The sequence below is a fragment of the Taudactylus pleione genome, unplaced genomic scaffold (genome assembly GCF_031769625.1).
Source record: "Taudactylus pleione unplaced genomic scaffold, aTauple2 ptg000006l, whole genome shotgun sequence".
NCBI classification, from domain to species: Eukaryota; Metazoa; Chordata; class Amphibia; order Anura; family Myobatrachidae; genus Taudactylus; species Taudactylus pleione.
In genome coordinates this window covers 3,076,008-3,197,171 of record NW_028284409.1, presented here as the reverse complement: position 1 = coordinate 3,197,171, position 121,164 = coordinate 3,076,008, and the positions used below count along the sequence as shown (strand labels likewise).

General features: G+C 43.7%; 1 protein-coding gene across 1 annotated transcript; it reads right to left on the bottom strand.

Annotated features, from left to right (window-relative positions):
• Positions 1–13,958: 13,958 nt before the first annotated feature.
• Positions 13,959–111,721, bottom strand: THEMIS (thymocyte selection associated). Its single transcript, XM_088451904.1, has 5 exons — positions 111,628–111,721; positions 93,906–94,061; positions 90,338–90,799; positions 87,773–88,785; positions 13,959–14,018 (listed from the first exon to the last, which is right to left on the bottom strand). Exons 1-5 carry the CDS (start codon positions 111,719–111,721, stop codon positions 13,959–13,961), a joined length of 1,785 nt encoding a protein of 594 aa, XP_088308030.1.
• Between the last annotated feature and the right edge of the window lie 9,443 nt (positions 111,722–121,164).

The window sequence follows — 121,164 nt, the reverse complement described above, 5'->3', positions numbered from 1 at the left end:
CGATACCACAGTCAGTATCAAGGGATTACACGCATTAAAAAGCAATAATTGTTTTCTTTTACTTCCATTGCTTATGGATCAGGTGCTACAGTTAAGAGCATTGACTAATGCTACAAGTACATTGCTTTCAGAATAATTAAAATCTTTACAGCATCACTTTTTTCGACAAAACAGGTCAATTTCAGGCTTCTCATGTACACTCTCTGAAATCAATTTTTCCAGTACATAACTACAATAAGACCTTATAAACATTTTCCTAAATAGAAAATAAATGGGAGGAGTATTTGGACTAAAGCTGAGCACATGCTGTACTATGCGATATTTTGCCCATATAGCTATTTCTGACCGACATAGCTAGTAATTGTGTAGTCAGAAAAACCAGTAGTTTTTGCTCCCAATACCCAATATAGTGAAAGCTGCAAACACTATATATGTTTTTCTTATTTAACAATTTTTGAAGAAAAGTAATGAGGTTTAAAGAAGGATATTTTTTCTTTCTTTTAATTACTTGGTTCATAGATCAGAGTTATTCAACTTTAACAGATACCATGAATTATAATTTTAATAACTGCAGCTGTCAGCTGTAGAATTATTAAGTGAATTGACCAAAGAAATGCTTTGCCACAAGTGCTATTTGTATCATTAACAACATATATACAGGCGTGTTACAAGGATAGAGCAATGTCTAGCTGTGATTAAGATATCCATGGAGGCTTGTAAAAGCATCCATTCAAAGACAGAGCGTTTATCATATTGCCATTGTTCCATAGTCAACAAGTTCACCCTTTTATTAATTCTAGATGTGTTGATGTAGAAGCAAGTATATTCAACATGTGGCTCTCTAGCTGCTGTGGAACTACACATCCCAATGTGCTCTGCAACAGTTTTAGCATGCCCTAATAGGAAAACTGTGGCAGGGCATGCTGGAATGTGTAGTTTGGCAGCAGCAGCTGGAGGGCCGCATGTTGAATACACTTGATCTAGAGGAAAGTACATAATGGAGGCAACTGACAATTTGTTTTCACAGATAGGAAGTCAAAGAACCACCCAATCTAAATAATAATTCTCTGCATAAATCACCATAACTGTTTCATTTGCCTGCTATGCCTGATACCATTCCTTGAAAGTAATGCTTCAAATCTATATTTGAAATAAATGTACAGTAATTCCTCCATTCAGTCTCACTACCCCCACATAAATTTGTAATGTCAAGATCTGGAGGCTTCATTAAATTAACAACAATTATATTTGATTTGTGCACCTCGAAAAGTATTTACATTAGCATAGATTTAGGTTCACTACAAAAGATCACACCGTCTGGGAGATTATACTTATACTTATTTAGTGAAATGATGAAAAAATAAAATGAACATACGGTATGTTACATTGTTTGTTATGTGCAATAAATAGATTCCCTGAGAAAACAGTTGGTCCAGTACTACATTCCTTTATTTTTGGTAACTACACAAGTTAAAGTTAATTGTTAAATATACAGGAGGCTATGTTCAAAGCCTTGGAGAGAGATAAAGTGGATGGAGATAAAGTACCAACTAATCAGCTCCTAACTGTCATTCTTCAAACATAGCCTGTAAAGTGACAAATAAGAGCTGATTGGTACTTTATTTCTCTCCACTTTATCTTTCTCTAAGGCTTAGTACATCTACCCCACATTATTATATATAATTAGTCTTTTCTAATGTACATGTAAAATCACATACTTACTATAGCTTAGGGCCTGATTCAGAGCCGCTCGTAAGCGGCCGCTCGTTCACTCCGAGCGATGTTTTGCCCAACTGCGCATGCGTACGGATCGTAATACGCATGCGCGAACCAGTCAGTGCGGCCGAAAATCGTTTGTTCGCTAAATAGCGAATGTCTGCTATTTTGAGTGACAGAATGAGGCGTATGTGGGTGGTAACAGGGGAAGGTGCTTGAAAATGGGTAGTGGAGATCCGAACGCAGGCGTGCTTAAAGGTCAAAACGGGCGTTTTAAGGGTGTGCATAATTAATACAGCAGCGTCATTAACCACGTCACTGGGTTATTTTATAGCCAGAACTGCTCGCAAGATTGTGGTAGCAAAAACCAACCACAAGAATAGCGAGCAGTTCATACGCTGGTCGATGTACTCGATTCATCTAATAAATAGCGGACCTGACGTAGGATGCGAACGGCCAGGGGGCGTATTTTTTAAAAAAACGACCGCAAGTTTTGTTCGCGTGAACAGACCTCAAAGAGCGAACGGTTCATTTGAATAGCCACCCCTATTTTCTGGACGAACGACCGCAAATAGCGTCCGGCTCTGAATCAGGCCCTTAGTCCCTTAGGCAACTTCTTCTTCCCAAACAAGTTCACATGTTTACGTCATACAGTATTTAAGCATATTAAATTAGGGGGGACGTGATATGGGAGGTCCACAATTGTATGTTATAACTTTAAACATGTCGGTAATCAGCATATTTAAAGTTACAACACCCTCATGGTTCAAATACTGTAAGGAGCAATAAACCCATGTTGGGAGGATCCCAGCACCTGCATTGGAAGGTTACTCACTGTTCTCACCTCATGACCACATACTCATTTCTGAAGGTCAGGCTATGAAGGCTACTTTTGCACTTTTCCTTGTTGTCATGTTGTCATGTTGTCATTCACAAATTTGTCTCTTTATGTTTGACTCTTTTTCCATTCAATATACATAGGGTCTGATTCAGCAGAGGACAGAAATGCCAAGCCGCACACAAGCAGCTTTGCTATTCCGTCCTTGCTAATATGCAAATGCAGCAGGAGGTCGCAGCCTGGGATCACCATCGTCACCATCGGTAGTTGAAGCTTATCGCAGCCTAGCCGGGTTCTGTCAGCCTGCGAGGCCAGGAAGTCTGTGTCCGTGGAAGCAGATCCTTGCCTTGCCAATCCCGGAAAACAGGGGCAGCACGCCCCAATTTCCGGGAACGCAAGCCGTCCCGAAAATGCCTCTGCCTGTCAATCAGGCAGAGACACAGCGGGGGTCTGCATGTGATTTCGCAGGACCCATTTTTCATATGCGCAGAACGGTTCCCGATAATCGGCAATCTGTGATCATCAGTGCACTTGCATACACTGCTGAATCAGGCCTATAGTTTTAACTTGCTTTCTTACCATAAAATTGAGGGCTACACACAGGGGCGTTTCTAGAGAGGAGGGGGCCCGTGTGTAGTCTCCAACACGGGCCTCTTCCTCTCCAACCGGCGGCCGGCTGCGCACTGAGAGTGTGCCCAGAGTCTATAGCGCATGCACAGGTCACCGGGAAAATGGCTGCAGTGGCCATTTTCCCTGTACTGCACATACGATGGGAAAATGGCTGCGGCGGCCATTTTCCAGCCGTTTTTACAGGCGATACACTGGAGCCGACCTGGGACTCCGGAGAGGTAAGTTTTATGGGTGCAGGGTGTGCGGTGCAGGCTCCTTCTGGACCCAGGTGCCCAGCACACCCTGCACCCATTATAAATACGTCCCTGGCTACACACTCTTCAGTCATTTTGCTACACACGAGTTAGACAGCATTTAACAAACATGACAAACATGACAAGCATAAACATGAGAAAGCAAGTAAAAATATCAAGAAAGCTTGTATATGTGTCTCCTTATAGCTATTAACCATGAGAACACACAGGAGGGATATTTACTAAAGTGTGGGTTTTTAGAAGTGAAGTTGTTGCCCATAGCATCCAATCAGATTCTACTTAAGGGCAGACTAGATGGACGAAGTGGTTCTTATCTTCCGTCATGTTTCTATGTTACTTAACATTAACTAGCACCTTCTAGAAGATGGAACCAGATTGGTTCCAGCAATGGGTCATGTTTTCAAAAAGTAATAATAAAGTACTGGGGGAGCTGTATGTATTAAGCCTTGGAGAGAGACAAAGTGGACGGAGATAAGGAACTAACCAATAAGCTCCTAACTGTCACTTTGTGTTTGAAAAATAACAGGAGCAGATTGGTTAGTGCTTTATCTCTCTCCACTTTTTCAATTGGTTCCCCTTTTTGCCACCCGAAAAAATATTTTTCGGGTGGCAAAAAAAAGTCACAGTTTAATAGAGGGAATGCCCAGAGATTATGTTCCATAATTCAGTACTGAATCTGCATTAACACATGGATCTATTTGTTTTTGCAGCAGAGATAACAGGACTGGTTATTGGGCATTTTTTTCACCTTCCTCAGGCAGGTGAAAAAAAATGCCCGATAAATGCCGGCTTCCTGTCAGCAGCCCCTGGCTAAGGGTCTCACAGCGCCGTTTTTCATTTTGTTTTTCCTAAGGGGGGTGTGGCCCCACCTCCCGCAATTTGGCCATGCCCCACATAAATTCCGACTTCGGTGCTAATTGAATTAGCCTAGGGGATAATTAGCTAATTGTATTCCCCCTTTATGTCTTTTCAAGGCTTAGTACTTGTATTGTATATGCCAGTATGAGTGTGTTTTAATCTGAAACAAATAATTTTTTTAAATAATCAGTTTACAGCATTTCAGATAGTTTTCCCAGAGAAATGGGGGTGCACCCATAGAATCTGGAAATATGAATTTGGAACACAAGGAAGGGAAAGAACACTCTCTTTCAAGGGCACTGTTAAAGAAATCAATATAGAAAACTTTACTTTTATTTAGTTTTATATATATAAGGCATGCAAGAAGATATCATACAAATGACAACATAGGGTTTCCCACTGTATAAAGTTCAGTAAGTGTATGAGCCCTATACAGTGGGGCACAGTGATCTTTTTCACTTATATCATCTGTAATCCAGGGCCTTAGTGCTTTTTTATCGATCCTTGATAAATACAAATAGCCTGTATTGTATCACATCAGAAACAGTATATATGAAATTGATAATTGCATGTTGCCATTTTTGTGGTATTTTCTTGTATTCCTTGGGGGCCTCTCTATTGAGCTTTTGTTCATAAAATTATATATAAAAACTGCAGTTTTTGCAGAATTTTATGTTTCCCTGCCAAGTGCAGGAAATTCTCAGAAATCTCCTGTAAAAGGCTAATTAGTGCTGCATTATTAACAATGAGGACTGCGGTCTGACCCTTATATACCAAACTCCAAAATGACACTATGCACATGTGCAGTGTCAGTTTCTCAGGAGGTCTTTTAAAAATGTGAAAGACATCATTGATATGATAGAAATGTAACTCACAGGAGCAGCTGTTATCGCTAATGCTGTCCCTGCGAGTTACATTTAGTACATAGGGCTCTATTTATTAACATTATTTTTACTAAAATAAAGTGAAAAAGGGTGTTTTCACACCCTTTTCACATTATTTTAGTTTCACCTGTAGTTACTATAGGGCAATTGGAGTAGAATTAGTAAAATTCTACTCCAACCCCCAGTATCACTTATTTTTAGTAAAGCAGATCGCATTTCCCATAATTGTAATGAGAAATGTGATCCGACCTAAGTTGCTAAAAATAAATTGTAAAAAAATACCGGGGGAAGCCCTGTGATAATAACGCCACCTGGAGGTGGCTTTATCCAGGGTCTCCCCCGGTTACCGGGCTCCCACTCTGCTTTAACGGGGAGAGCAGAGGCGGGAGCCGGTACCAGCCAGTAATCAGCTATGTGGTCTAAGCAGACCGCAAGCTGATTGCTGTACAAAAAAGAAAAAAAAAATTAAACATTTTTTTTTTCCTTACCTGAATCCAGGGACCGGTGATCGGGCCTCCGGTGATGGCTCCTCTCCGGTCAGCTGGTCTCCCATAGTACACTGGGGCCCGGTCATCAGGTGATTGGGCCCCAGTGCAGTATGGGAGATCACCTGATCGGGAAGCCCGGAGAAGATCACCGGAGGCCAGGAGGATGCAGTTAAGTGTAATGAAGGGGGGGGGGGTCGCGGGGCTTAGCGCCGGGGGGCGGGGCTTAGCGTCGTGGGGGGTAGTAGCGGTGGTCGGTCGGCGCATGCGTGGGCTCTTAGTCGCGGTATTTTTTCCGAAAATACCGCGACTAGAGTGCGGATGGGATCCGCAAGACAGAGCTTTATCGCAAGCTCTGTCCCTGCAAGGAATTTATAGTAAATCCCTGTGATATTGCCTGAATTCGCAATGCGAATTCACTCTGTAATATCACACTACAATCCGCATTCAATATGCGGATTGTAGTAAATAGAGCCCATAGTGTGGAAATGCAGACTGTTAATAATCATAGCACTGCCACTGTTATTAATACATATGCACCTTAATGCCATTCTATTTGACTGGGCAAGAGTTTTAATAGCAGACATTTATTTCTTTGTAATGTGATCAACAGGGCCGGACTGGGACTAAAAATAGGCCCTGGCATTTAAAGCACACAGGCCCACCTCACGTGGGCATCTGACTCCTAACACAGACTCCTCCCCTTACCATTCCAGACTCCTCCTTCTTCTTAGTCTGTGCTCTTGCACATATAATTAATATTAGAACAACATACAAGTACACATCATTCTCTGTATTAAAATACACACAAAAGAGCACATCCTCCAGGTTATTTAAACATGTGCCCTAGTCAGACATTTGGTATTTGTTTTGGTTCTGTTATGTAAAGCTGGCACTACATTGGTGTAGGTCACATCCAAAGAAAAGGTTAGGCATTTTCCCAATTGACCAAGCACTAGCTTAGCAGTTGTATAGGATTAGATAGTGTGCACTGTAGGATTATTTTAGGGCAGGGGTGCTGAACACAGAGAAGGACACATCTTTGTACACCAAAGCAGAGCTGTTACTAACACATTTTGTTGCCCTGTGTACATAAAGAGCATTGGTGCCCCCCTCCACAATAGAAGCAGGGAGGGTGCGTGCTGAAAAAAAACAGGTGTGGGCTCGCTGGGAAGGGGCGTGACCACACAATAGTACCCCCAATTCAAATTGTGCCACAATGTAGTGCCCCTTCGTCACATGACACCATATTATGCCCCACACAGTAATGCTCTTTACACTATATTATGCCCCAAACAGTAATGCCCCTTACACCATATTATGCCCCACAGCGTGCACATGACCACCATACATGCATGTGCAGCTCTGCTGTGTAGTTGGTAGGGAAGTGATTTAAAAGATTCACTTTCCCTGCCTGCAGCGGATCATCGGGCGGCTTGCTGCCTGTACCCACCTGCTGTTGCTAGGTGGCAATCATATTCCGTAGGACAAATAAAGTTTGCAGATCATAGATTCCTGCAAACTACAGTACAGTTACTTTAATAGTCTTGGCTGTTCCTGTACTCTCACAGGTATCCACTATATTCTGTTCATCTGATGTTACCCTGCTGTGAATTCTGTCTACCTGCAATGTGAAGACTGTTCCTTATTGTGCATTTAAGTTTGCTGTTTCGCTGACATGATTTTCAGAGACAATTACCACACTGTATAGCCACCTGCTGTGCACTTTTTATTGCACCTCAGAGACTTTATCTCCGTGTATATCAGCCTGTTGTTTACATTCTCCCATTCATTCGCTTTGTACAAGCCAGTTTGCTGTTTAGAAAGGTAAGACATGTAAGCACGTCTATCAGTTTTGTTAAGGGTTTTGGCATGTTCATAAGATATGCCTATTTCAAATGGATCTCTTGCACCCAGCATAGAGTAGGTGTAAGCGCTATCCTAGTGATACTAATTATGTCTGCAAATGGATAACAGTGTATGTGTAATCACATTACCATTCCATTATCTGCATTCCAAACGTGACCTTATATGGAGCTGAGCACAACTCAGAATCAGGCCCATTGTATAATTAAAGTTGCATATTTTATTATCTGGAGCTCATTTTTTGTTAGTGAAAGTCTCACTTAATAGTCAATAATGAATATTGTATACACAATAAATAAATCAAAAGCCCAAATAAATCTTTTATTTAGGATAATAAATGTTCTCATTACAAAAATAGTGTAACATAAAGCAATATAAGATTAGTTCTCAGACATGTCAGCATTAATATTTCATTAAAGAGCAAGTAATGTAATTAATATATATATATATATATATTATATATATATATATATATGTATATATATATATATATATATATATATGTATATATATATATATATATATATATATATATATACACTGTATATATATTACTGAGCTGGATAATATACATAAAAAGTAAAGCACACGCTTACAAAAAATAATTTTCCGGGATTACTTTGTTGAGGACTAGATGCATATATGTGTACACAGAACTGTCAAGGAGAGCATCCGTGTATACATAATATCCATCAAGATAGGTTTGCTGCACTTAGTTTAAGTACTCCTGTGTAATAATTAAGCACTCAGTATAAAACAATTGCTTTGAATACACAGAAAATTGTCCTCATGAACTGGTCTCATTTGGTTAGTGGGCCTATTTGTCATTGTTATTTTCATGAAAAACTACAGGTTACACATGTTTTTTGTGCCTTGCACTATTGGCGGTATTTATTAAACTGTTTACCAGGATATAACGCCTGCGTTAGTTAAGGATCACAATTTTAATGCAGTTCTTACCTTTCCAATGGCAACAAATAGCTTGTCAAATTTATCAAGCTCAGAAAATACAATAGTTTCTTAGCTTACATCCTTAGTTGGCACTGGCAGTAATTATTTAGCACAGACAATATTTTTCCTACTAAGTAGTCATCTTTGACCTCTGTGGCTTACACACAAAACATAATATATAATTATCAGTAGCAGTGATGTGTTCACTTCACTGACAACATGTGCTTGAACACAAATGCATTGGTCAGCACATAGATGAAAACTTTTGCAATTGCAAGAGATTGGCCTGCAGAGACCATCAAGTAAATCTTTGTCAATACTTTTTTCACAAGAAAGGCAGGAATATTAATAAATCTGGCAAATTTATATATATATTATTTTTCGTTATGCGTTTTCGAAGCTGCTGACATTTGTATATAGTGCCATCCAGATAAAAGAAAATGCAGGTGCACACTCTAAGCACTAAGAATACTGATAACCAAAACATTTATAATAATATATATATACAGGTTGATTCTCCCATATCCAAATATTCTGAAATACAGAATTTTTTTAGCATGACTGAGATAGTAAAATGCTTTGATTATCAGTATTCTTAGTGCTTAGAGTGTGCACCTGCATGGCACTACAAGTCTCAACATGGTAGCCTCTCTTAGTATGTTTAAAATTAGGGTGTGAGTCCAGCCACCCACCCCCCCTTTATTATTATAATTATTATTTTTTGTCTTATTCTTATTATTATCCTTTATTACTTTATTTATATGGCACCACAAGGGTTCTGCTGCACCTTGACATATACATAGAGAACAAACAATTACATTGTAGGGAGATAGTATAAGTAAGGGAAGAAAAAGCTCATGGAGGAAGAGGGCCCTGCTTGTGAGAGCTTACATTTTAAAGGAGAGGGACAGACATACAGGAGTGGCACAGATAGGGGAGACAGTGAGCATGGTGCATGGAGCAGTGGGGTTAGTATGAGAGCTGGATGGCTTTCTTGAAGTGGGTTTGAGAGCCTGTTTAAAGTTTTGTAGAAAGGTGGGTAGTCTAAGAGGAAGGGAAAGATTTCCTAAGGTAGAGAGCAGCATGGGAAAAATCTTGGAGGTGGGAGTGGGAGGAAGTAATCAGTTGGCAGGAGAGTGGGCATTAATTTGAGGAACGAAGAGGGCAAGCGGGAGTGCTAAGGGAGATAAGGTCAGAGATCTAAGTAGGAGAGGATGGGCTGAGGGCTTTGTAACTACAAGTGAATGTGAGAAGCTTGAATTGGGTTCAGAAGGGGAAGGGGAGCCAGCGTAGGGATTGCAGGAGAGAGGAGGCAGATGTAGTGTGTTTGGAGAGAAAGATGAGCTGGGCATCAGCATTGATGACAGATTGGATTAAAGAGAGTTGGAGTCAGGGTGACCAGTGAGGAGTAGGTTACAGTAGTCCAATAAGGAGTATGAGTGAGGAGAGAGGAGGAGAGGTCAGGGGAGGAGAGGTAGACCTGTGTGTCCTCAGCATAAAGCTGATATTGGAGGTAAAAAAATAGATGATTCTACCTAAAGAGGGTGTATAAAGGGAGAAAAGGACAGGTCTAAGAGCAGAACCTTGGGGAACACCTACCTTTAGTGGAACTGGGGGGGAAGTGGAGTCATGAGAGGAAACAGAGAAGACTAGCAAGAGAAGTAGGAGGACAGCCACGAGACCAAAGGAGTGAATGATTTGCAGGTGGAGAGCGTGGTCCACAGTGCCAAAGCAACAGAGAGGTCAAGGAGAATAACCAGAGTATTGATTTGGTAGCAAGAAGGTCATTTAGAATAAACAGAGAATATTGGATTTGGTAGCAAAGACGTCATTGCTCACTTCCATGAGGGTAGTTTAAGTAGAGTGGAGAGGATGAAAGTCAGACTAAAATTGGTCAAGCAGGAAGTGGGAGGAAAAAAATGTAGAAAAGCAGTTGTAGACAATATGCTCAAGGAGTTTGGAGGCAAATGGGAGGACAGAGATGGGGCGGTAATTAGAGAAAGTGCTAGGATCAAGGGTGGGTATTTTAAGAATAGGAGAGATAAGGGCATGCTTGAATGCAGAGGGGACAGTGCCTGATGAAGGGAGAGATTGAAGAGATGGGCAAGATGGGAAAAGGCAACAGAAAAGAGATTGCGGAGGAGGCGGGAGGGTATACTGTCAATGGGTGGGCAGAAAAGAGTAGGACAAGATGAGGGCTATGACATCATTTCTAGATACTGGGAAAAAGAAATCAGAGTTAGTAAAACAGTATGGGAGGAGAAGACTGGGAAAGGAGGGGGTGGGTCATTGAGAGTCTGGTGGGATGTGATTTCCTGAAGTATGGAGTCTACTTTAGATGTGAAGCAGGTGGCAAAGTCAAAGGCAGAGAGGGGGAGAGTTGAGGAGATGGGCAGAGAGGGGAGTTAAAAGTGGAAAGAGACGACGGGTGTTGGAGGACTGGGTGGAGATAAGCTTCTTGAAATATGACAGTTTAGAGAGGCAGAGAGTAGCACTGTAGGTTGAAAGTATAAAATTGAAATGGAGGAAGTCTACATTGAAGCACAATTTCCTCTACAATCACTTTGTAAGGTTCTGGTTTTGTTGTGGGCCCGGGGTGGTGATAGGAGCAGACACTGAAGCAGGTTTAAATGAAAAGGTGGAACTTTTAATGAGTGGTTTGATAGACATGAATATGTCCAGATATAGCACTAAGTGCATTTGGGAGCTGTGGTGAAGTAATTGGAAAAAGTCCAGTTAGTGACAGGCAATGAACAATGTCCAGGAAGTGACTGGTTAATAGAGAATGTTCAGGTAGTGGCAGACAATGGGAACTGTCCAGGTAGTGACTGGTTAATAAGGAAATGTCCAGTTGATGACAGGCTGGAGAAATCAGGTGTAGTGGCTGAAATGAAGAATGCAGGCTGAGGAAGGATTATCCAGCAGAGTGTCAGTGGAGGCAAGGTGCAGGGTGAACAGCAGGACTCAGGTACTCAGGCAAGGGGAAGGTAATGGAGGATGCAGGGTAGTCCAGCGGGGTTGGAGCAGACAAGCAGGCAGGTAACGTATCACAGGAAACAGGTGGTGAGCACAGGGAGCTCTCTCTCAGCTATGCTGAGAAACATGTGTCACTGGCAATGAAGTGAGACTCTGAACCTCCCTAAATACCAAGTGCTGTGCCGTGACTGGCCAGAGAGAGCATGTGACAAAACCGGATTGGGCGATTAGGTTACGTGACTGGAGGCAAGATGGTGGCGCCCATGCTGATGTGGAACGGAAGCACCACCAGGCCTCACCAGCCCACAGTGACAACATGCCCGCACAGAATCACGCACAGGCAATGCCCCTCGCCAAACAACAGCGCCACAGCCAGACGCCCCCCACCATAGTGACCTCACAGGTAATACCCGTCGACCACCATGCCGAGAAACTCTGGTCGTGACACACTTGGTGGTTCTTGAACACCTTTGCAGGCTCCTAGTGCATATGGAATGCCAGGGTTGAGGTGTGGGTCTGCGAGGATGAGTAGTGACCACTGGTGCAACAGAGATAGGAGCAGAAGTAAGGGAGACATTGCATAGTTAAACAGCTTTTTCAGGGCAGGAGAGAGAGACAATGGGGGAGAGTAGTGAGCCGAGCACTTAGTGATTATAGATAAAGAAGGAGTGAAGGACAAGTTGGAAGAGAGAAGGTGATGGCCAGAGAGAAAGAAGGGAGAATTGATGTAAATCAGGAATATCAGATCAAGAGAGTGTCCACTCACATCGGCAGGTGAGATCAGTGTAAGGCGTTTACAGGCATAGGAGTTGGAGGTGAAAATATCATGGGTGGGGACTAGTTTGTTACAGAAGGATCTGTCATTCCAGAAGGCACAGGGGAGAGGGACAGAGTGAGTTGGAGATATGTAAATGAGATCAGGGTTCCTGTAGCATGGAGGTGAGATTGATTGGAAGGACAGAGATGAAGAGAGTGTAGTGATGGTGCAGGCTCCTAAATTGAGAAGGGATGCTGCAGGTGGTGGGTGGGGAGGGATTGTAGTCTGATGTGGATGAGGGTGAGGAGAGGTAAAATGGGAGGAGCGAAGCAGCAGAGCTTAGTGGTGGGATAGTAGGACCATAGTGGGGAAGAACTGACTGAAAATGGAGGATCAGGAGAGGTGAGGGAGAAAAGTAGAGAGCTGAAGGGGAGACAGAAGAGTGGATAGAAGGAAGTGGTGGAGGAGACAAGGGGGTGGATAGAGGTGGGGAAAGGCTGTAGAAGAAAGCATTGTGTAGACTATGGGGTATATTTACTAAAGTGAGAGATTTTAAAAGTGGAGATGTTGCCCAAAGCAACCAATCAGATGCTAGCTATTATCTTCTAGAAGGTGCTAGTAAAATGTTAAGTAGAATGTGATTGGTTCCTGTGGGCAACATCTCCATTTCTAAAAACTCACACTTTAATAAATATACCCCTATGAGTGAAAGGGAGAGGAAAATAAATTGGTCATGGTGTTGATGTGAGGAAAAGGGGGAGGAAGACTGGAAGTAGGAAGGTAGGCTGTATGAGACAGAGATGAGACAGAGACGGTGCAGTTGATTTGTAAAAATGCAGATAAAAGCACAGCGTGGGTAATATGTATGGACAATGGCAATAGTTTATTATTAAGAGTAATAAATGTGGAAATTTTATGGATGCAGAAATTAAATATTAAAATAGATGATAGAAGTGAAAGTATTTGAGGCTAAACTAAAATGCAATGGTAAATCAGACAAGAATTTCAAGGGCATAATGACAAAATGACATACGTAGAGACACTGGGCCTCATTCATCATGGATAGTAACTGCAACAGCGTATGCAGAACAGTTGATGTTGTGTACTGCACATGCACCGGTGTGTGTGCGCAGGTTAGCATTGCGATCGGTCTACGATCACTCACGCAGAGAGAAAGCTATTTCAGAGTAAGTGACAGGGATGGTGACGGGGGAGTGGTTTGAATGCCATTGCATGGGCATGCATAAATTAGCCACTGCGACGGCATACGCAGCTTGTGTACTCACTGTGTGCAACAAGGTTAGAAATTTCTGAGTAAGGTCAGACCTGCTGTAGATGTGGGTGAGGGGCCAATTTTAATCGATGTTACCGATGTATACGCAGGACTGCAAGGTATTACAGATGTGAGATAGTGGGCGTCTCTATGCTGGCTGTGCGACGGATTTGCAATTGCATTAATTAGCATATTTTCGCAGCAAACCTGCATGCGTAATCGCAGCTGTGATCGCAGTAGTGATGGTAGTGAATCAGGTACAGTGTAATTTTTCTACATGCATATTTGTTTCATAGTCTGTGCTGCAAAAATAAGATTCTGGCATCAGACTCCCTAAATGGTCATGTAAAAATATTTAGCAGTGAAAATAATATATTGCAGTGCAATATATATTATGAATAAGTGCAGCTGGCATAAACTAAATATCTAACAAAGTAATGTAACTTCTGCAAAGCTGCCCTACTGGCAAGCTACTTTTCAAAACGTCCTCTTTGACTTGAAGTTGCTTCACTGTTCTCCTGTAATTTCACCTGAAAGAAAAGTAATGAGCATTAAATGTACATTATTTCCATATACACTGATTGATGAAGACAAGCAGGCAAGATTTATTCATGGCAATTATAGACTAATCACTTCGAATTTATTAAGACTTCTATCCAGAAAAGACCTAATTACATGAATCCCATTGAAATGTGCTTGAGCTGTCATGGTGGATAGTCATGCAGTATAATACGACATGCACCTAACAAAGTATAAAACAAAAAACTTATAAATTGATTCAAAACCAAATCATAAATATAAGATTTGTACTCATACTTCCAAAAAAGTATGTACAGAAAGTGGGGTGTTCAGGAGAAAATGTTTCTATAGGAAACTAAAAATGTGTCTCCAACATAGTTATGCCCTCCACCTCCCCTCCTGACATAGAGTCTGATTAAGTAAGGATCGCTATTACGTTTGCAGCTGCAAATTCGCGCGGGACGTAGCGGCAAAAACATGCTAAGGCTTGCCAAAGCTCAGCCGGCATTAAGACACCCAGTACTGCTTTTTCACATCCGTCCAATGTCGCTCTTCTGCGTAAACATAGGTACCATCGATACACATCACACAGGTATGCAGCATTTACTCCAGGTCTGACCAGCTGCAGAAACTGCATATCTCCTCGCACGCAGTAGGCTCTCAAGCTGCATATGCATTCGCAGTGGCTAATTTATGCACACCCAGCAATGGCGTTCAAACGGACAGGCACGTCTGCGTTATTTCAACCACTCCCCCATCACCACCTCCAATTGCTGACAGCCTGTCACTCATTCTGTGATGGATTCTTCTGTGCGTCGCAGCGCATGCGCAGTGCAGCTTATACGCATGTGCAATGGCTAACAATCGCTAAATCTGCGCACGTAGCTGCATTAGCGATCCTTACTGAATCGGGTCCTCTTCTGGGGGCAGCCGATGACGTGGAGGTGCGACATTGAAGAGTCCACTGACGTCACTCATGTCCCAGCCCCCAGATACACAGCTGGGATCAATGTCTGCCAATCCCAGTGATTCCAGTAACTGCACACCCCTTGAACCCGCCATTACCTATAATTATTGTTACCTATAATTATTATTCCTGTATTATATTGTATTGTATTGTGTTGTTCTGTAAGTCGCTTGTCTACAACTTGTTTATGTACTTTGTAAGGCGCTGCGGAACATTTGTGGCGCCATATAAATAAATGATAATAATAATAATAATTATTGATAGCCACAAAATTGTATTGAAGAAATGCTCCTGCTCATGTAATATCAAAAAAACAGCCAGGAATTTGATTCGAATACATTTAAAATAAGAAATAACAGGAAAGAGCAAAGCAATGTATCAAACAGAGTGTTAGTCAATTAAATAAAAAAAAACTTGCATTCTTTGCATAATATTTTAAATAGAGGTTTGCGCGGAACCTCATGTTTTGGTTTTGGTTCTAATTAGGGATGAGCGGGTTCGGATTTCTGAAATCCGAATCCCCCCCGATCCAAGCCGGGAACCGAGTCCGCCACATTCCGTTCCCGGAACGAGGCAAAACGCCATCATCCCGCTGTATGATTCTCGTGGGTTTTGGATTCTATAAAGGTCCCGTGATCACCGCCATTTTTCATTCCGGCTATGGAGCGTGCAGACTCGGGAGCTGTTGGCTACTGTGAAAACTTTTATATAATAATAAAGTACTTAAATTATATACATTACATACTGGGCTGGCTGGCTACTGTGAAGAGGGAGGGCTGTAGTGCTGTGTTGTCCAGGGGTGCTCTGTCCTTCAGGGGTGCTCTCTTCACCCACTTCCACTGTGAAAAAAAAAAATTTTGTGTGCATGCCGTGTTAGTCACACCTGTCATCGGTGTACGTAGGTGCCCATTGGTGCTGTGCTCCTGTCTGTCAAGGGGCTGCTGCCCAAAAATAAAAATATTTTTTACAGGGGCTGCCCTGTGTGGTGTAGGGGTACGTTGCCCTTCATCAAACTAATTTTTACAGGGGCTGTCCTGTGTGGTATACTCTGCCCTTTATCAAAATATTTTTTACAGGGGCTGTCCTGTGTGGTGTACGCTGCCTTTCATTCCAAATAATTTTTACAGTGGCTGTCCTCTGGTGTAGGCTGCCCTTCATCAAACTAATTTTTACAGGGGCTGTCCTGTGTGGTGTACGATGCCCTTCATCAAAATAATTTTCACAGAGGCTGTCCTGTGTATTGTAAGTAGCCCCTCATCAAACTAATTTTTACAGGGGCTGTCCTGTGTATTGTAAGTAGCCCCTCATCAAACTAATTTTTACAGGGGCTGTCCTGTGTGGTGTACACTGCACTTCATAAAACTAATTTTTACAGGAGCTGTCCTGTATGGTGTAAGCTGCCCTTCATCAAACTAATTTTTGCAGGGGCTGTCCTGTGTGGTGTACGCTGCCCTTCATTAAATTTTTTTTACAGGGGTTGTCCTGTGATGTACGCTGCCTTTCATCAAACTAATTTTTACAGGGGCTGTCCTGTGAGGTGTATGCTGCCCTTCATGAAAATAATTTTTATAGGGGCTGTCCTGTGTGGTATACACTGCCCTTCATCAAAATAATTTTTACAGGGGCTGTCCTGTGTGGTGTAAGCTGCACTTTATCAAAATAATATTTACAGTGGCTGTCCTGTGTGGCATACACTGCCCTTCATCAAAATAATTTTTACAGGGGCTGTCCTGTGATGTACACTGCCCTTCAACAAACTAATTTTTACAGGGGCTGTCCTGCGTGGTATACGCTGCCCTTCATCAAAATCATTTTTACAGGGGCTGTCCTGTGTGGTGTATGCTGCCCTTCATCAAAATCATTTTTACAGGGGCTATCCTGTGGTGTATGCTGCCCTTCATCAAAATAATTTTTACAGGGGCTATCCTGTGTGGTGTATGCTGCCCTTCATCAAAATAATTTTTACAGGGGCTGTCCTGTGATGTACGCTGCCTTTCATCAAACTAATTTTTATAGGAGCTGTCCTGTGTGTTATACGCTGCCCTTCATCAAAATCAATTTTACAGGGGCTGTCCTGTGTGGTGTATGCTGCCCTTCATCAAAATCATTTTTACAGGGGCTGTCCTGTGTGGTGTAAGCTGCACTTTATCAAAATAATATTTACAGTGGCTGTCCTGTGTGGCATACACTGCCCTTCATCAAAATAATTTTTACAGGGGCTGTCCTGTGATGTACACTGCCCTTCATCAAACTAATTTTTACAGGGGCTGTCCTGTGTGGTATACGCTGCCCTTCATCAAAATCATTTTTACAGGGGCTATCCTGTGGTGTAAGCTGCCCTTCATCAAAATAATTTTTACAGGGGCTGTCCTGTGTGGTGTATGCTGCCCTTCATCAAAATAATTTTTACAGGGGCTGTCCTGTGTGGTGTACGCTGCCCTTCATCAAAATAATTTTTACAGGGGCTATCCTGTAGTGTATGCTGCCCTTCATCAAAATAATTTTTACAGGGGCTGTCCTGTGTGGTGTATGCTGCCCTTCATCAAAATAATTTTTACAGGGGCTGTCCTGTGTGGTGTATGCTGCCCTTCATCAAAATAATTTTTACAGGGGCTGTCCTGTGTGGTGTACGCTGCCCTTCATGAAAATAATTTTTATATGGGCTGTCCTGTGTGGTATACACTGCCCTTCATCAAAATCATTTTTACAGGGGCTATCCTGTGGTGTATGCTGCCCTTCATCAAAATAATTTTTACAGGGGCTGTCCTGTGTGGTGTATGCTGCCCTTCATCAAAATAATTTTTACAGGGGCTGTCCTGTGATGTACGCTGCCTTTCATCAAACTAATTTTTTGAGGGGCTGTCCTGTTTGGTATACGCTGCCCTTCATCAAAATAATTTTTACAGGGGCTGTCCTGTGTGGTGTACGCTGCCCTTCATCAAAATCATTTTTACAGTGGCTGTCCTGTGATGTACACTGCCCTTCATCAAAATAATTTTTACAGGGGCTGTCCTGTGTGGTGTATGCTGCCCTTCATCAAAATCATTTTTACAGGGGCTGTCCTGTGTGGTGTACGCTGCCCTTCATCAAAATAATTTTTACAGGGGCTATCCTGTGGTGTAAGCTGCCCTTCATCAAAATAATTTTTACAAGGGCTGTCCTGTGTGGTGTACGCTGCCCTTCATCAAAATAATTTTTACAGGGGCTATCCTGTGGTGTATGCTGCCCTTCATCAAAATAATTTTTACAGGGGCTGTCCTGTGTGGTGTATGCTGCCCTTCATCAAAATAATTTTTACAGGGGCTGTCCTGTGTGGTGTATGCTGCCCTTCATCAAAATAATTTTTACAGGGGCTGTCCTGTGATGTACGCTGCCTTTCATCAAACTAATTTTTATAGGAGCTGTCCTGTGTGGTATACGCTGCCCTTCATCAAAATCATTTTTACAGGGGCTGTCCTGTGTGGTATACGCTGCCCTTCATCAAAATCATTTTTACAGGGGCTGTCCTGTGTGGTATACGCTGCCCTTCATCAAAATAATTTCTACAGGGGCTGCCTGTATGGTGTATGCTGCCCTTCATCAAAATAATTTTTATAGGGGCTGTCCTGTGGTGTAAGCTGCCCTTCATCAAAATAATTTTCACAGGGGCTGTCCTGTGTGGTGTATGCTGCCCTTCATCCAACTGATTTTTGCAGGGGCTGTCCTTTGGTGTACGCTGCCCTTCATCAAAATAATTTCTACAGGGGTTGCCTGTATGGTGTACGCTGCCCTTCATCAAAATAATTTTTACAGGGGCTGTCCTGTGTGGTGTAAGCTGCCCTTCATCAAAATAATTTCTACAGGGGCTGTCCTGTGTGGTGTATGCTGCCCTTCATCCAAATAATTTTTACAGGGGCTGTCCTGTGTGGTGTACACTGTCCTTCATCAAAATAATTTCTACAGGGGCTGCCTGTATGGTGTACGCTGCCCTTCATCAAAATAATTTTTACAGGGGCTGTCCTGTGTGGTGTACACTGCCCTTCATCAAAATAATTTCTACAGGGGCTGCCTGTATGGTGCACGCTGCCCTTCATCAAAATAATTTTTACAGGGGCTGTCCTGTGTGGTGTACACTGCCCTTCATCAAAATAATTTCTACAGGGGCTGCCTGTATGGTGTACGCTGCCCTTCATCAAAATAATTTTTACAGGGGCTGTCCTGTGTGGTGTATGCTATCCTTCATCAAAATAATTTCTACAGGGGCTGCCCTGTATAGTGTATGATGTCCTTCATCAAAATAATTTTTCCTGGGGTTATTCACTCCATAAAAATAAAGCACTCCATAAAGAAAATGGAGGACAAAAATTTGGAGGATAAAATAAGTAAAAGATCAAAAACCACTTCCTCCTAGTGCTGAAGCAGCTGCCACTAGTCATGACATAGACGATGAAATGCCATCAACATCATCTGCCAATGCCGATGACCAATGTCATAGTAGAGGGCATGTAAAGTCCAAAAAGCCAAAGTTCAGTAAAATGACCCAAAAAATAAATTTAAATTGTCTGAGGAGAAACGTAAACTTTCCAGTATGCCATTTATGACACGGAGTGGCAAGGAACGGCTAAGGCTCTGACCTATATTCATGACTAGTGGTTCAGCTTCACATGACGATGGAAGCCCTCCTCCTCCCGCTAGAAAAATGAAAAGATTTAAGCTGGCTAAAGCACAGCAAATAACTGTGCATTCTAAGAAGATATCACAAATCCCCAAGGAGAGTCCAAGAGTGGCAGCGGTTGTGATGCCTGACCTTCCCAACACTGGATGGGAAGAGGTGGCTCCTTCCACCATTTACATGCCTCTGCAAGTGCTGGAAGGAGCACCCACAGTCCAGTTGCTGATATTCAACTTGAAGATGTCACTGTTGAAGTACAACAGGATGAGGATATTGGAGTAGCTGGCGCTGAGGAGGAAGTTGACGAGGAGGATTCTGATGGTAATGTGGTTTGTTTATATCAGGCACTGGGGAAGACAGTTGTTGTCTGTGGGATGAAAAAGCCCCTTGTCATGCTTGGGCAGAATACTAAAAATTCCACCTCTTTGGTCTGGAAATATTTCTATCCAAATCTGGACAACAACTGTCTTGCCATATATAGCATGTGTAAAGGTGTAATAAGTAAGGGTAAGGACATTAACCACCTAGGAACATCCCCCCTTATACGTCACCTGCAGCGCATTCATATAAATTACTGTCAAGTTCAGAAACTGTGGCTAAGACCATAAGCAGTCCATGGACACCTAAATTCCATTGTCCTGTTGTATCCAAGTGCCTGCAAACCACACCGTCAACTCCCTCCTTGTCAATTTCCTCCTCAATCAGGATCAGAAGTAGTCCTGCAGGCCATGTCACTAGCATGACTGACTCCTCTCCTATCCGGGATTCCTCCGGAGGATCCTGCATTGCTATGCCTACCGCTGCTGCTGTTGCTGCTGGGAGTCGTTTATCATCCCAGAGAGGAAGTAGGAACACCACTACTGCTTTTACTATGCAAATGACCCTCCAACAGCTCTTAGCGAGGAGGATAAAGTACGACAGCAGTCATCCTGTTGTAAAGTGGATAACTGAGGCATTGACAGCTATATTGGTGTTAGACGTGCATCTGGTATCCACCATTAGTGCAGTGGGATTTAGACAATTGATGGAGGTAGTGTGTCCCCAGTACCAAATCCCATCTAGATTCCACTTCACTAGGCAGGCGATACCGAGAATGTACAGAGATGTCAGAAAAAGTGTCCTAAAAAATGCGGCTGTACCCGATGTACACTTAACCACGGACATGTGGACAAGTGGAACAGGGCAGGCTACGTTGTGTATCCACGATTTTAGTAAGAGGCACACCGCCCAATAGCTTACTCCACTTAGACTCTCCTGGGGATTTGTGATACCTGACAATGCCACCAATATTGTGCGAGTATTACATTTGGGAAAATTCCAGCACGTCCCATGTTTTGCTCACACAATAAATTTGGTGGTGCAGAATTTTTTTTTAAATGACAGGGCCGTGCAGGAGATGCTTTGGGTGGCCGTAAAATTTTGGGACACTTTCACCATTCAGCGACTGCGTACCAAAGACTGGAGTGCCAGCAAACACTCTTGAACCTGCCACGCCATCACCTGAAGCAAGAGGTTGTAACACGGTGGAACTCAACCCTCTATATGCTTCAGAGCATGGAGGAGCAACAAAAGACCATTTAAGCCTATACATCCACCTATGACATAGGCAAAGGAAGGGGTATGCACCTGACTCAAGCACATTGGAGAATGATTTCCGTGTTGTGCAAGGTTCTCCAGCCCTTCTAACTTGCCACACGTGAAGTCAGTTCAGACACTGCCAGCTTGAGTCAGGTCATTCCCCTCATCAGGCTTTTGCAGAAGCAGCTGGAGAAAGTGAAGGAGGAGCTAAGATGGAGCGATTCTGCTTGGTATGTGGGACTTGTGGATGAAGCCCTTCATTCGATTTGCCAGGATTCCAGTGTGGTCAATCTGTTGAAATCAGACCACTACATTTTGGCCACCATGCTCGATCCTAGGTTTAAAGCCTATGTGGTGTCTCTCTTTCCAGCCGACACAAGCCTGCAGAGGTCCAAAGACCTGCTGGTGAAAACAGTGTCAGCTGAGCGGAACGTGACACGTCAACAGCTCCTTCTTCATTTTCTCCCGCCACTGGGGCTGCCAGGAAAAAACTTAGGTATCCTAAGCAACCCACTGGCGGTGATGCAGGGCAGGCAGGACCAAGTTTGGACATCTGGTCCGGTCTGAAGGACCTGGCAACAATTTCTGACATGTCTACTGTCACTGCATATGATGCTGTCACCATTGAAAGAATAGTGGAGGATTACATCGGTGACAGCATCCAAGTAGGCATGTCAGACAGTCTGTACCTGTACAGACAATTTGGAGGCCTCTGTACAAACTAGCTCCATTTTACCTAAGTTACCCCCCCCTCCAGTGTGTACTCCGAAAGAGTGTTTAGTGCAGCCGGGAACCTTGTCAGTGAAAGGCGTAAGAGGTTGCTTCCACAAAATTTGGAGAAGATGATGTTCATCAAAATGAATTAACAATTCTTCCAGAAAGCACTGAGGGACCTGTGGTGGTGGATTCCAGCGGGGGTGAATTAATACGCTGTGAGGATGAGGATGTACACAACACTGAAGAGGGTGAGGAAGCGGTGTTGAGGACAACATCTTGCCTTTGTAGAGCCAGTTTGTGCAGGGACAGATTAATTGCCAGCTTGTTTTGTGGGGGCCCAAATGAACTGATTATTTCAGCCACAGCCGTGTGGCAGACCCTGGCGCTGAAATGATTGGTTTGTTAAAGTGTGCATGTCCTGTTTATATGACATAAGGGTGGGTAGGACAATTCCATCTTGCACCTCTTTTTTTTCTTTGCATTATGTTCTCTTTGGGGCCTAGTTTTTCAACTGCCATCCTGTCTGCCACTGCAGTGCTACTCCTAGATGGGCCACGTGTTTGTGCCGCCCACTTGTGTCGCTTAGCAGTCATCCAGCTACCTCGGTGCATCTGTTTGGCCTAAAAACAATATTGTGAGGTGTGAGGTTTTCAGAATAGACTGGAAATTAATGTTATTGAGGTTAATAATAGCATAGGAACAAAAAAATTCTGTGATTTTAGCTTTTTTTATGCTTATTTCCAAAATAAATATAGATCCAAAACCAAAGCACGAAACCCGGAAGGGTGGTTTTGGCATAACCAATCCAGATCCAAAACACAAAGAAAGATCCAGATCCAAAACACAAGACACAAAAAGTGGATGATGCACACCCCTAGTTCTAATTTATCATCATGTTTTGGTTTTATTTTTGCCAAAACCACCCTCACATGCTTTGGTTTTGGATATGGATTTTTTTTTTAATTGATAAAACATATATACAATTATGTAATTTGGGGTTCCTATAGTATTATAACCTCAATAACATTCATTTGAATTCATTTCCACTCAATTTTGACCACCTCACAGCTCACAATATTGTTTAACAAAATTTCAGTTTAAAAGAATATAGTGTAACACATTTATAAAACATTGGAACACCTCAGTGGCAAACAGGATGACAAGAACTACATCAGATCAGAGGCCTGAGGTCAGATTTTGACAACCTTTTGGTCCTGGCGAAGTGAATAAAGGACTTGATCTACAAGTCCAACATACTTAATAGAATAATTTTGTTTCATCTCCTTCTTCAGTTTCTCTAGCTGCTTTTCCAGTAGTTTTATTACTTGTAATTAATATCATTACTTAAAACTTTAAATGGTTTTAGTAAATTGCTTAAAACAGAGAGTATTATCCAGTGTGCTGGGTACATTGCCCCTCTTCTCCCTATGTCATGGCTTGTTATGTAGGTTTGGATGGCTTGTTGCTGTTCCTCCATTTGCTGGCAAATTGAACTGTTCTTGCAGCTGCTGCAGTCTTCTACATGTGATTACTGAATGCCAAAAATGTCAAGAAACTTTCCAGACCATAGAAAGCATCTCCAGCATGCCCCTTTAAATTTTTTTTAAAAACTTCAGAACCACCAAGTTTTATTTTATGGGCAAAACATGGGATGTGTTCAAATTCACCTAGTTGTAATGTTCTCACAATGTTACTTGCATTATCATAAATGACAAATCCTGAGGAGAGTTTTAGTGAGGAAAGCCATTTTGCTATGATATCCCTGAATTTTTGAACAGGTTGACATTGGCAAGCCTCTTAGTGAAGCCGGTAATACAGAGAGTAGCCTGCCTGTGAATGAGTTAGGTTCTGCTGCTGCTTATGGAGATACACCCACCCACTGGGCTGTCACAGTTATGTAATCTTTGTTGACTAGTACTGCTTGTCCACATATCTGTTGTTATGTGGATAGTGGGAACAATGGCATTTTCTAGGACAAGAACTAGTTTTTTAATGTCCCAGGATAGATGAAGAATTGCTGTTCTGGTTAAATTAAATCAAAATAGAATTTGGTAGCGGGAACACAGGACCTCAATTAACTGTCTAAAGCCACATGCATTGATGGCGGATATTGCACGCAGCTCTAATGCTAACCCAGTCAGCATTGCTTCAGTGATCTGCTGTGCAATTGGATAGCAGCTTTCACACTTGCTTCCTCTTGCAAATGGTTGTTTCATAGTCAATTGTTGTTTGAAACAAGTCTTCATGGTTTCCTTCTGGGATGAAAGACTCACCCCTAGCAGCAGCCCTAGTGTGTAAGGATTATTTGGGGGAATCCTGTATAGGAGAGGAGTCAGTTAACTGCTCAATGCAGGAGGACTATCTCTAATCATTAATGAGGAGATTGATGAGGAAGGCGTTGGCTATGGAGATTGCATGTGCTGTGATCTATCCATGCTGCTGGCAGGTGATGCTGGACTGCTACTTATTATTTTTTTACAGGAGTTTTGAGATTTTCCAAAAATGGTACAAATGGCTTGATAAATGTTGTCAGGATTTGGGTAAAAATAATTCCACATGAAAGAGGTGGCATTTTTGGTTTTATGCCCAGGCATGAAATTGGCCTTCTTCTTATCACTGGTGGCTGACTTAATTTGACACAAACAATGATTAACATCCTCATTAGTGTCAGATGCACAAATATTCTCTTCATCATTTTGCACTTCTACAGTAGCATCTTTAATTTCTAAGTTACCATCTTTACTTTTACTGCTGCTCATCCTCACATTTGCAGAGGGTGTGGCAATGGTGAAAGGAGGCTTCTCTGGGAATACAGTGTCAGAAATGTCAGAATCACACATAGCTGTCGTTACCTCACTTACTCTTCTCAGGGATTTGTGGAGTTTGTGAAACCACAGTTTGTTATTCAGCCTTAGTTTTGGAGAACTGATTTACCTGTTTTAAAGGTGATGCATGTAGACTTACAGTGAGAAGGTGTTGCATGTGAGGTTTGGCCCCAGCACCACTCGCAATGGAAGGCCATGGCCTGAGCCTTTCCTTGAAACTCTATGGGCCAAATGTAATAGGGTGAGAGTTTAGAAAAGTGAGAGTTTCTGACACTTTTTAAACTTTGCCAATGTAATAAAGTCCAAAAACAAAGTAACAGAGCAAACTTGCATGTTTTTTTAGACTTAAAAAACTTTCACGATTTAAAATCTCATTCAGATGTTTTCCCATTTTGAAGATAAAACTCAACCAATGTGAGAGTTTACTGCTAAACTCTCACATTTTCTAAACTCTCACCCTATTACATTTGGCCCCAAGTGTCTAATGAAATGTTGGTGATTTTACGTTTTTCGGCAATACATTTTCCCTTTATTATTAGAGGTGTTTTCTTTAACATTGTGAAATATTGTTTAATTTCAGATGCCCTTTCTTAAACTTACTTTTTTCTGGTCCACCTTTAGTAGATGTTAAAGTACTATCATATCTACTGGTACTGGTTGCTGCTCCTGCTCTTCTATTGACAGATCATTATCAACTCACAGCACTTCTACTATAAGGGTGGCATCCTAATGACTTTATTTTTTTAATGCACAAGTTTTAAAATTGTATTTTTTAGTAAAAGTACCTGAACACACAACACAGTGCCTCACAGCACCCCTAGTATAAAGGTTGCACCCTAATGGCATTATATTTTTTAAGATACAAGTTTTAAAAATGTATTATTATTTTTAGAACAGTACCTGAACACACAACACAGTGCCTCACAGCACCCCTAGTATAAAGGTTGCACCCTAATGGCATTATATTTTTTAAGACACAAGTTTTAAAAATGTATTATTATTTTTAGAACAGTACCTGAACACACAACACAGTGCCTCACAGCACCCCTAGTATAAAGGTTGCACCCTAATGGCATTATATTTTTTAAGACACAAGTTTTAAAAATGTATTATTATTTTTAGAACAGTGCCTGAACACACAACACAGTGCCTCACAGTGCTCCTAGTATAAGGGTGGCACCCTAATGATGTTATATTATTTTAACATAGAAGTTTTATTTTAATTATGTTTAACAGTGCCTGAACACACACCACACTGCCTCACAGCGCTCCAATGGCATTTTTTTTATTACACAGTGACCCTTTAAGTTAAACACTGTGCTCCTGTTCTAAAGACATTGTTTTTAAATGACAAAGTGCCTCTGTAGGCTTTAACACAGTGCTCGAGTCCACTCCTAATGGTGTTTTTTAATTCTGCAGCCCACCGTCCCTCTACACATACAGCGCCCTTTAACACAGTGCTCCTGATCTTTTTTTTATGACAAAGTGACCCTGTAGGGTTTTTGAACACAGTGCTCTAGTTCACTCCTTCTAATGGCATTTTTAGTGCCTAACAGTGCTGAAGCCCACAGTACACAGTACCTATATATATATATACAGTCACAGTGCCCTTTTTACACAGTGCTACTAATCATCTTTTTTCTTATGACAAAATGCCCCTGTAAGGTTTTTAACAGTGCTCAAGTCCACTCCTCCTATTGGCGTTATTTAGTGCCTCACAGTGCTGCAGCCCAGTCCCACACCTTTTCCCTCTGGTCACCTGTGTGAAATGGCGTCTGATCACAAGGGAGGGTCTTTAATATGCAATCTAAAACATGCAAGATCTGATGTGGGGAAGATAACGTTTTGCCTTGTTTTGAGATCCAAACATGGCGGGTAGACCCGAGCCCCAGTTCAGTTAGACTTTGAATCCTAAGTTTGGGAGTGTTTGGTTTCCATGGATACCAAACCACACATCTTTAATTCTAAATGAAAGTAATTGTCTTTTTCAATTTTCCTTAGGATGGTCACTCTTTGCATGTAGTGACTCTACTTCATCAGGGGTGTTATAGTTGTGTGACAAAGCATGTAGGATTGCCTTCTTGCTGTGTTTGGATTCAAACTGCAATGCTGTTTGGGTGAAAGTTCACTACTTCCAGTCTCCGGATATGGACCCTAAAGTATGGATGATCATTGCATAGTTGTGGAGGTGCCTCCATTGCAACATGCTTTGTGATGGTATGCAAGCATCATTTGTAAACCATTTGATGGCTTAGTCATCAACGGTTTACTCATGCATGTGAGCAAATGAGTAAGATTGTTTATGCAGATGCATAGTACCACTTCCAAAGAGACAATCACAGTGTGGTGGATTTTGGAAAAACCATTGGAAAAGAAAAAAATGCAATAGTGCAACCATGACTTACCTAGTATCAAATAAAACATTACCATCAAAAAAAAATTATTGATGGTTATAAACCATTGGATTCTGGTGTCCATTCCTACTCAGAAGTGTTGCACACTTATGATTTGCATTTGGGAGATGTACCATCACAACTGCCAAGAAAATATCTTTTTACTGAAACTTACTATATGTAGTTTTTTAAGTGTGTATTATCCTCACTTGTAAAAGCAGATGTTAAGGTTTGCTGTGTGTTTATTTAATGTGTGGTAAGCAGTGGTGGTGGAGTTTGAGGGTGGTTACTTTCCTGATTTGGGTTTCCAGTTTCCTCCAGACGTCTTTGAGTTGTGATTTACAGGGAAGTACTGTGCCTGTTTTACTCTGCATGTTTTAATTACCTCATTTCTATTTGCCTATTTCTATTTTCTAATTCTTCTCTTTTCTATTCTTTCTCCTTCCTCTCTGAATTTTCTTTGGTAAATTCTTGATTATTTATTCTCTTTGCCCCACTGCCCCTTCCATTCATTTTCCAACTTTTCCTCCTTTTCTTTACCGTTTTTTTTTATTCTGTAATACATGGCTCACCCCCGCTTCTCTGTGCATCTGCCCACTTCTGTGACGATGCCCAGGTTGGTGCACTGGGCATCCGTTCGAGTCACCTCCGGCTCCCCACTATGACCATCTGCCTCTTAGTAAGTGGCAGATCTCCCTGCAGTGTCTGTGCTCAATCACGGATAGTGCAGCAGGGTGCCCAGGCATTAGGGTTGTGGCTGTTGTCCATCTGATGGCCTCCAGGCACCAGAGATTGTGGGGCCAACAAGCAGCAACCATTTTAGGGGAGCCAGCACCATCATGTAGTGCGCCAGCTCCTGCCCATTTTTTGCTCCTTAAAAAGGGCATAGTGCTAAGATTGCTTAGCTTGGGGCTGGCCAGGCTCCTGAACTGGCAGCTGGCCAGTTGCTTGCCAGTCGCTTAAGGAGCCTCCAGCGAGGATGGCTTTTCCATCCTTGCCATTTTTCCATGTTTTAGTCAGTGATCATTTAGTTTTATGTCGGATTCCACGTTCCAAGCTGGACCAATTAGCTAAGTCCTGATATGTTCATTGCCTACAGTAAGTGCACTGATTATTCAATTGTGCTGGCTTCAACTTAGTTGTCTCATAGGCCCTCTATATGGCTGGTGCACACAGATGGTTACCTACTTTATCGATTACAGTTTGGGTCCGTTTTGAACTGTTGCATCCTGCTCCTTGGTTTATCCCATTGTGATTTTGGCACCCATTCCTTCAGAATAGGTTCTGGCATGTTGGCTTCTGTGGCGGGTCTTTCTGTTCCTCAAATAAAGGTAATTGATAGGTGGAAATCTAATGTGTATAAATGTTACATTAGATTTCCATAGATTTCCAAGTGTCCTAACTTGAGGAGTAGCCACTTGTCACTTTTGGTGGGGGTGAGGGGACCAGTTAGGGACAGCCAGGATGTGGAGCTGCCCAAAACATCCTTAGGATGCTCTGGGCAGTGCGATACATCCCGGAGCTGATGTCATAACTAGAGATGAGCGGGTTCGGATTCCAGAGATACGAACCCACCCGAACTTAGGGAATGTGAGTCAGATCCGAGCCAGCTCGGGTTTTCCCGTCTGACCCGGATCTCAAAACGAGGCAAAACTTCATCATCCCGCTATTTGGATTGTATAAAAGGTCCCACGATCACCACCATTTTTCATTCTCGCTGTGGAGAGTGATGAGAGAGGGGGCTGTGAATGTGCTGATGCTGTGCATAGGGGCTGGCTACTGTTGTCATTGTCACTCAGGGGCTGGCTGCTTATGTCCATAGGGGACATGGATGGCTGTTGTCCATATATAGGGGCTGGCTGGCTGTTGTCCTGTCCACTCCATAGAGGCTGGCTGTTGTCCATATAGGGGCTGGCTGGCTGTTGTCCTGTCCATAGGGGCTGGCTGTTGTCCATAAAGGCTGGCTGGCTGTGCTGCTGTGTTGTCCAGGGGGTGCTCTGTCCATCAGGGGTACTCTTCACCCCCAGTGTGAACATTTATTTTTTCTGTGTGTGTGCACGTTAGCCAGACTTTTCAGCAATGTAGGTGCACAAGGGTGCTGTGCTGCCTGTGTCATTTATCAAGGGGCTGCTGCCTCTTACAGGGATGCTCTTCACCCCCAGTGTGAAAAAGATAAAAACAATTTTTTGTGTGTGCGTGTTAGCCACACTTATCAGCAATGTAGGTGCACAGGGGTGCTGTGCTGCCTGTGTCTCATTTATCAAGTGGCTGCTGCCTCATTTAGGGGTGCTTCCCCCCAGTGTGAATAAAATGAAAACTTTTTTTGTGTGTGTGTGTTAGCCACACCCCCAGTGTGAACAAAATAAAAACATGATTTGTGTGTGCGTGTTATCCACACTTATCAGCAATGTAGGTGTGCAGGGGTGCTGTGCTGCCTGTGCCATGGCCCCTCTACCTGAATTTCAGTGAGTCAGAGGGGGCAACTCATGCAACCATATTCCAGAGTGCAGCTGCTCCTCCTATAGCCCAGGGCAGAAGATGTGTAGGGAGTGTGGTGATGATATGGATTAAAATAGAGCTCACATCCACTAAAGTCGACAATGAATCCCAATCTAACAGGGAGCGCAGCTGTAATTTATACACAACACAGGATGGGATGATTATATAGGCTTGGGTGATGGTATAATCTGGGGTGATGTATACATCATCTACTTCACACAATACTAATTTGCCCCCGTTGGAATCCACCATTACAGGTGCCTCTGTAATTTTTGCAGGTAATTGATGGTAAAGGTCTTTCTCGTAGAATTTGTAGTTCATTTTAATGGACAGCTCAAGTAAAGCAAAGGCAGTTTTGTGCAAGGGCCTGAAAATTGCTTCTTTTTTATATCAGTAGTTATTTACATCTCTTTAGATCTGTGTCCATTGGGAAGAAAAAAACAATGTCTTCATCCCTTCTGGGATGAAAATCCACCCCCAGCAGCAGGCATGGCATTCAAGAATTCTCAAGAAAGACACAACATAAGACTTAAACCTTAAATCTTAAATGTTGCATTTGCTACTCTGTTCTGCTTGTCCACAATATCTGCTCCGGTTAAGTGGACAGTGGGTACAACGGCAGTTTGAACTGAAGCCCACTAACTAACTATGGAGCATATTCAGACCCAGACGCTAAGCTATGTTCACACGCAGCCAAAAGGGGCCGGGTATGCAAATGCCGTGATTGCACTGTCTGGTGGAAGGGCGCCCTCTATGCCTTAGAGAGCAAGAGCGAACGCACGCCAGTATAAAGACGCCCACCTTTCTTTCTTAGCACATGTCATCTCCAGGAAGTGTGTGATTAATCAGTGACATTGAGAGCCATCGGAGCTGCACGCAGTGCTTGAGGTAGACCCTACCCCACCACAAGCACTTCAATCAGTGCTGTATAAAATACAACCAAGTGATGTGTACAATGACGCTCCTTTGCTAATTATGCACACCCCTAAAACTCCATTTAGATGCCCAGACATGCCTGTGTTCGCACATCCACTCCCCCGTTCACAAGCACCTTCCCCTGTTACCACCCACAAACGCTACTATGTCACTCAAATTAGCGTCGTCTGTGTACTACGAGCGCACAATTCCTGAGCGCAGTGAGTGACTCGCGCATGCGTATATATTGATGCATATGCATGCGCAAATGTGTAATTATCGACCATAGCGTGCATTCGCGGCTTAGCGTCCGGGTCTGAATCAGGCCCTATGTTTTTTTAATGTCCCTGTACAGGTTTGGAAATGCTTTTTCGGAAGGTTTGCAAAGGTTTATTTAACAGTCAATTGTTTTTGGAAAGCACTCTTCCTGGTCCCCTTCTGGGATGAAAATCCACTTCTAGCCACAGAAGCAGGCGCAGGATTATCAAGAAAGACACAATGTAAGGCCTTAAATCAGGGGTAGCCAATTTCGGTCCTTGAGAGCTATTAACAGTTCACGGTTTCCAGACCACCTAGCTGGTGCACAGGTGTATTCATTACTCAGTAAAACATTTGAAAAGATCCACAGGTGGAGTTAATTATTACACTTGTGATTCTGTGAGGAGACCTGGAAAACATGTACACTTGGTAGCTCTCGAGGACCAGGGTTGGCTACCCCTGCCTTAAATCATAGATCTTACGCTAGTCCACATATCTGTGCTGGTTAAGTGGCACTTTGAGATCACTAACTAACTATGTTTTTTGAATGTCCCTGTACAGGTTGGGAAATGCTTTTTCATGTGGAATGCACTATTAGAAGTCTTCCTGGTCCCCTTCTGGGATGAGAAAATCCACTCCCAGCAGCAGGCATGGCGCTCAAGGTTTCTTCTGGGGCAGGGACTGATGTGAATGAGTAAAATATTTTTTTGTAAATGCCTCCTCCCCTCCTCTCCTCCCTCATAAATTTACTTTAGAATAAAAAAATTAAATTAAATTTACTACCAAACCCTTATTGTCCCTGCATTCAACTACATACATACTCCAACTCCCTCAGGCCTCTTTTGAATAAGAAAAAAATGTTTCCTGATGTCCCATGTTGGAAGTTGAACTGCCATGTATTTGTGACACCCACTGCTGCCGCATAGCTTAGTCAGTCAGCTAGCTTGGTGCAAATTTTGGGCCTAAACTGGATGAAAACAATATAGTGAGCTCTGAGGTAGTCAAAATTGACTGGAAACAGGTGGAAATAAATGTTGTTGGGGTTTATAACACTGTAGGAACAAAAACAAGCCCATTTTATGTGATTGTAGCTCTTTTTATGATTTTTTAAGAAAAAATCTAGATCCAAAACCAAAACCGAAAAACAAAACATGGAGGTGAGGTTTTGGAAAACCAAAGCAGATCCAAAACCATAACCAAAACACTGGGGTCAGAGCACATCTCTAGTCATAACTAGAGATGAGCAGGTTCAGTTCTCAGAGAACCGAGGCCACCCGAATTTAGCATAACCGAGTCAAATCCAAGCAGGCTCGGAGGTTCCCACCTTACTCGGTTCTCGAAACCGAGGCAAAACCATAGAGACTGAAATCTCGCGGTTTGCAAGCTTTCGTCTCTATGATCAATGTAGTATATAAGGGACCACGCGACAGACGCCATTTCCACTCCGGCTATGTAAAGTGAACAGGGAGGGTGGGCAGTATAGGGCTGGAAGAGTACTGGTGCTATCTACTGTGTCCTGGGCTGGTGACTGCTGATCCATTCTGGTCTCTGGTCACGGTGCGGTCACTGTCATTGTGCTGTCTGCTGATCCATTCTGGTCTCTGGTCACAATGCTGTCACTATCACTATCACTGTGCTGTCTGTGCTGATCCATTCTGGTCTCTGGTCACGGTGTTGTCTGGTGATCTATCTGGGCTGTCTGCTGTGTCCTGGGCTTCTCCTGTGTCTATCTCTGGGCCCAAGTTCTGGACTCCCAAAAAAAAAGTAAACAAAAAAAAGTGTATTTTTAAGTTTTTATATTTTTCTGTGTGTGCATGAGTGTTAGGCAGGCTTAACCACAGTAGCGCACAAGAGCCAGCCAGCAATGCACGTTGCACTTGCAACCTTGTGCTGCCCGACTCCAGTCGATCTTAAAAAAAAAACAATACAAGTGTCACTGTCTTATATATTTTTTTCTTCTGTGTGTGCGTGGGTGTTAGGCTTAACCACATTAGCGCACAAGATCCAGCGACTACAGTACAGTCATGTTCAATCAAAAAAAAAATAATACAAGTGTCACTGTCTTATATATTTTTTTCTTCCGTGTGTGCGTGGGTGTTAGGCTTAACCACATTAGTGCACAAGATACAGCGACTACAGTCATGTTCAATAAAAAAAAACAATTAAAGTGTCATATTTTTTTCTTGTTTGTGTGGTTGGGTTTTTGGCTTAACCGTAGTAGTGGACAAGATCCAGAAAGTAATGCAAGTTGCAACCTTGTGCTGACAGACTCCAATCGTTCTTAAAAAAAAAAATACAATTAAAGTGTCATATTTTTTTCTTGTTTGTGTGGGTGGGTTTTCGGCTTAACCCCATTAGTGGACAAGATCCAGCCAGCAACGCAAGTTGCAACCTTGTGCTGATAGACTCCAGTCGTGATCAATCGTTACTCTGGGGCCAAGTTCTTCTGGAGCTGACAAAAAATATAAATCATCATTTGTCGTTTTTTCTAATATTTTTGTGTGTGCGCACGACTGCACGTGTGTTAATTTTGTAACCGCACCTTGGCTACACTATTGGTGATTGTGACACTGCTTCTAGACTGCAGAAAAAATATGGAGGGCTGTCACATTACAGGAGAGCAAGGCCAAGAACCACATGTTGTAGCTGCCGGTAGCAGTGCAAGGCCGTCAACTTCCTCAACCTCTAGTAAGGCCCATGCCCCAGGGCTTAAGTCACGCCATCGATATGGTAAAGCAGGTTTTACTGAAATTAAGAAAAAAAACTTGAAAGGATATTTGACTTTAGATAAACAAAAAATTGGCAATATGCCATTCACTACACGAAGTGGCAAGGACAGGATAAGGCCTTGGCCTTCTTACTTTATGAAGAAGACTGCTGATTCTGATAGCCCTTCTGCTTGTAGTAGTAGTGGTGGTGGTCCAATTAAAAATGTGAAAGTTGTTAAGACAGCTCCGGAAAAACCAACTGTCTGCCCTGAGAAATTGAAATCACAAATCCCCGAGGAGAGTGCAAGTGTGTCCGCGGTTGACATGTGTGAGCCCGACCTAAATACTAGTGCACTGGAGGATCCTCCAAGTTCCAACATTTGTGTGCCCTCTGTAAATGTGGGGAAGGGCAGTCAACATATTGCACATGTAGTCATTGAGGATGAGGATGTGGAATTACACATGGAGGAGGAGGATATTTTGGTGGATGAAGGTGCTAAGGATGATAAGGATGTTGATGATGAAGATGTTGGTGTTGGTGATGAGGATGTTGATGCTGAGGATGTCCTTTGTGTAAGTAAGGCAACAGCTGTTGCCCATGGTTTGAAAAAGCCAAAGCCCATTGCTGTCATGCCGGAACAAAAGACAAACAAATCTACTTCTCACGTGTGGAATTATTTCCATCCCGATCCGGACAACAGTTGTCAAGCCATATGAGCCCGTTGCCATGCAAGAGTGAGTAGAGGGAGGGACCTAAACCACCTAGGAACCTCCTCCTTTTTACGTCACTTGGAGCGCATTCATCAAATATCAAAGTGTATGTTGCCAAGTTCCAAAACTCAAAACGTAACAACAAGTCCAGCGTCACCTACCTTCTCCCTCTCTGTGAGATCCAAGCGCCTTCGATCTCCAACACCAACACCTGCATCATCATCTACATCCTCATTCGTGATCGTAAGTAATTTAAAAAAACATTTGACTATTAAACAGTTCTTTGATAGAGGAAGTAAGTATAACAGCTGTCACCCAGTTTCACAGCGGATCACTGACGCCATGACGGCTGTGCTAGTATTAGATGGTGAAACAATAAAAAATGAGGCTGATAGTGCAAAAGGAGGATGAGGGGGAAATTTGAGTCCTAGCTGACGCTAATGTGGATGTTGATGATAAGGATGTGGTTTGCGTAAATCAGCCACCAGTGGCTGATAAAAAGAAAGCCAGAAAACCAACGTCTTGGGTGTGGAATTATTTTAATCTAAATTCTGACAACAGATGTGAAGGCATCTGTTCCATTTGTAAAGCCAAAGTTAGCAGAGGAAGGGACGTTAACCATCTAGGCACCCCCTCCCTGTTACGTCATTTGCAGCGAGTTCATGCAATTTGTTTAACAAGATTATAATTTGTCAATTAATAACAAGCAGTCCAGTATCAGCTACCAGCAGTTTGGACCAGTACATGCAATCTCCACCTCCAACACCCTCATCATCAACCTCCTCATTAATAATTGAAGGTAGTCCTTCCAAAAAATGTTCTGTGGGGCCCAAACAAACCAAGGAGTTTAGCCACGAAAGTGTCATTCCTAGTGGCTAAAGTGCTTGGTTTGTTAAACTGTGCATGTCCTTTTTAATATACCACATAAGAGTGGGTGGGAGGGACAATTCCATCTTGCACCTCTTTCCTTTACATTTGGCACAATTTGGGGCATTGCCGACTGACATTATTATAGTTTATTAAACTGCCATCCCGTCTGCCACTGCTGCGTGGCAATGTTTCATAGATGTCTGATATTTTTTTAAACTGCCGTGTGTTTGTGCCGCTACTCTGTTGCTTACTTTAGCCAGCCAGCTCAGTGCAGCCTTTGGCCTATATTGGTGAAAAATAGTGAAATCAATATTGTGAGCTGTGAGGTGGTTAAACATGCCTAGAAATGCCTGAAAATCATTGTTATTAAGGATAATAATACTATAGGAACAAAAACAGGCCCAAATTATGTGGTTTTAGCTGTTTTTATGATTTTTTGCAAAAAATCCAGATCCAAAACAAAAACCAAAACACGAAAACAAAACACGGAGGAAAAAAATCCAAAACCAGATTCAGATTCAAAACCAGGGGAGATCTAGATCCAAAACCAAAACCAAAACATGGGGGTCGGCGCACATCTCTAGTCATAATGCTACAGGCTTTGGGGGTAAGGACGGCACAGGGTGGTATAGAGCCCTGTTATGGCACTGATATTTTGTAAATAATAAAACACATTAACTAAATATATTTATTAACCTATAAGTTTCTATCAGTTGTATTATGAAATCAGACATACTCATATGGGCTTATTTAATTACAATGGCAGCTAGAATATGATTAGCTGGATAACAGTATTTGTATACATGTAGTGTAAACTTGATGCACACCCACTGGAAAACATTTGATTCTGTAATTGAAAAATCCAGTCAGTCAGTATACATTTTCTCTAGTATCTTAATTTATATAGAGGTTAGCCTTTCTGGAAATGTACATTTAGACAGCTTACTACAATACAGTTTAAAACCTAAATCAGAATGTGTGTTGTTCAAAACCTTGGATCACATGCCATAAAGTGATAAAGTGAAAGGTATTTAATTATTTCAAGTAGGTGTTATTAGCGGAATGGGTATGAAATCCCGGCAGTCGGGATGCCTGCTGTCAATATATAGCGACTGCGGCATCCTGATGCTCAGGATCCCGACCAGGATACCCTCCCCCATCTACCCCCTAACCTTAACCCTCTGTTTCAACATCCTAACACTAACTCTCCCCCACCATATCCTAACCCTAACCCTTCCCGTTACTGCCTAAACCTAACACTCCCCCCTTGGTGTCTAAACCTAACCCTCCCCCCTTACTGCCTAAACCTAACTCCCCCCCAGTGGTTCCTAACTCTAACCCACCCCCAGGGGTATCTGATCCTAACCTGCCCCTTCCGTAGCCTAACCCTAACCCCTCCGTGACGCCTAAACCTAACCCTCCCCCCCGCGGGTAAGGCCTAACCAGCCCCACTATTCTCACGTTCGGCATCCTGGCGTTCAGGATTCCAGCGTCGGGATGTCACTTCCTGTTATATCTGCAGCCGGGATGCCCAGGGCCGGTTCTAGACATTGTGAAGCTCAGGGCGAAAGTTCACAGTTTTTGTAGATGACGTTCCTCTGCGCCCGCTGAAAGCACACACGCTTCCGGAAAGGGGGCGTGTCCTTGCGGAACACCCCCAATTCATCACACTGTGGGGCTTCCCCCAAGATCTCCCCTCGTGGCGAATATTTGCCATGTGCAGTAATGCGCCTTACACAGTAATGCCCTTTATAAACATATTATGCCACATGCAGTAATGCCCTGTATAACACATTATGCCACATGCAGTAATGCCCTGTATAACACATTATGCCACACGCAGTAATGCCTTGTATAACACATTATGCCACATGCAGTAATGGCCTTTATAACACATTATGCCACATGCAGTAATGCCCTGTATAACACATTATTTATTTATTTATTTATTTATGCCACATGCAGTAATTCCCTTTATAATACAGTATCCCCAATTCAAATTACGCCACACATTAGTCCCTTATTCATGTTATGAGACACAGTGGTGCCCCTTTTACACAATGCCCAAATTAGTGCCCCTTATACGCAAAACCCACAGTAGTAGTGCCCCTAATGCAATGCCTACAGTAGTAGTGCCCCCTATAGTAGTGCCCACATTAGTAGTGCCCCAGTAATAATGCCCCCTATATTAGTGCCCACAGTAGGAATGCCCCCTATAGTAGTGCCCAAAGTTGTAATGCCCCCATTAGTGCCCCCTATAGTAGTGCCCCCAGTAGTAATGCCCCCTTATAGACATGTCCCCGGTAGTAATGCCCCCTTATAGACATGCCCCCAGTAGTAATGCCCCCAGTAGTAATGCCCCCTTATAGACATGCCCCCAGTAGAAATTACCCCTTATAGACATGCTCCCAGTAGTAATGCCCCCATGCCTCCCTTCTGAAAAATTAAAAATACAAACACAATACTTACCTTATGCCCCGCTCCTGCGTCCGCTGCCGTCCGGTCCAACCACGGCTCCAGCACGGATCTATGGGAGAGATGTCATGACATCCCACCCATAGTGCTCTATGCGGGAGCCGGAGCTCTGGAGTGAGCTTTGGCTGCCGCTGCAGGAAGGGAGCCGGGTGCCCGGCAACGTGGTGGGGTCCAGCGCTGGGGTTTTTTTTTATTATGGGATTTTATTTTTTTTTACCTTCTGGGAACTCAGTGGCGCCCTCTAGGGGCCGGCGCCCCGGGCGATGGCCCTGTTAACCCACCCCTAGAACTGCCACTGGGGATGCCGCACGCCTTCATTATAACTGTGGGCCTGATTCAGACCCGTTCGCTAAGCTGTGGACGCACGCTATGGGCGATAGTCACCCGTTTGCACATGCGTATGCATCATTATGCACATGCGTGTGTCACTCAGTGTGATCGGGAATCGTGCGCTCGTAGTACACAGACTGGACGCTATTTTGAGTGACGCGCCATTTGTAGGTGGTAACAGGGGAAGGTGCTTGTGAACGGGGGAGTGGTGCTGAGAATGCAGGCGTGTCTGGCCCTCAAAACAGAGTTTTATGGGTGTGCATAATTAGCAAAGAGTCGTCATTGTACACGTCACTTGGTTGTTTTTCAGCCTGCAGTGATCGCAGTGCTTGCGGCGGTGTAAGGTCTACCTCAAGCGCTGCGTGCAGCTTCGATGGCTCTCGCTGGTTCCGATTGTTCAGACACTTCCTGGAGATGACGTGTGTTAAGAGACAAAAGTGGGCGGCTTTATACCGGCGTGCGTTCGCTCTGCCATCGTTCTCTAAGACATAGAGGGCGTCCAAACACCAGACAGTGCGATCGCGGCATTTTCATACTTTGCCCCTTTTAGCTGCATGAGAGTGCAGCTTAGCGACCGGGTCTGAATAAGCTCCTATATCTCCTTATTAGCTACACGTAATGCTATCAGATAAAGGTGCAAAGATAATGGTGAAAAGAATAGAATCCTCAATTGTTTCCTTTAGTAAGACCTAAACTAGATTATCTGTTTTGAACATAATAAAAAACACAAAGAATAAACCCACGTAGAACAAACTTACCGTTCTCTTCGTTGTACATGACTGTGCTATTTGTGTCTCCCGCATTGCACACATGCACAGTGTCTCCATCGATACTACCTTGTAACTGGGAGCTCTTTGCAGTATTTTTAGATTCTGGGAGTATCTAGAAAGCAAATCACAAAACAAATAAATGCCTACAGTAATTCACCATCATATCTGGAGAACATTGCTCTCAAGGGCCTTAATGCACAGCTAACAAACTGATTTTAAATTAGGCTTCATTAATCTGTATGAAAAGTGGGCTGTCGGCTAACAAGGGTGCTACAGAAAACATATTGCAGAGCATGGACAGAGAATGGCCCATATTTCTCCATGCATTTTCTTTAATGTTAATGTGTGCAACTCAGGCACCTGCTGAAACATACATCATGTGTGCAAGCCCATACTCTAAGGTTTTCTTAATATACAAATGATGTATAACTCCAATCTGTACAAATTGTATTAGTATAACTAATGTAAACAATTTGCATTTATTACAATGGGTTGTAGTGTACCTTGATTTATGTTTTGAATCACAAATGCCTGTAGAGGTTAGTACTGTAGCATAGTAAACAATGTATTTTTTTATTCCAACAATATCTGATTTCTTTTTTAAAAAGACAGCATATTACTGTGGCTGAATAAATTGTCATTTATACCATACCATACCCAGTGTTATTGTGCAGCAGAAACAAGCAGGAGCTCAGGGCCTTAATCAGCAAGGATCGCAGTTGCTAATAAGCACGCAATCGGCCGATTGTTGCATTCTGTGCATGCGTATGCATCGCAGGGCATGTGCGCGAACTAGCGATTGCTATCGGGACTGCGATCGCAGTGGCTACGCAGACCCCTTGCAGAGTGATTACAGGAAGCACCATTTGTGGGTGGTGACAGGGGGGTGGTCGTGGAAACGCAGGCGTGCCAGTGCGTTCATATGCCGTTGCAATGGCGTGCATAAATTAGCCACTGCGATGCCATAACGCAGTGTGAGGCCTCATAGCGTGCGTGGTAGTTAGCAATTTCTGAGTAAGGTCTAGGCTTGTGCAATTGTGTGTATGGGTCTGATGTTACTCGATGTTGCCGATTATTTCGCTATGTTGCTAAAGTATATGGATGTGAGTAAGGGTAAGTGGGCGTCCTTATGTTAGGCTACGATAGCAATGCGAATGTAATCATTTGTATATCACCGCTGATATTAGTAACTGCGTTGCGTGTGTATTAGCAGAATAGCAATCCTTGCTGAATCAGGCCCTCAGTTCCTGAAAGTCCTGGACCAAAATGTATTTTCCACACATTTTGGCCCAGGACATTAAGTTTTATTTTATAGACCCTTTTGAGTGCCTTCTTTTCTAAATCCTATATATGTACAGTATGTATAAAATAAATAAGTGTATATATGTATATATAATATTTATAAGTATATATAATGTAGAGGTATAGAGAACAGCGGCACTCACAGGACTTAGAAAATAGAGTAGACTTCACAGCAGTGGGTAGTTCAACGTTTCAGTCAACCAAGACTTTTACCATTCTTGATAAAAGTCCTGTGAATGCCGCTGTTCTCTTCACATGTACCATAGGTATTGCATTATCTCGGATGACTCCTGGACAAGAATAGAGTTAAAACTGTGGAGTGTCGGCAGATTTATTTTTAGTATATATAATGTATATATAATAGTATTTCTATAGCTCTCCCCCCCGTAGCTCCACCCACAGTTCATAAGCCTATCTTTCCAGAAAAATAGCCCTGACCATACCTAAAGCACAGAGAACAGCGAGGCACTCATATCAGCACTCAGAGCTATTCCTAAGGCAGCTGAGGGGCTAATTCAGCAGTGCACACAGTAACATAAATGTAACTGATACCGCACTGCTGCAGAATCGTGCATAAATTAGCCATTGCTGTCTCCTACGCAGCATGAGAGCCCTCTGGGTGTCAGGAGAGCTGCAGTGTTTGCGGCTGGTCAGACCTACCGCAAGGGGAAGATGGCTGCTCGATGTGGGTCAATGGTACCAATGTTTACACTGTTGCACGTTGAATGGATATGAGAAGGCAGCAGGGGGCATCTCTTTGCTCGGCTGTGCTTTGGAAGGCATTAGCATATTTTAGTAACTGGGATCCGTGAGAGTATGCAATTGCATATGCATTACTGTCTGTCCGTGAATCAGGCCCAGAGGCATTCATCATGCATCCAGTAACCAAGTATCTCTTCCAAAAAACTATTATTTCTCCGGAGACAGTTTTTCAGAGTAGAGATGCTTTCCTCATCCTGCCCTTACTTAACGCTGCCTGTATTACATTCTGTGCATGCGCCGTCTCCGTGGATTATGAAATAAATAAAGTACACTAGAGAAAAAACAATATACTGTATTTCTAAAATAAAGTTTATATTATATATTAAGAGAGTGTGGTCAGGTCCGCAGCACTGCAGTGGTAGTACCAAGGGCACCGTTCTCCTTGCATCCCCCATAACATGCAGAGGCAAAGCCAGAAGTCACCATGCAGAGCCTCTCAATCCAAGAGGTGGAAGAGCGATGAACCCCTGGCTCCCCACACAGCTGACTGATGCCCCCCCACCTCCCCACACAGCTGACTGCTGCCTCCACCTGACTCCTCACACAGCTGACTTTTGCAAGCCCCCCCAAGCTGCCCACACAGTGCTTCTACCCAGACCCAGTGTTCTACCTGCATACCGACTGCTGGCTGTTCTGACTGTGCCGGGAACTGTTTCTCAGTGGTGGGTCCTGCTCCCTCCCTGCATCCTGTGTCCCCGCACCCTACTCGCATCATCTGTCATCCTCGGTCCCTACCCTCCACTCCATCCACTCTGCACTGCCAGGGCTGTGCAGGCTGTCACCCAAATGTTCGCCAGGTGAGCAGGGTGTGCTCTATACACTTTAGCATTGGCAGGTGCTAAAGTGCATAATGTAAGAATGGCAACAGGCATGTGAAGCGGAGGATGGATGGATGGATGGATGGATGGATGGAAGGAAGGAAGGAAGGAAGGAAGGAAGGAAGGATGGATGGATGGATGGATGGATGGATGGATGGATGGAGGTGGACCCAGAGATACGCAGGCAGTAAGGATATACCAGGAAGGGATCTGAGAAGATTCCTTTCCTGCACAAGCTGCCATGTAATTGTCAGCTTGTGAACACTATTGGGGGCTGTACACCATCTCAGGGTGGCGAACAGTTACACATTCAAGTTCTGAAAAATATGGTTTTTTGGAACTTGATGAATGACATAATATCTACGTTCCCATACTAAAGTATGGGGACTGTGGAAAATATCATGGCAAAACTGTAACCAGGAGATATCAGTGATACATCCTGCATTACAAGTATATGAATGGAGCTGACACTTAAAATGTATGTAAAGGTGTAAAATGGGGGTTACAAATGTATTTATAGGATGATGAATGGACTCCAAAAAGTGGCCAGTAATGGTGCTACATATAAAAAAAAAATGCATTTTGAGTTATGTTATTGTTATTGTAACTAATAAATGATGGATTATAGATCATTATGTCGACAAGCAGGTAATCGTCAGTAGTATGACAACGGTACTATGGCAGCAAAGTTCAAATGAGGCTTAAAGCATTTTAGCACTGTCGGCAGTATAAGTATAAACATGTTGGTAGAGCAGCATGTTTACACTTATATTCCTGACACCATTAAAATGCATTGTTTTCATTTTAATTTTGTGCATATAGTGCCACTTACATACTTCTGCCGATCTCCTGCTTGTCTGAATAATGATTGTCGGTATCCTGAATGCATCCCTGAATGACATGATGGCACAGGTGTAAGAGGGTACCAGGGGTGTGCTTACTATGGGGCCCGGCAGCTTAAGGGGCCCACCCCATTGCACAGTGCCTCCTTATGATGCATACACACGGTCAGATTTTCTGTCGGATCTGAACGATAATGATTTTAAAAATCGTTCAATCGTTCACATCTGATGTCAGATAACGATATCTGACATCTGATGTGTTTGCAGTCAGATTTGGACGATTTCATTCATTTTAATACTGTCTGAAATCGTTCAATCGTTGAAATCGTTTGTAAAATCATTCAAATCATTGGTAAAAATCGTTCAATCGTTCATCTGACAGATCTGACCATGTGTATGCACCATTACCCAGACCACTGGTCAGCGTCTACAGAAGGCTCCGCCATGGACCTGCCGTCCTTCCTCAGCTGTCAGCCCACTCAACACCAGACACAGCTGGCCACTCCTAGCTGATCTCCTCTCCAATGGCCAACCTCTTGGCAGTCACGATATAGACAGGGTGAGTACGTTTGCCTTAGTCCACATGGGCCTCACTCCTACCGGAAGCTACTGTTTCACTGCTCTAATACTTACAGCACAGCACGGGAGGGGAGAAGTGATGTCTGAAGAGGGAACTGTGTAGACTGAAGTCTGCTGGCTAGAGAGGCGCTATGTATATGGTCCAGCAAGTGTCTGGAGTGGAGACATGAGTGGGGGGGGGGCCTTAAAAATTTTGTTATGAGGCCCACAAAGTTCTAGTTACGCCCCTGCATGATGGGATAAAATCATAAACTGCTCGTATATCATATTAGCACTTGCTAGTTTTTCTTTATTTATGTTATTCTGTGATCTGTGCTGCTAATGCTTGCCTGTTTCTACAGCCAAAAGTGTTATTGTCGTCCCCACCAAACCATGAACTTTCCATTCAGCGACATTCCTGCAACCGGTCTGAAACAAGCCAGCCCTTATAGGAGAGGAGTGCTAAACTGCCAGAGGAGTTAATGGACCATCCGCACCAGCAAGTCAGATACAGGGAATGAATCATAGGTGATTAAAACATTAATATTGCAATCATCAACCAATACCAAACCTTTGTGTGTTTACATTTAGTTGACATGGATATATGAAGAAGGATTCTTATTTTTTTTATAATAATGTATTATATAACAAACAATAGATTTTATCAAGTATACAAGTAAAGCATCTCTTTGCAGGAGTCTTGCAAGGGAAAATCACATGCACATTATGGAGCTACTGTAAAGAAAGATTTAGGTTATCCATGACCATTAGTATAGAACACACCTCATCTACTGCTCACCACTTCCTGGAACAAGTTATACTTATGGAGCGTACACACGGTCAGATTTGTCAGACTTGTCAGATTTGTCAGATGAACGACTGAACGATTAAACGATTTGAACGATTTGGACGATTTGACCAAAGTTTTGAACGATTTGAACGATTTGAACGATTGAACGATTTTTGACTGCATTAAAATGAATGGAATCGTCCAAGTCTGACTGCAAACCCATCAGATGTCAGATATCGTTATCTGACAAACGGGAACGCGCATCGTTGATCGTCCATCGTTCAGGCATGTCAGATATGAACGATTTTCCTTCAGATATGAACGACTGAACGATTTTTAAATCGTTATCGTCCATATCTGAAGAAAAAATCTGATCGTGTGTATGTGTTTATATTATGGTTACAGACTCCTTGTAAGTGTTTTTATTATGGTTACAGACTCCTTGACAGTAACACAATGCTATACTAATGGTGCTCTAATGCAATCACAGTTTTAAATCCAAAATATGTTCACTTAAATCTATCATTCTGTCATTTCTCATTAAAAATATTATATATAGGTGGATTTCTTTATGTAGAAATGCCTGGAATTTTATAACAATAATCATCTTTATTTATATATAGTACACTACAGACTCAGGTTATAGGTAGTGTTACCACCTGTCTGACAGTGTCTAGAATTCAGCAGCCCCAGATGGTCTCTTCCCTCCTGCTCTATTCCGCCTTGCACTGACTCCATTCCGCCACCCTACTGCTCCATCCCACCTCCTCCTGGCTCTGTCCTGTCTCCCTCCTGCACACTGAGACCCGGTCACCAGCACCTAATTAAAGAGGAGATTTATCAAAGCTTGGAGAGAGTTAAATTGGGGAGAGATGAAGTATCAACCAATCAACTTCTAACCGTCATGTTTCAAACACAGCCTGTAAAATGAAAGTTAAAAGCTGACTGGCTGTTACTTTATCCCTATCCACTCAATCTCTATCCAAGGTTTGATAAATCTCCCCCTAAGTCCTCCTCCGCTTGCTGTGAGAAAAAAAAAGTATGGAGAGTGAGAGACTGTGGGGCAGACAAAACGCTGCTGAGTTGAGCATGATGGCTGAAACACAGGAGGTCCTCCTGTTGTCCTGAGGCGGGCTCCAGACAACAGTCAACAGTGTTGAGTAGACAGTATTGCACCAGGGGAGTAGAATAATTCCATCGTTAAACAAAGGGGTCTATTTACTAAACTGTGTTAGGAGATAAAGTGAACAGTGATAAGGTACCAGTCAATCAGCTCCTAACTGCCATGTCACAGGCTGTGTTTGAAAAATGGCAGTTAGGAGCTGATTGGCTGGTACCTTATCACTGTTCACTTTATCTCCTAACAGAGCTTAGTAAATAGACCGCTATATCTCTAATAAGGCATTAAGGAATATAATAGGGGCATGAGTGGGCTCTGAGGAATATAAAAGCGAAATATTGGGCTCTGGCGTGACACATAAAGGGACATGAGTAGGCCGGTGATGGCACATAAAGGGGCATGAGTGTGTCCTGGGCTGGAACATAAAGGGGCAGGAGGGGGACCTGTGTTGGCACATAAAGGGGTCTATGTACTAAGCAGTGATAAGAGACAGAGTGAAAAGTGATAAGTAAGTGATAAGGTGCCATCCAATCAGCTCCCAACTGTCTTTTTTCAAACACAGCCTGTGAGATGGCAGTTGGGAGCTGATTGGCTGGCACCTTATCACTTACTTATCACTTTTCACTCTGTCACTTATCACTGCTTAGTAACTAGACCCCTAAAATGTCATGAGGGGTACAATGTGGTCTGTGTGCAAATCACCACATAATGTGCAAATCACCACATAATGTGTGTCTTTATTAGCTGCAGTCATTCTGAATAAAGGCTCTTGAAGCACTTCTTGTATAACAAACACTTCCTGTATAACAAGTGGATTCCACCATTCACATGCAGCATCCACATACAGTATACAGTACATCTACAAGATGGATCTGGGTTGGCACATAATAAAGGGGATCTTTGTGGAACGAGTGCGCTCCTGCATTGTTTCTTATCCAGTACCCTGCAAGGTAAGATGACTTGGCAGTCATTAGAACCTTCTAGAACTCACCCAGAAAGGCCCGACCCCTGACGTGCTGTGGCACAAGCACAGAATCGCTGTGCATCTTTCCTCACTGACATTCCATAAAAATGGACAGACCAGAAGACTAATCAGCCACAGAGTCATACAGAGCCCATACTGGACACTGGAAGTACACTGTATCACCACCGCTATAGTGATGGGAAATAGTGCTACCATCCACTAGTGAATTTACCACTATCACACTCACTGCACTACAATGTCCAGCAACACCCTAAACTACAGGCTGTTCCTGCATATATATATATATATATATATATATATATTGTGATAGGATCACTGGTAAAGTGGTCTGTGACAGGGACATTTATCCCAGATTCCTGTCCTATGTGTTTAAAATCCCCAGGAGAAAGTCTGCAGTGTAGCAGGCTTGAGTTTCGGCTTTTTGAAAAGCCGGTTTGGGACCTGGGGGTTGTGGGTGAGAGGAGAGGGAGGGCTCCACCCACGGCCACTCCAGGTTTTGGTTCTCGCAGCCTGGTAACAGGCTTGTTAGTTTTCCACCTGAGAGTATCCAATATAAGCCTAGTGTGTAGAGGGCTGATTGTCTCACCTGGGAGAGCAGACAGGGAGTTTGCTCAGAGACACTTGAAAACCTAACTGTAAGTGTTGTGCTGTGCTTTTGTTGCTGGTGAGGGCATTAGGCCCTGCCAAGTTCTGGTAGTGAGGGAACTACCTGTGAAGTTAGTGCCCCGACAGGGCTAGGATTTATGTTTATGTTTTCTTTGTGTTATTTCTGACATTGTACAATAAAGACTGGCGCCGACCAGCTTGTATTCGCATCCAGACTGGTGTGCTGCTTCCCTGCTGCTGTGTGTGTGTGTAAGGAAGGAGTCCCCTACCCAGGAGAGGGACCTCCTAATCTGACTGTGTCACAATATATATATATATATATATATATATATATCTGAATACCACTGTTACACCTGTGACATCTCTGTGTCTTATGCTACTTGTTGTTTTACCTAATTCAATTTATCTAAGAACAGGTTAAGCTGTACCATGAGTGGACTGACCGCCACCAGCACCAATAATTGTGTTACATGTTCAACACTGCATGTACCTTAGCCAAGTATATGGTATCCTGGCATAGCAATCTGTCTGGAAGATACTGTACACAGCTTGTCCACTCGCAAACACACTTTGTTGACAGGTCATAGGCTCAGTGCCCAGATCTCCAGCATTGTGTTAATTCTATACTCTGCCAAAAGGTTATGGGGCCAGAGTGTTGTCACAGATTACTCTACTAATAGGCCCAGCACCTATGTGCTAACAGATAATATCACTATCACCTCCAGCACTGTCATGCTAACAGATACCATCATTCCCAGACATCGATTAAACATTTCTCTAACCACCAGGCGAATGCAAGTGGAATCAGTGCCAGGGTCCACATAGGCATGAAGCTGAAATTTATGTAAAGATGTTGTATGCTGACACAGGGGGTGTCACCAGGACAGTGGGGGTGTCGCTAATGATGTAATAGTGTGAACACTATTTTGGGGGTATGGTCTCTCTGCACAGGGGTTGTGGCCCTGTAGTGTAATGCATGAATCTACAAATGAACAAATGGAAACACCCCTGGTTACTGTGAGCCTAATACGTAGGAAAAATTAAAACGCCACTTAATAAAGGTGTAAATGTAAAACCCCTCTACTAAAGAGCATCACTTAGTGAAGTCATAAACGAGAAAACTCTCTATAAAAGAAGAGATCTTACGTCACTAATAGCTATAATGAGAATATACTGTACACATATAAATATAAACTCCTGAAAGGTCTGTTCTGTCCCAAACATACATGCGCAATGGGAGCCACCCCTCCAATGGCTACTACTGCTAGGAAGATTGGATTGGCACCAAATCAATACTGCTGACACCCGGTGGCCCTGACTGGACAGGCCCACCTTGTGTGCATGTCTGGGTGCAGGGGGAGTGGCGGGCCACTGAAGCAGCTCGGGCACCAAAGCAGTCGCACCCCTTGCACCCACGGTTGTTACGCCACTGTTTGCATGCATGCTAACAAGCAGTAGGATCCTTTTCCGGATTAGTGGAATGGGGTTATAGGTGAGGAGAATGTAAACAAACAAAGGCTGCAGGTGTACTTCAGGGCCCAGTGTTCAACCCGGGCAACACCGGGTATCCCAGCTGGTACATAATATACATATATATATATATATATATATATAGATATAATATATATACTGTATACACACACACATATATACACAACATATAATCACATATATATATATATATATATATATATATATATATATAGAGTACTATGTAAAAGTTATAGGCAGGTGTGGAGAAAATACTGCAAAGTAAGAAGGATTTCAAAAATAGAAGTGTTATTAGTTTATGTTTATCAATTAAATAAATCCAAAGTGAATGAACAGAAGAGAAAATTAAATCAAATCAATATTTGGTGTGACCACCCTTTGCCTATAAAATAGCATCAATTCTTCTAGGTCCACTTGCACGCAGTTTTTGGAGGAATTCTGCAGGAAGGTTGTTCCAAACTTCTTGGAGAACTAACCACAGATCTTCTGTAGATGTAGGCTTGCTCAAATCCTTCTATCTCTTCATGTAATCCCAGACAGACTAGATGATGTTGAGATCAGGGCTCTGTGATGTCCATGTCATCACTTCCAGGACTCCTTATTCTTCTTTACGCTGAAACTAGGGCCTGATCCATTATGGATTGCAACAGCGTAAGCAGATCGTCTGATGACGCGTACTGCGCATGCGTAAGCATCGCAGTGCGTGGGTTAGCATCAGGGGCGTTTCTAGAGGGGAGGGGGCCCGTGTGCAGTCATCCTCTCCGCCCGGCGGCTGGCAGCGCACTGACCTGTGCGCAGCCAGCGCCGGAGTGATAGACTCTGGGCACTAGAGCTCACCGGGAAAATGGCTGCGGCGGACATTTTCCCTGTACTGCGCATGCGCAAACAACAGGAAAAAGGCAGCCGCATCCATTTTCCCGTTGTTTTACAGCGCCGGACCCCCGCGCCGTCGTGGGACTCCGGAGAAGTAAGTAATATTATGGGTGCAGGGCGTGCAGTGCGGGGTCCCACTGGACCCAGAGGCCTGTGTCACACCCTGCACCCATTATAGATACGCCCCTAGTTAGCATTGCGATCACACTGCGATCATGTACGCAGATACATAGCCATCGCAGAGTGAGTGACAGGATATTAGCATTTTTGGGTAGTGACAGGGAAGTGGTTGGAGAAACGCAGTTCCTGGGCGTGCATATATTAGCCACTGCAATGGCATTCGCAGATTAATTACTCACCGCATGCGACAACAGTTGCAATTTCTGAGTCAGGTTAGACCTGCTGTAATTCTGCATGAGTCTCATATGTTATTCGATGTTACCAATATATATGCAGATTTGCGAGGTCTTCCGGATGTGCGAAAGCGATAGTGGCATCTCTATGCCGGGTGAGCAGTTGCAGACAATAGCATATTTTCGCAGCAGAACTGCGTGCGTAATCGCAGCGGTGAATGCAATAGTGATCCATTATGAATCAGGCCCACAGTTCTTAATTACATTGGCTGTATGTTTGGGGTCAGTGCAGAATAAATATTGAGCCAATCAGATGCCTCCCTGATGGTACTGCATTATGGATAAGTACTTGCCTGTATTTCTCAGCATTGAGGACACCATTAATCCTGATGAAATCCCCAACTCCATTTGCTGAAATGCAGTTCCACCATGTTTCGCTGTTGCCTGCAGACACTCATTATTGTACCGCTCTCCAGCCCTTCGGCGAACAAACTGCCTTCTGTTACAGCCAAATATTTAAAATCTTGACTCATCAGTCCAGAGCACCTGCTGGTATTTTTCTACACCACAGTTCCAAAGTTTTCATGCATAGTTGAGTCACCTGGCCTTGTTTCCAAGTCGAAGGTATGGCTTTTTGGCCGCAATATTTCCATGAAGACCACTTCTGGCCAGACTTCTCCGAACAGCAGATGGGTGTACCTGGGTCCCACTGGTTTCTGCCAGTTCCGAGCTGATGGCACTGCTGGACATCTTCCGAATTCGAAGAAGTAAGCATGGTGTGTCATTTATCTGATGTAGTAAGTTTCTTTGGCCGACCACTGCATCTATGATCCTGAACGTTGCCCATTTCTTTGTGCTCCTTCAAAAGAGCTTGAACGGCACATCCTGAAACCCCAGTCTGCTTTGGATTGTTTGCCTGGGAGAGACCTTGTTGACACAGTATAACTACCTTGTGTCTTGTTACTGTACTCAGTCTTGCCATGGTGTATGACCTGTGACATGAAACTGTCTTCCACAACCTCACCTATGTAGCAAAGTTTGGCTGTTCCTCACCCAGTTTTAAGCCTCCTACATAGTTGTTTCTGTTTTAGTTAATGACTGTGTTTCAACCTACATATGAAAATGATAATCATTATAACATGTTTGGTATTATTGATTAGTCATACACCTTACTATAGTCCTACAAAATCCCTGTAGATGCTGTTTTGAAGGCAAAGGGTGGTCACACCAAATATTAATTTTAATTTAGATTTCTCTTGTGTTAATTCACTTAGTTTATTTTTAACAATTAACGAAATACAATTAACACTTCTATTTTTGAAAGCATTCTTACTTTGCTGCATTTTTTGCACAGTATTGTATATCTGTCAAAATTTTGACTGCAGTCTGCACATAGAATACCTTCTGCAGAGGCAGCGCAGTACCACAGTACACTTTAGTAGGAGTTCCTGTCTCAGTGTCAGATGAATGAATCCCGACCATCTAAGGAGGAACCTCGGGCTGCCTTCAGAGAACTCATCTGAGTCTGAACCGCCTGAGCTGCTCAAGGACTGCCGTGGCATGCCTGTCCCTTTGGGCACAGTGGAACATCACTTAGGTGACATCACATGGTGCTGAGACCCTATGTGCTGCAGGGATGGCTTGTGAAGCCTTCCACTGTGCCCCCATTTGTATTATGCCAGAGATTCCCGGACTCCTTGCACAGTGGCAGTGGTGGGGAACTATTGTGGGATTTAAATGGGAGAGCTATGGAGCATTGCTGTTTTAAAATTACAGAGGTGCACCACATACAATGTCTACCACATGCAGGCTTTCAGTAACTGCTTGTAATGTTATTTGACTAATAAACTACCATGGAAAAACTGGGGGGGAGGGTTAGGGTTAGGCTGTGGGAGGGGAGGGTTAGGCTGTGAGAAAGTTAGGGTTGGGGGAGGGATAAGGGTTAGGGGTAGGACCAGGGCCGGATTAAGGGGGGGGCAACAGGGGCGATCATCCCTGGGCCCCCACACACGGAGGGGCCTCCACACAGGGTCAGTGTGACCCTGCTGAGAAAAGGTGTCTAGTGACACCCGTTCCCGGATTGAGGCTCACTGCCGCGATTCACTATTAAAGTATGCAGCGGCGCAGTCAGTGCCGCTGCATACAGTGCAGAGCGGCTCCCGAGTCTTCTCACCGGCGCCACGTGACACATTACGTCTGCGATGCAGATGAGAGGACCAGGGAGCAGCTCTGCCGGGAGGAGGTCATGCCGGGACTCAGGTAAGTCAGCGGCGAAGGCTTTGGGGGTGGGAGGGCAGAAGGCTTAGGGGGAAGGGGGAAGCTCATTTACTTGCCCTGAGGCCCTCACAAGCCTTTATCCGGCCCTGGTTAGGACACTTAGCTACTTGTGTCAGGATTCTGACTGTCGGGATACCGCTGTTGCTGTCATCTCTATAACACTCTCTAAGACCTCAACCTCTACAGTTACTGCAGATACACTACTAACAGCAGAACATTAATTTTAGGGGTCTATTCATCATCCCTTAATTTCTACAAAAGTAGATGAAAATTAACATTTTCATCTACTTTTGTAGAAAGGGCCATTTATCCACTGTGTAACGCAATAGATATCACTGATATCTCCTGGTTACACGTCTGTCCCGATAATTTCCACAGTCCGCGGTAGAAATTATGTAATTCATCAAGTTCCGAAAAAACATTTTTTTCTGAACTTCATGGTGTTACTGTACACCACCCTGAGATGGCATACAGTTCCCGAATGTGTTCACAAGCTGCCATTTACATGGCAGCTTGTGCAGCAGAGGGATCTATTCAGATCCTTCCCAGCTGTGTCTTACCATGCGGTGGCAGCTAGCTCCTTCAAAAGTCCGTCCTCTGCCTTCTGTTCCCACAGCCTGAGTGGCGCTGGGGACCCGGAGCCTTCCCAGCATCAGTTCTGTCCACTGGCAGGAGTAACGATGGACAGTAAGCGGGGTGACAGAAGTAAGGAATGGCGAAGAGGGAGCACATACAAGGGGTGTAGTTGTAGGGAGCGAGACACCCGGGAGAATATGGAGGAGAGGGTTGCACTATGAAAAGGGAGCATACACTGGAGAAGAGAATGTGGGGAGAGAGACAACTGGGCAAAGGATGCACTGCACAGAGGAAGCAGGCACCATGGGAGAGGCTATGAGGAGGGAGCAGGTACCAGGGAAAGCGGGTGCTGTGGGTGAGGAAGCAGGCACCGGGGGAGAGACTATGGGAAGGGAGCAGGTATCGGGGGAGCACGCAGCAGGTACTGCGGGAGAGGATTGCGCTGCAGGGAGGGAGCCGATACCGGGGGAAAGGATGCACTACAGGAATGGAGCAGGTACAGGGCGAGAGGATGTGCTGCGGGGAGGGAGCAGACACCAGGGAGGAGGATGTGGGGATGGAGAGGAGACACTGGGGGAGAAGAGATGCGGGAGGGAGCGTGGACTTTGAAGAGAATACACAGGAAGCAGGGGATATATCTTTGACTTCCAAAAAGCTGTCTCCGCTATAAGAGCGGAAGTGCTAATTTTGTGAAGGGGGCATGATGAATGCCTCCGATATGTACTCTGAACTTGATGTGAGTTCAAAACTTAATTATCATCTTATAATTTTTTTGATGAATAGGCCCCTTATTGTTTACAACTGCATCTGCAACATTATTCTGAAAGAAACATTTTCATACTTGCAAGGATCACTTAAACCCATATCCCAATCACAATGTGATATTGAAAGCTTACATTCTAATTTCTAACATATCACTTCCAAATGATGCTTACAGGTTCCGAATGATGTAGGTAAATGATGTAGGTAAATTGCTGAATATAAATTGTTGCACAGTTATCTGATTGAGATTAAGGATTACACTTCCAAACATCTACCATGGATTTCACAATATCCTTTAAGGTAAGATGCACAGCTGGGAATGTAACCAGTTATGGTTGACGTTACATCAGCAAATTATCCAAACTTCTTGCCCTGTGAACACAGGTAAGGATTTAAGTGCAGCTACTATTGTATACAATTTGTCTCAATAGTGACAAAACTAGACACTATTTTGTCTGAAATCCCATCATAGGACAGTCTTTTTCAGTAATTCATATTCCATTTTTTTAGCATCCCAATATATCTAGCAAGTCACACTTTTTTGGCTTTATGGCCCGTATTCAATTTGAGCCGAGCCTAGCGTACTCGCTAGGCTGTTTTAGCGGGGCGCGGCGCCCTGCCCTCCTCCTGGAGGGCAAAAAGTACCCTGCCCTTCAGGAGGAGGGCAAAAAGCGCCCTGCCCTCACAGCCTGCGGGAGGCAGTGTCCCGCGGGTAGAGAAACGTGCGGTGACCCGGTCACCGCACGGAGAATAGACGCCGGGCGCATGCGCCCGGCATCTAGTCTCCCTTTCTGCAGCGCTTGGGGGTTGCCCGGCGCGTCCGTAAGTGCCGGGCACGCCCCCAAGTATGACGAAAAGGCCCCCTTTTCATAACCACGCCCCCTTTTCGGATGCGTGCACAAGGATGCCCTCTCTAGCTCCGGCGCCCTGCCTGCCACCGGAGCTAGAGTGAACACTATGAGCCGCGATACTTTTTCACCTCCCGGACTTTTCACCTACGTCGCGTGTTTTGCGGGTGGAAAACTATCGCGCGCGTGCCCGTGTATCGCCATATTCAATTTGAATGTAGGCGAAAATGGGACCCGGCGAAATGTAAACAAGCGGAAAGTACTGTCAGATTTGGGGAAATCAGCCTGACACCCCCCAAAAGATGCTCTGACATGGGGGTTAGCTATGGTACCCCCCGATTTGGCTTGCTCAAGGTATTTGGTGTTTTTAAACGGGCTCAATACCTGCTAAATAGTGTTTTTGTATAAGTGGTGAAGAATAGTATTCAAGAATATTTTCTGCAGAAAATAACTTATCCCAGCAAATTTGGGGTACTTGAAAATGGGGGTCAGCATATTTTAAAGTTGCTAAAGTTAAGTTGAAAAAATCATGAAAAATCCACCTTCTGCAAGCCCCTGCAATGAAAAAGCACTTGGGGCATACTTGGGGACCCCCCCCCAGGGTCAAGTTCACTATTTTCTATCTTTGCCCCCCGACATTTTTTTTTCGCCCCAAATTCAAAGTTATTTTTTGGGGTGTCCTTAGGGGTTTTTAAAAAAAAAAAATTTACACAGTTTACCTTTGGGGTACTTTCTGAAGGTTGCACGGGGGTTCCCCCAAAACCCCAATTCTGCACTTTTTTCCGCCTGCTATTCATAGGCAAAGCTTTTTCGTTTAATACATTGCATTAGGCGGAAAGTCTTTCAAATTGAATATGGAGTAAAATCAAAATAGGCAAAAATGACGTCATCGGCGAAAAGTTTTCGCCAAAAACACGCAAAAATGGCTTTTCGCTCCAAATTGAATACGGGCCTATGTGTAAAGTTCAACAATGCACGTGGACATGCACCTCTGCAAGTGTCCATTGCTGATCAAGTCCAAAGTAGCCAACTCCAAAAATGTACCCCTAAATGACAATTTACTGTCACTGTATATTCCCCAGGTGCTAAAAAGTCAAATGACTTACATTTTTCTATTTGACAATAGTAATAGAGGGCATAGTGCAGAGCTGAACACAGCTATGTCATAGATAATACAGCTTTGTTTACATGGAAAATAAAGTTTATAATCACCCCTATACCAAGTTGTACACATCCATGCTTATCATCATCATCACCTTAGCTATACGAGCTGCAAAAGAAGCATCAGAAGACATATTAAATGCTTCCTTCCAACTCTGCATAGCCTGCAAATCCTTTGGAACACCCTTTCAAAACTTGCTCCATTACAACATAGTTAACTGGAGATGCAGCTGAAATGTGTTTGTCCATCACCTGTACTGTGCATAGCAAAAAGATGCAAGATACAATCCACAATTGAGCATACATTCAAGTCTATATCAGTCACAAAAGTATCTAAAGGTACTGTAAGTGTTAGGCCTTTAGTGTAAGCTCTATCTAGTTGCCATCCTAGTGTCAGCTTAACTAAACTCTCAGGCTTAAGTAGCTAGTTGCCAATGTACCCTGGGTAGAGAATTGGAGGTCTCCATGTTAGAATACCTCATGGTCTTGCAAACAGGTGCTATAAATCTATCTTTGAGCACAGCACCAATGATAAGGATTCTGACCTAAATCTGCTATCATTAGATTATCAACAATTCAGTATGTTATGTTTTTTGTTAGTACTTCATTAAGCTCATACTGTACTCATTGCATGTTTCTTTATTTGTTACAGTTTTACCCTTTAATTTATCCTCTTAATCAGGGCCATCGCTACTACTAGGCAAGCTTTGGCAACTACCTAGGGGTGCTAGCCACTAGAGGGCGCTCCTGAGTCCGCCTAACTACAGAGGGTGCAGGGGGTACGGTTGCTATGGGGCCCGGCGGCTTAAGGGTCCTGCCAGCCCAGTGATCGCACCCTCTACACCCTCCATTTGCAAGGCACCCGCTGAGATTGTGTTACCAGTGGGAACCTGGCTTCTTCTCTCCCCCTGGCTCCAGCGGCAGCCAGAGGACGGACCTAACTCCTGAGCTCTGGCTTCTGGGTCCTGCAGTGCACTATGGGAGTGATTAATGTCATGACGTCGCTCCCATAGTTCCGGGGAGCGGGCGCCGGGGACGGATGGCAGCAGGCACTAGAGCAGGGTTTAAGGTAAGTATTTTATTTGTGTGTGTGTGTGTGTGTGTGTGTGTGTGTGTGTGTGTGTGTGTGCACAGGGGGGGCTTACTACTGGGGCCTTACTACTGGGGGCATCATATGGGGGCACTATTGGGAGCACTACAACTGGGGGCACTACAGGAGCCCTTACTACTTGGGGCACTTCAAGTGGCACTACTACTGGGGCACTGCAGGGAGCATTACTATTGGGGGCACTGCAAGGGCATTACTACTGGGGCACTGCAAGGAGCATTACTACTGGGGACACTGCAGGGAGCATTACTATTGGGGGCACTACAAGGGCATTACTACTGGGGGCACTGCAGGGCGCATTACTACTGGGGGCTCTGCAGGGAGCATTACTATTGGTGGCACTACAAGGGCATTACAAATGGGGGCACTACAGGGGCCCTTACTACTGGGGGCACTGCAGGGGGAATCATCCCTTTAATTCGGGTCATGTGAATATTATAAGGGTGCTGTGTATGTGTCTGTGAGCTGGGCGGAGGGTTTGGGGAAAAATAGGGGTGGCATTGTGAACCTTTGCTTAGGGCGCCCTGAAATCTTGCACTGGCCCTGCTCTTAATACAATACACACCTTTATTCAGATCTTAACATCTAGACTGCATTACTGAGAAGTAGGAGTGGTTATGTTGTCTGTCTAATTAATTTATATATAGACCAAAAGGACACATATAGTGAGGACAGAATAATAAGTTAGAGCTGTGTCAGTCACATGTTGAGCACATTGGTTATTGCACATCCCAAGGGTCCAAACATCTGTCGTTCTTCAGAGTTTCCACTATACAGTACTACATGTCCTACAAAAAAACAAATTAAACTACTTTTTTTTAGTCCTGGCAAGCTGCTGCAGACAATGGTTAATTATTCAGTGCCACACAAACTCACATTGATCCGTTGCAATGGGATTAGTTATATTTCCAATAGATAATCAAATATTGTCTTTTTCATTATTCTGTTATGAACAACAGGCACATGTACCAGGAGTACTAACAGTACTAACTTCCCAGGTGTCTTAGAGCGGCTGCTGCAGCGACAACAGTGTTAATGGCAAACAAAATCATCAGACATTGGAGCTCATTCAGACCTGCTCGCAAGATGCGGCCGCACACTGGCAAAAAGGGGCTGGTTATTCAAATTCCACGCTCGCACTGAGTGCCGTAAGGACACCCTCTATGTCTTAGCGAGCTACAGCACTGAGTGCTCGCTAGTGTATAAAGACACCCCGTTTCCCGTCACAACACATGTCATCTCCAGGAATTGTTGGATTAATCAGTAACATCGAGAGCTGCTCGCAGCCCTTGAGGTAACCCTAGCCCGCCGCAGGCTGAAATACATTCAAGTGACGTGTACAATGACGCTTCTTTGCCAATTATGCACGCCCTTTAAATGGCATTTTGTGGGCCTGACACTCCTGCGTCCGCAACACCACTCCCCCGTTTACAAGCACCTTCCCCTGTTACCACCCACAAACGGCACTATCTGTCACTCAAAGTAGCGACCTGATAGTGGCTTACGAGCAACCAAAATCCGATCGCAAAGACTGGCTTGCGTACGCGCACTGTGAATTATACGCATGCGCAGACGGATGAAAATTGCTCAGAGCGAGCGCGACTTAGCGATCAGGTCTGAATGAGCTCCATTATTTTAGGACATAGTTTAATGATACTAGTTCCACAAGGTATTTATATTATGCTTTGCCCAAGCATGCCCAATACTTGACTCAACCACACATTACAAAATGGCTACTTCTGGAATCTTGTCACACTTTTCAATAGTAATGTATTAAACCTTACAACTTTGCTTCCAGCTCCTGATACATTACTGATATCCCATTATTGTTTGTATACCACAGCTGAAGTGCTCACAGCACCTACAGATCTCAATGACACTCATTTACAATATAGAAAGAAAGAAAACAAATTGTCCACCAGCACACTGCAACATGCAGATATGACCTTACTTTTATATAGTTCATGCTTTTGTGTTATGGGAGGGAACTGCAATAGACAAAATGCAGTCTGTACTACTAGCAAATGTGTATAATATTATTTCCCTACTACACTGTAGATCAGCTAACAAGTAGTGCACAAAGCTTTAAGAAAACCTGCCATCTAGTGGCACCTGGAAAATAGGCCAATATCTACACAGACTCTAGGGGGTAAATTTACTAAGATTCGAGTTTGGTCGAGTTTTGCTTTTTTTATCTCAATTTGCAAATTTATTAAGAAGTGAGTTTAGCTGAAAGTGAGTTTTCTGATGGTGATGCAGATCGAGATATCTCCCCCGAGTTGCAAGTTAAGATAAGATTACTCACCCGAGATTGCAGTGTTTTCTCACTGCAAAACTCTCCCGAGCTAGTAATCTGCACATATCAGTGAGATATGTGAAGGCTGCTTGTCTGTTATACCTATAAAAGAAGGGTAATTGTTTTTAAAAAAATGACGTAGGGTCCCTTCCCCTAAAAGCATAACCAGCCCCGGATTGGTCAGCCAGTCCTGGTTCCCGACAATTAAGGGGAACAAAATGAGTAGGGTTCCACCGTAATTTAGGAACCAGTACCAGGCTGCAGGGACAGTGCTTGTTTTAAGTATAGGGGTAAAAAATGCATAGGGACCCCCTATATTTAAAACCAGCACTGGACCCAAACTGACGGGGTGTAATGCCACAGCCAGGAGACCCTATTACCGGGTCTCCATGGCCAAAGTGTTCTCACCCCAAGCCAGGGATCTCAGGGGAGGTGGGGACCCCCCAAAAAAGGGGTCCCCCTTCTCCCGAAACCCCAGGCTTGGACTGAAGCCCGGGGCTCTTCCACGCATCCCTGGAGCGGTGTGTACAGGGGTAATAAAGTGTTCAATAGTAGTAAACTATTGTATTTTACAGTGGAACTACAGGTGCCAGCATTCCTGCCCTTTGGCAATTGTGGAAATACAAGTGCCAGCAGGCAGCCAGCACCCGTTACCCACACTGTAAAATAAATAGTTAAATAAAGACAGTACACACACACCGTATCTCGTAAAACTTTATTCCATAGACCTAACTCACTCACGCATACCTGTACCAGCCAGTCGGTCCTATTGTCCCATGTAGATTCCACGGATTTACCTGGAAAAAGATCCCATACTCACCTCCATTATGGCACTGCACTCCGTAGCATCCACGATCTTGTCAAAACAAAAAAATTACTTTCTGGAAAACTCGCAGCTCCAGAGGTGAGTATTTAAAACTTCAATTTGGCAAAGAGTTTGCTGTCATCTCACCCGAGATTGTCATTTCGATTTTTGGTAAATTTGCGAACTGTATATTTTAGGTGAAAAGTACTTCCGGGTTTGCCCGATGGTGATAAGATTCGAGTTTGCGATCTCACCCGAGTTTTACAAGTGAGAAGAGAGAACTCTCTCCCAAACTCACCAGTTTCCTTTTAGTAAATTTGCAAGATGAAAAACATGTCTAAACTTACCCGAGATTGCAATCTCGACCAAACTCGAATCTTAGTAAATTTACCCCTAGGTATCCTTTTAGGAGGTTCAAAACTTAGGAGCACTCTGAAAGCATGGAGATTTCTGTAAAAGTTAACGGTAAATGAATATCTCATCAGACATTGGTTGAATACATTTTAGATGTTATTTTGCTCCCTCTACAAGTAAGGTAGCACATCATTCACAGATCTTTTGTATTTCACAAGGAACTGCACTGGCAGATAAATGTGCTAAACTAGCTGACCTCAAAGGACATCTCCTTCTCCATTTATTTCCTTTCTTCTTCCCAAAGTGGCCTCCTTATCTCCCACAACCTTTATCCTCCACCACATTACACCTCATATAACACAGAATTAATGAATGACAAAAGAAACATTGAGTTTCTAAAAGTTGCAACGCAAATGACCCTAGACTCTGGGTTGACCCTAACGGCAGAGCAGTTTGTCTCAAATTCCTCCCCAAGCCATGAGTAGCTGCTCTCATCACGTCTCACACAGTAGTAAGGAAGAAAGGATTGATACATTCAGTAAATAAATATCAGTTTACACCTGTTTTTTCCACTGATCTATCCTCTTGTAGATTTTGTTACAGTTCTCTACAATACAACCCAGGTAAACTTGCTGGTAAATCAGCTCCTTCACGCCACCATCTTCATACTCAGAGTCAGATCTCTCTCAGCCAATCAGATTCTATGGCAGCAGCTGCGGATTGGCTGAGAGAGGTCTGACTCTTATGCTGGGCACACACTGGCCAATATATTGGCCAATCAATTGATCGGCCAATATATTGTGCCCCCGTCGGCCAGTGTGTACAGATGATATGTCTGTGAATGACGTCGTTCACAGACATATCGCATTGGCTGTGCTGCACAGCTGATGAACAGATATGTCTACAGACATATTTGTCCATTGGCAAGTGTGTATGGGCGATCAGCTGGTCGCCCGTACACAGGGGTGGAGAGAAGGGGGGCGCGAATTACCCGTGTCCGGCGCCGCTTCCCATCCCTCTTAGGTTCACAGCAGTCCAGCACACGCTGCTGTGTGCTGGGCTGCACTGGGAGACTGTCCGAGGCTGCTAAAGCAGCAGCCAGAGAGTCTCCTATGCCAAAGGGAGGGAGGGAGCGAGCGATCACTCTGATCATGCCCCCCTTTGGCTGTGACAGGTTGAGGGGCACACAGCGCCCCACTCCCCAGCGCGCAGCAAATGTTTTTTTCTTTTTCTTTTTTTCGAAGGGGGTATGGCCACGAGTACCACAGTTAGGTGACGCCCCCTAGCCCGCCTCCAAGCGGTGTATGATATATCTGCAGATCAGTCAATCTGCAGATATGTCGCTATAGTGTGTACTAGGGATGTGCACCGGCCACTTTTCGTGTTTTGTGTTTTGGTTTTGGATCTGGATCTTTCTTCGTGTTTTGGATCTGGATTGGTTTTGCCAAAACCACCCTTCCGTGTTTTGGGTTCTGGGTTTTGTGTTTTGGATCTGTATTTTTTTTTAAAAAAGCATAAAAACAGCTAAAATCACAGAATGTGTTGACTTTTCTGCTCCTATGCTATTATTAACCTCAAAAACCTTAATTTCCACTCATTTCCAGTTTATTCTGAACACCTCACACCTCACAATAGTGTTTTTATGTCCAAAAGGTTGCACCGAGTTAGATGGATGACTATGCTAAGCGACACGAGTGGGCGGCACAAACACGTGGCCCATCTAGGAGTGACACTGCAGTGGCAGACAGGATGGCAGCTTGAAAAACTAGGCCCCAAACAGTACATAATGCAAAGAAAAAAAAGAGGTGCAAGATGGAATTGTCCTTGGGCCCTCCCACCCACCCTTATGTTGTATAAACAGGACATGCACACTTTAACAAACCAATCATTTCAGCGCCAGGGTCTGCCACACGACTGTGGCTGAAATGATTGGTTCGTTTGGGCCCCCACAAAACAAGCTGGCAATAAATCTGGCCCTGCACAAACTGGCTCTACGGAGGCAAGATGTCGTCCTCATCCTCCTCATTCACCGATTCCTCACCCTCTTCAGTGTTGTGTACATCCTCATCCTCACAGAGTATTAATTCGTCCCCGCTGGAATCCACCACCACAGGTCCCTCTGTACGTTCTGGAGGCTGGTCTCCCTGGAAAAGTTGATAATTCATTTTTATGAACATCATCTTCTCCACATTTTGTGGAAGCAACCTCCTACGCCTTTTGCTGACAAGGTTCCCGGCTGCACTAAACACTCTTTCGGAGTGCACACTGGAGGGGGGGCAACTCAGGTAAAATAGAGCCAGTTTGTACAGGGGCCTCCAAATTGCCTCTTTATCCTGCCAGTACATGTACGGACTGTCTGATATGCCTACTTGGATGCTGTCACCGATGTAATCCTTTAACAGACAGACGCACGCTTGTCGCTGCTGCTTTGAGGATGCAGGTGCAGCTACAGCCCACACAATTCACAAAGACAGGAAAAAAAGAAGATTTTTTTTATTGTATGTGGAGTGCACTTTGAGGGTTACACCACCCTTTAACAGACAGACGCACGCTTGTCGCTGCTGCTTTAAGGATGCAGGTGCGACTACAGCCCACACATTTCACAAAGACAGAAAAAAAAGAAGAATTTTTTTATTGTTTGTGTAGCACACTTTGAGGGTGTCACCACCTTTAACAGATAGACGCACGCTTGTCGCTGCTTCTTTAAGGATCCAGGTGCGGCTACAGCCCACACATTTCACAAAGACAGAAAAAAAAGAAGAATTTTTTTATTGTTTGTGGAGCGCACTTTGAGGGTTACACCACCCTTTAACAGACAGACACACGCTTGTCGCTGCTGCTTTGAGGACAGTATCATATGCAGTGACAGTAGACTTGTCAGAAATTGTTGGCACGTCCTTCAGTCCGGACCAGATGTCCAAACCGGCCCTTGACTTATGACACAGGCGCATGCTTGGCGCTGCTACTGTGTTGATGCACGTGCGGCTACATCGCACACAAGTCACAAACACATAAAAAAAATAGTTTTTTATTTTTTGGAGCACTTTGAGGGTTACACCACCCTTTAACAGACAGACGCACGCTTGTTGCTGCTGCTTTGAGGATGCAAGTGCGGCTACAGCCCACACATTTCACAAAGACAGAAAAAAAAAGAAGAATTTTTTTATTGTTTGTGGAGCACACTTTGAGGGTGTCACCACCCTTTAACAGACAGACGCATGCTTGTCGCTGCTGTTTTAAGGATGCAGGTGTGGCTACAGCCCACACATTTCACAAAGCGAAAAAAAAGAATAATTTTTTTATTGTTTGTGGAGCGCACTTTGAGGGTTACATCACCCTTTAACAGACAGATGCACGCTTGTCGCTGCTGCTTTGAGGATGCAGGTGGAATCTAGACGGGATTTGGAACCGGGGACACACTACCTCCATCAATTGTCTAAATCCCACTGCACTAATGGCGGATACCGGACGCACGTCTAACACCAACATAGCAGTCAAGGCCTCAGTTATATGTTTTGCTTCAGGATGACTGCTGTCGTACTTCATCCTCCTCGCTAGGGACTATTGGAGGGTCAATTGTTTAGTAAAAGTAGTGGTGTTCCTACTTCCTCTCTGGGATGATGAACAACTCCCAGCAGCAGCAACAGCACTAGGAGGAAGTGGTTCTTGATCTTTCCCTATTTTATTTTTATCGGAGAAAGTTTGGTCCTCCATTTATGTCATATTGATATATACGTGCGGCTAAAAAGCGCACACAAACACAGAAAATATTTGTTACACCACCCTTTAAGAAATGAGCCAGCCGGCTCTTTACTTATGGGACACAGGCGCACGCTTGGGGCTGCTCCTTTGTTGATGCACGTGCGGCTACAGTGCACACAATTCACAAACACAGAAAATATTTTTTTATTTTGTTTGGAGTGTACTTTGGGGGTTAGAGCAACCTTTAACGGACAAGCCAGCCGGCCCTTTACTTATGGGACACAGGCGCACGCTTGGCGCTGCTCCTTTGTTGATGCACGTGCGGCTACAGTGCACACAATTCACAAACACAGAAAATATTTTTTTATTTTGTTTGGAGTGCCCTTTGGGGGTTACAGCACCCTTTAGCGGTCAATCCAGCCAGCCCTTTATTTATGGGACACAGGCGCACGCTTGGCACTACTTTGTTGATGCACGTGCGGCTACTGCGCACACAATTCACAAACACAAAAAAATATATTGTTTTATTTTGTTTGGCGTGCCCTTTGGGGGTTACAGCATCCTTTAGCGGTCAATCCAGCCGGCCCTTTATTTATGGGACACAGGCGCATGCTTAGCACTACTTTGTTGATGCACGTGCGGCTACTGCGCACACAATTCACAAACACAAAAAAATATTTTTTTTTATTTTGTTTGGAGTGCCCTTTGGGGGTTACAGCACCCTTTAGTGGTCAATCCAGCCGGCCCTTTATTTATGGGACACAGGCGCACGCTTGCCACTACTTTGTTGATGCACGTGCGGCTACTGCGCACACAATTCACAAACACAAAAAAATATACTGTTTTATTTTGTTTGGAGTGCCCTTTGGGGGTTACAGCACCCTTTAGCATTCAATACAGCCGGCCCTTTATTTATGGGACACAGGCGCACGCTTGGCGCTGCTCCTTTGTTGATGCACGTGCTGCTACAGTGCACACAATTCACAGACACAGAAAATATTTTTTTTTTGTTTGGAGTGTACTTTGGGGGTTACAGCACCCTTTAACGGACAAGCCAGCTGGCCCTTTACTAATGGGACACATGCGCACGCTTGGCGCTGCTCCTTTGTTGATGCACGTGCAGCCACAGTGCACACAATACACAAACACACAAAAAATATATATTTTTTTGCACTTGGGGGGAGCACCTCTGATGGACAGAGCACCCCCTGGACAACACTACAGCACCTCTTTAGGACTGGGACACTGCACAGGACTTTGGAGTGGACACAGTCCCTATGGACAACTGACTGCACAACACAGTCCAGCCAGCCCCTATGGACTTTGAAGTAGTGGACACAGCCCCTATGGACAACAGCAGCACAGCGCAGCACAGCACAACACTACACTGCACTACACTACACTACACTACAACACTACACTACACAGCCCAGCCAGCCCTAACTCCCACCCTCCCTCTTCACTGTCCACAGCCGAGTGAGAAAATGGCGCCGACGCGGGTACCTTATATAGGATCCAAAACCCACGAGACCCGGAAGGCGGGATGATGACGTTTTGCCTCGATTTCAGATCCGAGTCAGGCTGCACAAAATGAATATACTGTACCAATAAAATTTCTTTGTAACTTCAAATTTTTTTTGAAAATAACTATTTCATTTTAAAACAGTTTGCACTCTGAAATTGTCATTTTCTTCAAGTAGCTTAAATGTCAATTGTATTTATTTTTTATTTTTAAAAACAATCAATCAAAAACCATTCAGCAAATGTGCACAGTGCTGGAAATGTTCAGCCATTGTAAAGCAATAAAGAATTGCTCAATATTGTCATCATATGTGATGTAGCAACCGAAGCTTAGGAAGACAGCTGATGAAATGAAAAAATAGCTTTGCCATGATGAATATAGAAAAACATGTAAGCAGCTATAGATACAGTGGATTGACAAAGGAGTCAATTACACAAATATATGAATTGATAAAGTTAATTTCCAAGTAATAGAGAGGATATTGCAGATAAAAATAAATTTGTGTAAAAGTAGAATATAAAAGAAAAGCAAGAAAAATATAATATGTGAAGATAAAAGTGATGTTTTTAATGAATTAATTTGTTATAAAGGTCCTCTTTGATAAAGCCTCCGTTGATGGAGCGAAACATGTTAGAGAATTACCTGTAACTTACAAAAGGACTTTTGCTGTGTGACATCTGTAGCCCTCTTTATTGATTGGAAACCATAGGACTGTGCACTTTGGTGGAGTGGTGACCCAGGGAGACGGAGGCGGTGCCTGGCCAGAAAGTGCCTGGAGCTGGATTACCATGCCGCATATTAAGATCTCAAAGTGACGGGAGACGTGACCACAAAGCAGGCTAAGTTCCCGGTCCTTCCCTGGGCTGTGGTCTGTGGGACTGTGAGTAAAACGCCCAACCGGAGTTAACACTGATCACCTTGGAAAAGTATATATGGGCTAAAGATGTTCTAATATTGCAACTTATATATATTCAAATTGGAGCAGAAGCTCATAAAACGTGTATTCTAGGAGGATCCTTTCCATCCAACACATCAGTTTATCTTACAGAAACTTTGCTTCTAAAACTCTCACAGTGGTGAGACTAAAAATATATAGTAGCAAAAAAAATAATAATTTTTTTTTTCTTGTTCAACAACTGCTTTTTATTTTTAGTCACTTGGCATTTGTAACCTTATAGACTTTATTTATTTATTTATTTATTTCATATAGAATTGTGTAATATAGCTTAAGCTTTTAAGAATATAATGTTCTTATGTTATATGTATGTATGATGTTTTATGTGTAGTACAATATGTAAAATATTAAGAAATCTGAATGATGGTGTTCTGATTGATTGTTCTGCCACATTGGGACCTCATTTTAATTAGCGCATCACCTATATATGTATTTTTTGTTTTTCGTAAATGTAAGGTCATTGAGGGCAGGATATCCGAATACCCTATTGTCAGGCTTTGTTATCCTGTGACATTTAGTACCCACATAATGTGGGAGGGGTCAAGGAATATAAAAGATTATGGAATCTATAGCACATGTAAGGATTGTGTAGTTTCATTAGCATATACATCCCTGAGGGTACCCTGTGAGCAGGAAAGGCAATTACCTGGAGAAGGAAATGGTAAACATAAGACTTTTGTCTGTGTCTGCATAAAGAGAGACTTTGCAATTGTGATAGAGTGTTAGGAGATCTGTGGCCCCTTTGTATTTCCATGGATGGTGGCATTAAAGTGAGGTATATGGAATAATAAGCAGAGTGATAGAATATTCAGTGGGAGTTTAATATTAAGCTCTGTCCTCACTACATGAGAACTTGAGTATCTACACAATTGCCATCCTGATGTTAGTGTAGTATCAGCTGGGTGATCCATTCATTGTCTCTGATCTGGTCTGAGTCAAATGAGGAATACCTATTGGGGTCCTAACAGAGGCTGAAAGCACTGATGAGATCTCCTACGGAGGAAGTGTAAAAGGAAAAGGGGCTAAAAATAGACACTTGAGGAACACCTACAAGTAGAGGGAGAATGTGGAATCAGAGGAGTAGATCAAGAAGGAGCAATTATTATGGAAGGAGGACAACTGGGAAAGGCCAGAGTCATGGAGACTGGAGTGTCTGAATGAGCAAAGGGTTGTCCACAGAAAGGGTAGTCTACACATTGGTCCAGAAGAGTAGAGAGAACTAACCCCTGGATTTTGCAGAAAGAACATCTTTAGTGTCCATTAGGGCCATTTCTGTGATGTGAGTGGAAATCATAATTCAGTAGGTCATGGAGGGAGTGGGTTATAGACAAGCCACAGCAATATAATGATACAAGAGTTGTACCCTATCTCTCTAGAGCTCACATTTCTCTCTTCTCTCTCATATAAGTTACTCCTCTCTTGCATCTATCCCAACATGTACGCAAACTCTTTTTCTTTGTATATCTACCTATGCCTGTCTGTCTCTCTATCTGTATCCATCTCTATCTCTCCCACCTTAATGGCCGGTGTTGGCAGTGTGTGTCAGGTACATATGCCTTCGGTCCTTGCTTCTGTCAATTCTTGACTTTCTTGAAGGAGGTGACACATTAAGGTGCAGGATCAGGGTAGTGCCAACTGTCCCTAGGGTCATGCATCCTCTATCTATAAAAACATAAGTTGCAGGTAGGAAAACTGGTGGGATGGTGCTATCATGGGGCTCTCAATGTGGGCCTATATATACAGTATGTCCCAAGGTAATAGTTTTCGTTTGTGCAGTGAATGTCCATCAATCGAAGACAGAAGTGTTCTTCTGGACACAATACACATTTTTTCAGTGTGTTTTTTCAGGATTTTTTTTGTTGTTGTTTACTAAAGCTCTGCAGCAGGCAGGCACAAGCCATGCACATTAAATACAAAATGCACCAGCATGCTTACTGTGGGGTCTATTTATTAAGCAGTGTTAGGAGACAGAGTGAAAAGTGATAAGAAAGTGATAAGGTACCAGCCAATCAGCTCCCAACTGTCATCTCACAGGCTGTGTTTGAAAAATGACAGTTGGCAGCTGATTGGCTGGTACCATATCACTTTCTTATCACTTTTCACTCTGTCTCCTAACACTGCATAGTAAATAGACCCCATAATGCATATCATTTCTTAGCTTTATATCAGGGGGTGCCATAGCATAACACATCAATATTTCGGTCCTAAACAGGGACTTTTGTCAAGATATAAAATAAGTGTGGTCCCATCCCATAGGTGTATCTATAATGAGTACAGAGTGTGCAATGCACATGGGCTCCTAGGTCCAGGGGAGCCCACACCACACCCCCTGCACCCATATAATTATACTTACCTCCCCAGAGTCTCACGTCGCCCAGTGCTGCAGACTGATCACAGGGAATATTGAGCAGTGCCCATTTTCCCTGTGATTTGCACATATGCAGTAGATGTCTCAGGAATATAGTGCAGGTGCCATGTTCCTGGAGACTTGCACATGCGCAGTAGTTTCTGGCACAAAGCCAGAGTCAATAGTTCTGCCAGAAAGGAGGGGTCAGCATAGAGGTTGCACATGGGCCCCCTCCTTTCCTAAAACTTCCCTGTCCCATCCCCTCTATATACCAAAGTTAAAAACACACCCCGAGTTGACTAAAATTGCACTTCATAGCTACCAACAGGAAGTTAAAAACCAACTCATAATAATGAATAAAGGAAAGAAAAACATCCTAAACAAACCACTTTACATAAAAGTGAATTATACAGGTACCAGTGCCTAAATGTGGAAGGCTGTGCTGGGATCACGTGTTTGATCCCAGCATCAGCCGACGTGCAGGGGCAGGCAGAAGGGATGTGTCCTCTGCGGGACACATCCGTTGCCGGCGCTGGGACAGTAATGTCCCTAGCGTCGGTGCAGATACCGCGGGCACCTGGTGAAGGGACCACCTGGTCCCTTTCACCAGTGCCGGCGGTACTGTGGCGCCAGGAGAAGCTTGGCTCCGGGCGCAAGCTCAGCGGAGCTTGGCGCCCGGCAGCCAAGAAGTGGCGGGTAGCCGGCGCTGGGAGAGAGTACCTGCTCCCAGCGCCGGTCAGGCGTTGGGCGCGGCGGGCATTTGGCTCTGGGCGCGAGCCAAACCTGGCTCGCGGGCCAGCAGCCAATCAGAGGCGGATGCGACGAGCCAATCGCGGCTCGCCGCGTCATAGCTCCGCCCACTCGCGCTGTCTTGTATTAGACGGCGCCGAGCGGGAAAGGGCAGTTCGGCGGCGGAGAGGGAGGAGAGAAGACCTCCCGAAGAGCGGAAGATCGGCGCGGCAACAGGGGCGGCGGCCGCGGAAGAGGCCAGAAGACGCCGCTGTCAAGAAAGAAGAAGACAGGCGGCGCCGGCTGGAAGAAAGGAAGAAGAGGCGGCGCCGCTGGCCAGGACGGGCCAGCGGCTGAAGAATGCGGCTGAGGACCGGAGAGGACTGCTGGGGAGGAAAGTAAAAGAGCGTCACGAAGTTCCCCCCCGCAGCCTCTTCCAACGTAGCAGGTAGGCCCTCCGTGAGGCCCACCATATACCCCCCTCCCTAGACCGCCGGGGTTGTCGGGCGCTAGGCCCGTGGAGCATTGTCGGGCACTAGGCCCATGGGCAATTAGTCGGGCACAAGGCCCGGGGCACTATAGCGGGCATTAGGCCCCAAAAAGGATCCCTTCTTAATTAGGTATAAGTGGCCTGGGTACTAGGCCCAGGTCACTACCCAATAAAGTAGGCGAGCACCAGGCCCGTGGCCATAAATCAGGCATAGGCCTGTACCCATACAGGAGGGCACTAGGCCCTATATATGAGCCCCACAGATAGGCAGGCAAATAGGCCTGAGCCCCATAATAAGTGATCTGGCCATTAGGCCTAGACCACTACCTACCACCGTTTGGCAGGCACCTAGGCCTGAGCCGCATGTAAGACCCTGGGCGTTAGGTCCAGGGCCCTGAGCCCATTAGGTGTGCCCCTCATATAGAAAGGTAGCCCCCGCATAGATGATTAGAGGTGTGAGCAGTGGTGGAGAGCTGTATGGCTTCCACCCATGAGGTAGTGGTTTCCCCAGTCACAGAGAAGAGGAGCTGGCCAGCTCTGGATAGGTAGCAGACATTTAAAGGGACAGCACTGTGTTTTGCTCTTGTGTATTTAGTCTGTGTTTGGTGTTCCGTGCAGGGCAAAAGTTTAGTTGTTGTTATATCTGTCACACTACACACACCGTAGGTTGAGGGTGATGCCGTTTAGTATGTGCAGTTGCTTGACATAGGTTTAGGCCCTGCACGGCTGTGTTGTGTATCTCCTTACAGGGACCTGTAGGCGAGTGAGCGGACGAAGAGCAAGAGTGGACACGGTGAGAAATATCTGTGTGTACTGTCTCTCCCTGTTTGTTTGTCACTACCTATCTCCTTCCTTCTGGGCGGACGGTGAACCTTGCAACCCGGTGCAAGGACGGATCTTCACCTGGTGCGTGAGTACCGATAGGTGAAAATTCGGGATCTGAGGCCAAAAGTGCCAATGATGATCTTCACTTAAAACCTGAATTTATCCCCCGGTTCGGTAGGGCGCGTCGGTCGACGTGAGGAAGGACGGTACTCACCTCGTCTCCTTCCCCCTAGGTCATCGTGTCCGTGTTCTATTCGGAGGTTCCAGGACCGTCTGCTCAACACACGGCCTGAAGGTGAGAGGGTGCGACGCAAGGTAAGTAACAGACGTACACCTGCACGGCAGCAGGCATTGCACCGCACCCGCCTCCCACATATATATCAAAAAATGCACATGATGTAGCACAGCAGCACCTGATCAGCAGCACACATAAACTAAAGGGCATAGCATGAATAAGATCAGGCTAATCTGAAACTTCCACCAGGTAGAATGCATGTGGCACATGCGAACTAGCCCCGGCTGCTCCACAGTGGCATGTGTTCCACTGCAGGGAAAAAAACAGGCTTTTGGTACTTACCGATAAATCCCTTTCTCCGATTCGACAGGGGGCACTGGAGTCTCAGTACAGTGTGGCATAGATGTGGGATAATCGGGAGCTGGCACTTATTAATAGAGAAGAGAAGCTAGAACATACATAAACAAACAAGCAAATATGTCCCCTGTGGAGTCGGAGAAAGGGAGTTATCGGTAAGTACCAAAATCCTGTTTTCTCCTTCATCCACTAGGGGACACCAAGTCTCAGTACAGTGGGGACGTCCCAGAGCTCACTTCCCGGGCGAGAGAGCACTGAGAACCCTGCAAAACAGCACGGCCATACTGTGAAGCAGATGCCGCAAATGTGTCAAAAAGGTAAAACTTTGCAAAATTATGCCAGCCTGACCAAGTAGCCGCCAGACAAAGCTGGGTCAGGGAAACACCACGGGCAGCTGCCCACGAAGGACTGTGATTGAAGTAGGAGGTTGTTTTGATGCAGCCAGATAGGCTTGTCTGATCATCAGATGAATCCATCTAGAAATAGATGCCTTAGAAGCTGGCCAGCCCAGACGCCCCATATCATATTGAACAAACAGCATATCCGACTTCCGGAGGGATGCAGTCCTATCAACATAAATCCGAAGAGCCCGTACATCGTCTAGGGATCCGGAAGCCGAAGAATCATCTTTAAACTCCGGAACCACAATTTTTTGGTTGATGTGAAACGCAGACACTACCTTAGGCAAAAAAGATAACTGCATACGTAGCTCTGCCCTCTCCTCATGAAAAATGAGGTTAGGCGGACAACAAGAAAGCACCACTAGCTCCGACACATGCTTAGCAGAGGCGAGCGCCAAAAGAAGAACCACTTTCCATGATAAAAATTTTAATTCCACAGTCTGTTCAAATAGGAAAGACTGGAGAAAAGAGAGGACCAAATCCCATGGGGCCATTGGAGGTACAAATGGAGGTTGTAACCTGACAACCCCTTGTAGAAATGTTTGGACAGCCGGCAATAATGCTAGTTTCTTCTGAAAGAAAATCGACAGAGCCGATATTTGAACTTTCAAAGATCCCAGACGTAGACCTGCTGATAAACCAGCCTGTAGAGACATACGCCTTCCATATACGTTGATAGTGCTTTGAGGTAACTTCCTTTCTAGTCCTTAACATAGTAGGAATCACCCTGGAAGGGATACCCTTTCTTCTTAAGATAGCCCTTTCAACAGCCACGCCGTAAAACGAAGCCGCTTTAAGTCCAGATAGGTAAACGGACCCTGTTGCAGTAGATCTTCTTGCAGAGGAAGAGGTCATGGGTCGTCTATCAGTAGAAGACGTAGGTTGGAATTCCACGCCCGTCTGGGCCAATCTGGAGCCACCAACAGAACCTTTACCCTTTCTCATTTGATTCTTTGACGAAGGACGAAGTGGGAGTGGTGGAAACAGGTAAACAAACTGAAACCACCAAGGAGTTGTTACAGCATCCACTGCCATTGCATGTGGATCTCTTGTGCGTAAGCAGTAAAGTGGCAGTTGATGGTTCAACGTCGACACCATGAGATCTACCTAAATTAGACCCCAACTCTGAATCAGTTGTTGAAAGACCTGTGGATTGAGCATCCATTCTCCCGGATGAATGTCTTGTCGACTGAGGTAGTCGGCCTCCCAATTTTCTACCCCTGGGATAAAAATTGATGATATCGCTACAGCAAATTCCTCTGCCCAGAGAAGAATGCGGCTTACCTCCCTCATGGCGGACCGACTCTCAGACTCTTGGTGCTGCCTTGTCTGTTGATGTACGCCACAGCCATGGCATTGTCGGACTGCACTCTGATGGCACGGCCCTTCAACAGAGGATATGCTACCTGAAGAGCATAGAACATGGCCTTTAGCTCCAGAATGTTTATGAGCAGTACCGCCTCCAGTCGAGTCCAGTGGCCCTGAAAGTGTCTTCCCGAGTCACTGCCCCATTCCCACATTGCAAACCGATTGCCTGCCAATAGGTGAGATAAATTCAGCCACCAAAGGAGGGATGTTCGAGTCCTGGGTGACAGTTGAACTCGCTGGTGAAGAAAAAGGTGGGACCCTGACCACTGAGAGAGGAGGCCCAGTTGGAATGGATGGGCATCGAACCTCCCATACTGGATGGACTCGAAGGTTGCAACCATCTTCCCCAGAAGGCGAATACACAGGTGTACTGACACCTTGTGATGACGCAGTATCAATCGCACCATGTGTTGGATGGAGATGACCTTTTTCTGTGGAAGAAATACCTTCTGCTCCACCGTGTCCAAAATCATCCTTAGGAAAGGCAGACACTGAGTAGGCTGTAGATGAGATTTTTGGTAATTCAGGATCCATCCATGTTGCAACAGAAGACTCGGATGTCCTGCAGTAATTGAGTGACTGACGGAGCCTTGAGAAGCAGGTCATCCAAGTACAGGATGATAGTAACCCCTTGATTCTGAAGAAGGGCCATCATTACTGCCATTACCTTTGTGAACACTCTTGGTGCTGAAGAACCGAAAGTTAAGGCCTGAAATTGAAAATGAGAGGCCTGCATTGGACACCGAAGGAATGCCTGATGAGGAGGCCAAATGGGAATGTGGAGATAGGATCCTTTATGTCCAAGGATATGAGAAACTCATCCCTCTCAAGCCCTGCAATGACAGACTGCAGGGACTCCATTTTGAACTTGAAGGTCTGCAAATAAGGATTGAGATGTTTCAAGTTCAGAATGGGTCTCACTGAGCCGTCCGGCTTGGGAACTACAAACAAGCTGGAATAAAAGCCTTGACCCTGCTGATGGACAGGGACATGCACTATTACTCGAGTAGACAGTAGCTTTTCTATTGCTTCCTGTATTACAACCCATTTGTCCGCTGATGCCCGCAAACTGGTTGTGAAAAAACGAGGTGGAGGTTGGATCTGAAAATCCAACTTCAACCCCTGAATAATGATGTCCCAGACCCACGCGTCCTGGCAAGACTTGATCCAAACTTCTTTGAAATTGCGAAGGCGAGCTCCCACCCTGGGTTCCCCCAGGAGAGAAGGGAGCGCCTCATGCCGGAGGCTTAACTGAAGACTTATCCTGCTGGGAGGAGGATGCAGTGGCTCTACCCCTTCCTCTGGAACCACGGGAGATAGCGGGAGCTCCTGTGCCATGACCCCTGAATCTCCCTGGGATACAAAAGGACCAAAAGAATGGTCCAGCAAAGGGTTTCCCAGGAGGAGCAGCAGCAGATGGGAGATAAGTGGACTTACCACCTGTGGCTTGAGATATGTACTTATCCAGTTCCATTCCAAACAGAGCTTCCCCTGTGAATGGAAGCACTTCCATGGCTCTCTTAGATCCCGCATCCGCCTACCATTGTCTCAGCCTCAGGGCTCTGTGGGATGAGTCAGCCAAAGCCGAGGATCTAGAGGAAAGACTACAAATATCTTTTGAAGCCTCTCCAAGAAAAGAAGCAGACTCTGCAATCTGTTCCGCTACAGGAACCAGATCCTCCACTGGAACACCAGTCTTAAGGCCCTCAGTAAGCTGCACAGCCCATGCTTCCACCGCCTTGTTGACCCAACAGCTGACTAATGCAGGTCGAAGGGACACCCCCGTTACAGTGTGCATAGACTTTAAGGTAGTTTCTAACTTCCTGTCAGAAGACTCATAAAGAAACTGCTCCTGGAACAAGGAGCACCGATCTTTTTAGACAGACGTGACACTGAAGGGTCCACTGAAGGAGGTGTTTCGCATAATTTCCTGCTCTCTGCAGGAAAGGGATAGTACGATAAAAGTTTACGTGAGATCTGAAACTTTTTATCTGGGTGTTTCCACGCTGAGGTAAGGATCTTGTCCAATTCCTCAGACACTGGAAAGGAGTCTGCTAGTATTTGTTTCTTATTAAAGATAGATGGCCTATCTTCCACAGGGTCCATGTTCTCAACATGTAACACCTGGCGTATAGCTGCAATCAGCGCCTCTACACCCTGAGATACAGGCTCCGCTTCCTCTGGTGCCTGTTCCTCTATAGGGTCCTGTACCTCCCCTTCCCCTGTATCAGCTATATTGTCCAATTCCGGATCATCCAACATAAGGGGATTCTGTATTAGTCTCCTAGCAGGGACACTAGAGGACGATGTCATGGGAGGAACACGGGCTGACATAACCCTTGTGAGCCCTTCTACAGACCTGGCTAAAGACTGTGCCCAGTCTGGTTCAGACAAGGCAGACCTCTGAAATCTTTCAACCTCTCTCTCCCTGCAAGAAGCTTCCAGCTCTGCAGACATTTGAGACATGACTGATGTAATTTGATCAGCCCAAATAGAGTGTTGTGCAGATGCTGCAGTCTGTGTTTCTGAAAAACACTTCTCACACAACAGGTAACTGGATGATAGTCCCTGTGTAAACTTCTCTGCACAATTCTTACAGGAGAAAGCTTTTTGTGCAGCCTTAGACCCCTTTGAAGTCATGTTACCAATTCACTGTTCACACACACACAGAGAACAGGGAGTGATACACACAAACACACACAGAGAGACTGTTGAGAAAGAAGAGATTAAGGGCATAGAGGGAGATTATGCTATTAACCCAGCCCAACCAGCGCTGATGCAGAGACCAGCACTGTGTAACACAATATAATGTGCTGTAATCGCTGTGTAAGCACAGTCTAACCTGCTCATCACAAGTCTAATCCCACTGTGCAGTCACAATCTGGGCAGACAGGTGTCTATTCTGCGTTTGTCAGCAGCCTGTGTCTTCTAAAATGGCCACCAGCCTCCTTCTGGGAGTGCTGGGGCAGCTGAGAGGCAGGAGCAGAACTGTGTGTTAGGATCCACCCCCTCCATTCTGGAGCCTTTCAGCGCTGTATCAGTTGCTGCTTTTTAATGCCCACCTGTCATTTTTTCCTGGCCACTCTGCTACTCAGGGTGCCAGGAGTCACTAACATTCTTGCTGCCAAATACTGCCGGTGGCGGGCTGAGCTAATGGGGGACCATGATGAGTGCTGCACGCAGCATGTCTGGGTACCCCCCAGAGACAGTGGTCTCTGTAGCTGAAGACCCCAGCACATGTCGCATGCAGCGGCGGTGAGGTCTCCCTGGCAGCTCCAACGAAGCAGACAGTCAGGTGCAGTGAGCTGCCTTTCTGATCCTCTTGCTGATTGAGGATCCTTGATTTTTAGCAGAGAGCTCTTTGTATGTGACCAGCTCCCTTGGCACAAAATTAAGACTGACCTGTAGTGGGGTATAGAGGGGGAGGAGCTAGCTACTATTCAGATTTATTAAAGTGGCAGATAACGGTTATCCCACATCTATACCCCACTGTACTGAGACTCCAGTGTCCCCTAGTGGATGAAGGAGAAACAGGAAGTAATTACACGAGGTAATGATACACAAGGTGCATGTGGTGCATGGGCACCAATCACTGTAGTTCCATTGTGATACCATTGTGATATTGTGAGAAGCATGCTGACATAAGTTTTATCACTCTTTAGGTATATATATATAGTAATGGGAACAGCCCTGTCCCATGCTCTGTTTGTCCCTGCCCCCTCTCTATCCATTGCTCCGCTCTCTCCTGCTCTGTTCTGATCCACATTCTTTCATTAATTTTGTTCCTGATTATTAGATCATAAATATTTTTTACAGCAAAATATGTATCAGAAAGCTTATTTTGTACACAACAAATAGTAAATGCTTATAATGGTATTTATTGCAGTTAAAAGCTGAGGTCTCGATTTTATGAAATTGTAAAACAGGGGGCGGAGCTATGATGACGTGATTTATCACGAATCGTGTCATCGCCCCCCTGGACTGACTACTCTCACTCGGTAAGTGGGCAGGTGCGAATGGGTTTTTGGGGTTGGAGTGTGGGAGGTGGCCGGTCCAAGAGACTTGCACACAATTTTCAGAAGCCTGCCGGCCATTACGTAAGAGTAGGTTAAGTATGCCCTTATTGAAGAGGTGCCAGTTAGCATGACAAATCTCTCAACTATCCTGGTAACAAGACAAAAGTTCTGACCCATGAACCTGGACTATGCCTCAAAACCTAGGATACAGTAGATGGGAGATATGTTTAGCATCAGGGCCGGATTAAGGTCTATCGGGACCCCTGGGCAACAAACTTGTGGGGGCTCCTATATACCACCGTTTCTCATCACCCTAGGATTTTTTTTTCTTTCTATTCACCTTAATGCCCCTCTTGCAATGCCCACTGTAGAAGTGCCCCTTATGCAATGTCCCCAGTAATGGTCCCCCCTATGCAGTGCTTCTTATGCAGTGTCCCCTGTAGTAGTCCTCCCTATGCAGTGCCCCCTGTAGTAGTCCTCCCTATGCAGTGCCCCCTGTAGTAGTGCCCCTTATGCAGTGCCCCCAGTATTGGTCTTCCCTACGCAGTGCCCCTTATATAATGCCCACAGTAGTGGTCCCCCCTAAACAGTCCCCCCAGTAGTTGTCCCCACTATGCATTGCCCTCTGTAGTAGTTCCCCCTATGAATTGCCCTCAGTAGTAGTTCCCCCCTGTGCATTGCCCCCAGTAGTAATCTCCCCTATGCAGCGTCCTTTATATAGTGCCCCCAGTAGTATTCCCCCAAAAGCATTGCTCCCAGTAGTAGTCCCCCCATGCTCTGCCCCAGTAGCAGTCCCCCGGGATACAGTGCCCCCAGTAGTAGCCCCCCCTATGCATTGCCCCTAGTAGCACACACCCCCTATACAGTGCCCTTATGAAGTGGCCTCCCTATACAGGGACGCCTGTAGCGGTCCCCCCACACGCACACAGAAAGAAAAAAAAAAAACTTACCTGAATCCCCGCTCCTGATGCGAGTCCCGGCTCTTCTGTTGCACAGATGGGAGAGACGTCAGCATCATGACATCTCTCCTATCATCACCAGCTGCGGGGGGAGCCGGAAGGCGGAGCTCATAAGTGAGCTCCAACCGGCTCCCTCAGCTGACAAAGCAGCCAATGAGAGTCTGTGTGACTCTCATTGGCTGCTGTAACATACACACAGCTGCCGTCCGGCGGCTGTGTGAATGTCACTGTGTAGTGTGGCCGCGGTCTACATTGCACTAGCGGAGGGGACACTAGCAGCAGGTGCAGACAGCGCACCACTGCTAGTGAGGGCCCCTCAGTGTGCGGGGGCCCAGGGACGACCACCCCTGTTGCCCCCCCCCCTTAATCCGGCCCTGTTTAGCATTAAGAGCATATTAAACTGTAAGGTATACATTTTTATTATACATGTAGGGAAAATATTGCTTTCTTTAGCATGTAGCACACAAATACTGGGGAGCTTTATTTTTGCACTGTGATTTAGAGTTGAGTTACATTATGCCCTACTCCTAAATCCAAATATGATTGCCCACCCTCCCTCACAGCACTCCATAGTTTTGTTAGTGTGCATTATTGAGCTATTTAGCTGGATTTACTCCAAACTCTGTATTAGTCCCTAACATAGGACTCCTGATGCGAGTCCCGGCTCTTCTGTTGCACAGATGGGAGAGACGTCAGCATCATGACATCTCTCCTATCATCACCAGCTGCGGGGGGAGCCGGAAGGCGGAGCTCATAAGTGAGCTCCAACCGGCTCCCTCAGCTGACAAAGCAGCCAATGAGAGTCTGTGTGACTCTCATTGGCTGCTGTAACATACACACAGCTGCCGTCCGGCGGCTGTGTGAATGTCACTGTGTAGTGTGGCCGCGGTCTACATTGCACTAGCGGAGGGGACACTAGCAGCAGGTGCAGACAGCGCACCACTGCTAGTGAGGGCCCCTCAGTGTGCGGGGGCCCAGGGACGACCACCCCTGTTGCCCCCCCCCTTAATCCGGCCCTGTTTAGCATTAAGAGCATATTAAACTGTAAGGTATACATTTTTATTATACATGTAGGGAAAATATTGCTTTCTTTAGCATGTAGCACACAAATACTGGGGAGCTTTATTTTTGCACTGTGATTTAGAGTTGAGTTACATTATGCCCTACTCCCAAATCCAAATATGATTGCCCACCCTCCCTCACAGCACTCCATAGTTTTGTTAGTGTGCATTATTGAGCTATTTAGCTGGATTTACTCCAAACTCTGTATTAGTCCCTAACATAGGGCCTTATACAGAGATGCACACAATGCCGATGTTTATGCAGATGAGCGTTTAATGGTAATCTGCGCATGCAACAAGTTTCATTTTCATAGTTGATTGCAGTGAGGATTTATTCGCAAATTGATTGACAGACAAGGACCATTTGTGAGTGGCAATGGAGGGGGTGGGGTGGCGACTCAGACACAGGGAGTGTCTCAAGACCTGATTCAGAGCCGGACGCTATTTGCGCTCGCTCGTTCAGAAAAAGGGGCCGGCTATTTAAATTGAGCGCTCGCTCTTTGCGGTCTGTTGACGCCTCTGTCTGAGCGAGCGAACAAAACATGCGCTCGCTATTTTGTAAAGACACCCCCTGGCCGCTCGCATCATACGTCATCTCCGCTATTTATTAGATTAATCGAGTACATCGAAAGGCGTCTGTACTGCTCGCAGTGCTTGTGGTTGGATTTTCCTACCGCAATCATGCGAACAGTTCAGGCTAAGAAACAACCAAGTGACGTGGTCGATGACGCTGCTTTGTTAATTATGCACACCCTTAAAACGCCCGTTTTGACCGTTTGGCATGCCTGCGTTCAGATCTCCACTCCCCGTTTTCAAGCACCTTCCCCTGTTACCACCCACAAACGCCTCATCCTGTCACTCAAATTAGCAGGCACTCGCTATTTTGTGACCGCACTGACTGGTTGGCGCATGCGCATTACGACCCATACGCATACGCAGATGTGCGAACATCGCTCGGAGCGAACGAGCAGCCGCTTACGAGCGGCTCTGAATCAGGCCCTCAGTCTGCAACTGCGATACCCTATGCAGTGAAAATGGGTCTGACATCTCAGTTCCCACGGCCATTCTGCATGACCAAAGGATTACTCAGTAGTCTGATAATTTACTAATCTGCGACTGCCACACAAATTCACAGTTACACTGGCATTAGCGTACATCTCTGAATTAGACACATTGGGCCGTATTCAATTAGAGGCGAAAAGCCTTTTTCGCCTGTTTTTTGGCAAAAATATTGCCTAAAAACTTTTCACCTAATTCAATTCCATGACGATTTTGCCTAAGCGGAAACATGATGCATTGATTTCGGCAAAAAAGATTCTCCAATGAATATCAGGTGAAAAAAAGTGCAAAATCAGCAGGTGGATTTTTCACATTTTTAAAAAGTTCACTTTAGAGACATAAAAATATTCTAGCACCCATTTTCAAGTACCCCAAAGTTGACTGGACTACTTATTTTCACCAAAAAAATACTGCTTTATACCATTCTTCACCACTTTTACCAAGACGCTAATAGCAAGCAATTTACACAGCTTAAGTACCCAAAATAGCTATTAGTACACATCTATATTGATTTTTTATGTTAGTGTATCTTTTTCTGGGGTTCAGACTGATTTCCCAATTCTTTCAGCACTTTTCGACTGTTCCGCGTTCACCTATTTCCATTATCGCCTGTTTTGCAATTGCCTCAGGCGAAAAGCGTGGACACGCATGGAATGAATTCGCCTCTGAAACAGGTGAATGAGGTGGAAAGTTGAATACGGGTCATTGTCAGCTAATTAGTTATAATTAGGGGTGTGCACCGGCCACTTTTCGTGTTTTGTGTTTTGGTTTTGGATCTGGATCTTTCTTCGTGTTTTGGATCTGGATTGGTTTTGCCAAAACCACCCTTCCGTGTTTTGGGTTCTGGGTTCTGGGTTTTGGATCTGTATTTTTTTGAAAAAAAGCATAAAAACAGCTAAAATCACAGAATTTGTAGGTTTTTCTGCTCCTATGCTATTATTAACCTCAATAACCTTAATTTCCACTCATTTCCAGTCTATTCTGAACACCTCACACCTCACAATAGTGTTTTTATGTCCAAAAGGTTGCACCGAGGTAGCTGGATGACTATGCTAAGCGACACGAGTGGGCGGCACAAACACGTGACCCATCTAGGCGTGATACTGCAGTGTCAGACAGGATGGCAGTTTGAAAATCTAGGCCCCGAACTGTACATAATGCAAAGAAAAAAAAGAGGTGCAAGATGGAATTGTTCTTGGGCCCTCCCACCCACCCTTATGTTGTATAAACAGGACATGCACACTTTAACAAACCAATCATTTCAGCGCCAGGGTCTGCCACACGACTGTGGCTGAAATGATTGGTTCGTTTGGGCCCCCACAAAACAAGCTGGCAATTAATCTGTCCCTGCACAAACTGGCTCTACGGAGGCAAGATGTCATCCTCATCCTCCTCATCCACCGATTCCTCACCCTCTTCAGTGTGTACATCCTCATCCTCACAAAGTATTAACTCGTCCCCACTTGAATCCACCACCACAGGTCCCTCTGTACGTTCTGGAGGCTGTCTCCCTGGAAGAGCTGATAATTCATTTTGATGAACATCATCTTCTCCACATTCTGTGGAAACAACCTCCTACGCCTTTCGCTGACAAGGTTCCCGGCTGCACTAAACACTCTTTCGGAGTACACACTGGAGGGGGGGCAACTCAGGTAAAATAGAGCCAGTTTGTACAGGGGCCTCCAAATTGCCTCTTTTTCCTGCCAGTACAGGTATGGACTGTCTGACATGCCTACTTGGATGCTGTCACCGATGTAATCCTCCACCATTCTGTCAATGGTGACAGTATCATATGCAGTGACAGTAGACATGTCAGAAATTGCTGCCAGGTCCTTCAGTCCGGACCAGATGTCCAAACTTGGTCCTGCCTGCCCTGCATCACCGCCAGCGGGTTGCTTAGGATACCTAAGTTTTTTCCTGGCAGCCCCAGTTGCGGGAGAAAATGAAGAAGGAGCTGTTGACGTGTCACGTTCCGCTTCAGCTGATAGTGTGTTCACCAGCAGGTCTTTGCACCTCTGCAGGCTTGTGTCGGCCGGAAAGAGAGACACCACATAGGCTTTAAACCTAGGATCAAGCATGGTGGCCAAAATGTAGTTGTCTGATTTCAACAGATTGACCACCCTGGAATCCTGGCAAAGCAAATGAAGGGCTTCATCCACAAGTCCCACATGCCGAGCGGAATCACTCCGTCTTAGCTCCTCCTTCACTTTCTCCAGCTGCTTCTGCAAAAGCCTGATGAGGGGAATGACCTGACTCAAGCTGGCAGTGTCTGAACTGACTTCACGTGTGGCAAGTTCGAAGGGCTGAAGAACCTTGCACAACACGGAAATCATTCTCCACTGCGCTTGAGTCAGGTGCATACCCCCTCCTTTGCCTATGTCATAGGTGGATGTATAGGCTTGTATGGCCTTTTGCTGCTCCTCCATCCTCTGAAGCATATAGAGGGTTGAGTTCCACCGCGTCACAACCTCTTGCTTCAGGTGATGGCGGGGCAGGTTCAAGAGTGTTTGCTGGCGCTCCAGTCTTCGGCACGCAGTCGCTGAATGGCGAAAGTGGCCAGAAATTTTTCGGGCCACCCAAAGCGTCTCCTGCACGCCCCTGTCGCTTTTCAGAAAATTCTGCACCACCAAGTTTATTGTGTGAGCAAAACATGGGACGTGCTGGAATTTGCCCAGATGTAATGCCCGCACAATATTGGTGGCGTTGTCAGATATCACAAATCCCCAGGAGAGTCTAAGTGGGGTAAGCCACTGGGCGATGATTTCCCTCAGTTTCTCTAAGAGGTTGTCGGCGGTGTGCCTCTTACTGAAACCGGTGATACACAGCGTAGCCTGCCTTGTAACGAGCTGGCGTTTCTGAGATGCTGCTACTGGTGACGCTGCTGCTGTTGCTGCGTAAGGTGATACATCTACCCAGTGGGCTGTCACAGTCATATAGTCCTTAGTCTGCCCTGTTCCACTTGTCCACATGTCCGTGGTTAAGTGGACATTGTGTACAACGGCATTTTTCAGGACACTGAGGACACTTTTTCTGACGTTTCTGTACAGTCTCGGTATCGCCTGCCTAGTGAAGTGGAATCTAGACGGGATTTGGAACCGGGGACACACTACCTCCATCAATTGTCTAAATCCCACTGCACTAATGGCGGATACCGGACGCACGTCTAACACCAACATAGCAGTCAAGGCCTCAGTTATACGTTTTGCTTCAGGATGACTGCTGTCGTACTTCATCCTCCTCGCTAAGGACTGTTGGAGGGTCAATTGTTTAGTAAAAGTAGTGGTGTTCCTACTTCCTCTCTGGGATGATGAACGACTCCCAGCAGCAGCAGCAACAGCAGCAGCGGCAGCAGTAGGCGTAGCAATGCAGGATCCTCCGGAGGAATCCCGGATAGGAGAGTCAGTCATGCCAGTGATATGGCCTGCAGGACTACTTCCGATCCTGACTAAGGAGGAAATTGACGAGGAGGGAGTTGACGGTGTGGTTTGCAGGCGCTTGGATACAACAGGACAACGGGATTTAGGTGTCCCTGGACTGCTTACGGTCTGAGCCAAAGTTTCTGAACTTGACAGTAACTTTTTATGAACGCGCTGCAGGTGCCGTATAAGGGAGGATGTTCCTAGGTGGTTGACGTCCCTACCCCTACTTATTTCACCTTTACATATGGTACATATGGCAAGACAGTTGTTGTCCGGATTTGGATAGAAATATTGCCTGACCAAAGAGGTGGAATGTTTGGTCTTCTGCCCAGGCATGACCGTGATGGGCTTTTTCATCCCACGGACAACAACTGTCTCCCCCGGAGCCTGATTTAAACAAACCACATCACCATCAGAATCCTCCTCGCCAACTTCCTCCTCAGCGCCAGCTACACCAGTATCCTCATCCTGTTGTACTTCAACAGTGACATCTTCAATTTGCATATCAGCAAGTGGACTGTGGGTGCTCCTTTCAGCACTTGCAGGGGGCGTGCAAATGGTGGAAAGAGCCACCTCTTCCCGTCCAGTGCTGGGAAGGTCAGGCATCGCAACCACCACCACACTTGGACTCTCTTTGGGGATTTGTGATATCTTCTTAGAAAGCACAGTTCTTCGCTGTGCTTTTGCCAGCTTAACTCTTTTGATTTTTTTAGTGGGAGGAGTGCTTCCATCGTCATGTGAAGCTGAACCACTAGTCATGAACATACTAGGGATCGACCTTAGCCGTTCCTTGCCACTCCGTGTCGTAAATGGCATATTGGCAAGTTTACGTTTCTCTTCAGCTGATTTAAATGTCTTTTTCAAGGTCATTTTCCTGAACTTTGCCATTTGGGATTGTATGTGCCCTCTACTATGACATTGGGCATCGGCCTTGGCAGACGACGTTGATGGCATGTTATCGTCTATGTCATGACTAGTGGCAGCAGCTTCAGCACTAGGAGGAAGTGGTTCTTGATCTTTCTCTATTTTATTTTTATCGGAGAAAGTTTGGTCCTCCATTTATGTTATATCGATTTGATATATACGTGCGGCTAAACACAGAAAATAAATTTTTTTTTGGTTCGGACTGGAGTGTACTTTGTGGGTTACAGCACCCTTTAACGGTCAAGCCAGCCGGCCCTTTACTTATGACACAGGCGCACTCTTGGCACTACTTTGTTGATGCACGTGCGGCTACTGCGCACACAATTCACAAACACAGAAAATAATTTTTTTTTGGTTTGGACTGGAGTGTACTTTGGGGGTTACAGCACCCTTTAACGGTCAAGCCAGCCGGCCCTTTACTTATGACACAGGCGCACGCTTGGCACTACTTTGTTGATGCACGTGCGGCTACTGCGCACACAATTCACAAACACAGAAAATAATTTTTTTTTGGTTTGGACTGGAGTGTACTTTCGGGGGTTACAGCACCCTTTAACGGTCAAGCCAGCCGGCCCTTTACTTATGACACAGGCGCACGCTTGGCACTACTTTGTTGATGCACGTGCGGCTACTGCGCACACAATTCACAAACACAGAAAATAATTTTTTTTTAGGTTTGGACTGGAGTGTACTTTCGGGGGTTACAGCACCCTTAACGGTCAAGCCAGCCGGCCCTTTACTTATGACACAGGCGCACGCTTGGCACTACTTTGTTGATGCACGTGCGGCTACTGCGCACACAATTCACAAACACAGAAAATAATTTTTTTTTTGGTTTGGACTGGAGTGTACTTTCGGGGGTTACAGCACCCTTAACGGTCAAGCCAGCCGGCCCTTTACTTATGACACAGGCGCACGCTTGGCACTACTTTGTTGATGCACGTGCGGCTACTGCGCACACAATTCACAAACACAGAAAATAATTTTTTTTTGGTTTGGACTGGAGTGTACTTTCAGGGGTTACAGCACCCTTTAACGGTCAAGCCAGCCGGCCCTTTACTTATGACACAGGCGCACACTTGGCACTACTTTGTTGATGCACGTGCGGCTACTGCGCACACAATTCACAAACACAGAAAATAATTTTTTTTTGGTTTGGACTGGAGTGTACTTTCGGGGGTTACAGCACCCTTTAACGGTCAAGCCAGCCGGCCCTTTACTTATGACACAGGCGCACTCTTGGCACTACTTTGTTGATGCACGTGCGGCTACTGCGCACACAATTCACAAACACAGAAAATAATTTTTTTTTAGGTTTGGACTGGAGTGTACTTTCGGGGGTTACAGCACCCTTAACGGTCAAGCCAGCCGGCCCTTTACTTATGACACAGGCGCACGCTTGGCACTACTTTGTTGATGCACGTGCGGCTACTGCGCACACAATTCACAACCACAGAAAATAATTTTTTTTTGGTTTGGACTGGAGTGTACTTTCGGGGGTTACAGCACCCTTTAACGGTCAAGCCAGCCGGCCCTTTACTTATGACACAGGCGCACGCTTGGCACTACTTTGTTGATGCACGTGCGGCTACTGCGCACACAATTCACAAACACAGAAAATAATTTTTTTTTAGGTTTGGACTGGAGTGTACTTTCGGGGGTTACAGCACCCTTAACGGTCAAGCCAGCCGGCCCTTTACTTATGACACAGGCGCACGCTTGGCACTACTTTGTTGATGCACGTGCGGCTACTGCGCACACAATTCACAAACACAGAAAATAATTTTTTTTTTGGTTTGGACTGGAGTGTACTTTCGGGGGTTACAGCACCCTTAACGGTCAAGCCAGCCGGCCCTTTACTTATGACACAGGCGCACGCTTGGCACTACTTTGTTGATGCACGTGCGGCTACTGCGCACACAATTCACAAACACAGAAAATAATTTTTTTTTTGGTTTGGACTGGAGTGTACTTTCGGGGGTTACAGCACCCTTAACGGTCAAGCCAGCCGGCCCTTTACTTATGACACAGGCGAACGCTTGACACTACTTTGTTGATGCACGTGCGGCTACTGCGCACACAATTCACAAACACAGAAAATAATTTTTTTTTGGTTTGGACTGGAGTGTACTTTCAGGGGTTACAGCACCCTTTAACGGTCAAGCCAGCCGGCCCTTTACTTATGACACAGGCGCACGCTTGGCACTACTTTGTTGATGCACGTGCGGCTACTGCGCACACAATTCACAAACACAGAAAATAAATTTTTTTTGGTTTGGACTGGAGTGTACTTTCAGGGGTTACAGCACCCTTTAACGGTCAAGCCAGCCGGCCCTTTACTTATGACACAGGCGCACGCTTGGCACTACTTTGTTGATGCACGTGCGGCTACTGCGCACACAATTCACAAACACAGAAAATAATTTTTTTTTGGTTTGGACTGGAGTGTACTTTCGGGGGTTACAGCACCCTTTAACGGTCAAGCCAGCCGGCCCTTTACTTATGACACAGGGGCACTCTTGGCACTACTTTGTTGATGCACGTGCGGCTACTGCGCACACAATTCACAAACACAGAAAATAATTTTTTTTTAGGTTTGGACTGGAGTGTACTTTCGGGGGTTACAGCACCCTTAACGGTCAAGCCAGCCGGCCCTTTACTTATGACACAGGCGCACGCTTGGCACTACTTTGTTGATGCACGTGCGGCTACTGCGCACACAATTCACAAACACAGAAAATAATTTTTTTTTGGTTTGGACTGGAGTGTACTTTCGGGGGTTACAGCACCCTTTAACGGTCAAGCCAGCCGGCCCTTTACTTATGACACAGGCGCACGCTTGGCACTACTTTGTTGATGCACGTGCGGCTACTGCGCACACAATTCACAAACACAGAAAATAATTTTTTTTTAGGTTTGGACTGGAGTGTACTTTCGGGGGTTACAGCACCCTTAACGGTCAAGCCAGCCGGCCCTTTACTTATGACACAGGCGCACGCTTGGCACTACTTTGTTGATGCACGTGCGGCTACTGCGCACACAATTCACAAACACAGAAAATAATTTTTTTTTTGGTTTGGACTGGAGTGTACTTTCGGGGGTTACAGCACCCTTAACGGTCAAGCCAGCCGGCCCTTTACTTATGACACAGGCGCACGCTTGGCACTACTTTGTTGATGCACGTGCGGCTACTGCGCTCACAATTCACAAACACAGAAAATATATTATTTTTTTAGCACTTGGGGGGAGCACCCCTGATGGACAGAGCACCCCCTGGACAACACTACAGCACCCCTTTAGGACTGGGACACTGCACAGGACTTTGGAACTGACTGCACAACACAGTCCAGCCAGCCCCTATGGACTTTGAAGTAGTGGACACAGCCCCTATTAACAACAGCAGCACAGCACAACACAGCCAGCCCCTATGGACTTTGAAGTAGTGGACAACAGCAGCACTACACTACACTACACTACCCAGCACTAACTCCCACCCTCCCTCTTCACTGTCCACAGCCGAGTGAGAAAATGGCGCCGACGCGGGTACCTTATATAGGATCCAAAACCCGCGAGACTCGGAAGGCGGGATGATGACGTTTTGCCTCGATGTCAGATCCGAGTCAGGCGGGAAAAGTCGAGCCTGACTCGGATCGGACTCGGATCGGGGGGGCTCGGGGGGGTTCGGATTTCAGAAATCCGAACCCGCTCACCCCTAGTTATAATAAAACCAGACTTGGTTATATATTTGTATATACAATTCTGACCCATAGGACCTTTTTCATTGCCTTGAAACACATACTCTACCTTACTATTGCTCTATATTGTTGTATTCCCCACTAAATAAAATAAATGAAGACATACAAACCTGAAAACAGCTATATGTTAACAATTTTGCTATACACAGAAAACATGCTATAACAATATTTTTTAAACATAAACATTAATCTAACTAATATATAACTTTGATGATAGCTACCCTTAAAACTTGAATATACCCTGTATTTAAATGCACAAACATAAATTAAGCAGAAAAACATAGTACCTTATTTGTTATTCTTCTCTTGGAATCATTTACATACAAAAGAGTTTTTGGAGGACGAGGTGGTGGCAACTGAACATGGTTTTCATAACGTCTCACCATATAATATTCTTGTTCATTTATTTCTTCGGTATTTGTTTTTGTTGGCAAGGAAAATACTTTGCCATTAAAACCACCAATCAGTCGAAAAGTAAGATTGAGCCGAAACACTGGAAGTTCCCAAACTTCTTCAGGATTGTCACATAAACTGACTAGAAGGTAAGAGTCTGTAATTTGCTCTTCCAGCTTTAATACTGAGGTTTTTGCTAAAATATCCCCTCCCACAGCAAACAAGTCTCTAACTGACACCTTAACATTCAAAGGTAACTGAAACTGTTTGCAAAGTTCTGATAGGTAGTATTGTTTGTCATCATGTACAAGCTCTATAAAACCGCCTTCCACATACAATGGAAGAGTCATTTTCACAGAGAGTTCACCTTGTGTTTTTGTACATTCCATTGTATCTACAACTATTTGTTTCCCTTCATATGTGATTTCACAAGTCTGGAACTGCTTCACCAGCAACTGGTCCCCAACAGAGAATGAGGACAGTTCTTTATGAAATGAAGTAAATGACTTTGTTGCCACCACTTGGAGTTCCACCATCTCTCCCTTGGCAATTTTTAAGTCATAGACAGTTGAGAAGAAGCGTGGCCTTCTTTTAAACATTCCCTTGTAGTTAGATGGAATTAGAAAATGTCTCTTCTTTGTATCACTTCTCATCTCTGAAGCAATAATTCTTTCTGCTTGATACTTTCTGTGCACAATGATCCTTTTACCGGATCGTAACAATTTGTAAGCTGTGCAATTTTTTAATGGACCTTCCATCATTTCTACAGTAAATGGAAATTCATCAGTAGTTTTTTCAAATATATTTTGAGTTGTTAGTACTTGGGAGACAAAATTCATATTAATGTGTTGAGTAATATCCAATACTTCCACATCAAGATCCGACAAGAGGTTTAAAACATCTCCATCTGAAATAAATGAGAGTATGTTTTTTTTTTTTACAAATTATTGCTCTATTTACGATCTAAAAGTAGTGAAGTCTTACAAGCAAAGTTCCCTCACCACTGTAGTACAGATGAGCGGGTTCGGATTACTTGGATTTACTCGGTTCTCAAAACAGAATTTTATTGGCTATCGATTATCACGTGTTTTGGATTGCCAATAAAATAAATCTGAACTAATCCGAACTTGCGGTAAAGTGGCGATAAGAACCGAGTAAATCCTAACCCGCTCATCCCTACTCTGTAGTACAGGTTGAGTCTCCCATATCCAAAATGCTTGGGACCAGCGGTATTTTGGATATCGGAATACTCCGTATTTTGGAATATTTACACACCATAATAAGATATCTTGGGAATGGGACCCATATCTAAACACAGAAAGCATTTGTGTTATATACATCTTAAACATACAGCCTCCATGTAATTTTGTACAATATTTTCTATAATTTTGTGGCTCAAACAAAGTTTGTGCACATACATGAAATTCATTTATGTTTCATATACACCTTATACATGCAGCCTGAAGGTTTTTTTTAATAAGTTTGTGCCTTAAACAAAGTTTGTGTACATTAACCCATCAAAAAACAAAGATTTCACTTTCTCAGTCATGCTAAAAAAATTCCGTATTTCTGAATATTTGGATATGGGAGACTCAAACTATAACACATTTCCCCACTCCCCATGTAGCAATACATTCATTTATTCTAAATCAACACTTTCTGCCCCCCCCACTCCTACTCGTTGTAGCACATCCCACCCCATATAGCCACACATCACCACTGTAGCAACACATTCACCCTTTATAGCAATATATGATGCTTGTAACACTGACACACACACACTCCAAAGCAACATGTTCCCCTGGATACTCTTTAACTTTATCTCAACTTAGTCTCTATTGGGAGACTTAGCATCCCAGCACATAGGTACAGTCTATCAGTAAATCAAATAATGACAAATATTGATGTCTCAAGGTTTGCAAAGTTCATGAGGCCTGTGGGACATGGTTTGTTCATCAGTGGACTAGAATGTCACTGATTGTACAGCTCATTTATTTTTATTCTAATTGAAAATCTCCATTATTTATGCTCATGAAATCAGATGGTTGGATTTTATGCACTTTCTTTGCCACAATGATATATCCCTCATGCCTGCACCCATGTCTATGATCTATCCTTTTTCCAAGCATGTTCTCACTTTGTCTATATATTGCTCTTGTGTTTGCTCTTTCTTATACCAGAGGTTCACAAACTTGGTCCTCAAGGTCCAGCTTTTAAGGATATCCATGGTTAAGCACAGATGGTTAAATCAAAAAACTGAGGTACTAATTAAGTCACCTGTGCCCAAGTATGGTTATACTTAAAACCTGGACAGTTAGGGTGCCTTGAGGACCGAGTTTGGGAACCTCTGACTTATACTCTTGTGTGTCTTGTAAACACTCCCTTGTCCTCTAGAAACTATTACACCCATTACTAATAAATAGCACCAATAATAATAACAATCAATTTATTGTACTTACATTGCATCCGGGCCTGAACATCATAAACAGGACTCAGAACCATCATTCGTTTTATGACATTACTGTAGTAAACAGTTTCAATATCACAGCCTCTGTTAATCTCTGAAAGAACTACGGTCCTCGTTCTGTTCTTTGCTATTTTCCAGTCCAGTATCTCTTTTAGTGTGTAAATCCTGTTGTCTGGACACTCATAAAACTCTCCAGTATAGGACAGGGGTAACATAAATGAGAGGTGTTCTTCCTCTATTTTCGCTTGACACTTTACAGACATGACTCCATTTACTTTTTCTACAGAGTTGAGCATAATTTTCTTGTCTTTGTCTATAGTGATGTCTCCAACATGTAGCTTTGATTGGCTATAGAAGCAGAGATGGCTAAGCTGATTGCTTCCAACAAGTTGAGTCTGCACAATTTCCTCAATGGAATGATAAGGGTTCTTATCAACAACAACTGTAAACAAGCCTAAGAAAAACACAAAGGTAGATAAACATATTTATAATTTGATCTTGTTATATTGCTTAATTGGCTTAGTACATTGTTGTTAATTACTGTCTGCATGGGAGCCATTTGTAGCCTAGACAAGTAAATCATACACAGTTCTAGCAGACCAATAAATTTGTTTGGTGGTAGTACATTTTCTTATTATTTGTCTCTGCAAGGCATGCATTTAATTCATGGCTCTACAGCTGTTTATTCCAATGCTCAATAAATGTAAAAGATATTGAATGTTCTAAGAGAGAAAGTGGAAAGGCAGCACAGTGGTACAGTAGTTAACATAGCCTCCTCAAAGCATGAGGTCATTGGTTCAAATGCAATCAGGGCTCTATCTGTGTGGAACTTGTATGTTCTACACCATGTGGATTACCTCCAGGTACTCTGGTCTCTTCCCACACTCCAAAGACATACTGGTAGGATAACTGACTTCTTAAACATGTAACCGTAATGATTGTGTGTAGTAGGGAATATAGGGGTTTACTGTATGTATCAAGCACTGAAAAAAGTGGAGAAGTGGACCAGTGGATAAGTTTCCCCTAGCAACCAATCAGCTCCTACCTATTATTTTATAGACTGTACTTGATAAATGCTACTTAGAAGCTGATTGGCTGCTATGGGCATCTTCTCCACTGGTCCACTTCCCCACTCTTTTCACTGCTTGATACATTACCCGAACGTCTGGAAACTCCACTAGGGTAAAGACTGATGTGAATGAGTAAACATTCTCTGGGAAGCACTTTATAACATGTAGTAACTAAATAAACAACTCTATAACAGGGAAAGTTCCCACCCTGTGTTGACCCTGCCCCCAAAAGAAGTGATGGAGGGCAAGGCCAAGGAGGCAAGGCCATCAGCAGCAGGAAGAAGAGCACTGTAAATGCAAGTGCCATGGGGCAGTGACAGTGCAATTCCCAGGGCCCTGTATATAAATAACTTAATTAACATAAGGCATGACTACATAATATAGGGGAAATGTTACCCCTCTCATTTAATATTGGAACCCTTAACTCAGTTACAAATTTCTGCATCTTCTCCCCTTTGTAACATATTTTTCTTCCCCTGTAGTAACACATTCCCTCCCTCACCTCTGTGGTAACATATTTTTTCCCCATCTCTTCCTAGAACAAATACCCTTCTCACTTCTGTAATAACATATTTATTCTCCATATCTACTCCGAACACATACATAACCCACTTTTCTAGTAACATATTGATTCCATATTCCTTACTGAACACATATCCACCTGACCTCTGTAATGATATATTTATTCCCCATACTTCCTCTGAACACATATACAACCCATATACACAAACCACTTTTCTATCATATTGATTTCACATTCCTTACTGATTCCACATATATACTTCACCTCTGTAGTAACACACTTCTTCTCCATCTCCCCTCAGAACACATACGCACCTCATCTCTCTAGTAACATACCTTCTTAGTGGGCACCTACTATACATCATGGTATATACTCCCAGATTTTCATGTTTCTAGGTCCAGGGGTTTGGGCTGGGCATTGGTGAGTCAGTCAGTCAGGACATTTGATTTTAATATACTTCTGTATCTAAACATTTCTTTCCTACCTGTAACATGTAGCACATGTAGCACAATCACCCCACCACCACCATCAAAATAGTAACATATTTATTTCTTAGACATTCCTCTCTCACCACTGTTTTGAATGAGGAGCACCCTGGTGCTACCTCTATCCTCAGTGTAGACAGGTAAGCTGAGCAGGTGGTCTTTAGGACCTGCTGGAGCTCAGTGAGAGGTCTAACCTCATACATGCACTACTGGGCATGCACGGCATCTCCTCACATCATTCTCCCTGGTATTCATGCCAACTAGACATGACTCCAAGACTCTCCAACAAACTATCTGTGCATAGCTTATACAAACACCGTAAGTTCACTACGTCACCAGCTATATAGTATGTTGTCATATTCATAACATGCACCAGTGCATTTAGATGACTGGAACTCTACAATGCCCAGTAATACCCTAAAGCTCCAGGCTGCTTCTATATGCTACAGTTATACTTGTCATATCACTGTGTTTTATGCTACTTGTTGTTTTACCTGGTTCAATAAACCTAAGGGCTGGTTAAGCTGTACCACGTGTGGACAAACTGACACCAGACAACTGCGCAACACACTCAACATCATAAATACTTTCTCCAAGTGTATTCCATCCTGATGGGTAAATTGTCTGGAAAACTACAACATCCAGCATCACTGCTGCGTACTGCTCTGTTACACAGTTTTGCTAATAGGTTATGGGCCCAGCAGTCTCAAGTTACTGGATCCAGATGCACCTACCGATAGCTTGCCAAAACACTGTAGTAACACATTTCTCCTCCATCTCTCCTCTTTAATACATGCTATGCTACCCCCACAGTCAGAGGCAGCTCTTGGGGTGTTCGACCAGTGCAGTCGAACAGGGACACCACCCATAGAGGGCGCACCCCTCCCTGACATCCCGATTTCAGCGGGACAGTACTGTCCAAATGTTCCACCCGTGGGCCAAAGTGGCCCGCGGGTGGTCAAATCGGGAGGTTGGGGACCCCCCCACCGCCGCAGTTGTGTGGCGGTGCCAGACCCCGGCATGCACGCGGCATCCATTCAGTGACGGGTGAGGGCTGGGGGAAGCCCAGTTAGTGAGGCTCCCCCCAACCTGACACGATGTTTGGGCGCACTGTAGAGAGCCGGCACAGGGTGCTCAGACCCCTGGAGCTGACCCTGCCCACAGTAACAGTTAGACCTGGTACAAGGGAGATACATATATCTAGGACAGAGCACAGAAATCTTCCTGTAGTATTTGTGTCTCATCATTCTGAGACTGACACTGTGATTGTCCTTATTCCTGTAGGCTATTACATCAGTTATTTAACCCAAGTGGTTCCCACAAACATATCAAATGCCACAGAATGGAATATTAAAACCAAGATGAGACATTAAGAGAACAGGCTTTCGGTTCTCCAAAGGTATCAGTACCCAATTGGTATCTGTATAAGTGAAACAACATGATACATTTTGTTTTGCTAATAGCACGAACATTGTACAATACCTGGAAAATCAAGAGACAGCTCCACTGTAGGCATTATGTCATCCTCTTTCCAATTATAAACATGGGCTAAGACTTTTTTTATTTTTATTCCAGTGATTTTCATCACATCTCCTGTTGAAAGGGAACATTCATTTCCAGAAAATTCACAAGTGGAGCCTAAATCATTTAAAATGAGAAACAACATATTAATAATAATCAACTATTTGACCAAAATGATTGTTGTCATATTAAGCCACATTTTATGTGGCTTAATATGACAACATTGATGGAGCCACAAAATGTACATGGCACACAAATTGCATTCAGTGTTATCAGAACCATGAGCCAGCGCATCACTGCATTATCATACATGGATTACCTGCTGGGCAAAAGACGCTTCTGTGTATTGTTTCAGGTAAGCAGCACCATTAATCCAGTAGAAAACCAAGGTTGTTGGTTTAGAGACCATAAATACTAATGAAAATCAAAACCCAACACATTACTGGCCATAGAAATTATGGTTTGTTATTGTGGCACTTGGAAAAAATATAAAAAGTTGAAACTACTTAGAATAATCTAAATAGGTCAGACTTCCCGGTGCTTATAGGAGGATAAGTGTATATACTTAGTATACAAATGTAGTAATTTTAATAAGAATGAATATATAAAAAAAATTTTTAATTAGCTTTAACGATGCAGCTGGTCTCAGTGTCAGTTGCTAGTCTGACACACAAAAACAACAAGGCAAATATAAGGCAAGGGTAATGAGAGACTGCACTAATGTTAACTGTGAGAATAAAAATATAAATATACTGTATAATACAATTCTAGGTATGCTTGAATTGACAAATAAAACGATTCTTCTCTGAATTAATTTTTATAAAAATATTTAATCACACACACAAAAATATATATACCACTTAAAACTACTTACTAATACCACTTAATAATAATGCCGGATCCTTAATTATGGCTAGTGTTGAGAAGACTCTTGATAAAGAGGGTATAAAGGTAGATTGCAGTGGCAAAAAAGTTTGTAAAAGGTGCAACAGGAGCAGAGTGTGAATATCCAATCTACCCGTTTCACTCCTGATGTGCGGCTTTTTAAAGATGAGCTTGAAAAAACCCCACATCACGAGCAAAACGCGTCGATTAGATATCCATACTCTGCTCTTGTTGCACCTTTTACAAACTTTTTTTGCCACTGCAATCTACCTTTATACTTTCTTTATCAAGCGTCTTCCAACATTAGTCATATATAAGGAGCCAGCACAGAGGCACAGAGAGGACACATTACTAGGAGTGCAGGGTGCTCAGCTGGGATTAAACAGAGAGACAAGTCCCCACTGCAATCTACCAGTGGGTCCCGCTGATATCGGACAAATACTAGCAGCCGTGATGCACATGTGGTACAGAGGCTAGATGGTGCTCCCTGCTGGGATACCTGACTGACGGCGCACTACAGGTACCATACCAACAGCAGTATTCACTGCTCTCTCACTGATTTCCACCACGGCTTCATGGTGTTTATCCTTTGAGGGCTCTTCTAATCCACTTGGTAGCTAGATGCATTATTGGTTAAGAGGAAAACCAGCATTATACTAACTTGTCTCTACTGTTGGATAACCTGGACATATTTCTAGCAAAGGAAAAACTGGTGCAATAAAGCAGATACATAGTGCAATACTGAATGTGCAACATTATTAAGGTTCTTGCATGTGGCTTAAGTGAAATATATATTTATTTTTATTCATCATAAAAATATAGATTCATGTTATAATATCTTTATATGCAACAAGTGCAGATATACTGTTATTAAGTGTTACATATTTATTGTATTAAGTGGTATATATATATATATATATATATATATATATATATATATTGTGTGTGATTAAATTTGTTACTGTGCTACCATTTTCTATTTTTATTTTCAAATCAAACTTGCAAAATAAAAATCTTGCTTTTCTGTACAAATAAAGATCATAATCATCCTTTCAGGCTCAAAGGTAACAAATCATGCAATAGGAGAATATTAACACAGCACATATTATCTGTGTGTTACGTCGCTAAGTGTACATGTGCTTGGGTAGTGGTCAGTGCATTGTAGTCTGCTGCAACTACAATCGACTTCATATGGTATTACATTTTCATCAACAATATACTATATGACAGGGATATACCAGGAAGTTAATGCTGCTGGGACCAGGAAGAATATTACCATCTGGAGCATCTTCAGGATGCACTGGGCATCTCTACAGTGGGTCTACAGACTGCAGGTTTCCATTCTAGGCACCCTGTATGCCAAATACAGGCGCCACGAGGCAGCAACAGTGTTACCCCCTAGGCACTGCTTTCTATATGGAGTCACCACTCTCACACCTTATGGCCCTGGAATATAATACATGATACATTCCCCTTATGGTGACCTAGTCATGTTAATATAAAATAAATAATCTGGATATCCTCTCTCCTCATACCTGTTCTCCTTTACTACTGGGTATACCACAGCACCCTACAGTGTATTCCCCTTTCCAAGAAATACCAGTAGCTAGGTAGAGGAAAACCTCAACTGTTTTAGGAACAACAGTTACAGTAGATGAAAGATAGACTGTTAACTCTTGGACATTTATTTTATTTACACATTAAAAAATAAGTATAAGAATATCAGAGTTTGTGGATATTTATATTAAAAAATATGTACCTTCCCTGGAATCTTATATACAATTTTCATATATTGACAATAATGAATGAGATAAAATGGAGTATAAAATATAAATGGTGCACTATTGACGTTCAGTCATTGTACATGTCTATTCCTCACAAGAAAGGTAAAGAAACTAACAAAAAAGTGTTATCAAATGATCCCAATATTAATGAGGAGTTGGTCAAGTTCATATGCACATGTTTAGATTTTGTATTAAAAAGAAATAATTTTACATTCTTAGATGGGTGGTACCTACAGACATGCGGGACGGCGATGGGGACAATTTGTGCCACAAGCTTTGCGAATATATATATGGGAGATTGGGAAAAACGTGTACTAGTAGGTGAGATGGTTGAAAATATTGTCGTCTTTAAAAGATATATAGACGACATGATTATAATATGGAAGGGAGATGAAAAACAGTTTTAACGTTTTAGGAAGATATCAATAACAATGAATACAATTTGAAATTGACACACTCTTAGGGGTAAATTTGCTAAAGTGAGAGTTTTTAGAAGGGGAGATGTTGCCCATAGCAACCAATCAGATTCTATTTAACATTTAACTAGCACTTTCTAGAAGTTAATAGCTAGAATCTGATTGGTTGCTATGGGCAACATCTCCACTTCTAAAAACTCTCACTTTAGTAAATGTATCCCTTATAATGTGAATAGGATTGAATATCTAGATCTTGTATTCAATACATCAAATTTTGAGAGAACTAAGAGAATAGACACATATACTTATTTCAAAAGAGTTGACAGCAACAACTATTTAGATTTTCAGAGCTGCCATTGATCGCAGTAGAAAACAAACATTCCCTATTCCCAATTCTCAAGACTGAGAAGAAATTTAGATTCACTAGAACGGTTTGATGAACAAGCTAATATGTACCAGTCCAGGTTTAAAGAATGAGGGTATCCAACAACCTTAATCGAGGATTCCAAAATCAAAGCTAGAAATAGAGAAAGAGCAGAGTTATTGAATTATAAGGACAAAAGTGAGAAGTATTTTTGTCTATTTGTCACACAATACAGTAGCCAAGAAAAGTGATTAAAAAATTAAGAACTGGCATGTTCTTAAATAAGACCCAATACTTGGTGACTACCTCCCAGAACAACATGACATTATACTGTATATAAAAAAGCAAGAAACATCAAATCTCTAGTATCTAAAAGCTGTTTAGAGTCTGTCCCCCAAGTAAAACCTTCCTCTACAAATTTTTTAGATGAATTTAAAGGTTTTTATTCATGTGGAAGATGTAAAGTCTGTAACCTAAGAGAAAAGTGAGCAAAAGATTTCTGTGATGCGAGCTGATAAACTGTAACTCTACATATGTAATATACAGTATATGCTTACATGTCTGTGTGGACTAAAATACATAGGTAAAACCAAGAAAATGCTAAAACTCTGGTTCTTAGAACATATGCTGAATATAAAGAATAAAATAACAAATTACAGTGTCCCCACGCCATTTTCTTCATCGTCATAATAGCAACCCTGCAGGTCTTAAATTTAGGGGTATAGAACTAATAAGTGTTGACAAAAGAGGTGGTGATAGGGATAAGTCTCTCTTAAAACGTGCATCCTATTGGATAGTAACTTTAGGAACGCTGGTGCCCAATTGGGTTAAATGAAGGAGTGGAATTCACGCCTTTTCTGTAAGTGATATAAGAAGAGAACTATGAAGGAGTATGTAAAATGATACTCCTTAATGCTCCTCCTTAGTTGTATTGTCTAATCTTGTTCTTGTGTGAGCCCGATTGCTAGTTTTAATTATTAGCTCTGTGACCCCTGGTCTATTTGGGTATAGTGACGATAAACATCACAGGACTGAATATAGATATGTGCCTGGTAATGATAGATGATTTGGTTAGTATATATAATATATTGATATGTTGTTATATATAACGTATATAGGTATACACCTATTAGCAATAGATAGAGGTGCTAGAAATAAAATGAAAAATAGAAGGGATATTAGACATGCCGGTAGAATGATAGAATTATATATCTGTCTGTGCGTTAGAAATTGTCCGGTTTCAGCTTTACATGATTGTTGAGGGTATTAAGAGTTCTGAGGTTAATGATTGGAAAGAAAGAACTATAATATAATTTCATGGCAGAACATATGACTAATACCATATATGCACTTAACTATTTATGCATCTGACTGGGCAATTTTTTTTTAAAAACTGAGTTTTCTTTAAAAGCTCCCGGTGCGAATTCATGTCTTAGAGAATGATTCCAGGTATATAAGAAAATATATTCTGTAACATATACATTTTAATGGGATTATCAGTTTTATCATTGTCTCTAAAGTATTTGCAACATATAACCAAGATTATGGGCCATATTCAATTAGAGGCGAAAAGTACGTCATTTTCACCTATTTCAGTTATCCCCGTTTTCAATTTCGAAGACTTTTTGCAGGTAAAAAACGGGGATAACTTTTCTCCATGTAATACATGGCGAAAAAAGTGCAGAATTGGGGTTTAGGGCTGCAGGCTTAAAAAAAAATAGCCTGTATCCCTGGGAATGTCCCCTAAAAGTAATGTGTATTTAAAAACCCAGCTTCACTTCAGCAGTCCAAATCGGGGGTACCCATAGAGATCCCCATGTCAGGACATCTTTAGGGGGGTGCCAGGATGATTTCCCGAAAATTGACAGGACTTTTCACCTGTTCTAGTTTTGCCGGGTCCCGTTTTCACGTCCTTACAAATTGAATATGGGGATAAGCGGCGACGCGTGCAAAACTTTTCCGCCTGCAAAACAGGCGAATGAGGAGAAAAGTCCGGACTTTTTGCCTCAAATTAATTACATGCCTTTGTAGGTATTAAATGTAAAAAAATTTACCTATTCTCATATATCGGGATTAAAGATAAATTAGGTGCTTTGTGCTCTTAATAATAACACACGAGTCACTTAGCATATTGAATGTAGAAACATAGGGTGGCTTAAAGATGAGTACTTCTAAGAAAACCGGCACAGATAAAGATCTGTTTGTAATTGTGGTTGAGCTTTTGGACACAATAGAGCTTAAAAGGAACACTTGACGTCACAGGGTCCATCCCAAGTCCTTGACAAAATGCATTAGGGAGTGACTCTGTGATGCACTAAACACCGACCGAGAGTGGTTGTCTGATACCGCGGTGAGGTGCAGTGACCCGCTGCGGTCTGTATCCAGCAGGTGACGGCGGCACATTGTACCCGGTGGTGGATGCAGTAGGAGCTGATGGTGGTTGTCGGTGGATGTTTTATATACAAACCATGTGGTATTAAGCCCGCATAGTTTTATTTCATGTACGGGCACAACTGTGACTTGTGCACTATTGATTTTAACATTAAATACTATATGCACAATGAGGCACCTTCTCTTATAATTTAATAAAAAAATAAGTATTGAAAAAATAATTATTACAGCATTTACAAAGTATGAACTTCAAACTGTCAAAATATGACATTATTAGTGACCTAAAGGACAAAGTGAAATATTTTTTCAGGTCCACATTTTTGCCATGTTAATTAATATCCTTAATCGCCGAAAAACCCTCTCTGGTGAAAAAAATATGAAAATGTAACCTATAGGCTAAAACAGCTATCACCATCTAAAAATGGCATTAGCTAACAATCTAAGGGCCTGATTCATCATGGATCGCAACTGCAACAGCGTACGCAGATCGGTCGATGGTGTATACTGAGCATGTGTGTGCATTGCAGTGTGCGTGGGTTAGCATGGAAATCGCAGAGTGAGTGACGGGAGGTCAGCATTTGGGGCATGTTGATGTGGGAGTGGTCGGAGAATCACAGGCGTGCATGTCTGGTTGAACACCGTTGCAAGGGCGTGCATAAATTAGGTAGTAAAAATGCACACATGGTCACACCTGTATTGGTGTTTACCTTCAGCAAAAACATTTTTTTATTATAGATATTAAACATTCCATAATAGCTCATTTTTGATAGATATTTGGAATATTTTTACTACTACCATTTACTCTGAGATCTTATTTGATAAGGTTACAATAACTAAAAGTCAGCTGTGTTGGATTTACATATAAAGCATACTTGCTACTCTCTCAGAATATCTAAAATTCGCACATTTTTTGCTGAGTTACCCCAGTCCACTGGGAGTTTAGCCCATTAACTTTGGGATTTTGCAGTGGCCGTGATGTGTCCACCTCTCCCACACTGATACTCAGGATCTGCTAGCAGGTGATTTCCCCAAAAGGAACTTTAAGAAGTACAGTAGGTAAGTAGGATTTAAGGCTGTTTTCAGCAGTTTAATTTTAACTGAATTTAAATGTAGTATCCACCTATTTCTCAGTATTTATATTTCAAAAAAGTCCCATAATTAACTCTAAATTATAAAACTGATCCAAAATAGATGAATAGTTGTTTCTTTTTTTTGGAGCTTGATATGAGCTAGCATGTTTTTACACTAGCTTAGGCAATATTATTATTATTATTATTATTATTAAACTTTATTTATAAGGCGCCACAAGTGGTCCGCAGCGCAGTATATAAAGGGTAAAACAATAAGCCAGTACATGGTAAAACAGTACAGTACAATAAAGTAGTCAAGTAATAAAAAGCACTACAAATCTCATCACAGCCACTAATGCCAGGGGTGTAATGGTAATATTCAGCATAAGCTGAAATCTGTACCTATTAGCATGTTTAGCATGAGTGCAGATAATGAGTTTGGGTTGTGTGAAGAAAAAAAACAAAGAAGTAATGGAGTCATAGGGCAGAGAGCCCAAGGAGGTGTAGAGGGTAGATGGTATGCAAGAGAAGTAGGTAATGAGAATAGGAGAAAGGAGGGCCTTGCTCATGGAGTTTACAGTCTAAGAGGGAGACAAACAGAAGACATAAGGAGTTAGCCATGGTAAGGAGATCTAAGGGCAGGAAGAAAGAGTGAGAGAATTGTAGAGTGCAGGAGAGTAAGGTAGACTCTGTGGTGATATGGATAAGTGGTGGATAGATATGCTTAAAACAATAAGGTTTATTGTTAGAGAAATTACATAATGTATCTACAGATTAATGAAATATTCAAATATTATCTATCTCTAATAATGTAGCTATTCAAATTTAGCACAATAAATCAACATCAGCAAGGGCAGATAGTGGCAATGAGGCTTGATCATGTTTTTATACATGTGTAATATTGTATTTATTCTAACAAGCTGCATGCAAATTAGAGATGTGCGTGGCCCCCTGTGTTTTGGTTTTGGTTCTAATTCATGATCGTGTTTTGGTCTTGTCAAAACCATCCTCACGTGTTTTGGTTTTAGATCTGGATTTTAAAAAAAATGTATAAAAAAATCTAAAATCATGTAATTTGGGCACGTTTTTGTTCTTATGGTATTACTAACTTCATTAACTTTAATATCCAGTCATTTCCAGTCAATTTTGACCACCTCACAGCTCACAATATTGTTCACCAATATTAGCCAAAGGCTGGCTGCCTATACTAAGCAACCGAGCAATGCCATAAACACACAGCAGTTTTAAATAATATAGCACATCTATGAAACATTGAGGCACAGCAGTGGAAGACAGGATGTCAGTTTAATAAACTATACGACCCATAGAAAGAATGTTTTTATTAATCAAGAACTAGATCAGAGGCCCGTGGGCATTTCAGGGAAATAGGGGTGGAGTATGTACGGCAATGAAAGACAGGTAAACAATTGATTTTGATTGATAGATTGATTAATTGATTAAGAACATTTAATTTGAGATGTGGTTTTGTTTTGCTGCAACTGAGAAAAGGTCATAAAAGAATACAATTTATCTTGCCATCTTCATATTACTGAATAATACTAAAGTATATATGCTCCATAATTCTTCATTTTTATTTTTTGTGAGGCACCACATTATTTCTGGTTAAAAATGTGTTGCAAATTAGTAATATATTAGAGCAGTAACCAATAAAAATGTTTGTCTATGCAAAAAAGACTATCACCAATACCCCCAAAAATACAGCCTATAATAAAAAGAAAAGTGGTGTAAGATGGAATTGCAAGTCGGAGGGCAACAGGGACTAGAGCCAAGTTCTTGGAGGAAATAGGAGCCAGGCCTAAATTGAATTCCTCCTGAACATTTAGGCCTTGCTTTTTAACGGTCGAAGTGGACAAATACTCACTGAATGCCCTTTGTCTCCACAGTACATACAGAGACCTAGGGAGCATCTTCTGGATCTTTCTTCAGGTGACAATTGAGATGCACCAATTTGTATTGGTTTCTCCGGATCTGAAGCTGGAAACCAAGTGACGGAGCTGGGCAGGTCGTGGGGAGATTTTGTTTAAGATGGTATTGGCTACGTAAAGCCGGGACATTCCAACCAGAATCAGTTGCCCATCTGTGGAATTCTGAGTAATAATCTTCGGCTGTCTTCCGACCCTGCCTGAGAGAATACAATTTGCACTCAGCTAGTGCAGTTTTGTCAGGGTCATCATACAATAGGCCAATAGCAGTAAAGAAGGCATTAACCAACTGCAACGAGGCATGAGTTGAGGGCAACCCAAAGACCCAAGTCTGTGGATCCACTTGGAGAAGGGAAATAACCAGTCCTACTCATTCCGATTCTGTCCCTGAGGAGACAGGATGTAGCCTGAAATTCAACTTGCAACTTTTGCAGAAGTTGAGGAACCATTAGCGATCCCCTGAAAAACGGTTCGGCACGTTCATTTTAGGCTCTTTGAGATGGATTGGAGCAGCAGCAGGAGCCTGAACCTTTACAATGCGCAAGCTGAGCTCTTGGACCTTTTGGGTAAGCACTTGAAGTTGTGCAACAAACACCTGAGCTGGATTCTGCCCCTGTTCCATATTAGCTCCTTATGATTTTTGAGGCTGACTATAATGTTATGAATCCCAAAGACTTTCCGAGTAAGCCCCCTAGAACCTGGCCTAGCGAGGTCTTCCACCACTAACAGCCACCCATTGTTCCCTTAGAACTAGAGATGTTTACTGGTACTTAGGTGGCCACCTGGACTTCGTACTCAGGGTAGTAGCAGCTTACATGAGTGACTGATGGGATCCAGTGGTAAGGTGAGGAGTTTGGAATAGGAAGTGTCAATGAGGCAACCAGAGACTTGATGGTGTGGCTGGAGAGCCGGTGATGTGGCTTGAGTGCCAATGTGCAGAAAGGTTTGGCTGTGAGAGTTAATGGTGTGGCTGGAGAGCCAGTGATGTGGCCTAAGTGCTGATGTGTAGGAAGGTTTGGCTTTGAGAGCTGATGATGTGGCTTAGGAGCTGATGGTGCAGCTTTGAGCCAGTAGCAAAAATAAGTGAGTTGATGGTGCGGCTTTGAGAGCCGATGGAGAAACAAAGGTGCCAATGGTGCATCTTTGAGCTGGTAGGAGGAGTGGGTGAATTTGAGATGTGATTTTGTGAGCTGATGGTGTGGCTAGGGAGCTGGTATACAAATTGCTGTACTTGCGATGTGACTTTGATCGTCAAAGGTATGTTTTGGGAACCAATACACAAGTTGGTGTACTTGAGATGCGGCTTTGAGAGCTGATGGTGTGGCTTGGGAGCAGGTACTTAAGATGCATGTTTGAGAGCCTATGCTGTGGCTTGGGAGCTGGTACACAAGTTGGTGTACTTGCGATGCGGCTTTTAGAGCTGTTGGTGTGGCTATGGAGCCGGTACACAAGTTGGTGTACTTGAAATGTGGCTTTGAGAGCCAATGGTATAGCTTGAGAGCCGGTACACAAGTTGGTGTACTTGCAATGCAGCTTTGAGAGCCGATAGTGTGGCTTGAGAGCCAGTACACAAATTGGTGTACTTGCGATGTGGTGCGGCTTGAGAGCTGGTATACAAGTTGATGTACTTGCGATGCAGCTTTGAGAGCTGACATTGGCTGGTGAGCCAGTGGCAGCATGGAAGCTGCTGGTGTGGCTGGGAAGCCAATGTAGTAGCTGCAGAGCCGGGGGCAGCACAGAAGCTGCTGGTGTGGCTGGAGAGCTGGAGGCAGCACGGAAGCTGCTGGTGTGGCTGGGAAGCCGATAACCAGTGGCTAGACAATACCACTGGAGAACCAGGACACAACAGTGCAAGCAAGCACAGAATGCTGACCATGCAGCAGAACTGAGAGAACCAAAAGGAACGCTATAGTGGGCGATGCGGCAAAAGTCCAGTGTGAACAAATAGGGGAAGGAACCAATTACGCCGTGCTGTGGAAAACACATGACCTCCTGTGACATGCAGATCGCCTGGCAACTGACAGAGCAGGAACAACAGCATCATGAGAAGGTAAACTGCTAGAGGGAGATTAGTCATGCCCGTGACTTGTAACACTAGGTCAATATACTGTAGATATTATTTTAATAATCTTTTGATACCCAGTTTGATGCACATTACATAGTTCATCAATTGGACTGGAAGACAGTTTCAACATAGAAAGCATTTTTTTTAATTAGGGTAATCAGGCTATGAACTTCCTGTCTAATAAAACGTTCATTAACAGGATTTACAAAGAAGTTGGGAGCCTTTCTTACAAGAAATTATTTCAGAGATGGACACTAATGTGATCGCAACTATGATTTTGTACGCAACACAGCTGCGACAATATGCTAATGGTTCCAAAGATCACCCGAGCATAAGGACACCCACTGCTGCTTTTGTACATGCGCACGACAACGCTTTTATTGTGGAAATATCGGTAACATCAAGCGGCCATTTTGCCTTTGCAGCAGGTCTTACCGGCCACAGACTTGGCAACTCTCCTGACACGCAGAGGGCTCTCATGCTCTAAGGAGATTGCGAGGGCTAATATATGCACACACATGTAATGGCATTTAAATGCTCAGACATGCTTGTGTAATTCTGACCACCCCCCTGTTACCACCCCCAAACACTGTCAACCTGTCACTCACTTTATGTTGGATTCCTATGTGCGTCTGTAATCGCAGTGTGATTGCTGTGCATGCGCAGTGCAGCCAGGGCCGGATTAAGGGCCACATGGGCCTGGAGCTGAAAATGTTCAAGGGCCTATTATAAGAAGCAGGGTAGCTGTGACCAATGCTCTGTGGGTGTGGCCAGAGCCAAATAGATGTGTACAGCCCCGCTGTCTCCTAAATACAGAAAAAAATCATAATTTTATGAGTAACCCAGAAATAATTGTTTAATGCTTGATGAATGATAATGAATGATTTATGGCAACTGTGTGGCCAGCTAGGCAGCTGGCCATCATCATCCTGCCATGATGATGGGCCTATTTTTATATGGAGGTCTGGAGCTGGAGCTCCATCTGCCCCATTGTTAATCTGGCCCTGAGTGCAGTTTATACACATGCGCGATGGCGAACAATCGCTCGATCTGTGCAAATATGGGCATTGCGCACATTTCTGAATCAGGCTCTAAGGCTGGGTACACACTAGAATATATCTTCACGATTTGTCCTTTCCAGGCAAATTGGAACGACAAATCATCAAGAATGTTCAGTGTGTACCGACAAATGCGCACTCCCGCGGGTCGTTTACAATATCTTCTGGTTGGCCGTGCTGCAAGTCATCAGATGATATTGTGTACAATGCCATGCTGCTAAATGTAGCATGTCATTGTACTTCACACCGTATTACCACTGCATCGTGCAGTGTGTACACACGGTGCAATATGTTGGCATACGGAATGGCCGGGAACACATCATTCTGATGATGTTGAACTTAGTATTTATGAAAGGTAGAACTTGGTTGCCAATTATACTAAGGAGCATATTTGTTTGATTATAAAGACTTGGTCCCAATAATTAAATGGTTTTAATATATTGTCCTGATCGTCTACATTTTTCTGAAGCCTCCACCGGTTTCTTTGTACTCTTCTTTAGGTTATTACTACTGGTCTGATCAATCAAGCATTCTTCAACTTATCCCTTCTCTGTGTGCATCAGAGTGCCTGCAGAGGGGCAAGCATGCAGGTAATAATTATATAAGGAACAGCAAAGCAGGACAATTTAAGGTTTTGGAAAGGACTTGTTTAGACCCCTGTAAGGGTAAATAATAAGTAGGCAACACTCAGGAGTACCGTTAACTGAATTCCACCCAATTATATTTTAAATTATATGAAGAGTTCTTCTTTAAAGTCAATAATTACTTTTGTACAGCCATTTATTAATTTATTTCCTAAATATCCACATAAACAACAATTAATACTCCATAGGAAATTGATGATGTAATTAATTTTCTAAACCATGTTTTTCTGCTGAGAAAATGTATCCAGAGTAATATCATAAAAGTAACCAAACATGTTATAAAAGTTTTTGCATTAACCACGACAACTATTTTAAAGGCACCATCAGTTAAAACAGTTTTATCTGAATGCTAGAAATAGGGTTATTATATTATGTATTATTTTTTAAGCGTTTAGCTTCGAGCTGTTTTCCACATTGATGTGGATCATTATTTTATTTCAAAGCTTGGCAGTACTAGAGGAAGCATGAAGGTATAAGGTAATGAAGCTAAAAGTGGCTAAACAGCATTCACTGCTTCAGTAACTGCAAAAGCTCCACTCTCTCTGCCAAAGTTGCAACAAAACACATAAAAGGTTATCACTTAATATGCTGCATTCAGCTGTTGTACTAAGAGTTATTTTCTGAATATTCTCCTTTACACACACATGCATGATTAACAGAATAGTAAAAGAACCAAAAGTTACCATGATTATTAGTTGAATATGTTCATCTATACAATCCATACAAACAGTAATAACTGTATCCTCTCCCTAGTTTTACTAGCCACAAACATTAACTGTCCAGGTAGGGACATTTTATATTTACTGTTGACATTATGCCTTAAGTTTCTTAAAAGAATAGATATTCTATAGACTGTATGCGATAATTTTACAGTAAAATAAACTGTAACATTTAATAGACGTCTGTTGGCTTTTTTCTCCAAATTCCGCTATTGCTGTACAATCAATACTGAAGCAATTTTCAGAAACTCATTGAGCCACACAACCTGAGAACTTGCACAACATGCTATTTGAATTGAATTAGTCCCATATGATTTATTGCATTTGTGTTCAACATTCTGTAAACATATTATCAACTGTACCTACTGTATTTGACAAAATAAGTTACATTCTCAGAAAATGGCACAAAGATACTGTATATTTCTTTTTTATGCAAAAGTTATACTGTTCTTTGAAAAACAATTAGAAATATGACTTTTATAGCTAGATACAAGATAAGAAGAACGTTGCTTGTACACTGTAGTGACAGTTTTAATGATATACACTATACAGCATACAGTATGTTATTTGAAACTTTATGCTAGTTAAATTGGCTGCCATCAAACTTCTCGTAGCACTTTTATAATTTTTACACAGTAATTATTGCTTACCAGTTTATGTCTGTCTCATGGATGTCACTTTATTAGAGATAAGAATTTTTCATAATTGTACTGCGGAATAACTGCTTCATTCCACATTTGGCTGCAGAGTTTCAGTCATTCTCCAGCGGAATTTGAGTGGAATTTCACCTATCAATTTTGCTACATTCTGAATTCACCTATGTTTGTGTTGCCTGACTACTCATGTATTATACCTCAATCAGAGCAGGATAAATTGGCACCCTCATAGTACCATATGTATTTCTAAACTGCAGTTTGCATAACAAATGCAAAATGCTATTTTGATGAAAGGAGTTTCAATTTATGAGGAATTGTTTAGTTTTTAGGGATTGAATGCTGGCTAAAACATTTTAATCATTAAAAACAATGTGGGGGGGTTGCCAATTCTGGAAAAGACCAAATTTCACAAATCACAATGTGTCAATTTAAATAGCCATTTTTTATTATTCGCGCACACAAGTGAAATTTCTATTGATTCTTTTCAGGACACATAGAGGGCCAAATGTAATAGGGTTAAAGTTCAGAAAATGTGAGTTTAGCAGTAATCTCTCACACTTTTTAAATTCGGCCAATGTAATAGAATCCGAGAACATGCAAACTCGCATGTTTATAGATGCAAAAAACTCTCACGATTTATACTCTCATTTGGATGTTTTCCCATTTTGAAGATAAAACTCGACCAATGTGAGATTTACTGCTAAACTCTCACATTTTCTAAACTCTCACCCTATTACATTTGGCCCAGGGTGTTCTTTGAAAGTAGATTATATTTTTATTTTATTAGTATATAGGACAAATGTACTTGAATATGAAGTAAATATACTTTTCCTAAAATGTAAACAATTAGTTCTCTCGGTTATAAGGACACCAAATATGTGCATTTTATATAGAATTTGGTATAATTATAGGGCTCAAGTGTATATTTTAGTTACATACTGAAACAAACACAATTCTAGTTTGGGACACAGGTGATATGGGACCATGATTAGGAAGTCCATTTAATAGGTGGCTTGTTTAACAGGAATGGGTATGCGGCCGGCGGTTCGATTCCCGTCAGCGGGAGCAGCCCGACAGGAGCAGAGTTAGAAGCATCGGAAGCCCGACAGCGCTGGAAATCCCGATCGTGGATAGGTAAGTATAGACTAACCTAACCCCCCTAACCCTAACCGTCCCAAGTGCCAAACCCTAATCCCCCTTCTAAGTGCCTAACCCTAACCACCCCCTTCCCCGCTGCCTAAACCTAAGTCCCCCGGGGGGGTGCCTAACCCTAAGTCCCCCAGGGGATGCCTAACCCTCTCTCCCCCTAGCCTAACCCTAACCCTCCCGGGTGGGTGCCTAACCCTAAGTCCCCCCCGGGAGCCCTAAACCTAATCCTCCCCCCCCCGCGGCTGTCCACTCGCGGCGCCCGGCATCACTACGATCGTGATGCCGGGCACCGGTCTCCCGGCGTCGGGGAAATGCGGGCGTCTACATCTAGACGCCCGGCATTTCACCCATGCCGGGATAAGACAGTCGGGAAGCCGGCTGCCGGTATTTAGGCAGTCGGCTTCCCGATTGCTTCCCGTTTAATATGGGGGAGTTAGCAGTCTATGTTTCATGGGAAAGGAATTATAGAATTCATTATTTTTTTTACTAATGTATACACTTTTTTATATATTTTGTATTGTGTTTGTTTGCATTTGTGAAGATCCATCAGTGAGGAAAGGTTATGCCATGAGCACTGGCATTATTACGTCTAGTGTAATTTTTGTACTTTTAATACACTGTTAATGGGGCCCCACAACACAGAGTTTCTTGGTGTAGCTACAATCACTAGTAGCAGTATATATATATTATATATACATCAGGATAGAAACATAAAGCCTCCAGGCTGACATTAATGTACTGTGACCAGTTGGGAGCAGGTTTATGTCATTACATACAAATTGGAATACTTTAAGTAACAAAACTAGCAATAATTAGATTCATATACAGCCCTGAAAATGGATGAGCACTTTTCACAGCACTTTTCAAAAGCTTCATATAACAATGTATAATATCATCTCCTCAAACAATATAAAGCACCCACCAAAGATGCATTGACCGTCTTTATTAACAGTACCTTAAATCATACTGTTATTAATTTTGTTTGTTTATTTTGACAAAACCTGGTCTGTTCTGCATTAACACATACAGTAGCTTGAACAAATACTTTCACATGTTAGCCTAGGAGAACACCAAGCTTCCTTATAATGTAACATTATCCCATACTACCAACAACAACCTCATAAACTGTATGTAGTTGGTAAGAATCTGCTTAAGTTTTATGCTTTATCTATATATTTTTCTACAAATTCTGTAGCCTACAAATGACACAAATAGGATATTAAGGGTAAAATGTACTAAGCGGCTGGTTCTAAACCCCTGCGGTTTGATGGCGGTTTGGCGGTGATTTTTCTATCCGCAGATTTACTAAGGCCAAAACTGCTGCAAAACCGCCATCAAAACAAATTTTAAAATAGAATAGAACAGGGCTGTCATTTATAAACCGCCACCAAACCCCTGGGGTTTAGAACCCGCTGTCAAACCGCCACCAAACTGCCGGGGTTTAGAACCCGCCACTTACTAAATTTTAAGTATTAAAGAAAATAATTGCTTTTTATGTTGTTTGATTTTTCAAATCTGCTTTCTAAAAGTCAGTTCCTATAGGTCATTTGTGAACATTTCTAGCTACAATCAGTACAAGACATATTTTCACAATTATTTAATATCATCATCCAAGTACAATGTTGTATAATGTCTATGTAATGAACATATCATTTATTGTTCTAGTGAATATTATCGCAAACTATTTACTCAAAAATAGTTTTTGCTGTGTGTCTTGAAATATCTCTGTAGAATCAACCTTGAAGATTCACAGAATAAAATCTCTTTATGGAATTCGGTTACATTGCTTTATCTAACACTACTGACACTAGCTCCTCTTTATTGGGCAGTGCTATGTGGAGACTTCCAGAGCAAAGCTTATATATAATACTGTATACATAATATTAATATTTTAGTCAATGCCCAAGTTAGAGTCCCTCATCCTCCCACACCTGTTGCATTCTCGCCTTGACCGGAGTTACACCAAGCAATACAAGTTTCTACAAATTGTTACTACAAATATGTAAACAACTAATAAAATCTGATTGTTTAAAATGATATAATTGGGTTATATGCTCGACTGTTATTACTTTTTTATAATGCACCACAGAAATGTGCAGCGCTGTAGAGTGGGGAAGTAAGAGCATTTTACAAAGATGTAGGAGACCAAATTGAAAAATACTTGACATAAAAGAAGCTTAATAATGTACATAAGATGTAAGCGACAAGGTATATAACAAGTTTCATAAAGAACATGTAGGAGGCAAGGTACAATGACGCACAAGTAAATTCAACACAGATGGTTACCTAATCTAGTTCACAACCACTGTAAATGTAAACCAATAACATATAAAAATAACTTTTCTATTGATTTAGAACGTCATCTTTTCCAGTGATTCTGTTCTCTACATTATTCTGCTAAAAGCTTGTTTAAAAACACATTAAAAAGAAACGCAATACTAGTAGAAGCATATTGTTGTTTTTGTTGTTCCATTTGGTAAGCCCACATACTATATGATATTCAGCGAAAGGCATGCTTAAGGAATTTCAGGGTTCTTACCTCCATCATAAAATCCAGATTGTATTTGCAGGACCCTGGGCAGAGTTTTGGGATCCAGGGACTGAATATATTTTTGGAGTGTGGTTGTCATCATCCAAGATGAGACATGCAGTCAGCTACAAGTATAGACCAGTGATGCTGTGCACAGCATCCAGCTAAAAAGATAGTGCTTGGTTCTCAGAGTTGCAGACAGACAGGAAGAGGCTTCAGATGTATATATGTCACAGGCTCATCTTCAGTTCCTGTTCTTACCTGCCTCACAAGAAAGGGCTTTGTTCAGCTAACTGAACACAGTTGCAGTCACTTGCAGAATGTTTTTTATATATATCTGAGTCAAAATTCTTTGTGACCTTTGTAACCTAAATTGTAAGTAAAATATAACGTAACAAGTGCATTATATAGAATTTGGTTAAGACTCCAACTGCCACCTGTCAAGTAATAGAAACACCTTTCCAACAGTGCAAAATTCATTTTTTTAAAGAACATTAGAACTAAATGAATACATATTTACATATTTAGTTGGAATTAACTGACATGTACACCTGAGGCTGCAGTTACCAGCAGTCCACAATTTATAATTTCAGCTCCTAACTATCATTTTTCAAACGCAACATGTAACATGACAGAAGCTGATTGGTTGGTACTTTATCTCTCTCCACGACTTAGTACATATCCCCCAGGTCTTTAAATATCTGTCTTTGGAATTTCCTTGGAGAAAACAAGGGGATGTGATTCGCCACACCGGACAGGTGTTAAGCTTTATTGTGAACATAATTTGGCCCCATTATAATATTAGTTAATATCTGGAATCGTGTAACGGTCACGAGGGTGCTATCATTAACAGCTTTGTTAGTCATACAGGTAGAAGACAAAAGTTGCTGTTATGATGCACAAAGCATAAGCAAATAAATAAAATGTAACTTTTATGAAATAAAATTAAAATGTTAGTTGGAACAACGCAGGTAAAATATTCAATATTTAATGTGTCAGTATTAGGGATGTTAGAGACCCACCTTTATAAGGTTCAACGTGACGTGGTAGGTGGGCAAACATCTTCGGCCAAACATGTACTAAGAAACTTTACTCAAAACCATGTTAGTTGTTGGAGTTTATTATAAATAATTTGATCATTAGAATTATTACACCTGCATCTCCTCCCTTTTTCTGCATATACATAAACTATAGAACAAGAATTTGTTTGAAAAGAAGAAAAAAATGTGGTTGTTAAAATAAGAATATGCACTGGGTGTACCTCCATCTATATTATATTCAATTACTGTAGTTGTAGTGAGCAGAAAATATACAGTATATACCTGTGTATTCCTTTTATAAATATGTACATTACAGATACAAATACATATTTGGATACCCTAACTCACATTATTCTTACCCCTATAACAGAGGTTCCCAAACTCTGCCACTGCATTCCACATTTTAAGGCTATCCATGCTTGAGCACAGGTGACTTAATTAGTACCTCAGTCAATATTGTTTAACCATCTGGACGCAAGCATGGATATCCTTAAAACCTGGGTTGCAATGGCAGATTGATAACAAGCATTAATTACTAATATTTTGCAATAAAAAATACTGCATCTTTGGTTTGGAGGAAATTGATGGTTACAACTTGGAGATGTGCAGGTCCAGAATTCCCAACCAGGTCAAGGTTCAGATTAATTTTTCTGTCCCGGTTCGAACAAAGTCCTGGTTCGGATCTGTTGCTGGTTCGGAACTCGGTTTTAAAAAAACAAACTTATGGTTTTGATTTGGACATTTTAGCTGTTTTTATCGATTTTTATCCGAATCCAAAACCAAAACAATTTAGGGTGGTTTTGCAAAAGCAAAACACGAGAATGAATCCGGATCCAAAACCAAAACACAGGGGTCAGCGCCAGGGGCGTATCTATAATGGGTGCACGGTGTGCATTGCACACTGGCCCCTGGGTCCAGGGGGGCCCTGCACCGCACACCCTGCACCCATAGTATTACTTACCTCTCCGGAGTCCCATGTCGGCGCGGGGGTCCGCTGCTGCAAGAATAACTGGAAAATGGAGCCGCGACCACTTTCCCATAGTTTGCGCATGAGCAGTACAGGGAAAATGGCCACCACGGCCATTTTCCCAGTGACCTGTGCATACTCTATAGACTCTGGGCGCACTCTAGTGCCCAGAGTGTATAACTCCAGCGCTGGCCATGCACAGCTCAGTGCGCTGCCGGCCGCTGGACAGAGATGAGGGGGCCCGTGTCGGAAACTGCACATGGGCCCCCTCCTCTCTAGAAACGCCCCTGGTCAGCGCATATCTCCACATCACCAGAGATGCAAGTCCAGCTTAGTTGGCAGTCAGGTTATCAACCTAGGGCCTGATTCAGACCCGCTCGCGAGCGCATAGCAATTGCAAGCGGGTTGATGGAGGGGTACTGCGCACGCGTACCGCACGCATGCGCAAGCCCCGGAGCATGGGAGAAATTATCTCGGTCCGGGACTCACTACAAAAGGGGTGGCTGTCGATGTTGTTGTAGGCGGGGCAGGGGGTGGCTATACAAACGGAGGCATTCCCGAAGGAACGCCTGCCGTTTGTGGGAGACACCACTGACATCACCAGTGATGTCAGTGGAGAGCTTCCTGCTCTGTTAGAGCAGGAAGCTCTCTGGGGCTTGCGACGGGCAAGACCCTACCACAAGGGTCTCATCGCAAGCCCCGATGGTCGCGACCATTACCTGGCCACCCGCAAAAGCTGTGGGTGGTCACCCACAGCTTAGCGAGCGGCTAGGAGGCCGCAATAAAAAAAAAAACACCCTGATTCAGAGCGAGCACTCTTAAAGAGCGTCCGGCTCTGAATCAGGCCCCTAGGCCACATCTTTTGGTGTGAAATATAGTCACTATTTTATTTTTGCAGATTTTTCCTCCTTTTGACTTGTTGTGTTATTACCAAGATATTGCAAAGCATCATTACTGCCATAAAATAAATTACAAGCTGAGTCTCTGCTCCGGGGAGTTTCTGTTATTGTTAGATCTATAGAGCTTCATGATATGAAGATCTCCATTTATTATCATGTCAATGGTGAGGCTAGCCTTTCTACAATATTTGTTGTTTATTTTGTAACATTATAGGTAAAATGTATCAATTATTGCAAATAAATTGCAAACATATCCCCTGCATACTGGCAGTTTTGATTGCTGTTATGCAGGATTACTTTCTTGTCGGGACAGCTCTGCCAATAATGAGCTGTCCAGGTGATACATAGACATGTGGGTTTATGACCTGGGGTATAAATGCACATGCACAGCCATCGACCTACTCATGCATCTGATGGCATCAGAGCCGTAACTAAACTATTTGGTGCCCTGTGCCAGAGAGAGCATTGGCTCCCCCCTCCCACTTTTTAAATAGGGTCACAAAATAATGCACCTGAAAAAGGGCCATGGCCTCATGGGGAAGGGCCTAGGAAGAGATAGATGTACTCCTGGGGCAGCCAGGAGATGCTGGGGATAAAAGAAAAGGAAGCTACAAGTAAGAATGATAATAAACAGGAAAAGTGACAGGCCAAAACAGCGCCCCCTGCCTTGCGTTGCCCTGTGCCAATGCACTGGTCGCACTACCCTAGTTACGGCCCTGGATGGCATTATCTAGCAGGCACTTTCTAGAGCTTGCTGTATGTGGGACCATTGCAACCCATAGAATCCTTTGAGAACTGCTGTGTCACAAAACCACACCAGATAACTCCAATATAGACTGCAGGCCTTTATAATACATATGAGGATCCATATTTATTGCGTAAACCTCCAAAATTCACCTCATCTTTATATTTGATGCATCCCACCACACATGAGATTTTGGAGTGTGACCCACCAGAGGGACATGGTGAGAACTTTGGTGGGACTCAAATGTTTAAAATATGATTCCTGTTTATGTGAGATTATGTTTCCAAATGAACAATTAGAGCCTAATTGGACTGTTTACTGGTCTAAGTCAGAGTGGAATCAGATCATGTCCCAATTCAAGTGTTCCTAAATTCCAAGATATATGCCATATAACAGGGACTGAGGGCTCGATCCAGACCTGGTCATTAGGAAGCGTTTGCTCGTAGCTTGCCAATTTTCGCAATCTGTGCAGGCATATGCATCGCATTGCGCGTGCGCAAAATTGTCCGAGCGATCGGGAAGCGTACGCTCGCCAAGCATAGACAGGCCAGCTGAATGAGTGACAGGACAAGCCGTTTGTGCGTGGTAACAGGGGCAGGCCACTAGAAATGGGGGAGTGTAGTGCGAACTCAGGCGTGCTTGAGCGTCTCAACGCCATTGCAGAGGCGTGCATAATTTAGACAGAGCATAATAGTTCACGTCACCTAGTTGTATTTTACACTGAAGTGCTTGCAGTGCTTGCGGTAGGGTAAAGTCAACCTCAAGTGCTACGTTAGTATACGATGGTACCCGATATACCAATGGTTGCATACACTTCCTGGAGATGACGTGCGCAAGTGGGTGTCTTAAGACAGGCTGGTGATCATCTACATACACAAAGCGACATAGTGGGCATGCTTATGCCTTGCCGTTCGATCGCCTGCCGTGCCGTCGCTTAGTCGAATTTGCATACATTGGGAGTGACATAGTGGGCATGCTTATGCCTTGCCGTTCGATCACCTGCCGTGCTCTCGAATTTGCATACGTTGGGAGCAAGCATACACATCTAGAGAGCGGGTCTGAATGAGCTCCTGAGATCAGTACCAACACAGAGGTCAATTTATAGGTTCTGAAGTTTGAGTTCAGATAAAGATGCTGCTGAACTGACCTGCAAGTGGAACAATTGTTTAAAGTCTTTGGCGCACACTGGGTTGCCTATGATACTGGATTGCCTTTACCACAGGAGCAAATGCTACTGAGACAAGAGTGAATTGGAGACAGTGAGAAACCTAACGTGGAGTCTGAAGTGTATAAGAAGCTGAGCATGAGAAAGAGTAGATGTCCACCATAAGAGACTGTCAGCTCTTAAGTCAGGTGATGTACCTTCAACCTGTGAGATGCCAGGTGTATACTATTATAGTGTTGTGATGAGACCGTGTCCATTGAGATGTGAAGTAATTTTATTATATTTGATTTTTACAGGGGGATTTACACACACACACATATATATTGTATGTCACGTTCGGGCTATGGTGGTGCTCCATAGAGGGATTGGAAGATGTGGACCCAGGTTGGGAAAGGAATCAGAGATGAAGGGCCTGGATATATGCCTTCTTCATCCAGAAGTACCAGATGTTGGCTAGACCTGTCCAAAGGCGTGGAGTCTAACTTACTGGGAGGTGTTCACCAGTAACCCCTCCAAGCAGGATTTGGGTTTAAGATGCACCCAGCAGGCAGAACACTATCACAGGGAAAACACAGGAGAGTAATACTCGAAGTATTGCACGTGGGTTACGTACTGAGTACACACCCTTTTGATCCAGATGCAGAACTGGCACAGGAGAATGGCACTAGGAGATTGTACTTGGATGATGTGCTGAGTACACATACTGTGGCTCCAGATGCAGAACTGACACAGGAGGTTGACACTATGAGATTGTACTTGGTTGAAATACTAAGGGCCTGATTCAGAGCCAGACGCTCTGACCAGAGTGCTCGCTCTGAATCAGGGCTGGCTTAGCTTAAATTGGAGCGGCATCCTGGCCGCTCGCATAGCTGTGGGTGACGAAGACCATCGCGACCATCGGGCTTGCGACGAGACCCTGCGGTAGGGTCTCGCTGCTGCAAGCCCAGGAGTGCTTTTAGCTCTATCAGAGCCAAAAACACTCCCACTGACGTCACTAGAGATGTCAGTGGGGCCGGACCCAGATGGTAGGCGTTCCCATGGGAACGCCTCCGTCTGGGCAGCCACGTCCCCGGCACGCCCACCAAAGGGGGCGTGCTGTTACTCACCATCGACAGCACGCCCCCTTTGGTACGAGACCCCGAGGTGCCTCCATCGTGCGCATGCGCATTTGGGTAACATCGACCCGCTTGCGAGCGTACAGCGCTCACGAGCAGGTCTGAATGAGACCCTAAGTATACTCACTGTGGCTCGAGAAGCAGAACTGGCACAGGAGGATGACACTAGGAGTTTGCACTCGGATGAAACAAAAGTGGGAAATGGAAGAATACTATCGCAGGAAAAGCACAGGAGAGTGATACTGGAAGTTTTGCACTTGGGTGACATACTGAGTACACACCCAGTTGATCCAGACACAGGGGTTGCACAGGAGAATGGCACTAGGAGATTGTACTTGCATGGTGTACTAAGTACACACACTGTGATTCCAGACACAGTACTGGCACATGAGGATGACATTAGGAGATTGTACTTGGTTGACATACTAAGGGCCTGATTCAGAGCCAGACGCTCTGACCAGAGTGCTCGCTCTGAATCAGGGCCGGCTTAGCTTAAAATGGAACTGGAATAGGAGGATGACACTTTGAAGACAGTACTCGGTTGCCATATTGAGTTCACACACACACCGTGGGTAAATTGCTAGAAGAAAGGAGTTTCGAACCTGGAATGCTGCAACAACAAGTATTCACTGGAAGTAACAATGTTTCATAGGCAACTTCCTGTTGTCCAGAGCCCGGAGGATAGTGTCAGCTGGCAGCAACCAATGCTACCTTGGGTAAAGAGCTAATCAGGTAATGTAGACTGTCATGGATGTGTCCATGATGGTAACCGCAGGAACCAAATCATGCAGTAAGCACATGGATGTCCTAGCAGACCCAAGGTATAATCCTCAGCATGTCACTCGCCACCGCACCTGGCGTCTGACTGCTCAAGAGGTCAGGGGAAGTCGGCGCTGAGATGGGTAATGGCCGATCCTAGGCTGCAACCTGACACCCACAAGGCAACTTTTTATGAAAAGCTCGAACAAGCTGTGGAGCATGGACATCAGACGCCTTGATCCATGCTCATTCTTCAGGTCCACAACCCTTTCAATAAATGAGATACCGAAGATGATTCATATGGCGTCAAGAGTCAAGGATCTTCTCAATTTCAAATTTGACTCCCAACTGAGTATGAACTTGAGGTGTCTTGGGTGGAGAACATTGGAATTGGTCATAGAAGAGAAACATGAAATGTATTAGAAATCTTCAAATGAGGAGGTAGCTACAGTTTTGTACACCACTGGATTGATGATTTTAAGAATACGATATGGACGAATGAAACGTGGAGGAAATTTTATGCTTGGAACCTTCAGCTGAATGTTTTCAGTTGACAGCCATACCCTATCTAGCGCACGCGGATGTCTTCCATATAATGCAAAAACGGAGTAGAATTTGAAGAGGAGTGGTGTGACTGAACGGCCTCAGCCTTCACTTCTGATCAAATATTGGGTTTGATCCCTACTGGGTCTTGGGGTATCAGAGATTCCTGCTTACCATCAGTAACTGCCTGTTACTGACTCCATCCACTGCGCCGTGGGCATATAAAACTGCTGCCACCACCAAACTAACATTGGCTTTTGGAAACGCTTCTTATATACACTCAGGCTCCTACCGCCGGCACCTGGAACTGGTTCTGCTGTGTATGCATCTACTAGCTGTGGCCACACCTCCTTATTGGTGTCAGCTGATTCCTCCTGATCCCTCGCAGTGGACCAGGCTCTACACGGTAGCTGGCTGAGGGCTTGACCTTTAGAGATGCTTGGCTCAATTCAGAACAGCCGGAGAATGGAATAGCGTTTTGCGCAAATCTGTTGGTCGCAGGATGCAAATGCAGTCATAAGGCAAATTATTGCTCAATGGTCTTTAAAAATACCCTTCCCCTTAGCTTCAAGGGGGTACAGCTTACAGAGATCTTACAGCAGTCTTGATCTTCAAAAGATATACAAAGATGTATATTTTTACCAGGAACACAGCCTTCTTTTATGCCACTCCAATACACATTACCACAGGGGGTAAGTCTGTCCTGTCTTTTCCAACCAATCACCTTAAGGGCATGTGCTGTGCATGTGCTGGCCACATGCACGTTTAACATTGTCCACTATGGACAGTGGGGAGTGGTCACTCCCTGTGCCTGAGCCCACCCGCAGAGCTTGGCACTCTCTCGGCTCTGTCCCATCTGCAAGGTACAAAGTTTTTCTGCATGAATCTGAGCTCCAGAGGTGGGCAAGCAGAGTCCCTCAGCAGGGTTTCCTAGCCACAGAGGGGAAACCCTTTGGGAGCTCCCTGAAAAATATTATCTGGCTGCATTAGCCAGCTTCCTATGCACCTCCTCATACCACTCTCAGACATGAGGCTGTATAGGAGGACATTTCATTTCCCTGGAAGTGGCTGGAGGATCCAGCAGCCCACTGAGGACTCTCAATCCCCTGGGGCCCCAAGGGAACAAAGGTAAGTGCACTTTAAATTACACATTTCAAATACATACAAGCACATTGGAAATACATTACCTGATAAAATATATAGACACTCAGCCTGTGCCCTGCACCATGCTGTTACACACTGCAGCACTGCAGCCCGGGACCTGCTGTCCTGGCTCAGTGCTGTGCTTACCATTTTAAATACATTTATATATTTAACAGTGTTCCAGTGTTATATTTTGTGCCCAGCACTCAGCGCTGAGCTGTTAACCATTTTACCACTGGTGGTACCGGGAGCTACTCTCCCAGTCCCCAGTGCACTTGTACCAGCCAGGCTCCCTTCCCTGCAGCCTGGGTAGTGGGCTGTGATTGTCCTAGGGCTGGCTGCACTGGGAGATACTCTCCCGGTCCCCCTACTCTGCAGCACATGCAGTGCCCGTCACTCAGTGCTGGCCCCCCTTACTGCCTGCTACCCTTTTGCCACTCTGGGGTATAGGGAGCTGGCACTCCTGACCACCATCATGTGGCTCTGTGCACATTCTCAGTGCTGGAAGTACAGGGAGCTGGCCCTCCCTGTCCCCAAGCAGCGGCTACTTTGTCCTGCCGACTGGGACAAGCATCCCGGCTACAGCATCTCCCTGCCACCCTGTAGTGCTGGGGCCCACATACTGCCCTGCAACCCTGAGACTATGTCCTAGCTGCAGTGGCTGATTGTACACCCCCCCAGTGCAGCACATTGGTGGTTAAACAGCAGCCTCGCTTTGTAGCTGGGGCACCAGGAGCACCAGCATGGAGCACCAAGCAGCTCATTACACCCAACCTCCCAGGGGTAAACATGCCCCATTGCTGTGGCCGCCGGAGCGGGTCCAGGCCGCGGCACACAAAACATTAAGGTACATTTTTTCCACACCTGGCTGCATGTCTGCAGGTGATAGGTGGAAGAGGCACATAAAGTCCTCCAGAATTTGGCCACAAATTGCACCCATCAATCCGACACTACCTCTTTGGGTATTCCATAAAGACAGAAGATGTCACAAATAAACATTTTGGCCAACTGTGGAGCTGAAGGAAGTCCAACCAAGGGAGTGAAATTAGCCATTTTTGAGAATCTACTACTACCCAGATAGTATTGTTTCCCTTAGAGCAGGTGTTCCCAACCATGGTCCTCATGGCACACTAACAGTCCAGGTTTTAGGGATAGCCATACTTGAGCACA

Excerpts from the sequence above, each read along its gene's own strand:
- THEMIS (XM_088451904.1), bottom strand. The coding sequence starts at position 111,721 with ATGATGACAACCACACTCCAAAAATATATTCAGTCCCTGGATCCCAAA. Across the intron at positions 90,800-93,905 it reads GCTGTCTCTTGATTTTCCAG|GCTTGTTTACAGTTGTTGTT; the intron begins GTATTGTACAAT and ends TGTTTTTCTTAG. Across the intron at positions 88,786-90,337 it reads TGTTCAGGCCCGGATGCAAT|ATGGAGATGTTTTAAACCTC; the intron begins GTAAGTACAATA and ends CATTTATTTCAG.